The 144,179-nt window shown below is 46.5% G+C and overlaps 2 protein-coding genes and 1 non-coding gene across 7 annotated transcripts in view; 1 reads left to right on the top strand and 2 right to left on the bottom strand.

Annotated features, from left to right (window-relative positions):
* Window positions 1–14,318, top strand: part of abca3b (ATP-binding cassette, sub-family A (ABC1), member 3b) — a 113,823-nt gene extending 99,505 nt beyond the window's left edge. Inside the window, 2 exon segments of the mRNA XM_068056738.1 lie at window positions 615–688; window positions 11,004–14,318. Coding sequence (XP_067912839.1) covers window positions 615–688; window positions 11,004–11,135 — 206 coding nt within the window. The 3' untranslated portion in view covers window positions 11,136–14,318.
* Window positions 14,319–26,250: 11,932 nt separating this feature from the next.
* Window positions 26,251–26,385, bottom strand: LOC137383738 (U11 spliceosomal RNA). The gene has a single exon (XR_010977451.1). It is a non-coding gene; the product is annotated as a U11 spliceosomal RNA (small nuclear RNA).
* A 12,563-nt stretch (window positions 26,386–38,948) lies between these two features.
* Window positions 38,949–143,910, bottom strand: anks3 (ankyrin repeat and sterile alpha motif domain containing 3). Of its 5 annotated transcripts, none has more exons than XM_068056735.1 (18): window positions 143,826–143,910; window positions 141,403–141,530; window positions 141,099–141,282; window positions 132,941–133,139; window positions 132,207–132,328; window positions 128,151–128,232; window positions 125,967–126,102; window positions 125,099–125,269; window positions 119,809–119,934; window positions 119,162–119,280; window positions 113,405–113,572; window positions 52,833–52,957; window positions 52,481–52,622; window positions 51,889–52,061; window positions 47,788–47,882; window positions 40,638–40,724; window positions 40,012–40,108; window positions 38,949–39,710 (listed from the first exon to the last, which is right to left on the bottom strand). In XM_068056735.1, exons 3-17 carry the CDS (start codon window positions 141,266–141,268, stop codon window positions 40,017–40,019), a joined length of 2,007 nt encoding a protein of 668 aa, XP_067912836.1. In that variant the 5' UTR covers window positions 141,269–141,282; window positions 141,403–141,530; window positions 143,826–143,910; the 3' UTR covers window positions 38,949–39,710; window positions 40,012–40,016. The 5 variants fall into 5 exon arrangements, 4 of the variants coding, with proteins under 4 accessions (XP_067912836.1, XP_067912837.1, XP_067912834.1 ...); XM_068056736.1 differs by having other exon boundaries at window positions 141,403–141,527; window positions 143,826–143,909; XM_068056733.1 differs by having other exon boundaries at window positions 141,403–141,589; window positions 143,826–143,902.
* Window positions 143,911–144,179: the final 269 nt, after the last annotated feature.

The following is a 144,179-nucleotide window of genomic DNA, read 5'->3' as shown; positions in this document are numbered from 1 at the left end:
AGATCCTTAAGGACCTCTGCTCCTGCCAGTATTTCACTAATCTCTGTTGGGTATTGGATAATGGGACTTGGGCTTTGCCGGGATGTCTGCCACTGTCGGATAGCTCACCATCGTTTACTGTTCAAGACAGGAGGACATTGAGGTCGAGAGAAGGCACAGTTCAGTGAAAGGACGTTGTGTCACGAACCCGGTCTGTTCACTGATCTGATTTAGTGATATAACGGGCCCTGTCCTGTCTGTGTGTCTTTAGATTTGTTCTCAGGATCTCTCTAACACTGGCACATTGTGTAGAGTGGCTGGAGTGTCGGCCAGACCAGACAGGGACAACAGGCTGTCTTCTCTGAAAGACATTCGAGAATTGTTTGGGTTTTTACGACAATCTGACAGCCTCCTGAATGCAGTTTGCCAGTTTTCTGTGGTGAGGTTTGAACTCACTGCCTCTGGGAGCCATTCCAGCACCATGAAGTCACTGTACGTAGGGTATGTATACACCGTGTGTGCTTGGAATGGCCAAGGAACCCCTCTCAGTGCTTATTGTTTGACCTTTTAATATCAATTATGTTATTTCATTTTTGTATCTGTCTCTAACTTCCTTTTGTTTCATTGTGTGACAGGCAGTATTGTAAAAGATGAGCATAATGGAATGGTGCATTACCATTTAACAAGCCAACGCTTGACCTGGCCTCAGGTAGGTTTCTATGTTTGACTGGGATGATCATGGGAGGAACACATCACTGCAGCAGAAACTTCCAGTGGCCAAACACAGGCTGCAGGAAATGCAAACAAGGCCCCATATAGTAACAGGAGGAGGCCATTCAGCCCCTCGGAACAGGAGGAGGTCATTCAACCCTTTGAGTCTGTTACACAGGAACAGGAGGAGACCATACAGTCCCTCGAGCCTGTGACTCCAGTCAGTCAGTTGTTCCAGATTTCCACTACTCTTTGTGTGAAGAAGTGCTTCCTGATATCACCCCTGAATGGCCTGGCTCTAATTTTAAGTTTCTGCCCCCTTGTTCTGGATTACCCCACATAGAGGAAATCATTTCTCTCTATCCGATCAAATCCTTTAATCACTTTAAAGCTGTACAGAACCTTAGTTAGGCCACACTTAGAATATTGCGTGCAATTCTGGTCGCCACACTACCAGAAGGACGTGGAGGCTTTGGAGAGGGTACAGAAGAGGTTTACCAGGATGTTGCCTGGTCTGGAGGGCATTAGCTATGAGGAGAGGTTGGATAAACTCGGATTGTTTTCACTGGAACGACAGAGGTGGAGGGGCGACATGATAGAGGTTTACAAAGTTATAAGCGACATAGACAGAGTGGATAGTCAGAAGCTTTCTCCCAGGGTGGAAGAGTCAGTTACTAGGGGACATAGGTTTAAGGTGCGAGGGGCAAAGTTTAGAGGGGATGTGCGAGGCAAGTTCTTTACACAGAGGGTGGTGAGTGCCTGGAACTTGTTGCCGGGGGAGGTGGTGGAAGCAGGTACCAGAGAGACGTTTAAGAGGGATATGGGCCCCGGAAGTGCAGAAGGTTTTAGTTTAGGCAGGCATCAAGATCGGCGCAGGCTTGGAGGGCCGAATGGCCTGTTCCTGTGCTGTACTGTTCTTTGTTCTATGTTCTAAACATCTCAATCAAATCACCTCTTAATGTTTGATACTCGAGGGAATACTATTCTCTATAACCTGTCCTCAGAATTTAACACTTTTAGCCCAAGTATCAATCTGGTGAATCTGCTGCACCCCTTCCAAGGCTGATATACCTTCTTGAGGTGCGGGGCCCAGAACTGAACACAGTTACACCAGAGCGGGTCTGACCAAGGCTCTGTACAGCTGCAGTATCTCTCTCTCACTTCTCACCAACCCCCTTGAGATAAAAGGCCAATATTCCATCAGCCGCTTTGATTACTTTGTGTATCTTTGCATCAGGTTTTAGAAATGTGGATGTACGTATCTAAATCCCTTTTGCCCCTCCACAGGTTTAGTCTCTCACCATTAAGAAACACGCCTGTTTTTCACAGATTCTAAGTGGGTGAGCTCACACTTCCCACATTCAACTCCATCTGCCCTAGTTTTGGCCATGGACTTAAGGTGTTTATGTCCCCTGTAACTTCCTGTTCCCATCTACACAATTTCCTGTACCTCCTAGGGCAACATCTGAAGAGAGGAGCGAGGATCAGTGTATGGAGTGTAGACTTGGCGCTGATATTTATCAACAGGGAGGCTGTATTTGAACGTGGAAAGTGGCCATGCTGAGGATGTCAAGGGGCTGCTGAACTTGAATAAAATGCTGCAGCCTCCTGCCAAACGGCCAGCAGTTAGTAGGGGAGAGAGAGCTCAGAGTCATTATTGGAGCATGGGGAGGCAGGATCAAGGGAGGGCAAAGGCTTTCTTATCAGGCCCAGAAGAGAACCAATATTACGAACCCATCAATAATACTCGGTAGGCACTGCAATTACTAACTCATCAATAATACTGACAACGCACTGAAATTACTAACCCATCAATAATACTGACTACGCACTGTGTTTACTAACCCTTCAATATTACTCATTACGCGCTGCAATTACTAACCCATCAATAATACTACGCACTGCAATTACAAACCGATCAATAATACTCAGTACGCACTGCAATTACTAACCCATCAATAATACTCAGTACGCACTGCGATTACGAACCCTTCAACATTACTCATTACGCACTGCAATTGCTAACCCATTGATAAACTCACTACGCACTGCGATTACTAACCCATCAATAATACTCACTACACAATGCAATTACTAACCATCAATAATACAACGCACTGTAAATACTAACCCAGCAATAATACTCAGTACGCACTGCAATTACTAACCCATCGATAATACTCAATAGGCAGTGCAATGACCAACCCATCAATAATACTCAGTACGCACTGCAATTACTAACCCATCAATAATACTACACACTGCAATTACTAATCTATCAATAATGCTCTGCACACTGCAATTACTAACCCATCAATAATACTACACACTGCAATTACTAATCTATCAATAATGCTCTACACACTGCAATTACTAACCCATCAATAATACTCTCAATGCACTGCAATTGCTAACCCTTCGATAATACTTAGTACGCACTGTGACGACTAACCCATTAATAATACTCAGTACACACTGCAATTACAAACCCATCGATAATACTGTCTATGCACTGCAATTACGAACCCATTGATACTCACAACACACTGCAATTACTAGCCCATCGATAATACTACACACCGCAGTTGCTAATCCATAGATAAACCCCCTACGCACTGCGATTACTAACCCATCGATAATACCCAATAGGTACTCCGATGACCACCCCTTCAATAACACTCATTGTGCACTGCGATTCTAACCCATTGATATTACACTCTACGCACTGCAATTACTAACCCATCGATAATACTATGCACTGAAATTTCTAACTCATCAATAATACTCACTACACACTGCGATTACGAACCCATCAGTAATACTATGCACTGCAATTACTAACCCATCAATAATGCTTAGTACGCACCGCGGTTACCAACCCTTCAATAGTACTCGCTATGCACTGCGATTACTAACCCATAGTTAATACTACGCACTGCAATTACTAACCCTTCAATAATACTCACCACGCACTGCAATTACTAACCCTTCAATAATACTCACCACGCACTGCAATTACTAACCCTTCAATAATACTCACTACGTACTGCAATTACTAACCCATCAATAATACTCACCACGCACTGCAATTACTAACCCTTCAATAATGCTCACCACGCACTGCAATTACTAACCCTTCAATAATACTCACTACACACTACAATTACTAATCTATCAATAATCCTCTATGCACTGTAATTACTAGCACATCAGTAATACTCACTACGCACTGCAATTATTAACCCATCAATAATACTCACCACGCACTGCAATTACTAACCCATCAATAATACCCAGTATGCACTCCGATTACTATTCCTTCAATAACACTCATTATGCTCTGCGATTTTAACCCATCCACAATACTTACTATGTACTGCGATTCCTACCCCAGCCATAATACTCTGTACGCACTGCGATTGCTAACCCATCAATAATATTCACTACTCACTCTGATTACTAACCCATCAATAATACTCAGTACGCACTCCGATTACTATCCCAATAGTATTCACTATACACTGCGATTCTAACCTATCGACAATACTCACTCCACACTGTGATCACTAACCCTTCAATAATACTCAGTATGCACTGCGATTACTAACCCATCAATAATACTCTACGCACTGCAATTACTAACCCATCGATAATACTCACTACGCACTGCAATTACTAATCTAGCAATAATGCTCTATGCACTGCAATTACTAATAAATCAATCATACTATGTACTGCAATTACTAACCCATCGATAATACCACGCACTGCAATTACTAACCCATTAATAATACTCACCACACACTGATTACTAACCCATCAATAATACTACGCACTGCGATTACTAACCCTTCAATAATACTCACCACGCACTTCAGTTACTAACCCTTCTATAATACTCACCACGCACTGCAATTACTAACCCATCAATAATGCTACGCACTGTGATTACTAACCCTTCAATAATACTCACCACGCACTTCAGTTACTAACCCTTCTATAATACTCACCACGCACTGCAATTACTAACCCATCAATAATACTCAGTATGCACTGCGATTACAAACCCATCAATAATACACACTATGCACTATAATTGCTAACCCATCAATAATCATACTCTGTGCGCACTGATTACTAACCCATCGAGCATATTCACTCCGCACTGCGATTACTAACCCATTAGTAATATTTAGTACACGCTGCAATTACCAGCCCATCGATAATACACACTGCGCACTGCAATTACTAACCCTTCAATAATTCTCAGTACACACTGCAATTACTAACCCATCGATAATACTCACCACGCAGTGCATTTACTAACCCATTGATAATACTCTCTACGCACTGCGATTACTAACCCTTCAATAATACACTCTACGCACTGCGATTATTAATCCATCGATAATACTCACTACACACTACGATTACTAACCCATCAATAATACTACCCACTGCAACTACTAACCCATTAATAATACTCAGTACGCACTGCAGTTACTAACCCATCGATAATACTCACTGCACACTGCAATTACTAACCCATCGATAATACTACATACTGCAATTACCAACCCATCGATAATACTGCACACTGCAATTACTAACCCATCGATAATACTCACTGCACACTGCAATTACTGACCCATCAATAATACTACGTACCGCAAATACTAACCCGTCGATAATACTCACTACGCACTGCAATTACTAACCCATTGATAATACTCACGACACACTGCAATTACTAACCATTAATAATACTCACCACACACTTTGATTAGTAACCCATCAATAATACTATGCACTGTAAGTACTAACCTGTCGCTAATACTCAGCATGCACTGTGGTTACTAATCAATCGATAATACTCACGCATTGTGATTACTAGCCCATCAATAATATGCACTGCGATTACTAACCCTTCAATAATACTCTGTATACACTGTGATTACTAACCCATCGATAATATTCACTATTCACTCTGATTACTAACCCATCAATAATACTCAGTACGCACTCCGATTACTATCCTTTCAATAGTATTCACTATGCACTGCAATTCGAACCTATCAACAATACTCACTCTGCACTGTGATCATTAACCCTTCAATAATACTCAGTACGCACTGCAATTACTAATCTATCAATAATACTCTATGCACTGTGATTACTAACTCATCATACTCAGTATGCACTCTGATTACTAACCCTTCAATAATACATACTATGCACTACAATTGCTAACCCATCAATAATAATACTCTGTACGCACTGATTACTAACCCATCGATAATATTCACTCCGCACTGCGATTACTAACCTAATCCGTCAATAATACACACTACGCACTGCAATTACTAACCCTTCAATAATTCTCGGTACACACTGCAATTACTAACCCATCGATAATACGCCCAACGCACTGCAATTACTAACCCATTAATAATACTCACCACACACTTTGATTACTAACCCATCAATAATACTATGCACTGTAATTACTAACCTGTCGCTAATACTCAGCATGCACTGTGGTTACAAACCAATCAATAATACTATGCACGATGGTTACTAACCCATCGATAATACTCATGCATTGTGATTACTAGCCTATCAATAATACTCAGTACACACTGCGATTACCAACCCCTCAATAATACTACGCACTGCGATTGCTAACCCTTCAATAATACTCTGTATGCACTGTGATGACTAACCCATCGATAATATTCACTACGCACTGCGATTACTAACCCATTGATAATACTCACTACACACTGCAATTACTAACCCATTAATAATACTCACTACGCACTGCAATTACTAACCCATCAATAATACCCAGTATGCACTCCGATTACTATTCCTTCAATAATACTTACTATGCACTGCGATTCCTACCCCAGCCATAATACTCTGTACGCACTGCGATTACTAACCCATATCTGATATTTAGTACACTGCAATTACCAACCCATCGATAATATTCACTACTCACTCTGATTACTAACCCATCAATAATACTCAGTACGCACTCCGATTACTATCCCTTCAATAGTATTCACTATGCACTGCAATTCTAACCTATTAACAATACTCACTCCGCACTGTGATCACTAACCCTTCAATAATACTCAGTATGCACTGCAATTACTAACTCATCATAATACTCAGTACGCACTCTGATTACTAACCCTTCAATAATACACACTATGCACTACAATAACTAACCCATCAATAATAATACTCTGTACGCACTGATTACTAACCCATCAATAATATTCACTCCGCGCTGCAATTACTGACCCATTAGTAATATTTAGTACACATTGCAATTACCAGCCCATCAATAATACACACTACACACAGCAATTACTAACCCTTCAATAATACTCACCACGCACTGCAATTACTAACCCATTAATAATACTCACCACACACTTTGATGACTAACCCATCAATAATACTACACACTGTAATTACTAACCTGTCGCTAATACTCAGCATGCACTGTGGTTATTAACCAATCGATAATACTCACGCACTGCAATTACTAACCCATCAATAATACTCAGTACACAGTGCGATTACCAACCCCTCAATAATACTACGCACAGCGATTACTAACCCTTCAATAATACTCTGTATACACTGTGATTACTAACCCACCGATAATATTCACTACGAACTTCGATTACTAACCCACCAATAATACTCAGTAGGCACTGCAATTACTAGCCCATCAATAATACTCAGTATGCACTGTGATTACTAACCCTTCAATAATATGCACTGCAATTACTAACCCATCAACAATACTCAGTACACATTGCGATTACCAACCCCTCAATAATACTCCGCACTGCGATTGCTAACCCTTCAATAATACTCTGTATGCACTGTGATGACTAACCCATCGATTATATTCACTACACACTGCAATTACTAACCCATTGATAATACTCACTACACACTGCGATTACTAACCCATCGATAATACTCACTACACACTGCGATTACTAACCCATCAATAATACTCAGTACACATTGCGATTACCAACCCATCGATAATATTCACCACGCACTGCGATTACTAACCCATCGATAATATTCACCACGCACTGCAATTACTAACCCTTCGATAATATTCACCACGCACTGCAATTACTAACCCTTCGATAATATTCACCACGCACTGCAATTACTAACCCTTCGATAATATTCACCACGCACTGCAATTACTAACCCTTCGATAATATTCACCACGCACTGCAATTACTAACCCTTCGATAATATTCACCACGCACTGCAATTACTAACCCTTCGATAATATTCACCACGCACTGCAATTACTAACCCTTCGATAATATTCACCACGCACTGCAATTACTAACCCTTCGATAATATTCACCACGCACTGCAATTACTAACCCTTCGATAATATTCACCACGCACTGCAATTACTAACCCTTCGATAATATTCACCACGCACTGCAATTACTAACCCTTCGATAATATTCACCACGCACTGCAATTACTAACCCTTCGATAATATTCACCACGCACTGCAATTACTAACCTTTCGATAATATTCACCACGCACTGCAATTACTAACCCTTCGATAATATTCACCACGCACTGCAATTACTAACCCTTCGATAATATTCACCACGCACTGCAATTACTAACCCTTCGATAATATTCACCACGCACTGCAATTACTAACCCTTCGATAATATTCACCACGCACTGCAATTACTAACCCTTCGATAATATTCACCACGCACTGCAATTACTAACCCTTCGATAATATTCACCACGCACTGCAATTACTAACCCTTCGATAATATTCACCACGCACTGCAATTACTAACCCTTCGATAATATTCACCACGCACTGCAATTACTAACCCTTCGATAATATTCACCACGCACTGCAATTACTAACCCTTCGATAATATTCACCACGCACTGCAATTACTAACCCTTCGATAATATTCACCACGCACTGCAATTACTAACCCTTTAATAATACTCACTATGCACTGCGATTCTAACCTATCCATAATACTCACAACGCACTGCAATTACTAACCCATTGATCATACTCTCTACACACTGTAATTACTGACCCATTGATACTACGCACTGCGAGTACTAACCCAGCAATAGTACTCCGTACGCACTCCTATTACTAACCCTTCAGTAATAGTACGCACTGCGAATACTAACCCATCGATAATGCTCAGTACGCAGTGCGATTACTAACCCATCAATCATATTTAGCGTATACTGCAATTACTAACCCATCGATAATACTCACCACACACTGCAATTACTAACCCATCGAAAATACTCAGAGATTATTATCCCATCGATAGTATTTATTACACAATGAGATTACTAACTGGTATACTCACTACCCACAGATTACTATCCCGTCAATAGTATTCACTACTAGCTGCAACTACTAACCCATCGATAATACTCACTATTAACTGAGATTACCAACTGATCGGTAATATTCACTACTAATATTACTATTTGTTGTACTAACTATTTACTAAGATATAGCTAATACTACTAACACATTGCTATTACTCACTGAGATTACTGTCCCATCAATAGTAATCACTCTTGACTGAGATTACAGAATCGTTACAGTGCAGAAAGAGGCCATTCGGCTCATCTTGTCTGCACTCGCTCTCCGAATGACTAATTCACTCAGTCCCATTCCCCTGCCTTCTCCCTATAACCCTGCACATTCTTCCTTTTCCTATAACTGTCTAATTCCCTTTTGCATGCTTCAATTGAACCTGCCTCCACCATGTTCTCAGGCAGCGCATTCCAGACATTAACCACTCGCTGCATGAAAACTTTTTCCTCATGTCACTTTTTCTTCTCTTACTGAATACTTTAAATCTGTGCCCTCTCGTTCTCGATCCTTTCATGAGTGGGAACAGTTTCTCTCTATTTACTCTGTCCAGAACACTCATGATTTTGAATACCTCTATCACATCACCTTTCAGCCTTCTCTTCTCCAAGGAAAACAGTCCTAACTTCTCCAATCTATCTTCATAACTGAAATTCCTCATCCCTGGAACCATTCTCATGAATCTTTTCTGCACTCTCTCCAATGCCCTCACATCTTTCCTAAAGTGCGGCGCCCAGAACTGGACACAATACTCCAGCTGAGGCTGAACTAGTGTCTTATACAAGTTCAACATAACTTCCTTGCTCTTGTACTCTATGTCCCTATTAATAAAGCCCAGGACACTGTATGCTTTATTAACTGCTCTCGCAATCTGTCCTGCCATCTTCAATGACTTATACACATGTACACCCAGGTCTCTTTTTTTTTTTTTATTCATTCATGGGATGTGGGCGTCGCTGGCCAGGCCAGCATTTATTGCCCATCCCGAATTGCCCTTGAGAAGGTGGTGGCCTTCTTGAACCAGGACATACCCGAGGATGGTGATGGTAGTGTCTGGGACATTGTCTGTAAGGTATGATTCCGTGAGTATGACTGTGTCAGGCTGTTGCTTGACTAGTCTGTGGGACAGCTCTCCCAACTTTGGCACAAGCCCCCAGATGTTAGTAAGGAGGACTTTGCAGGGTCCACAGGGCTGGGTTTGCCGTAGTCGTTTCCGGTGCCTCGGTCGATGCCAGGTGGTCCGTCCGGTTTCATTCCTTTTTATTGACTTCGTAGCGGTTAGTTACAACTGAGTGGCTAGCTAGGCCATTTCAGAGAGCATGTAAGAGACATTGCTGTGGGTCTGGAGTCACATGTAGGCCAGACCAGGTAAGGACAGCAGATTTCCTTCCCTAAAGGACATTAGTGAACCAGATGGGTTTTTACAACAATCGACAATGGTTTCATGGCCATCATTAGCTTTTTTTAAATTCCAGATTTATTAATTAAATTCAAATTCCACCTTCTGCTGTGGTGGGATTCGAAACCATGTCCCCAGAGAGATACCCTGGGTCTCTGGGTTACTAGTCCAGTGATAATACCACTACGCCACCGCCTACCCCTCTGCTCCTGCACCCCCTTTAGAATTGTACCCTTTGTTATATTGTCTCTCCATTACTAACCTATTGGTAAATATTCACTACTAACTAATATTACTAACCCATTGATAGTATTTACTACTTGCTGAAATTACTAACTCATTGATGCTGCTTGCTGATGATATCCCATTGCTAACCACCAGCTGATATTACTAGTAGCTCAAGCTGTGCCCTGTAATTGTCATGCTTGCATGTAAGTAGAGAATCACTTCCATTTTCCTCCCCTTGTTTGCAGATTTTCGGCACACTTGAAAGGGCCAAGGAGAAGTACAATATCAAGGATTATTCAGTCAGCCAGATCTCCCTCGAGCAAGTGTTCCTCAGCTTCGCTCGATTCCAGCTCCAGACTGAGGAGCGATCAAAGTAGCACTGATTGGACTGAGCTCCTGTCCTATTCCCTGACCATAAATTTACAGGAGGCAGATACAGGTGCAGGAGCTACACACAGGAGCATTTCTATACTGACGGGGTGGGGAGGAGGGGTGGTGGGGCATGTGGTGGGAGTGGGGGTGGGGGGCACGGTGCATTAAGAATAAAAATCCAGAGTAAAGTTAACACTAAACACGAGAGGCCCAGAGTTTGCTGGAGTTGGGCCGATTCCGAGGGCGCTGGAGCTGGGCTGGAAATATGTGCTGCAATTGGATTGTGACTGGGCAGATCCGGGTAAGAAATGGCCACACTGGGCTGGAGATTGACCGGGCTGATGCACACGATCTTTGTTACATGTGAGTAAGATTATATCAAACGGGAAACAAACCCATTTGTCCAATCGGCTTGTTCCAAGATAAAACATTATAAAGTGACCAGAGCAGACATACCTTTATTGAATTGATCTATATGCAGCCTTGCCCTGTGTGTCACACAGTTGGATCCATCTGTTCCCTGATTCATCCCCTGCGGATCAAGGTGCAGTTGTACCTGTTGTAAAACTGGGATCCTCTACATTTAGACCTGAATTCTGCTTCTCCCCCAGCAACAACACAGAGGGCTTGCCTCATACCAGCTAATGATTTGTTACTAGTAATGATGCTGCTGAAGTTGTGGATCATTAGTAATAGTAGATGCACTAAAACAAAAGCAAATTACTGAAGATGCTGGAAATCTAAATAAAAACAGAAAATGCTGGAAATACTCAGCAGGTCAAGCAGCATCTATGGAGAGAGAAGCAGAGTTAACATTTCAGGTTGATGACATTTTGTCAGAACTGGAAAAAGTTAAGAGATGTAACAGGTTTTCAGTGAGTACAGAGGCGGGGTAGAACAAAAGGGAAGGTTTGTGATGGGGTGGAAGACAGGAGAGATTAAATGTCAAAAGAGATGATGGTGCAAGGCAATATGAGATGGTAATAGGACAGGTAAAAAATTGTGTCTAGAGGAGGTGTAAAAGGGAACAGCAATTAACCCATTTACTAATTGTGGTTTGTTACTAGTAATGGTTCTAGTGCTAGTGGTGATTTGTTATTAGAATGACCCTAGTGCTAGTTCTGGTTTGTTACTGGTAATACCAGCAGGTCACAGACACACTGCAGCTTCCCCCATGAATGAACTGAATAAACCAGGAGAAATCGATGAAAAACTACAGCTCCTTTCTCCTGCTGCTAAAAATGACACGTGGAAGTAACTGAGACTCTGACTCACTTTATCAACTTGTTATTGATAACTAAACTCAACCTGGCACTAACTAAACTCAACCTGGCACTAACTAAGTTCCTCGCTGGTATTGTTGTCCATTAAAACATCCAAACTTTCAAAGTGAGTAATCTAATCTTATATCTACAGAAATTCCTGTATTTTACAGGAAAGTAGTGTCAGTAAAGTAGGGAAGCTGACATTCTACAGGTAAGTGAGTTTTTATATATGAAAACCTCCTGCTTCCCAACCCAATTGTAGTTGGGTTCTTGAAACAAACAGGACCTGTCTACATTGTTAGTTGGAATGGAACTATGGACCAAAACAGCAACTTTCAATGCAAGGACCTCTTTCTGTGACTAATGAAATCTGCTGCTCTCAGGCTGTATATCACATTGTTTTGAGGGGGTTCCTCAGTGCGGTTTAAGATCAGTCTGTAAACTATATCTGATCTGGTCTGGGAGATACTTGAAAAGTTTTAAGTGCAATAGTAACTCGGTGAAGCCTGGATTATTCCAATACAGCAGACACATACCAGTTACCAGAAAACAAAGCACTGTCCCACTGACATTTACATTCAGTTTAACAACACTTTAAAAAAAAAATCTTGACCTCCACACTAACAAACCTGTGATCCTGATCTGTCAGTGCACTGTCCCACCGAGTCACAGTGTGAATGTATCTTAATACTTTTGTCTTTTTAATCGAAGCATTATCTTATGAATAGACATCAATTTGTACTGTATATGTTAACCAGAGCCAACGTATTTGAAGCCTGTCAGTGGGAATGATGGCTTGGACATTACTGAGACACACTTTATTGAGGCTGAGATCTGGTCCATCTGATAGTTAATGACCAATGCTGTTGCATCTCAAAGTTGCACTATTTATTGTGAAGAGATTATCATTGGTTACACAATAGATCAGGAATGAGCCAAGTAATAGACAGGATTATTTTATTCAACAATGATTAGACATTAGTGCCAACACTCTGAGCCCATTCTGGGTCAGTGTGGAGAAGCAGGACTGACGGCAAGAAAATATGCAATCTATTTTTCATTGTTTTGTTGTCCTTGCACAGTCTGGGTCACTGGGTCACACTCTCCTTTTTAAGCAATGGGATTGGCTCTGAATCGAGCCCAGATTGATGAAATAAAGTCTCCTCTGTCCACTGACTTGTGGGTTCCATGTGGAGTGTGTTTAGACAATCTTTACTGTTAGATGGTGTGAGCTGTGCAAAGGAGACCTACTCAGAATGGCTGGTACAGAGCTAGGGATGAGAGTCTGTTTGAGATTTCTACCTATATGGGTATGATTCCAACATATCTGCTTCTTAAACAATGGAGCCCGTCATCCGAGGTTCTGCTGCCACATGGCAGCCTCACTGAGCATATCAGAAATCCAAAAGTGATGGCAGCACACTCGCTATGTCCCAATACCACAGTTTATTCCCCCCGCACCCCCCACACACACACACTCCCCAGCAATGGATAATTAGCCCCATTGGTTCAGATCTGAGTCAGACAGAACTGAAACACTTTTTGGATTGCCCTACTTGGCTCAGAAACCCTAAAACACAGGCTCAAATACTGAGTGGCTCAAATACTGAATAAGCAAAGTGGAATCAGCCTAGAGTTCATTATAACCAATGCTGTGCAGTGGTGTTTTAATGAACCAGTCGCAATGCAATGATTTAATCAACACGGGTTTTAAGCTGTCACTGATGATGCTGAATGTTTACTTTTGACTTTCTGTGAGATACGGTGCCTAAGACTGTCACCTGTAGTTGCACTGACTTGGTTTCATCCAAACTGATCTATACCCAATGAATGTAAACAATTAATACAAGACTGTCACCTGCTGTTTACTTTGTATTCTCAAATGTGAAGTTGGAACTTTTTTTAAAATTAAAAACTGCACTTTTACCACTCTTAAATCCTTGTTTTTTTTAAATGTTTTTTGTGTTGTGGATCAGAATCTGAACAGTTCACTAGAAATATTATTAATCTTTAATTAGAATTACAATATTCAAAGATTTTCACACCCTGAACATCTCTAAGTGTCTAAGCTCCAGCCCCAAACTGGAAAACTTCTTCAACTTTGCTTCCAATTTCCACCCTTCTCTCACCTTTACACAGTCCATCTCCGACACTTCCCTTCCTCGACTTCTCTGTCTCCATCTCTGGAGATAGGCTGTCCACTAATATTCATTATTAGCCCACTGACTCCCACAGCTACCTCGACTACACTTCTTCACACCCTACCTCCTGTAAGGACTCCATTTCATTCTCTCAGTTTCTCCGTCTCCGACGCATCTGCTCTGAAGATGCAACATTCCACGACAGCGCTTCTGATGTGTCTTACTTTATCCTCAACCGAGGATTCCCCCCCCCCCGAGGTTGACGGGGCCCTCAACCGTGTCCAACCCATTTCCCGCACCTCGACCCTCACACCTTCCCTCCCAGAACCACGACAGGGTTCCCCTCGTCCTCGCTTTCCATCCCACCAGCCTCCACATCCAAAGGATCATCCTCTGCCATTTCCGCCACCTCCAGCGAGATGCCACTACCAAACGCATCTTCCCCGCCCCTCCCCTCCCTTGTCAGCATTCGAAAGGGAACGTTCCCTCCGTGATACCCAGGTCCACTCCTCCATTACATCTGACACTTCATCCCCTTCCCACGGCACCTTTCCATTACAATAATACCTGCCCTTTTACCTCCTCTCTCCTCACTATCCAAGGCCCCAAACGCTCTTTTCAGGTGAAGCAGCGATTTACTTGTACTTTTTTCAATTTAATATACTGTATTCGCTGTTCACAATGTGGTCTCCTCTACACTGGGGAGACCAAACACAGATTAGGTGACCACTTTGCAGAACACCTCCGCTCAGTCTGAAAACATGACCCCGAGCTTGCTGTCGCTTGCCATTTCAATACAGCCCACTGCTCTCATGCCCACATCACTGTCCTGGGATTGCTGTAGTGTTCCAGTGAACATCAATGCAAGCTCTTTTACCCAATCGACACATTACGTCCTGCCGGACTGAATATTGAGTTCAATAATTTCAGAGCATGACTGGCCCTTTTCTATTTTTATTTTAGTTTGTTTCATCATTCATCCCAATATTAACCGAGATAGTTTTAGTGTGAAAGGAATTGAAGAAGCAGAATTCTTGAGGTGCATTCAGGAGAACATTTTTGCCCAGTATGTAGCAAGTCCAAAAGTGAGGGCGCAGTTTTAGATTTAGTATTAGGAAATGAAGATGGGGAGATGGAAGGGGCGGCAGTGGGAGAGCATTTCATTGGTCGTGATCTTAATTCAGTCAGTTTTAACATAATTATGGAAAAGGGATAGAACAGGAGTTTAGTTCTCAATTGGGGCAAGGCCAATTTTATTAAACTGAGGAGTGATTTAGTGAAAGTGGACTGGAAACAGCTACTTGAAGGTAAATTATGTTAAAGCAGTGGGAGGCATTCAAAGGGGAGATTCAAGGGGTTCAGAGTAAACATGCTCCCACAAAGAAAAAGGATGAGGCAGCCAAATCTAGAGCCCCATGGATGTCAATGAACCTACAGGGTAAGATAAGGCAGAAAAAGGCGGCTTATGTCCGACACTGAGAACTCAATACTACAGAAAGCCCAGCGGAGTATAGAAAGTGGAGGGGTGAAATCAAAAAGGAAATTATGAAAGCAAAGAGAGGGCATGAAAGAATATTGGTAAGCAAAATCAAGACGAATCCTAAGATGTTTTGTTAATACATTGAGTAAGAGGATAACTAAGGCAAGAGTAGGGCCCATAAAAGACCAAAAAGGTAACCTATGTGTAGGGGTGGAAGATGTTGGTATGGTTCTCAACAAATACTTTGCATCTGTCGTCACAAATGATGCAGATATTGTATTTAAGGAGGAGGAGGAGTGTGAAGTATTTGGATGTGATAAACATAGGGAGAGAGGAAGTATTAATGGAATTAGCATCCTTTAAAGTTGATAAACCACAAGGGCCAGATAAAATGTACCCTAGGCTGTTAAAAGAAGCATGAGAGGAAATAGCAGAAGGTCTGACCATCATTTTCCAGTCCTCACTGGATACAGGTGTGGTGCCGGAGGATTGGAGAACTGCTAAAGTTGTACTTCTGTTCAAAAAGGGTGCAAAGGATAGACCAATTAATTACAGGCTGGTCAGTCTAACCTCAGTCATGGGCAAATTATTGGAATCTATTCTGAGAGACAGGATAAACTGTCACTTTGAAAGACACAGGTTAATCAAGGATAGTCAGCATGGATTTGTTAAGGGACGATCTTGTTTGACTAACTTGATTGAATTTTTTTGAAGAAGTAACAAGGAAGATAGATGAAGGTAGTGCAGTTGATGTGGTCTACATGGATTTTAGCAAGGCTTTTGACAAAGTCCCACATGACAGATGGGTTAAAAAAATAAAATCCCATGGGATCCAGGGAAATGCAGCAAGGTAGATACAAAATTTGCTCAGTGGCATGAAACAAAGGGGAATTGTTGACGGGTGATTTTAGCGACTGGAGGGCTGTTTCCAGTGGCGTTCCGCAGAGCTCAGTACTGAGTCCCCTGCTTTTTGTGGAATGCCTTAACAATTTGGATGTAAATGTAGGGGGCAGGATCAAGAAGTTTGCAGACGACACAAAGATTGGCCCTGTGGTAGATAGCGAGGAGGGTAGCTGTAGACTGCAGGAAGATATTGATGGTCTGGTCAGATGGGCAGAAAAGTGGCAAATGGAATTCAACTTGGAGAAGTGTGAGGTGATGCATTTGGGGAGGTCAAACAAGGCAAAGGAATACACGATAAATAGGAAAATAGTGAGAAGTGTAGAGGAAGTGAGGGACCTTGGAGTAAATGTCCACAGATCCCTGAAGGTAGCAGGACAAGTCTATAAGGTGGTTAAGAAGGCATATGGAATCCTTTCCTTTATAAGCCGAAGTATAGAATATATGAGCAGGGAGGTTATGCTGGAACAGTATAAATCATTGATTAGATTAGATTAAAGATACAGCACTGAAACAAGCCCTTCGGCCCACCGAGTCAGTGCCGACCATCAACCACCCATTTATACTAATCCTACACTAATCCCATATTCCTACCAAACATCCCCACCTGTCCCTATATTTCCCTACCACCTACCTATACTAGTGACAATTTATAATGGCCAATTTACCGACCAACCTGCAAGTCTTTTGGCTTGTGGGAGGAAACCGGAGCACCCGGAGAAAACCCACGCAGACACAGGGAGAACTTGCAAACTCCACACAGGCAGTACTCAGAATCGAACCCAGGTCCCTGGAGCTGTGAGGCTGCAGTGCTAACCACTGTGCCACTGTGCCGCCCATTGGTTTGGCCAAAACTTGAGTACTGTGTGCAGTTCTGGTCACCTCAACAGAAAGGATGTAATTGCACTATCTCTGTCCTTTTACATAATTATGTTAAAACTGAATGAATTATGATCACTACCACCAAAATGCTCTCCCTATGCCACTCCTTCCACCTGCCCATCTTCATTTCCTAAAACCAAGTCGAAAACTGTGCCCTCTCTTGTTGGACTTGCTACATACTGGGCAAAAATGTTCTCCTGAATGCACTTCAAGAATTCTGCTCCCTCAATTCCTTTCACACTAAAACTATCCCAGTTAATATTGGGGTAATTAAAATCCGCTACTATTACTGTCCTATTGTTCTTGCACTTCTCAGAGATTGTCTACATATCTGCTCTTCTATCTCCCTCTGACTGTTTGGGGGTCTATAGTACACTCCCAGCAGTGTGATTGCCTTATTTACTATGTCCCCCTCATTTATTTCACTAGCTGTCCTACTGCTCTGGTTCTCACCCCCCTGCCACACTAGTTTAAACCCTCCCGAGTGACGCTAGCAAACCTTGCAGCCAGGATATTAGTGCCCCTCCAGTTTAGATGCAACCGGTCCTTCTTGTACAGGTCCCATCTGTCCCTGAAGAACGCCCAATGGTCCAGATATCTGAAACCCTCCCTTCTACACCAGCTGCTCATTCGTGACTCCTCAGATACTGAAGCAGTCCGTGTCGAAATGTAGCAAGACCTGGACAATATCCAGGCTTGGGCTGATAAGTGGCAAGTAACATTCGTGCCACACAAGTGCCAGGCAATGACCATCTCCAACAAGAGAGAATCTAACCATCTCCCCTTGACATTCAACAGCATTACCATTGCTGAATCCCCCACTATCAGCATCCTAGGGGTTACCATTGACCAGAAACTGAACTGGAGTACCCATATAAATACCGTGGCTACAAGAGCAGGTCAGAGGCTAGGAATCCTGAGGCGAGTAGCTCACCTGACTCCCCAAAGCCTGTCCACCATCTACAAGGCACAAGTCAGGAGTGTGATGGAATACTCTCTACTTGCCTGGATGGGTGAAGCTCCAACAACACTCAAGAAGCTCGACACCATCCAGGACAAAGCAGCCCGCTTGATTGGCACCCCATCAACAAACATTCACTCCCTCCACCACCGACGCACAGTAGCAGCAGTGTGTACCTTCTACAAGATGCACTGCAGCAATGCACCAAGGCTCCTTAGACAGCACCTTCCAAACCCGCGACCCCTACCAACTAGAAGGACAAGGGCAGCAAATACATGGGAACATCATCACCTGCAAGTTCCCCTCCAAGTCACACACCATCCTGACTTGGAACTATATCGCCGTTCCTGCACTGTCGCTGGGTCAAAATCCTGGAACTCCCTTCCTAACAGCACTGTGGGTGTACCTACCTCACATAGACTGCAGCGGTTCAAGAAGGCAGCTCACCACCACCTTCTCAAGGGCAATTAGGGATGGGCAATAAATGGCCAGTGACGCCCACATCCCATGAATGAATTTTTTAAAAAATTATTTGCTATACTTGCATTGAAATAGATACCCTTGAGCACTGCCAAACTCTTTTATTTTCTAACCCTCGTTTCCTCTGTCTTCCAGACTCATCCATTAATTTTCTGCCTTCCATTTTAATTTCTGATTTTGTCCCAGCTGAGTCTACCCTCAGGTCCCCATCTCCCTGCTAAACTAGTTTAAACCCTCCCCAGCAGCACTAGCAAAACGTCCCACAAGGAACTCAGTCCCAGCTCTGTTCAGGTGCAACCCGTCCGGCCTGTACAGGTCCCATCTCCCCCAGAGCTGGTCCCAATGTCCCAGGAATATGAAGCCCTCCCTCCTGCACCATCTTTCCGGCCACGCATTCATCTGTCTTATCCTTCTATTTCTATACTCACTTGCGTGTGGCACTGGGAGTAATCTGGAGATTACTACTTTTGAGATCCTGCTTGATAATTTCTTACCTAACTCCCTAAATTCTGACTGCAAGACCACATCCCTCTTTCTACCTATGTTGTTGGTTCTGATGTGGACCACGACTGCTGGCTGTTCACCCTCCCCCTTCAGGATGCTCTGCAGCCACTCAGTCATATCCTTGACTCTGGCACCAGGGAGGCAACACACCATCCTGGATTCACATCTGCAGCCACAGAAACGCCTGTCTGTCCCCCTGACTATTGAATCACCTCTCACTATGGCTCTTCCAGTCTTCCCTGTACCCCCCTGTGCAGCTGAGCCTCCCGTGGTACCATGGACTTGACTCTGGCTGCACTCCCCAGGTGAAGCATCACTTTCCTCAGTATTCAGAACTGAATACCTGTTGGAGAGTGAGATGCACTCAGGGGTCTCCTGCACCTGATTCTTTTTGACTATTTTGTGATCACCCATTCCCTCTCTTCATGCAAACTCTTAAGCTGTGGGGTGACCACATCTATAAACAAGCTATCCACGTAGCTCTCATCCTCATGAATGCACCGCAGTGTCGCCAGCTGCCGCTCAAGTTCCAAAACCCGGAGCTCAAGCTGCTTCAATTGATGACACTTTCTGTACAAATGGTACTCCAGGATACGGGAAGCATCCTGGAACTCCCATATAGCACAAGAGGTGCAGTCTCGAGGTTGAAGCAACCTTGCCATTCCTTTATCTATTAGTTGACCCTTTGCTACTGCTAAAAAAAAACTTACCAATACTACAACAGCTTAGAATTATTAATAAAACCTTACTAGTACTGATAAATCCTACTAAAAATCAATACAGTTCACTCATTAAAATAAACCTTACCCAAAAAAAGCTACTCACTTGTTCCTTGATATTAATCTATTTACACACGCACCCTAACACTGAGAGACATGTTCCTGTGAAAATGAGGGATAGAAATGGCAAGATTAGGGAACCATGGATGACAGGTGAAATTGTCAGACTAGCTAAGAGGAAAAAGGAAGCATACATAAGGTCTAGGCGGCTGAAGAAAGACGAAGCTTTGGAAGAATATCGGGAATGTAGGACCAATCTGAAACGAGGAATTAAGAGGGCTAAAAGGGGTCATGAAATATCTTTAGCAAACAGGGTTAAGGAAAATCCCAAAGCCTTTTATTCATATATAAGGAGCAAGAGGGTAACTAGAGAAAGGATTGGCCCACTCAAGGACAAAGGAGGAAAGTTATGCGTGGAGTCAGAGAAAATGGATGAGATTCTAAACGAGTACTTTGCATCGGTATTCACCGAGGAGAGGGACATGACGGATGTTGAGGTTAGGGACAGATGTTTGATTACTCTAGGTCAAGTCGGCATAAGGAGGGAGGAAGTGTTGGGTATTCTAAAAGGCATTAAGGTGGACAAGTCCCCAGGTCCGGATGGGATCTGTCCCAGGTTACTGAGGGAAGCGAGAGAGGAAATAGCTGGGCCTTAGATATCTTTGCAGCATCCTTAAACGTGGGTGAGGTCCCGGAGGACTGGAGAATTGCTAATGTTGTCCCCTTGTTTAAGAAGGGTAGCAGGGATAATCCATGTAATTATCGACCGGTGAGCCTGACGTCAGTGGTAGGGAAGCTGCTGGAGAAGATACTGAGGGATAGGATCTATTCCCATTTGGAAGAAAATGGGCTTATCAGTGATAGGCAACATGGTTTTGTGCAGGGAAGGTCATGTCTTACCAACTTAATAGAATTCTTTGAGGAAGTGACAAAGTTGATTGATGAGGGAAGGGCTGTAGATGTCATGGACTTCAGTAAGGCGTTTGATAACGTTCCCCATGGTAGGCTGATGGAGAAAGTGAAGTCGCATGGGACCCAGGCTGTACTAGCTAGATGGATAAAGAAATGGCTGGGCAACAGGAGACAGAGAGTAGCAGTGGAAGGGAGTTTCTCAAAATGGAGACGTGTGACCAGTGGTGTTCCACAGGGATCCGTGCTGGGACCACTGTTGTTTGTGATATACATAAATGATTTGGAGGAAAGTATAGGTGGTCTGATTAGCAAGTTTGCAGACGACACTAAGATTGGTGGAGTAGCAGATAGTGAAGGGGACTGTCAGAGAATACAGCAGAATATAGATAGATTGGAGAGTTGGGCAGAGAAATGGCAGATGGAGTTCAATCAGGGTAAATGCGAGGTGATGCATTTTGGAAGATCCAATTCAAGAGTGAACTATACAGTAAATGGAAAAGTCCTGGGGAAAATTGATGTACAGAGAGATTTGGGTGTTCAGGTCAGCCACATTTGGAATACTGCGTGCAGTTCTGGTCGTCACATTACCAAAAGGATGTGGATGCTTTGGAGAGGGTGCAGAGGAGGTTCACCAGGATGTTGCCTGGTATGGAGGGCGCTAGCTATGAAGAGAGGTTGAGTAGATTAGGATTATTTTCATTAGAAAGGCGGAGGTTGAGGGGGGACCTGATTGAGGTGTACAAAATCATGAGAGGTATAGACAGGGTGGATAGCGAGAAGCTTTTTCCCAGCGTGGGGGATTCAAATACCAGGGGCCACGAGTTCAAAGTGAGAGGGGAAAAGTTTAGGGGGGATATGCGTGGAAAGTTCTTTACGCAGAGGGTGGTGGGTGCCTGGAACGCGTTGCCAGCGGAGGTGATAGACGCGGGCACGATAGCGTCTTTTAAGATGTATCTAGACAGATACATGGATGGGCAGGAAGTAAAGAGATACAGACCCTTAGAAAATAGGCGACATGTTTAGATAGAGGATCTGGATCGGCGCAGGCTTGGAGGGCCGAAGGGCCTGTTCCTGTGCTGTAATTTTCTTTGTTCTTTGTTCTATGTCCTAACCCAGCTATTTAGAGTTATTCCCTAACAGTCGTTACTCACCAACCAGTCACCTTGCAGCTTTCCTGTGACGCCACTGTTCACTTTGTTTTCAAACTCCAGCGCACCTGGACTCCTCTCCGCTGCTTTCCAGTCCTGATGTTGCCAGGACTGGAAAAATGCAGCTGTGAGGAAAGATCCAAGAAGAGAGGGTTCAGATTTAGACTTATTTTTAAGAAATGAAGATGGCCAGTGGAAGGGGTGGCAGTGGGAGAGCATTTTGGTGATAGTGATCATAATTCAGTCAGTTTTAATATAATTATGGAAAGGGACAAGGATAGAACAGCAGTTAGTGTTCTCAATTGAAGCCAGGCCAATTTTACGAAATTGAGGAGTGATTTAGCGAAAGTGGACTGGAAACAGCTACTTGAAGGTAAATCAGTGTCAGGGCAGTGGGAGGCATTCAAAGGGGAGATTCAAGGAATTCAGAGTAAACATGTTCCCACAAAGAAAAAGGGTTGCGACAGCCAAATCTACAGCCCCATGGATATGGGATGGCAGGACTGACGTATGAAGAGAGGTTGGGTTGATTAGGCTTGTATTCACTAGAGTTTAGAAGAATGAGAGGGGATCTCATAGAAACCTACAAAATTCTAACTGGACTGGACAGACGAGATGCAGGAAGGATGTTCCCGATGTTGGGGGAGTCCAGGACCAGGGGTCACAGTCTAAGGATAAGGGGTAAGCTATTTAGGACTGAGATGAGGAGGGATTTCTTCACCCAAAGAGTGGTAAACCTGTAGAATTCTCTACCACGGAAAGCGGTTGAGGCCAAATCATTAAATATATTCAAGAAAGAGTTAGATAAAGTTCTTAGGGCTAAAGGGATAAAGGGATAAGGCGGAAAAAGGGTACTGAGTTTGGATGATCAGCCATGATCGTTTTGAATAATGGTGCAGACTCGAAGGGCTGAATGGCCTACTCCTGCTCCTATTTTTCTATGTAAAGATTGGACAGGCTGGGGTTGTTTTCCTGGGAACAGATAAGGCTGAGGGGGAGCTCTGATTGAAATGTGGGACCTGGATAGAGTTGAGGTGAAGGGAGAGAGGTCAGTGATGAAGGGGCATAGATTTAGTGATTGGTAGAATAAGTAGAGAGGAGATGAGGAAAATGTTTTTCACCCAGAGGGTGGTGCGGGTCTGGAACTCACTGCCTGAAAGGATAGTTGAGGCAGATACCCTCAACTCATTTAACAGGAGTCTGGATATGCACCTCAAGTGCCATAATCTGCAGGTCTACAGACCAAATGCTAGATGGTGGGATTAGAACTGGTGGATCGTTTTTCAGCTGGCACAGGCACGATGGGCCAAGTGGCCTCTTTCTGTGCCTTAACCTTTCTATGATTTTTTTTAACCATGTGCCTGCCCACTTTTTTTTTCAGGTTTGTGCTTTTGGCTAAGGCTGTTCATTATTCTGTCATTAACACTCTGCACTAATGCTTTGTCTTTCACCACACCACCAGCACACTCTTTGCCTTTGCCCCTTGACCTCCTTGTCAGTTAATCTCTCTGATCCTCTGTTCTATCAACACTTCTTTTGTTTTTTTCCACACTCTCCTTTATTTGCTTAACACCTATGATGTTGCTAATGTTTACCAATTCTGATGAACGGTCACTGACCTCAAACATTAACATTGCTTCTCTCTCCTAAGATGCTGCAAGACACAAGCCCAACAGAACCACATCTGACCTGAGCCCAACTTGACCCGAGTCCTTCCATTTTTTCCCCCCACACCCGACCTGACCTTCAGATAACCTACCTTTCACTTTCTCATTGATTTGTACAAGCTTAAAAATAACTGTAACGAAACCACCTTTCTAGTCCAAAAATTAAAGTAACTAGAACTACTTACCTGTGATACAGTGTGTCCGACCCGGCCCGAATGCCGGACCTGGAAGTGCACCCAAACCATGTCATCAGGTCCCATCGGGTTCAGGTCACGTAGTAGGCCTTTAATTCATGTCCCACACCAAAGAACATAGAACAAAGAACAGTACAACACAGGAACAGGCCATTCGGCCCTCCAAGCCTGCGCCGATCTTGATGCTTGCCTAAACTAAAACCTTCTTGTGAGAATAAGAAATACTGAAATGTTGTTTCTACAGCTTGTGGAAAATTACCGAGAAGTCATTTCTACACAACATAATGAAATCACTGAAAAGGAGAACTGATAAGGGTATGTAAGTAAAGACCTTGAGACAGTACAGCAGTTAAAAATTGTGCTTAGGCAGAGAAAAGAGAAACAGCAAGAGTTAGAACAAAGGATGTAGTGAATAAGAAACTGCCCCACTAAGATAAAGGCTGACAGCTGCAAGTTAAAACACACAATGGAGAGCGAAATAAGGTAAAACAAAAACAAGAGTTAGGGGCTAGAAAGTTAGAGTAGGGGGAGAAGTAAACAGAGGAGACTGTAGCAACTATAGGATAGGTTAGTGTCATAATATGTTATAACCAATAATGTAAACTAAAGGCGTGGACAAATGGATTTGTATTGCATAAACATGAACTGAATATGTTGATCGGTGTGCCTGCTTGTAGGACACCCGATCTTGCAAGAACGTTAAATAAACTTACTTCTTCAGAGTTTGACTTGGTGTAAATTATTATTAAGTGGGCTACGTTTCTCACATTCTGCACTTCAGGGGCCCATATCCCTCTATTCCCATCCTATTCATGCATTTGTCAAGATGCCTCTTAAACGTCTCTATGGTACCTGCTTCCACCACCTCCCCCGGCAACAAGTTCCAGGCACTCACCACCCTCTGTGTAAAGAACTTGCCTCGCACATCCCCTCTAAACTTTGCCCCTCTCACCTTAAACCTACGTCCCCTAGTAACTGACTCTTCCACCCTGGGAAAAAGCTTCTGACTATCCACTCGGTCCATGCCGCTTATAACTTTGTAAACCTCTATCATGTCGCCCCTCCACCTCCGTCGTTCCAGTGAAAACAATCCGAGTTTATCCAACCTCTCCTCATAGCTAATGCCCTCCAGACCAGGCAACATCCTGGTAAACCTCTTCTGTACCCTTTCCAAAGCCTCCACATCCTTCTGGTAAAAAAAGACTTGAACACAAAAATCTCAGCTGACATTTCAGTGCAGTACTGAGAGTGCTGCAGTGTTAGAGGTGCTGTCTTTCAGATGAGATGTGAAATTGAGGTCTTGTCGGCACTGGCAGGTGGACGTAAAAGTTGCATTATATCAAAGAAGAGCACAGGAGTTCTGGCTAATAATCTATCCCTCAGCCAACATAATTAAAACACACTATCTGGTCATTTGTATTGTTGCTTTCTTTGGAGCTTGGTGCACACAAATCTGTTTGCCTTTCCAACATTGCAACAGTGACTCCGCTTCAAAAGTACTTCATTGGCTGGAAAGCGCTTTGGGACGTCCCAACAACACGAAAGGTGCAAAATCAATGCAAGTTCTTTCTTGCTGCGATGTTTTAACTTTTAGCACTTTCCTGTTGGATGTTAAATCCCTAGTGTTAATTAAGGGTGTCGTGGTGATCACATTGCATTTATTAACAGTGTTGACTGCTGCTCAGCACCTGCCCAACAACCATCAGCCGATAGGAGGCAGTGCAGCACAACAACCAAACTCGCGGCCTAACCGTATCCACCGCCAGAACGCACCGATCTTTCTTTCTGCTTTTAACCGAAAACAGAGCGGAGCGCCGGGGCGAACAACCACCAGCAGCTCCAAACAACAAAAATTGTGCTCCCGAAATCTCTTGATATCGATTCCGCACGGATAAAGCGCAAGCGCCTCTTCCATGTGCCATTCACAGCAGAAACCCTTTTACTGAAAACGCGGCGGAGTCCGGACCTGACCAACGGCTGCATGCCGTAAAGTGAGCGTGACCAAATCTTATAAAGTTATCCATTCAGAGTGACAACCGGACAGGGAAATATTCCCGGGAAATATTCCCGGTAAACCCCCGGGTCTTTACCGGAGTCACACATTCTGCAGTTACCGAAAGTAAATAATTTATGCAAACCTCGCAAAGCATTTCGGGAGACATCCTAAAATAAATCAAGAAATGCTGGAAATACTCAGCAAGTCTGGAAGCATCTGTGGAGAGAGAAGCTGAGTTAACAGTTAACAGAGTTAACGTTTCAGCTCAGAAACACTTCATCAGACCATTATATTATAATAATATAAGAAGAATATTTTGGGAGACAGCCTGTCCGCAGCAGGACACTGACTTCACTCTGTCGGAGGGGGCGCCCTGGAGCAACACTGGAGGCCATGTTCTTTGGGAACTGGGCTGACCGATCCTTTGTCCCCTTCACCGTCAGGTCAGATTACCTGAAGGTGCTGGGGATATGGTTCGGAAGTGCCGGGGCGTGCACCAAAACATGGGAGGAGCGAGTAGCCAAGGTACGACAAAAGTTGGGCATGTGGGGGCAGCGATCTCTCTCCATTGTGGGTAAGAACCTGGTCATCAGGTGCGAGGCGCTCACGTTGTTGCTCTACGTGGCGCAGGTCTGGCCCATACCCCACTCCTGCGCCGTGGCAGTCACCCGAGCCATTTTCCGCTTCGTCTGGGGATCTAAAATGGATTGGGTCCGGAGGGACACGATGTTCAAATCTCTGGACATGGGCGGGAAAAATGTACCCAACGTGGCCCTCATCCTGATGACCACCTTCGTGTGCGGCTGCATCAAGCTATGTGTAGATCCCCAGTACGCAAACTCCAAGTGTCACTACGTGCTGAGGTTCTATCTGTCCCCGGTGTTGCGAAGGATGGGCCTGGTCACATTGCCGCGGAACGCTCCGTGCAGTTGGGCGGCGCCGTACCACCTATCCTTCGTGGAGCAGTTTCTGCGGAAAAACACCTTTGACCACCGGTCCATCAGGCAGTGGTCTGCACGGAATGTCCTCAAGGCCCTACGGGAAAAGGAAACGGTGGATCCTGTCGGATGGTTCCCCGAGCAGACCGTCAAAGTCATTTGGCGGAATGCCTCATCACCAGAACTTTCAAACAAGCACCAAGACGTAGCTTGGCTGGTGGTGAGAAGGGCCCTCCCCGTCAGATCCTTCATGCACACCCGAAGTCTCGCCCCCTCCGCACAGTGCCCCCGCGTTGGCTGTGGTGGGGAAGAGACGGTCGCCCACCTCCTCCTGGAATGTGCCTTTGCAAAGCAGGTGTGGAAAGAGATGCAGTGGTTTTTGTCAAGGTTCATCCCAAGCAGCTCTGTAACACAGGAGTCTGTGCTCTACGGGCTGTTCCCAGGGACGCACACCGAGACAAACATCAACTGCTGCTGGAGGACTTTCAATTCGGTGAAAGACGCCCTTTGGTCTGCCCGAAACTTGCTGGTCTTCCAGCGCAAAGAGTTGTCCACCACCGAATGTTGCAGACTGGCACATTCCAAGGTCCAGGACTACGTGCTAAGGGACGCACTAAAGCTTGGGGCAGCCGCAGCAAAGGCTCAATGGGGAAAGACCACAGTGTAAGGTTCCCCCACCAAGCTGGACTGAGGGGCTGGATCCATGGGAAACCCCTCGAACTGTATCGTTAATATTCTCAATTGCTGTAAATGTAAAACTGTAATTGACATGACAATTGTGAAACGGAAGGGTTGGGAAGAAACTCATGACAGTATTGAAGGAAACTGATCTCCCTTGCAATGTTTGTATTTTTTGGTGCTGTTTGGAAACTGTCTGGCAATGTAATTTTTACAGATGTTTATGAATAAAGTATATTTTGGAAATAAAAAAAAACACTGGCCAATGAATTGCAACCTTCCCTCCAACTGCAACAAAGTGTAACAACAAATGGCAACACAGCAATGTGGATCTGAGAGGGAGAGACATGTGGATCTGAGAGAGAGAGCAATGTGGATCTGAGGGACAGCAATGTGGAACTGAGAGGGAGAGCAATGTGGAACTGAGAGGGAGAGCAATGTGGATCTGAGAGAGAGAGCAATGTGGATCTGAGAGGGAGAGCAATGTGGAACTGAGAGGGAGAGCAATGTGGAACTGAGGGAGAGCAATGTGGAACTGAGAGGGAGAGCGATGTTGAACAGAGGGAGTGCAATGTGGATCTGAGAGGGACAGCAATGTGGAACTGAGGGAGAGCAATGTGGAACTGAGAGGGAGAGCGATGTGGAACTGAGAGGGAGAGCAATGTGGATCTGAGAGGGACAGCAATGTGGAACTGAGAGGGACAGCAATGTGGAACTGAGAGGGACAGCAATGTGGAACTGAGAGGGAGAGCGATGTGGAACTGAGAGGGACAGCAATGTGGAACTGAGAGGGAGAGCGATGTGGAACTGAGAGGGAGAGCGATGTGGAACTGAGAGGGACAGCAATGTGGAACTGAGAGGGACAGCAATCTGATTCTGAGAGAGAGAGCAATGTAGATCTGAGAGGGAGAGCAATGTGGATCTGAGAGGGACAGCAATGTGGAACTGAGAGGGACAGCAATGTGGAACTGAGAGGGAGAGCGATGTGGAACTGAGAGGGACAGCAATGTGGAACTGAGAGGGACAGCAATGTGGAACAGAGGGAGAGCAATGAGGATTGTTTTTTGGCTGGCACAAATACGATGGGCCAAGTGGCCTCTTCCTGTGCCTTAAACTTTCATTATTCTGTGATTCTATGATTATAAAACCAAATATGGCACTGAGCCACATCAGGAGATATTAGGGCAGATGACCAAAAGCTTGGTTAAAGAGATAGGTTTTAAGGAGTGTCTTAAAGGAGGAAAGCAAGGTAGAGAGGCAGAGAGGTGCAGGGAACGTATTCCAGAGCTTGGGGCCTAGGTAACTGAAGGCGCATCCACCAATGATACGATTAAAATTGGGGATCACGAGACCAGAATTAGAGTAGAGCAACTATCTCGGAGGGTTGTGGGGCTGGAGGAGATTACAGAGATCGGGAGGGATTTGAAAACAAAGATAAATTTAAAATCAAGACGTTGCTTGACATGGAGCCAGTGTAGTCAATGAGCACAGGCGTGATAGGGGAACAGGACTTGGTGCGGGTTAAGACACGGCAGCAGAGGTTTGGATGGCCTCAAGTTTACAGAGAGTAGAATGTGGGAGACCAGCCAGGAGTGCATTGGAATAGTCAAGTCTAGAGGTAACGAAGGCATGACTGAGGGATTCAGCAGCAGATGAGCTGAGACAGGGAGAAGTCAGGCAATGTTACAGAAGTGGAAATAGGCTGTCTTAGTGATGGCACAAATATGAGGTCAGAAGCTCATCTCGGAGTAAAATATGACGCCAAGGTTGCAAACAGACAGGTTTAATCTCAGACTGTTGCCGGGGAGAGGGATGGAGGTGGTAGCAATGGAATGGAGTTTAGGATGAGGACCAAAAACAATGGCTTTAGTCTTCCCAATATATTTAATTGGAGGAACTTTCTGCTCATCCAGTACTGGATGTCAGACAGGCAGTCAAATAATTTAGAAACTGTGGTGAGGTACAGCTGGACGTTGTCAGTGTACATGTGCAAACTAATCCTGTGTTTTCAGATGAGGGGCAGCACGTAGATGAGAAATAGGAGGAGGCCAAGGATAGATCCTAGGGGGACACCAAAGGGTGCGGGAGCAGTAAAAGAAACTACTGCAAGTGATACTCTGGCTATGATCAGATAGATAAGAATGGAACCAGGTGAGAGCAGTCCCACCCAGCTGGATGACAGTGGAGAGATGTTGGAGGAAGATGTTTGATCAACTGTTTTAAAGGTTGCAGACAGATCGAAATACATGAGGAGGACCAGTCTTTGAAGAAAGGCTTTAAAAAATCAGGATGCAGGCTTCCGGATGTAATCATGCTGCAAGGAAAAGCAGAAGCCCATTCAGGGAAACTTTGTTTGGAGTGAAGGCGGAGCGGAAGTCATGGCCTATACAGTAGTAGAAATGTCACAGAATGTGGTAGTTCGTGTGGCTAACTTGCCGCTTCTAAGTACTGCCTATGATATGATGACATCTGTGTACAGCAGCACAAAGGAAAGGTCATATGTTATATTGAGTAGATGGTCCACCATGTCCACGTTTTCTTGTTTATTTTCTGTAATTATACACAAGAGCATGGCTCTGAGCTCCCCGCATATGGTAAGTAACTGAGGACATCTTTCTGTACATCATGTTGAACACTATTCCAGTCCTCCTCAGGACCTCTGACTCTCTCTCCATTCCATTGATGATTATCTGTGTCAAATCCTGCTCTTGTCCTCATCTAGAGAATCTTCAAATTCCAACCCATCTTGTACCATCACCTGGTCTGTCTCTGGTGCTCGTTCCCTTCCTGAAATTCTCTATCTCAGGGCTCAGCTTTCCACCAATTCCCACACTGCCCAGATTACACTTATTCCCACCCACTTTCCTGTAAGAACGCCATTCCCTTCTTCCAGTTTCTCCAACTCATCTGGTCCAACAATCCCATCTTGCACATCTGGGCTGTAGGAGACATGACCCTTGACCAAGTCCATCCCATTGCCTGAGCTTCTACCCTCCCTGCAACAAAATTGTGACCTGGGTCCCCTTGCTCTCAACTTCCACCCTCCGCAGCCTCCATCGTCAGCAGATCATCCTCTGCCAGCCTACTGGGCCACTGCTTTGACCATTTTCATGCTTCCATCGGCTCCTGCTTATCTCCCACCCCATCAGTTATTTGGACACGTTCTGTGACTCGGATAAATCACTTATTTCTTTGATTTCTTTCATCGAACCTCCTATTATCACATATGTTGTTTAACCATTTCCTCTTCTCCACTCAAGGACATTACTGTGTGCGCATGCATGTATGTGCATGCATGCATCTGTGCATGTATAAATGCATGCCTGTGTGTGTGTGTCTCATTGCCCCATCTCCTTCTTCCGTTCCTTTTTGAATGCTGTCCATCTGTAATTGCTTTGCTTTCTGCTGAGGGGTCCACCCCAGAACACTAACTCCACAGCCCTGTCCCTTCTGAGTCTTCCCAGCATTTCCTGTTCTTGTTCCAGATCGGCAGTATTTTTTTTTTGTCCACAGCAGTTAGAGACTTGTCCTTTGTGCAGACGTCTGCCTTACATTCTGCCAGGGGTCATGCAGGAACCGTACATTGATGTTGGTGTCAGACCTGAGTGCACATCACAGTCACTCCCCCTTTTACTCCTGTACAACTTACAACACTCAGAACTGCAGATTTATTGACAGATTTGGACTCAAGTAGATTTAACCCATGTGAAACTCCTGATTGGTTAAGGATCATCTCCAGTGGAACGCCAAGCTGAGACTCGCTCCTCCTAAAGGCTGTGACTGCTGGGGCTCAGCTGAAACTTTCAAGGCTGAGGTAAGATTTTTGTCGGATAAGGACATCAAGGAACATGGAGAACAGGTGAGAAAATAGTGCTTAGATACAGATCAGCCATGATCGAATTAAATAGCCTCCTGCTTCTATGTTCCATCCTGTATGTGACTGAATCTCGACATTCCAATCTCCAGGAAAACCAGCTGTCCAAATCTGGCAGGGTGGAGATGTTTTCTACGGCACCTTTCTCTTCTTCTTTGGGCTCCTTGTCTCGAGAGACAATGGGTAAGCGCCTGGAGGTGGTCAGTGGTTTGTGAAGCAGCGCCTGGAGTGGCTATAAAGGCCAATTCTAGAGTGACAGACTCTTCCACAGGTGCTGCAGATAAAATTGGTTGTCGGGGCTGTTACACAGTTGACTCTCTCCTTGCGCTTCTGTCTTTTTTCCTGCCAACTGCGAAGTCTCTTCAACTCGCCACACTTTAGCCCCGCCTTTATGGCTGCCCACCAGCTCTGGCGATCACTGGCAACTGACTCCCACGACTTGTGGTCAATGCCACAGGACTTCATGTCGCGTTTGCAGACGTCTTTAAAGCGGAGACATGGATGGCCGGTGGGTCTGATACCAGTGATGAACTCACTGTACAATGTGTCCTTGGGAATCCTGCCATCTTTCATGTGGCTCACATGGCCAAGCCATCTCAAGCGCCGCTGGCTCAGTAGGGTGTATATGCTGGGGATGTTGGCCGCCTCGAGGACTTCTGCGTTGGAGATACGGTCCTGCCACCTGATGCCAAGGATTCCCCTGAGGCAGCGAAGATGGAATGAATTGAGACGTCGCTCTTGACTGACATACGTTGTCCAGGCCTCACTGCCGTAGAGCAAGGTACTGAGGACACAGGCTTGATACACTCAGACTTTTGTGTTCCGTGTCAGCACGCCATTTTCCCGCACTCTCATGGCCAGTCTGGACATAACAGCGGACGTCTTTCCCATGCGTTTGTTGATTTCCGCATCGAGAGACAGGTTACTGGTGCTAGTTGAGCCCAGGTCAGGGGACTCTTGAACCACTTCCAGAGAGTGGTCGCCGATATTGATGGATGGAGCATTTTTGATGTCCTGTCCCATGATGTTCATTTTCTTGAGGCTGAAGGTTAGGCCAAATTTGTTGCAGGCAGCCGCAATCCTGTCAATGAGTCTCTGCAGACACTCCTCTGTGTCAGAAGTTAATGCAGCATCATCAGCAAAGAGGAGTTCCCTGATGAGGACCTTCCGTACTTTGGTCTTCGCTCTTAGATGGGAAAGGTTGAACAACCTGCCTTTTTTTAAAAAATCATTCATGGGATGTGGGCGTCATTGGCTATGCCAGCATTTATTGCCCATCCCTAATTGCCCTTGAGAAGGTGGTGGTGAGCTGCCTTCTTGAACCGCTGCAGTCCATGTGATGTAGGTACACCCACAGTGCTGTTAGGAAGGGAGTTCCAGGATTTTGACCCAGCAACAGTGAAGGAACGGTGATATAGTTCCAAGTCAGGATAGTGTGTGACTTGGACGGGAACTTGCAGGTGGTGATGTTGCCATGCATTTGCTGCTTTTGTCCTTCGAGGTGGTAGAGGTCGCGGGTTTGGAAGGTGCTGTCTAAGGAGCCTTGGTGCATTGCTGCAGTGCATCTTGTAGATGGTACACACTGCTGCCACTGTGCGTCAGTGGTGGAGGGAGTGAATGTTTGTAGATGGGGTGCCAATCAAGCGGGCTGCTTTGTTCTGGATGGTGTCGAGCTTCTTGAGTGTTGTTGGAGCTGCACCCATCCAGACAAGTGGAGAGTATTCCATCACACTCCTGACTTGTGCCTTGTAGATGGTGGACAGGCTTTGGGGAGTCAGGAGGTGAGTTACTCACCACAGGATTCCTAGCCTCTGACCTGCTCTTGTAGCCACAGTATTTATATGGTTACTCCAGTTCGGTTTCTGGTCAATGGTAGCCCCTAGGATGTTGATAGTGGGGGATTCAGCGATGGTAATGCCATTGAATGTCAAGGGGAGATAAGTAGATTCTCTCTTGTTGGAGATGGTCATTGGCTGACACCTGTGTGGCGCAAATGTGACTTGCCACTTATCAGCCCAAGCCTGGATATTTCCAGGTCTTGCTGCATTTCTACACGGACTGCTTCAATATTTGAGGAGTCGCGAATGGTGCTGAAGATTGTGCAATCATCAGCAAACATCCCCACTTCTGACCTTATGATGGAAGGAATGTCATTGATGAAGCAGCTAAAGATGGTTGGGCCTAGGACACTACCCTGAGGAACTCCTGCAGTGATGTCCTGGAGCTCAGATGTTCAACCTCCAACAACCACAGCCATCTTCCTTTGCGCTTGGTATGACTCCAATCAGCAGATAGTTTTCCCCCTCATTCCCATTGACCCGAGTTTTGCTTGGGCTCCTTGATGCCATACTCGGTCAAATGCTGCCTTGATGTCAAGGGCAGTCACTCTCACCTCACCTCTTGAGTTCAGCTCTTTTGTCCATGTTTGAACCAAGGCTGTAATGAAGTCAGGAGCTGAGTGGCCCTGGCAGAACCCGAACTGAGCATTACTGAGCAGGTTATTGCTAAGCAAGTGCTGCTTGATGGCACTGTTGATGACACCTTCCAACACTTTACTGATGATTGAGAGTAGACTGATGGGGCGGTAATTGGCCGGGTTAGACTTGTCCCGCTTTTTGTGTACAGGACATACCTGGGCAATTTTCCACATTGCTGGGTAGATGCCAGTGTTGTTGCTAAACTGGAACAGCTTGGCTAGGGGTGAGGCAAGTTCTGGAGCACAGGTCTTCAGTACTATTGCCCGAATATTGTCAGGACCCATAGCCTTTGCAGTATCCAATGCCTTCAGTCGTTTCTTGATATCGCGCGGAGTGAATCGAATTGGCTGAAGTCTGGCATCTGTAATGCTGGGGACTTCAGGAGGAGGCCGAGATGGATCATCAACTCGGCACTTCTGGCTGAAGATTGTTGCAAATGCTTCAGCCTTATCTTTCGCACTGATGCGCTGGGCTCCCCCATCATTGAAGATGGGGATATTTGTGGAGCCACCTCCTCCAGTTAGTTGTTTAATTGCCCACCACCATTCACGACTGGATGTGGCAGGATTGCAGAGCTTAGATCTGATCCGTTGGTTATGGGATCACTTAGCTCTGTTATGCTTATGCAGTTTGGCATGCAAGTAGTCCTGGGTTGAGGTATGCCTGGTGCTGCTCCTGGCATGCCCTCCTGCATTCTTCATTGAACCAGGGTTGGTCTCCCGGCTTGATGGTAATGGTAAAGTGGGGGAGATGCCGAGCTATGAGGTTACAGATTGTGGTTGAGTACAATTCTGCTGCTGCTGATGGCCCACAGCACCTCATGGATGCCCAGTTTTGCATTGCTAGATCTGTTCAAAATCTATCCCATTTAGCAAGGTGATAGTGCCACACAACACGATGGACGGTATCCTCAATGTGAAGGTGGGACTTCATCTCCACAAGGACTGTGCGGTGGTCACTCCTACCAATACAGTCATGGACAGAAGCATCTGCGGCAGGCAGATTGGTGAGGACAAGGTCAAGTCTGTTTTTCCCTCGTGTTGGTTCCCCCACCACCTGCCGCAGATCCAGTCTAGCAGCTATGTCCTTTAGGAGTCGGCCAGCTCGGTCAGTAGTGGTGCTACCGAGCCACTCTTGGTGATGGACATTGAAGTCCCCCACGCAGAGTACATTTTGTGTCCTTGCCACCCTCCGTGCTTCCTCCAAGTGCTGTTCACCATGGCGGAGTACTGAGTCATCAGCTGAGGGAGGGCGGTCGGTGGTAATCAGTAGGTTACCTTGCCCATGTTTGACCTGATGCCATGATACTTCATGGGGTCCGGAGTCGATGTTGAGGACTCCCAAGGCAACTCCCTCCCTACTGTAGACCACTGTCCCGCCACCTCTGCTGGGTCTGTCCTGCCGGTGGGACAGGACATACCCAGGGATAGTGATTGCAGTGTCTGGGACATTGTCATTAAGGTATGATTCCGTGAGTATGACTATGTCAGGCTGTTGCTTGATTAGTCTGTGGGACAGCTCTCCCAACTTTGGCACAAGCCCCCAGATGTTATTAAGGAGGACTTTGCAGGGTTGACAGGGCTGGGTTTGCCGTTGTCGTTTCCGGTGCCTAGGTCGTGACCGGGTTGTTCTTCCAGTTTCATTACCTTTTATTGACTTCGTAGCGGTTAGTTACAACTGAGTTGCTTGCTAGGCCATTTCAGAGGGCATGTAAGAGTTAACCACATTGCTGTGGGTCTGGAGTCACATGTAGGCCAGACCAGGTAAGGACAGCAGATTTCCTTCCCTAAAGGACATTAACAAACATCTGATCTTGTGTGGAGGAAAATTCCTTCTTCTGAAGACTTGAACGCATGTGAGAGCAGCAGGGAGAAGAAGATCCCAAACAGTGGAGGTGTAAGAACACAGCCCTGTTTCACGCCACTCAGGATAGGAAAGGGGTTTGATGAGGCACCGCTATGCTGAATTGTGCCTTTCATACTGTCATGGAATGAGGTGATGATACTTAGTAGCTTTGGTGGACATCCGATCTTTGCTAGTAGTCTGAAGAGACCACGTCTGCTGACAAGGTCAAAGGCTTTGGTGAGATCTATGAAAGCAACGTAGAGGGGCCTCTGTTGTTCGTGGCATTTCTCCTGTAGCTGGCGAAGGGAGAACAGCATGTCAATGGTGGATCTCTGCTCGAAAGCCACACTGTGCCTCAGGGTAGACATGCTCAACCAGCTTCTGGAGCCTGTTTAAAACGACTCAAGCCAAGACTTTCCCCACTATGCTGAGCAGGGAGATTCCACAGTAGTTGTTGCAGTCACCGCGGTCACCCTTGCTCTTATAGAGGGTGATGATATTGGCATCGCGCATGTCCTGTAGTACTGCTTCCTCGTCCCAGCACAGACAAAGCAGTTCATGGAGTGCTGAAAGTATAGCAGGCTTGGCACTCTTGATTATTTCAGGGGTAATGCCGTCCTTCCCAGGGGCTTTTCCACTGGCTCGAGAATCAATGGCTTCACTGAGTTCTGATTTTGTTGGCTGTTCATCCAGCTCATCCATGACTAGCAGAGATTGGGCTGCATTGAGGGCAGTATCAGTGACATTTTCCCTGGCGTGCGGTTCTAGGTAGTGTTCCACCCAGCGGTCCATTTGCTTGTGTTGGTCAGTGATTGTGTCCCTTGATTTAGATTTGAGGGGGGCGATCTTCTTGATGGTTGGCCCAAAAGTTCTCTTAATGCCATCATACATTCCTCTGATGTTTCCGGTGTCAGAGGCCAGCTGAATACGACTGCATAGGTGTTGCCAGTAGTCATTTGCACAGTGTCTGGCTGTTCTTTGTGCAGCGCTTCCGGCTACTTTAAGTGCTACGGATGTTAACTCGCTGGGCCAACTGATAATTGTCATTGCAGAGTGACTGAGGGAATGATTGATCTAGAAAGTTTAACAGCAACATGAAAATACAGCAGCTCTGTTCTGTTAATGTTCTGACTGGGGTAATGTTTCCCAATTGATCCCACGACTTTTACAGGGGGAGACTGGGACCACTGAGGCTGCTGGAGATGTTTCCAGTCATTTATCCTTACAGACAACATGAAGCCCAGAATTCCAGCCTCTCATTTTTTTCCATCTGTTTAAGACCATCACAGAAGCAGTTGAGAAATCACAGCTAGTAAATCACAGCTAGTAAAGCCACTGAATGCAGCCTGCACCCTGGATCTTAAACCCCACACACACAGTCTCCCACACACAGGGAGTAAACCCCACACACTCAGTCTCCCACACACAGGGAGTAAACCCCACACACTCAGTCTCCCACACACATGGTATCAACCCCATACACTCAGTCTCTCTCACACAGGGTATAAACCCCACACACTCAGTCTCCCACACACAGGGTATAAACCCTAAACACTCTGTCTCCCACATATAGTATAAACCTCATACACTCAGTCTCTCTCACACAGGGTATAAACCCCACACACTCAGTCTCCCACACACAGGATATAAACCCCACTCAGTCTCCCACACACAGGGAGTAAACCCACACACAGTCTCCCACACACAGGGTATAAACCCCATACACTCAGTCTCTCTCACACAGGGTATAAACCCCACACACTCAGTCTCCCACACACAGGGTATAAACCCCACACACTCAGTCTCTCCCACACACAGGGTATAAACCCCACACACTCAGTCTCTCCCACACAGTATAATCCCCACACACTCAGTCGTTCACACACAGGGTATAAACCCCATACACTCAGTCTCTCCCACACAGGGTATAAACCCCACACACAGTCTCCCACACACAGTATAATCCCCACACACTCAGTCGCTCACACACAGGGTATAAACCCCATACACTCAGTCTCCCACACACAGGGTATAAACCCCACACACTCAGTCTCCCACACATAGTATAATCCCCACACACTCAGTCGCTCACACACAGGGTATAAACCCCACACACTCAGTCTCCCACACACAGGATATAAACCCCACACACTCTGTCTCCCACATACAGGATAAACCCCACACACTCAGTCGCTCCCACACAGGGTATAAACCCCACACATTCAGTCTCCCACACACAGGGAGTAAACCCCACACACTCAGTCTCCCACACACAGGGTATAAAACCTCACAGTCTCCCACACACTGGGTATATACCCCACACACTCAGTCTCCCACATACAGTATAAACCCCACACACTCAGTCTCCCACACACAGGGTATAAACCCCAAACACTTAAGTCTCTCACACACAGGAAACTTCAAATGAACGCAAGGAACAAGCAGTTGGTGTGAGTCTGTTGGAGTCAGTGTGAGTGTATTGGAGCTGGTGTGATCTGTTGGAACTGGTGCGATCCTGTTGGAGTTGCTGCTAGTCTGTTGGAGTTGTTGTGATCTGTTGGTGTTGGTTTGAGTCTGTTGAAGTTGGTGTGATCTGTTGGAACTAGTGTGATCTGTTGGGAGTTGTGTATGTTGTAGTTAATGCAGTGAGTGGAAGCACACCAACATTCTGTGATTATTTCCTCATCCCATCTCAGGTGTCACACAGAACCTCCGGTTTATTCAATGTTCTCTGCATAATACAGGTCCTGCTCGCTATAAGGTCACAGTTCACATTCAGGCATTGGTCTCTGTAGAGTGTTAAATTATAGCTTCCCAGTTCTGCTGCAGACCAGTGAACAAGGGTTTCACATTGATGATCTCTGTTGGCTGGATGGTTTGAGTTTCCAGCATATATCCCCTCACATACGCTCCCACATCACCACTCCAGCTTCTGACTAAAATACTCCTTGTCACAGTTAAAACCTTTCTGGGGCTGTGGGGAAAGGACATGCGTCTGTACTGACTGCCCTAGAGCTGGGCGAATCAGTTTTTAGAGGATCAGAATCCACTTGTTCAGCTGGATAGATGTTGAAGGGAGTTACTGGTGAAATGAGCCACTGCCAGAGTAACAAAATGGCCAAACATGCATCGACCCCAGGGGCCCATCAACCAGAGAGGCACATAACATCACGAAGGCAATGGCCTGCCTGTTGGTGCTGAGCCCAAATATCTCCCCATCTCATCGCTGCATCACAGGAGCTGCTTCGAGTCCTGCACGTCCCCAGGGCCTGGCCAGGGCTGAGCTGTTTGTCTTTCCTACTCTTCATCCCTGAGCTCGGCCTGGGTCTTGCAGAGGCCTACGGCTTAGAAACTAGCGAGAAAGGCTGCTTTTTTCAGGGTGGCACTTTCACCCTCCGTCCAGTCCAGTCAGCTAATACTGGATTCCATGAATCCCTCAGACCTCTGACAGTGTCGGACCTGAGGAGGGAAGAAAGACGGAAAAGGATAAGCAACAAAAACCAGCAAAACACATTAAAGAAGGACAGGGTGCAGCCTGAACATTGGAATTTATCCCCAGACAGGACAGGTTCATGTGTTATTGACCTCACCTCACTCAGCACATCCCAGCAACGCCAGTGGAGCCTGAGAGAGGGGAGGGCCTGAACAGCACAGACAGAGCACAGCCTGAGAGAGGGGAGGGTCACATACTGGAACAGCTGCTGTACAGCGAGGGCAATGCCAGTGCTGCGATAGGTACTTCAGTGCGAGTTTCACCTACCAGTGTCAGATGTCAGTATTCTGTCCCCACTCCGGCCTACATTTGTCTGAATTCAGCAAGTTTTCCAGATTCTGTTCAACTGTTCGTACAATTGTCCCTAGAAACAGAAACTCACAGTAAGTACAGCATCAGCCGAAACCCAGTCAGGGCGGGGGTGGGTTGAGGTCACTGCCAGTCAAGGGTGGGGGGTCAATCCCGGTCGGTGGGAGGGGAATACTCCCAGTCAGGGTAACTCCTAGTTGGGGGCCAGCCCACACGACGGGGTCAAGTCACTGAGTGACTACATGCCTTTTGGATGTTTGACATATTTTACACCTGGCCTGCAGCCATTCCTGCTACATATATGAGAAGCACCTGAGCCATTGGCTCAGTTGCTTTGACCACACAGCTGAGGAGGTAGATAGATAGGTAACTCCAATACCCAGCAAAGGGTGGAGTGGCTGGTAATGTAGGAACTCAGTGTTTGCTGCACATCTGTTTGAAGAGTGAGGCAGTTTCTATCAATGGGCAATTACTTGTTTTCCGACAGCGAAGGTGACTCAATGCTCTGCCACATACTGCCATACAGTTTGTATGAAGCAAGCTACAATATACACAGCTGCAGATTACCCCATCAATTCGCTCACCCATTTCTCCTGTACATTCTTTAAGAGTTGCGCTCAGTTCGGATATGCTCAGGGATCCGAGAACAGATTTCCAGTTAGCAAGGACTTCTGGAAAGAAAGAAAAGAACCAAGCTCAGCAAATTCAACAGCCTGATCACAGGTCATCGAATACATCAATAACCAACTGTGTAACCTGGGATCTTCAACATCAGCACCTGAACACCGATCAGGCAACTAATATCTTGAGCACTCAGTACTGACCTCCGTCAGTGCAGCGCTCCCTCAATACTGACCCTCTGACAGTACAGCACTCCCTCAGTACTGACCCTCCGTCAGTGCGGCGCTCCCTCAGTACTGACAATCTGTCAGTGCGGCGCTCCCACAGTACTGACCCTCCGACAGTGCGGCGCTCCCTCAGTACTGACCCTCCGACAGTGCAGCACTCCCTCAGTACTGACCCTCCAACAGTGCAGCACTCCCTCGGTACTGACCCTCCGACAGTGCAGCACTCCCTCAGTACTGACCCTCCCACAGTGCAGCACTCCCTCAGTACTGACCCTCCAACAGTGCAGCACTCCCTCAGTACTGACCCTCCGACGGAGCGGCGCTCCCTATGTACTGACCCTCCGTCAGTGCGGCGCTCCTCAGTACTGACCCTCCGTCAGTGCAGCACGCCCTCAGTACTGACCCTCCGTCAGTGCGGCACTCCCTCAGTACTGACCCTCTGACAGTGCAGCGCTCCCTCAGTATTGACCCTCCAACAGTGCAGCACTCACTCAGTACTGACCCTCCGACACTGCAGTGCTCCCTCAGTACTGACCCTCCGACAGTGCAGCACTCCCTTAGTACTGACCCTCCAACAGTGCAGCACTCCCTCGGTACTGACCCTCCGACAGTGCAGCACTCCCTCAGTACTGACCCTCCAACAGTGCAGCACTGCCTCAGTACTGACCCTCCGTCAGTGCGGCGCTCCTCAGTACTGACCCTCTGTCAGTGCAGCACGCCCTCAGTACTGACCCTCCGTCAGTGCGGCACTCCCTCAGTACTGACCCTCAGACAGTGCGACACTCCCACAGTATTGACCCTCCAGCAGTGCGGCACTCCCTCAGTACTGACCCTCCGACACTGCAGTGCTCCCTCAGTACTGACCCTCCAACAGTGCAGCACTCCATCGGTACTGACCCTCCGACAGTGCAGCACTGCCTCAGTACTGACCCTCCGACAGTGCAGCACTCCCTCAGTACTGACCCTCCAACAGTGCAGCACTCCCTCGGTACTGACCCTCCGACAGTGCAGCACTCCCTCAGTACTGACCCTCCCACAGTGCAGCACTCCCTCAGTACTGACCCTCCAACAGTGCAGCACTCCCTCAGTACTGACCCTCCGTCAGTGCGGCGCTCCTCAGTACTGACCTTCCGTCAGTGCAGCACGCCCTCAGTACTGACCCTCCGTCAGTGCGGCACTCCCTCAGTACTGACCCTCCGACAGTGCGACACTCCCACAGTATTGACCCTCCAGCAGTGCGGCACTCCCTCAGTACTGACCCTCTGACAGTGCAGCGCTCCCTCAGTATTGACCCTCCAACAGTGCAGCACTCACTCAGTACTGACCCTCCGACACTGCAGTGCTCCCTCAGTACTGACCCTCCAACAGTGCAGCACTCCCTCAGTACTGACCCTCCAACAGTGCAGCACTCCCTCGGTACTGACCCTCCGACAGTGCAGCACTCCCTCAGTACTGACCCTCCAACAGTGCAGCACTCCCTCAATACTGACCTTCCGGCATTGCGGCACGCCCTCAGTACTGACCCTCCGACAGTGCCGGGTCCCTCAGTACTTACGTTCCGACAGTGCAGCTCTCTCTCATTACTGATCTTCCAACATTGCAGCACTACCTCAGTACGGACCCTCTGACAGTGCAGCACTCCCTCAGTTCTGACCTTCCGACATTGCGGCACTCACTCAGTACTGACCCTCCGACAGCGCAGCACTCCCTCAGTACTGACCCTCCGACAGTGCAGCACTCCCTCAGTACTAACCTTCTAACAGGGCAGTGCTCCCTCAGTACTGACCCTCCGACAGTGCAGCACTCCCTCACTACTAACCCTCCGACAGTGCAGCACTCCCTCATTACTGACCCTCCGTCAGTGCGGTGCTCCCACAATAGTGACCATCCAACAATGCGGCACTCCCACAGTACTGACCCTCTGACAGTGCAGCGCCCCCTCAGTACTTACCCTCCGACAGTGCAGCACTCCCTCAGTACTGACCCTCCGACAGTGCAGCACTCCCTCAGTACTTACCCTCCGACAGTGCGGCGCTCCCTCAGTGCTACCCTCCGACAGTGCGGCGCTCCCACAATATTGACCCTCCAACAGTGCGGCACTCCCACAGTACTGACCCTCCGACAGTGCGGCGCTCCCTCAGTACTGACCCTCCGACAGTGCGGCGCTCCCACAGTATTGACCCTCCAGCAGTGCTGCGCTCCCTCAGTACTGACCCTCCGACAGTGCAGCGCTCCCTCAGTGCTGACCCTCCAAGAGTGCAGCAATCCGTCAGTACTTACACTCCGACAGTGCGACACTCCCACAGTATTGACCCTCCAGCAGTGCAGCACTCCCTCAGTACTGACCCTCTGACAGTGCAGCGTTCCCTCAGTATTGACCCTCCGACAGTGCAGCACTCACTCAGCACTGACCCTCCGACACTGCAGTGCTCCCTCAGTACTGACCCTCCAACAGTGCAGCACTCCCTCAGTACTGACACACCAACAGTGCAGCACTCCCTCAGTACTTACCCTCCGACAGTGCAGCACTCCCTCACTACTGACCCTCCGACAGTGCAGCACTCCCTCAGTACTGACCCTCCAACAGTGCAGCACTCCCTCGGTACTGACCCTCCGACAGTGCAGCACTCCCTCAGTACTGACCCTCCAACAGTGCAGCACTCCCTCAGTACTGACCCTCCGACTGAGCGGCGCTCCCTATGTACTGACCCTCCATCAGTGCGGCGCTCCTCAGTACTGACCCTCCGTCAGTGCAGCACGCCCTCAGTACTGACCCTCCGTCAGTGCGGCACTCCCTCAGTACTGACCCTCTGACAGAGCAGCGCTCCCTCAGTATTGACCCACCAACAGTGCAGCACTCACTCAGTACTGACCCTCCGACACTGCAGTGCTCCCTCAGTACTGACCCTCCGACAGTGCAGCACTCCCTTAGTACTGACCCTCCAACAGTGCAGCACTCCCTCGGTACTGACCCTCCGACAGTGCAGCACTCCCTCAGTACTGACCCTCCAACAGTGCAGCACTGCCTCAGTACTGACCCTCAGACAGTGCGACACTCCCACAGTATTGACCCTCCAGCAGTGCGGCACTCCCTCAGTACTGACCCTCCGACACTGCAGTGCTCCCTCAGTACTGACCCTCCAACAGTGCAGCACTCCCTCGGTACTGACCCTCCGACAGTGCAGCACTGCCTCAGTACTGACCCTCCGACAGTGCAGCACTCCCTCAGTACTGACCCTCCAACAGTGCAGCACTCCCTCGGTACTGACCCTCCGACAGTGCAGCACTCCCTCAGTACTGACCCTCCCACAGTGCAGCACTCCCTCAGTACTGACCCTCCAACAGTGCAGCACTCCCTCAGTACTGACCCTCCGTCAGTGCGGCGCTCCTCAGTACTGACCTTCCGTCAGTGCAGCACGCCCTCAGTACTGACCCTCCGTCAGTGCGGCACTCCCTCAGTACTGACCCTCCGACAGTGCGACACTCCCACAGTATTGACCCTCCAGCAGTGCGGCACTCACTCAGTACTGACCCTCCGACACTGCAGTGCTCCCTCAGTACTGACCCTCCAACAGTGCAGCACTCCCTCAGTACTGACCCTCCAACAGTGCAGCACTCCCTCGGTACTGACCCTCCGACAGTGCAGCACTCCCTCAGTACTGACCCTCCGACAGTGCAGCACTCCCTCAATACTGACCTTCCGGCATTGCGGCACGCCCTCAGTACTGACCCTCCGACAGTGCCGGGTCCCTCAGTACTTACGTTCCGACAGTGCAGCTCTCTCTCATTACTGATCTTCCAACATTGCAGCACTACCTCAGTACGGACCCTCCGACAGTGCAGCACTCCCTCAGTACTAACCTTCTAACAGGGCAGTGCTCCCTCAGTACTGACCCTCCGACAGTGCAGCACTCCCTCACTACTAACCCTCCGACAGTACAGCACTCCCTCAGTACTGACCCTCCGTCAGTGCGGCGCTCCCTCAGTACTGACAATCTGTCAGTGCGGCGCTCCCACAGTACTGACCCTCCGACAGTGCGGCGCTCCCTCAGTACTGACCCTCCAACAGTGCAGCACTCCCTCAGTACTTACCCTCCGTCAGTGCGGCGCTCCCACAGTATTGACCCTCCGTGAGTGCGGCGCTCCCACAGTATTGACCCTCCAACAGTGCAGCGCTCCCTCAGTACTGACCCTCCGACAGTGCGGCGCTCCCTCAGTACTGACCCTCCGACAGTGCGGCGCTCCCACAGTATTGACCCTCCAGCAGTGCGGCGCTCCCGCAGTACTGACCCTCCGACAGTGCAGCGCTCCCTCAGTGCTGACCCTCCAACAGTGCAGCAATCCGTCAGTACTTACCCTCCGACAGTGTGACACTCCCACAGTATTGACCCTCCAGCAGTGCGGCACTCCCTCAGTACTGACCCTCTGACAGTGCAGCGCTCCCTCAGTATTGACCCTCCAACAGTGCAGCACTCACTCAGTACTGACCCTCCGACACTGCTGTGCTCCCTCAGTACTGACCCTCCAACAGTGCAGCACTCCCTCGGTACTGACCCTCCGACAGTGCAGCACTCCCTCAGTACTGACCCTCCCACAGTGCAGCACTCCCTCAGTACTGACCCTCCAACAGTGCAGCACTCCCTCAGTACTGACCCTCCGACAGAGCGGCGCTCCCTATGTACTGACCCTCCGTCAGTGCGGCGCTCCTCAGTACTGACCCTCCGTCAGTGCAGCACGCCCTCAGTACTGACCCTCCGTCAGTGCGGCACTCCCTCAGTACTGACCCTCTGACAGTGCAGCGCTCCCTCAGTATTGACCCTCCAACAGTGCAGCACTCACTCAGTACTGACCCTCCGACACTGCAGTGCTCCCTCAGTACTGACCCTCCGACAGTGCAGCACTCCCTTAGTACTGACCCTCCAACAGTGCAGCACTCCCTCGGTACTGACCCTCCGACAGTGCAGCACTCCCTCAGTACTGACCCTCCAACAGTGCAGCACTGCCTCAGTACTGACCCTCCGTCAGTGCGGCGCTCCTCAGTACTGACCCTCCGTCAGTGCGGCACTCCCTCAGTACTGACCCTCAGACAGTGCAACACTCCCACAGTATTGACCCTCCAGCAGTGCGGCACTCCCTCAGTACTGACCCTCCGACACTGCAGTGCTCCCTCAGTACTGACCCTCCAACAGTGCAGCACTCCCTCGGTACTGACCCTCCGACAGTGCAGCACTGCCTCAGTACTGACCCTCCGACAGTGCAGCACTCCCTCAGTACAGACCCTCCAACAGTGCAGCACTCCCTCGGTACTGACCCTCCGACAGTGCAGCACTCCCTCGGTACTGACCCTCCGACAGTGCAGCACTCCCTCAGTACTGACCCTCCAACAGTGCAGCACTCACTCAGTGCTACCCTCCGACAGTGCGGCGCTCCCACAATATTGACCCTCCAACAGTGCGGCACTCCCACAGTACTGACCCTCTGACAGTGCAGCGCTCTCTCAGTACTAACCCCCCGACAGTGCAGCGCTCTCTCAGTACTGACCCCCCAACAGGGCGGCACTCCCTCACTACTGACCCTCCAACAGTGCAGCACTGCCTCCGTACTGACCCTCCGACAGTGCAGCACTCCCTCAGTACTGACCCTCCGACAGCGCAGCACTCCCTCTGTACTGACCTACCAACAGTGCTGCGCTCCCTCAGTACTGACCTTCCGACAGTGCAGCACGCCCTCACTACTGACCCTCCGACAGCGCAGCACTCCCTCTGTACTGACCTACCAACAGTGCTGCGTTCCCTCAGTACGGACCCTCTGACAGTGCAGCACTCCCTCAGTATGGATGCTCCGACAGTGCAGTGCTCCCTCAGTACGGACCCTCCGACAGTGCAGCACTCCCTCAGTACTGACCCTTCAACAGTGCAGCACTCCCTCAGTACAGACCCTCCGACAGTGCAGCACTCCCTCGGCACTAACCCTCCGACAGTGTGGCACTCCCTCAGTACGGACCCTCCGACAGTGCAGTGCTCCCTCAGTACGGACCCTCCGACAGTGCAGCACTCCCTCAGTACTGACCCTCCGACAGTGCAGTGCTCCCTCAGTACGGACCCTCCGACAGTGCAGCACTCCCTCGGCACTGACCCTCCGACAGTGCAGCACTCCCTCAGTACGGACCCTCCGACAGTGCAGCACTCCCTCAGTACTGACCCTCCGACAGTGCAGTGCTCCCTCAGTACGGACCCTCCGACAGTGCAGCGCTCTCTCTCAGTGCCTGGAGTGTCTGCCTGGATTTGCAGTTAATTTCAGAGTGGGGCTTGAAGCCACAACCTCTTGACTTGGTTTGGGCGGCGGGGGGGTAACTGCTATCAACAAGGTGATTATTTTGAGCCCCTTTTCTTCTGCCCCTCCAAACTGAGAAGCTGAATGATTGAAAGAGAAGACCAAGGGGGTATTCAGAATCTTTCAAAAACCACTGGTGACATCACTCATTCAGGGCTGCCCAGGCGTTGTGGGTGGAGGCAGTGTTGTTAAAATTGTCCTCAGTGTCCCTTGGGTTTTGTGTGGGCGGTAGGGAGTGTGGTGGGAGATATAACTAGCTCGGGTTCCTGATGCGAATGTGGTGGGAGATATAACCAGCTCCGGCTCAATGCTCTCGAGTGAGAAAATGGGATTGAGCTATAATGGCACCTTCTGGTGTCATTCAGTGTGTGTGTGTTTACACATGAATGTGACAGCGAATGTGACTCCCCAAGGAGTCAGCACCTGTTTGTCTGCTCCACTGGGACTGTAGAGTTAGTTGCTGTGATAGGGCAGGAAGTAAGCGGCACACATGGAGGCTGCTAATGTGATAACTGGGGTCACAAATGCAGACCCTGATGAAGACATCACTCACCTTCCTGTGTGTTTCGTAGCTGCTTCCTGACCTCTGCTTTCCTCCTCTGTCCATTGCCATCTTTGAATTGGGCTGATAGTTCAGACTGGCAAGCTCTGGCAAAGAGGTTAAAGTGTTGAGAAGCACTTTCCCCAGCTGGAAAGTCACGAGGACCTCAGCCCATATCACGTGACACCAAAACCAGCACACAGTCTCCATGCTGCCCCACACCACCCTGCTGCAGTCCAAGGATACTAAGGCTTAGCCTCTCCTGTCTGCACCCAGCAGGCCTGAGTAATAACCAGACTGTTACACACGCAGCCCGTCACAGTTACTCTGTTACACACGCAGTCCATTACGCAGTCACTCTGTTTCACGTGTAGTCTATTATGCAGTCACTCTGTTACACACACACAGCCCGTCACAGTCACTCTGTTACACACACACAACCCGTCACAGTTACTCTGTTACACACGCAGTCCATTACGCAGTCACTCTGTTTCACGTGTAGTCTATTATGCAGTCACTCTGTTACACACACACAGCCCGTCACAGTCACTCTGTTACACACACACAGCCCGTCACAGTTACTCTGTTACCTGCAGGTGGTGGTGTTCCCATGCATCTGCTGCCCTTGTCCTTCTAGGTGGTAGAGGTCATGGGTTTGGAAGGTGCTGTTAAAGGAGTCTTGGTGAGTTACTGCAGTGCATCTTGTAGATGATATACACTGCTACCACTGTGCGTTGGTGGCGGAGGGAGTGAATGTTTGTGGATGGGGTGCCAATCAAGCGGGCTGCTTTGTCCTGGATGGTGTCGAGCTTCTTGAGTGTTGTTGGAACTGCACCCATCCAGGCAAGTGCAGAGTATTCCATCACACTCCTGACTTGTGCCTCGTCGATGGTAGACAGGCTTTGGGGAGTCAGGAGGTGAGTTACTCGCCACAGAATTTCCAGCCTCTGACGTACAAGTGGGCCAAGGGGGTGGGTGGTGGTGGGGGGGTGCCGGCGGGCAAGTGGCGTTAAGGCCACAATCAGATCAGCCATGATCTTATTGAATGGCAGAGCAGGCTCGAACGGCCAAAAGGTCTACTCCTGCTCCTATTTGTTATGTTATGTTCAGAGAATCACTTGCAATATCTTCTCTTCCTGCTCCTGCACAGTTACCTCTGGTGTTCCCAAAGATCTATCCTTGGCGCCCTCCTATTTCTTATCTACATGCTGCCCCTCAGGGACATCATCTGAAAACACAGCATTAGTCTTCACATGTATGTTGACGATGCTCAGCTCTACCTCATCACCACTGCTCTCGACTCCTCCACTGTTGCAAAATTATCAGGCTGCTTATCCGACATCCAGTAATGGATGAGCAGAAATTTCCTCCAGTTAAATATCGGGAGACTGAAGCCATTGTTTTCCGTCCCCGCTCCAAATTCTGTTCCACAGCCACGGACTCCATCCCTCTCCCTGGTAACAGTCTGAGATTAAGCCAGTCTGTTCGCAACCTTGGTGTTACATTTGACCCCGAGATGAGCTTCCGATCTCATATTCGCACCTTCACTAAGACCACCTATTTCCACCTCTGTAACATCGCCTGACTCAGTTCATCTGCTGCTAAAACCCATATTCAGACCTTTGTTACCTCTAGATGACTATTCCAACACAGTTCTGGCTGGTCTCCTGTATTCTACCCTCCATCCAAAACTCGGTTGCCCGTGTCTTAATTCGCACCAAGTCCCGTTCACCCATCACGCCTGAGCTCGCATTGTCTCCTGGTCAAGCAATGCCTTGATTTTAAAATTCTCATTTTTGTTTTCAAATCCCTCCATGGCCTCGCCCCTCCCTATCTCTGTGATCTGCTCCAGCCTCTCATATCTCCACGATATCTGTGTTCCTCTAACTCTGACCTCTTGAGCAGCCCCAATTTTAATCGGCACAGTGGCGCAGTGGTTAGCACTGCAGCCTCACAGCTCCAGCGACCCGGGTTCAATTCTGGGTACTGCCTGTGTGGAGTTTGCAAGTTCTCCCTGTGTCTGCGTGGGTTTCCTCCGGGTGCTCCGGTTTCCTCCCACAAGCCAAAAGACTTGCAGGTTGGTAGGTAAATTGGCCATTATAAATTGCCCCTAGTATAGGTAGGTGGTAGGGAAATATAGGGACAGGTGGGGATGTGGTAGGAATATGGGATTAGTGTAGGATTAGTATAAATGGGTGGTTGATGGTGGGCCGAAGGGCCTGTTTCAGTGCTGTATCTCTAAACATAAACATCATTGGTGGCCGCGCCATCATTTGCCTAGGCCCCAAACTTTGAAATTCCCTCCCTGCAGCTCTCGTCTCTCCACCTCGTTTTCCTCCTTTAAGGCACTTCTTAAAGCCTATCTCTTTAGCCAACCTTTTGACCATCTGACCTAATAGCTCCTTATGTGGTTCGGCGTCATATTTTGTTTTATAACACTCCTGTGAAGCGCCTTTGGATGTTTTATCATGATAAAGGTGCTATATAAATACAAGTTGTTGTTGTTGTGAATACGGCCGATGGGATCCTGGGCTTTATGAATAGAGGCCTAGAATACAAAAGCAAGGAAGTTAATGGTGAATGTTTATAAAACACTGCTTTGGCCTCAACTGGACTATTGTGTCCATTTTTGGGCACCACAGTTTAGGCAGGATGTGAAGACTTTCGAGAGGAAGAGAAAAGATCTATGGGTACAGTTTCGGGGATGAGAGACTTCAGTTACGTGGACAGATTGGAGAAGCTGGGCTGTTTTCCCTCGAGAAGGTTACGAGGAGATTTGATAGAGGTGTTCAAAATCATGTGGAGTCTGGACAGAGTATGTAGAGAGAAAACTGTTCCCATTGGAGGAGGATCAAGAACCAGAGGACAGAGTTTTAATGTGATTGACAAAAGAATCAGAGGCAACATGAGGAAGAACTATTTTACACAGTGAGTGGTTAGGATTGGGAATGCACTGCCAGAGAGTGCGATGGAGGCAGATTCAATCATAGCTTTCAAAACAGAACTGGATAATTGTCTGAAGAAAAAACATTTGCAGGACTACGGAAATGTGGGATGAGATTATAGAGAGATACAGCACTGAAACAGGCCCTTCAGCCCACCAAGTCTGTGCCGACCAACAACCACCCATTTATACGAATCCTACATTAATCCCATATTCCCTACCACATCCCCACCTTCCCTCAATTCTCCGACCACCTACCTACACTACGGGCAATTTATAAAGGCCAATTTACCTATCAACCTGCAAGTCTTTGGCTGTGGGAGGAAACCGGAGCACCAGGAGGAAACCCACGCGGTCACAGGGAGAACTTGAAAACTCCGCACAGGCAGTACCCAGAATTGTATCCGGGTCGCTGGAGCTGGGAGGCTGCGGTGCTAACCACTGCGCCATTGTGCCGCCCTTGCAGAAAGCCAGCACAGGCACAACAGGCTGAATGGCCTCCTTCTGTGCTGTAACCATTCTATGATTCAATATTACACACACAGCCTGTTATACAGTCACTCTGTTACACACTCAACCCGTTAGTCACTGTTACACATGCAGACCGTTACACAGTCACTCTGTTACACATGCAGCCCATTACACAGTCACTCTGTTAAACACGCAGCCCATTACACAGTCACTCTGTTACACACAGAACCCATTACACAGTCACTCTATTACATACGCAACCCGTTACAGTCACTGTTACTCATTTGGACCATTACACAGTCATTCTGTTACACACGCAGCCCATTGTACAGTCACTGTTACACACGCAGCCTGTTACACAGTCACTCTGTTACACATGCAACCCGTTACACAATCACTCCGTTACACAAGCAGCCTGTTACACAGTCACTCTGTTACACACGCATCACGTTACACAGTCACTCTGTTACATGCGTAGCCCATTACACAGTCACTCTGTTACATATGCAGCCCGTTACAGTCATTTTGTTACATGTGCGGCCTGTTATACAGTCACTCTGTTACACGCGCTGCCTGTTACACAGTCACTCTTTTACATATGCAGACCATTACATAGTCACTCTGTTACACACGCAGTCTGTTACACAGTCACTCAGTTAGTAATTCTATATCCTTGGTGACTAATCGTACTGACTCACTTGATTTGCTCAAGGATGACCGTTGCCTCTCGACAGACCCTCTGTGTCTCTTCAATCTGTTTTTGTTGTTGGTTCCAGGCCAATTTATCCTCCATTAAAACACCTTCTACCACAGCCCGCAGCTCCTGCTCCTGCGACACTCGTCCCTTCAGTAACTCCACTTCCTCACACTTCTAACAAAAGAAGCACAAAGCTTTAATGAAATGATCCAAAAGCTGGAGTTAGAATACTTCAGGCTACCCAGTGCTGCAGCCTTCATATATTCAAAGAGATAGCGAAAGAGGCGAATAGAGTGAGGGTCTATCCCATACTTAACCCAGTCTAGCCCAGTGAACAATTGGGAAGAACTACCCAGTACAGCTGTACTCACAGTGCATACATGCCCTGGATACTGGGGCAGGGTATAGGGAGCTTTACTCTGTATCTATCCCATGCAGTATCTGCTCTGGGAGTGTTTGATGGGACAGTGTAGAGGGAGCTTTACTCTGTGTCTAACCCCGTGCTGTACCTGTCCTGGAAAATCAATACCTCAGTTAATGAATCTCTCACAGAGAGAATTTAGTTGTTTTCAGTCCAATTAAATAAACTGCACCTTATGAAGCTGAATGGCCATTTCCTGCATTTCTGTCTCCAGCCGGTCAGCGTAGACCTGCTCCAGGGTGTTATTGAGAGGCAGGGCGTTACTGTGCCAGCGGGCGATCGCAGCCGTCATCTTCCTTTTAGGTCCAAACAACCTGCAGAGACACCAGCAATAAACCACACTTCCCCTGGAGCTTCATCACTGACCTCACCCCACCCCTCCAATCCAGTGGCACCCCCCCACCAATCCCCCCAACTGCTACCCCGTCACTAGTCCCTCCCAGATCCCCTCTCCCAGTTATACCGCAGCAGTACCTTGTGTGCCCTACGCCTCGGCTCTGCCTGTTCATGTGGTGCCTACTCACGTAATGCCTACTTCTTTCAGATCAGTTTCTGTTAGAGTGAGGAATATCCGCAAATCCACGTCCTGCTCCTCGAGGATGTGGAGATACTTCAGGCAGCCGATCTGTTCCAGAAACTCCGGCAAATCCTGCAACCAGAGGTAACATTGACAAATCTCCAGAATACCACTGAGGAATTGGATATGATGCAAATGGAGAGAACAGAGGAACAGGAGCACGCCATCAAGCCTGTTCCACAGAGAGGGAATAGCTCAGGGTTCAGATCCTCACAAGTATGAGTGTGTGGATTGGTGCTTTAAATATCACTGCTGCCTGACACAGAACAATGGGTGCGTGTTAAGGTGCTGCACTCATGGCTGAGTGGCTAAACACACTGAGTGACGGTCTGCTGAGTGACACAGGCTGGCAAGATCCCAGCCTCCAATCTCAAACTGTTTGAAGATCACCGTTGGTACAAGCAACTCAAAGAGTATCCCAGCATCTGAGAGAGAGTAACAGTACCCCAGTGTCCGAGAGAGTAACAGTATCCCTGTATTTGAATCCCAGTGTCTGTGAGACAGTAACAGTATCCCAGTGTCTGTGAGAGAGCAACAGTGTCCCAGTGTGTGAGAGAGTAACAGTATCCCAGTGTCTGTGAGAGAGCAACAGTGTCCCAGTGTGTGAGACAGTAACAGTATCCCAGTGTCTGTGAGAGAGTAACAGTATCCCAGTGTCTGTGAGAGAGCAACAGTGTCCCAGTGTGTGAGACAGTAACAGTATCCCAGTGTCTGTGAGAGAGTAACAGTATGCCAGTGTCTGTGTGCGAGTATCAGTATCCCAGTGTCTGAGAGTGCAACAGTGTCCCAGTGTGTGAGAGATAACAGTATCCCAGTGTCTGTGTGCGAGTATCAGTATCCCAGTGTCTGTGAAAGAGCAACAGTGTCCCAGTGTGTGAGAGATAACAGTATCCCAGTGTCTGTGTGCGAGTATCAGTATCCCAGTGTCTGTGAAAGAGCAACAGTGTCCCAGTGTGTGAGAGATAACAGTATCCCAGTGTCTGTGTGCGAGTATCAGTATCCCAGTGTCTGAGAGTGCAACAGTGTCCCAATGTGTGAGAGAGTAACAGTATCCCAGTGTCTGTGTGCGAGTATCAGTATCCCAGTGTCTGTGAAAGAGCAACAGTGTCCCAGTGTGTGAGAGATAACAGTATCCCAGTGTCTGTGTGCGAGTATCAGTATCCCAGTGTCTGTGAAAGAGCAACAGTGTCCCAGTGTGTGAGAGATAACAGTATCCCAGTGTCTGAGAGAGTAACAGTATCCCGGTGAGTGAGAGAGACTAACAGTATCCCAGTATCTGGAGAGAGTGACAGTCTCCCAGTGTCAGAGAAAGTAACAGTATCCCAGTGTCTGTGAGAGTAACAGTATCCCAGTATTTGTGTGTGTGTAACAGTATCCCAGTGTGTGTGAGAGAGTAACAATATCTCAGTGTCTGTGGGACAGTATCAGTATCCTAGTATTTTTGTGAGTGTAACGGTATCCCAGTGTGTCTGTGAGAGAGTAATAGTATCCCAGTGTCCAAGAGAGTAAAGGTACCCCCAGTGTCTGTGACAGAATAAGAGTATCCCAGTATTTGTGTGAGAGTAATAGTATCCCAGTAAATGTGTGTATGTGTGTCTGTGTGAGAGTGTAACACTGTCCCAGCTTCTGTGAGAGAACAACAGTATCCCAGTATTTGTGTGAGAGAAACAGTATCCCAGTGTCTGTGAGAGAGTATTAGTATCCCAGTAAATGTGTGTATGTGTGTGTGTGTGTGAGCGCGTGTAACACTGTCCCAGCTTCTGTGAGAGTAACAGTATCCCAGTGTGTGTGTGAGAATAGCAGTATCCCAGTCTCTGAGAGAGTAACAGTATCCCGTGACTGTGAGAGAGTAACAGTATCCTAGTGTGTGCGTGTGAGAGTAACAGTATCCCATTGTTTGTGAAAGTACCCCAGTGTATGTGTGAGAGTAACAGTATCCCAGTGTCTGTGAGAGTAACAGTATCCCAGTGACTGTGAGAGTGACAGTATCCCAGTGTCTGTGAGAGTAACAGTATCCCAGTGTCTGTGAGAGTAACAGTATCCCAGTGTCTGTGAGAGTAACAGTATCCCAGTGTCTGTGAGAGTGACAGTATCCCAGTGTGTGTCTGAGAGTAACAGTATCCAAATGTGTGTCTGTGAGAGTAACAGTATCCCAGTGTCTGTGAGAGTAACAGTATCCCAGTGTCTGTGAGAGTAACCGTATCCCAGTGTCTGTGAGATTAACAGTATCCCAGTGTCTGTGAGAGTAACACTATCCCAGTGTCTGAGAGGAACAGTATCCCAGTGTCTGTGAGAGTAACAGCATCCCAGTGTCTGTGAGATTAACAGTATCCCAGTATGTGTGAGAATAACAGTATTCCAGTGTGTGTGTGTGAGAGTAACAGTATCCCAGTGTCTGAGAGTAACACTATCCCAGTGTCTGTGAGAGTAACAGTATCCCAGTGTCTGTGAGATTAACAGTATCCCAGTGTGTGTGTGTGTGTGTGAGAGTAACAGTATCCCAGTGTCTGTGAGATTAACAGTATCCCAGTGTCTGTGAGAGTAACAGTATCCCAGTGTCTGTGAGATTAACAGTATCCCAGTGTCTGTGAGATTAACAGTATCCCAGTGTCTGTGAGATTAACAGTTTACCAGTGAGTATGTGTGAGAGTAACAGTATGCCAGCGTGTGTGTGTGAGAGTAACAGTATCCCAGTGTCTGAGAGAGTAACAGTATCCCAGTGTCTGTGAGATTAACAGTATTTCAGTGAGTATGTGTGAGAGTAACAGTATCCCAGTGTGTGTGTGTGAGAGTAACACTATCCCAGTGAATGTGAGAGTAACACTATCCCAGTTTCTGTGAGAGTAACAGTATCCCAGTGTCTGTGAGATTAACAGTATCCCAGTGTCTGTGAGATTAACAGTTTCCCAGTGAGTATGTGAGAGAGTAACAGTATCCCAGTGTCTGAGAGAGTAACAGTCTCCCAGTGTGTGTGTGTGAGAGTAACAGTATCCCACTGTGAGAGTAACAGTATCCCAGTGTCTGTGAGATTAACAGTATTTCAGTGAGTATGTGTGAGAGTAACAGTATCCCAGTGTGTGTGTGTGTGAGAGTAACACTATCCCAGTGTCTGTGCGAGTAACAGTATCCCAGTGTCTGTGAGATTAACAGTTTCCCAGTATGTGTGAGAGTAACAGTATCCCAGTGTGTGTGAGAGTAAGTTTCCCAGTGTCTAAGAGAGTAACAGTATCCCAGTGTGTGTGTGTGTGAGATTAAGAGTATCCCAGTGTCTGTGAGATTAACAGTATCCCAGTGTGTGTGTGAGAGTAATAGTATCCCAGTGTCTGTGAGAGTAACAGTATCCCAGTGTCTGAGAGAGTAACAGTATCCCAGTGTCTGTGAGATTAACAGTATCCCAGTGTGTGTGTGTGAGAGTAACAGTATCCCAGTGTCTGTGAGAGTAAGACTGTCCCAGTGTCTGTGAGAGTAACAGTATCCCAGTGTTTGTGAAAGTACCCCAGTGTATGTGAGAGTAACAGTATCCCAGTGTCTGTGAGAGTAACAGTATCCCAGTGTCTGTGAGAGTAACTGTATCCCAGTGAGTATGTGTGAGAGTAACAGTATCCCAGTGTGTGTGTGTGAGAGTAACACTATCCCAGTGGATGTGTGAGAGTAACAGTATCCCAGTGTCTGTGAGAGTAACAGTATCCCAGTGTCTGTGAGATTAACAGTTTCCCAGTATGTGTGAGAGTAACAGTATCCCAGTGTCTGTGAGAGTAACAGTATTCCAGCGTCTGAGAGTAACACTATCCCAGTGTCTGTGAGAGTAACAGTCTCCCAGTGTCTGTGAGAGTAACAGTATCCAAGTGTCTGTGAGAGTAACACTATCCCAGTGTCTGTGAGAGTAACAGCATCCCAGTGTGTGTGTGAGAATAACAGTATCCCAGTTTCTGAGAGAGTAACAGTATCCCGTGACTGTGTGAGAGACTAACAGTATCCTCGTGTGTGCGTGTGAGAGTAACAGTATGCCATTGTTTGTGAAAATACCCCAGTGTATGTGTGAGAGTAACAGTATCCCAGTGTCTGTGAGAGTAACAGTATCCCAGTGACTGTGAGTGACAGTATCCCAGTGTGTGTGTGTGTAAGAGTAACAGTATCCCAGTGTGTGTGTATGAGAGTAACAGTATCCCAGTGTCTGAGAGAGTAACAGTATCCCAGTGTCTGTGAGATTACCAGTATCCCAGTGTGTGTGTGTGAGAGTAACAGTATCCCACTGTGAGAATAACAGTATCCCAGTGTCTGTGAGATTAACAGTATTTCAGTGAGTATGTGTGAGAGTAACAGTATCCCAGTGTGTGTGTGTGAGAGTAACACTATCCCAGTGTCTGTGCGAGTCACAGTATCCCAGTGTCTGTGAGATTAACAGTTTCCCAGTATGTGTGAGAGTAACAATATCCCAGTGTCTGTGAGAGTAACAGTTTCCCAGTGTCTAAGAGAGTAACAGTTTCCCAGTGTGTGTGTGTGAGAGTAACAGTATCCCACTGTCTGTGAGATTAACAGTATCCCAGTGTGTGTGTGTGAGAGTAACACTATCCCAGTGTCTGTGAGAGTAACAGTATCCCAGTGACTGTGAGAGTGACAGTATCCCAGTGTGTGTGTGTGTAAGAGTAACAGTATCCCAGTGTCTGAGAGAGTAACAGTATCCCAGTGTCTGTGAGATTACCAGTATCCCAGTGTGTGTGTGTGTGAGAGTAACAGTATCCCACTGTGAGAGTAACAGTATCCCAGTGTCTGTGAGATTAACAGTATTTCAGTGAGTATGTGTGAGAGTAACAGTATCCCAGTGTGTGTGTGTGAGAGTAACACTATCCCAGTGTCTGTGCGAGTCACAGTATCCCAGTGTCTGTGAGATTAACAGTTTCCCAGTATGTGTGAGAGTAACAATATCCCAGTGTCTGTGAGAGTAACAGTTTCCCAGTGTCTAAGAGAGTAACAGTTTCCCAGTGTGTGTGTGTGAGAGTAACAGTATCCCACTGTCTGTGAGATTAACAGTATCCCAGTGTGTGTGTGTGAGAGTAACAGTATCCCACTGTCTGTGAGATTAACAGTATCCCAGTGTGTGTGTGTGAGAGTAACACTATCCCAGTGTCTGTGAGAGTAACAGTATCCCAGTGTCTGTGCGAGTAACAGTATCCCAGTGTCTGTGAGATTAACAGTTTCCCAGTATGTGTGAGAATAACAGTATCCCAGTGTCTGTGAGAGTAACAGTTTCCCAGTGTCTAAGAGAGTAACAGTATCCCAGTGTGTGTGTGTGAGAGTAACAGTATCCCACTGAGAGTAACAGTATCCCAGTGTGTGTGTGTGAGAGTAACACTATCCCAGTGTCTGTGAGAGTAACAGTATCCCAGTGTTTGTGAAAGTACCCCAGTGTATGTGAGAGTAACAGTATCCCAGTGTCTGTGAGAGTAACAGTATCCCAGTGGCTGTGAGAGTAACTGTATCCCAGTGAGTATGTGTGAGAGTAACAGTATCCCAGTGTGTGTGTGTGAGAGTAACACTATCCCAGTGTATGTGTGAGAGAGTAACAGTATCCCAGTGTCTGTGAGAAGAACAGTTTCCCAGTATGTGTGAGAGTAACAGTTTCCCAGTGTCTAAGAGAGTAACAGTATCCCAGTGTGTGTGTGTGAGAGTAACAGTATCCCACTGAGAGTAACAGTATCCCAGTGTGTGTGTGTGAGAGTAACACTATCCCAGTGTATGTGTGAGAGAGTAACAGTATCCCAGTGTCTGTGAGAAGAACAGTTTCCCAGTATGTGTGAGAGTAACAGTATCCCAGTGTCTGTGAGAGTAACAGTATTCCAGTGTCTGAGAGTAACACTATCCCAGTGTCTGTGAGAGTAACAGTATCCCAGTGTCTGTGAGAGTAACAGTATCCAAGTGTCTGTGAGAGTAACACTATCCCAGTGTCTGTGAGAGTAACAGCATCCCAGTGTGTGTGTGAGAATAACAGTATCCCAGTTTCTGAGAGGGTAACAGTATCCCGTGTCTGTGTGAGAGACTAACAGTATCCGAGTGTGTGCGTGTGAGAGTAACAGTATCCCATTGTTTGTGAAAGTACCCCAGTGTATGTGTGAGAGTAACAGTATCCCAGTGTCTGTGAGAGTAACAGTATCCCAGTAACTGTGAGAGTGACAGTATCCCAGTGTGTGTGTGTAAGAGTAACAGGATCCCAGTGTGTATGTGTGTGAGTAACAGTGTACCAGTGTCTGAGAGTAACAGTATCCTAGTGTCTGTGAGAGTAACAGTATCCCAGTGTCTGTGAGAGTAACTGTATCCCAGTATGCGTGAGAGTAACTGTATCCCAGTGTGTGTGTGTGTGAGAGTAACACTATCCCAGTGTCTGTGAGAGTAACAGTATCCCAGTGTCAGTGAGAGTAACAGTAGCCCAGTGTGTGTGTGTGTGAGTAACACCATCCCAGTGTCTGTGAGAGAAACAGAATCCCAGTGTGTGTGTGTGAGTAACACTATCCCAGGATCTGTGAGAGTAACAGTATCCCACTGTCTGTGAGATTAACAGTATCCCAGTGAGTATGTGTGAGAGTAACAGTATCCCAGTGTGTGTGTGTGAGAGTAACAGTATCCCAGTGTCTGTGAGATTAACAGTATCCCAGTGTCTGTGATAGTAACAGTATCCCAGTGTCTGTGAGATTAACAGTATCCCAGTGAGTATGTGTGAGAGTAACAGTATCCCAGTGTGTGTGTGTGAGAGTAACAGTATCCCAGTGTCTGTGAGAGAAACAGTATCCCAGTGTGTGTGTGTGAGTAACACTATCCCAGGGTCTGTGAGAGGAACAGTATCCCAGTGTCTGTGAGATTAACAGTATTCTAGTGTCTGTGAGAGTAACAGTATCCAAGTGTCTGTGAGATTAACAGTATCCCAGTGTGCGTGCGAGACAGTAACACTATCCCAGTGTCTGTGAGATTAACAGTATCCCAGTGTGTGTGTGTGAGAGTAACAGTATCCCAGTGTCTGTGAGAGTAACAGTATCCCAGTGTCTGTGATAGTAACAGTATCCCAGTGTCTGTGAGATTAACAGTTTCCCAGTGAGTATGTGTGAGAGTAACAGTATGCCAGCGTGTGTGTGTGAGAGTAACAGTATCCCAGTGTCTGAGAGAGTAACAGTATCCCAGTGTCTGTGAGATTAACAGTATTTCAGTGAGTATGTGTGAGAGTAACAGTATCCCAGTGTGTGTGTGTGAGAGTAACACTATCCCAGTGAATGTGAGAGTAACACTATCCCAGTTTCTGTGAGAGTAACAGTATCCCAGTGTCTGTGAGATTAACAGTATCCCAGTGTCTGTGAGATTAACAGTTTCCCAGTGAGTATGTGAGAGAGTAACAGTATCCCAGTGTCTGAGAGAGTAACAGTCTCCCAGTGTGTGTGTGTGAGAGTAACAGTATCCCACTGTGAGAGTAACAGTATCCCAGTGTCTGTGAGATTAACAGTATTTCAGTGAGTATGTGTGAGAGTAACAGTATCCCAGTGTGTGTGTGTGTGAGAGTAACACTATCCCAGTGTCTGTGCGAGTAACAGTATCCCAGTGTCTGTGAGATTAACAGTTTCCCAGTATGTGTGAGAGTAACAGTATCCCAGTGTGTGTGAGAGTAAGTTTCCCAGTGTCTAAGAGAGTAACAGTATCCCAGTGTGTGTGTGTGTGAGATTAAGAGTATCCCAGTGTCTGTGAGATTAACAGTATCCCAGTGTGTGTGTGAGAGTAATAGTATCCCAGTGTCTGTGAGAGTAACAGTATCCCAGTGTCTGAGAGAGTAACAGTATCCCAGTGTCTGTGAGATTAACAGTATCCCAGTGTGTGTGTGTGAGAGTAACAGTATCCCAGTGTCTGTGAGAGTAAGACTGTCCCAGTGTCTGTGAGAGTAACAGTATCCCAGTGTTTGTGAAAGTACCCCAGTGTATGTGAGAGTAACAGTATCCCAGTGTCTGTGAGAGTAACAGTATCCCAGTGTCTGTGAGAGTAACTGTATCCCAGTGAGTATGTGTGAGAGTAACAGTATCCCAGTGTGTGTGTGTGAGAGTAACACTATCCCAGTGGATGTGTGAGAGTAACAGTATCCCAGTGTCTGTGAGAGTAACAGTATCCCAGTGTCTGTGAGATTAACAGTTTCCCAGTATGTGTGAGAGTAACAGTATCCCAGTGTCTGTGAGAGTAACAGTATTCCAGCGTCTGAGAGTAACACTATCCCAGTGTCTGTGAGAGTAACAGTCTCCCAGTGTCTGTGAGAGTAACAGTATCCAAGTGTCTGTGAGAGTAACACTATCCCAGTGTCTGTGAGAGTAACAGCATCCCAGTGTGTGTGTGAGAATAACAGTATCCCAGTTTCTGAGAGAGTAACAGTATCCCGTGACTGTGTGAGAGACTAACAGTATCCTCGTGTGTGCGTGTGAGAGTAACAGTATGCCATTGTTTGTGAAAGTACCCCAGTGTATGTGTGAGAGTAACAGTATCCCAGTGTCTGTGAGAGTAACAGTATCCCAGTGACTGTGATAGTGACAGTATCCCAGTGTGTGTGTGTGTAAGAGTAACAGTATCCCAGTGTGTGTGTATGAGAGTAACAGTATCCCAGTGTCTGAGAGAGTAACAGTATCCCAGTGTCTGTGAGATTACCAGTATCCCAGTGTGTGTGTGTGAGAGTAACAGTATCCCAGTGTCTGTGAGATTAACAGTATTTCAGTGAGTATGTGTGAGAGTAACAGTATCCCAGTGTGTGTGTGTGAGAGTAACACTATCCCAGTGTCTGTGCGAGTCACAGTATCCCAGTGTCTGTGAGATTAACAGTTTCCCAGTATGTGTGAGAGTAACAATATCCCAGTGTCTGTGAGAGTAACAGTTTCCCAGTGTCTAAGAGAGTAACAGTTTCCCAGTGTGTGTGTGTGAGAGTAACAGTATCCCACTGTCTGTGAGATTAACAGTATCCCAGTGTGTGTGTGTGAGAGTAACACTATCCCAGTGTCTGTGAGAGTAACAGTATCCCAGTGTCTGTGAGATTAACAGTATTTCAGTGAGTATGTGTGAGAGTAACAGTATCCCAGTGTGTGTGTGTGAGAGTAACACTATCCCAGTGTCTGTGCGAGTAACAGTATCCCAGTGTCTGTGAGATTAACAGTTTCCCAGTATGTGTGAGAATAACAGTATCCCAGTGTCTGTGAGAGTAACAGTTTCCCAGTGTCTAAGAGAGTAACAGTATCCCAGTGTGTGTGTGTGAGAGTAACAGTATCCCACTGAGAGTAACAGTATCCCAGTGTGTGTGTGTGTGAGTAACACTATCCCAGTGTCTGTGAGAGTAACAGTATCCCAGTGTGTGTGTGTGAGAGTAACACTATCCCAGTGTCTGTGAGAGTAACAGTATCCCAGTGTTTGTGAAAGTACCCCAGTGTATGTGAGAGTAACAGTATCCCAGTGTCTGTGAGAGTAACAGTATCCCAGTGGCTGTGAGAGTAACTGTATCCCAGTGAGTATGTGTGAGAGTAACAGTATCCCAGTGTGTGTGTGTGAGAGTAACACTATCCCAGTGTATGTGTGAGAGAGTAACAGTATCCCAGTGTCTGTGAGAAGAACAGTTTCCCAGTATGTGTGAGAGTAACAGTATCCCAGTGTCTGTGAGAGTAACAGTATTCCAGTGTCTGAGAGTAACACTATCCCAGTGTCTGTGAGAGTAACAGTATCCCAGTGTCTGTGAGAGTAACAGTATCCAAGTGTCTGTGAGAGTAACACTATCCCAGTGTCTGTGAGAGTAACAGCATCCCAGTGTGTGTGTGAGAATAACAGTATCCCAGTTTCTGAGAGGGTAACAGTATCCCGTGTCTGTGTGAGAGACTAACAGTATCCGAGTGTGTGCGTGTGAGAGTAACAGTATCCCATTGTTTGTGAAAGTACCCCAGTGTATGTGTGAGAGTAACAGTATCCCAGTGTCTGTGAGAGTAACAGTATCCCAGTAACTGTGAGAGTGACAGTATCCCAGTGTGTGTGTGTAAGAGTAACAGGATCCCAGTGTGTAGGTGTGTGAGTAACAGTGTACCAGTGTCTGAGAGTAACAGTATCCTAGTGTCTGTGAGAGTAACAGTATCCCAGTGTCTGTGAGAGTAACTGTATCCCAGTATGCGTGAGAGTAACTGTATCCCAGTGTGTGTGTGTGTGAGAGTAACACTATCCCAGTGTCTGTGAGAGTAACAGTATCCCAGTGTCAGTGAGAGTAACAGTAGCCCAGTGTGTGTGTGTGTGAGTAACACTATCCCAGTGTCTGTGAGAGAAACAGAATCCCAGTGTGTGTGTGTGAGTAACACTATCCCAGGATCTGTGAGAGTAACAGTATCCCACTGTCTGTGAGATTAACAGTATCCCAGTGAGTATGTGTGAGAGTAACAGTATCCCAGTGTGTGTGTGTGAGAGTAACAGTATCCCAGTGTCTGTGAGATTAACAGTATCCCAGTGTCTGTGATAGTAACAGTATCCCAGTGTCTGTGAGATTAACAGTATCCCAGTGAGTATGTGTGAGAGTAACAGTATCCCAGTGTGTGTGTGTGAGAGTAACAGTATCCCAGTGTCTGTGAGAGAAACAGTATCCCAGTGTGTGTGTGTGAGTAACACTATCCCAGGGTCTGTGAGAGGAACAGTATCCCAGTGTCTGTGAGATTAACAGTATTCTAGTGTCTGTGAGAGTAACAGTATCCAAGTGTCTGTGAGATTAACAGTATCCCAGTGTGCGTGTGAGAGAGTAACACTATCCCAGTGTCTGTGAGATTAACAGTATCCCAGTGTGTGTGTGTGAGAGTAACAGTATCCCAGTGTCTGTGAGAGTAACAGTATCCCAGTGTCTGTGATAGTAACAGTATCCCAGTGTCTGTGAGATTAACAGTATCCCAGTGAGTATGTGTGAGAGTAACAGTATCCCAGTGTGTGTGTGTGAGAGTAACAGTATCCCAGTGTCTGTGAGATTAACAGTATCCCAGTGTGTGTCTGTGAGAGTAACACTATCCCAATGTCTCTGAGAGTAACAGTATCCCAGTGTCTGTGAGATTAACAGTATCCCAGTGTGTGTGTGTGAGAGGAACACTATTCCAGTGTCTGTGAGCGTAACAGTATCCCAGTGAATGTGAGAGTAACACTATCCCAGTGTCTGTGAGAGTAACAGTATCCCAGTGTCTGTGAGATTAACAGTATCCCAGTGTCTGTGAGATTAACAGTTTCCCAGTGAGTATGTGTGAGAGTAACACTATCCCAGTGTGTGTGTGTGAGAGTAACTGTATCCCAGTGTCTGAGAGAGTAACAGTATCCCAGTGTCTGTAAGATTGCCAGTATACCACTGTGTGTGTGTGAGAGAGTAATAGTATCCCACTGTCTGTGAGAGTAACAGTATCCCAGTGTCTGTGAGATTAACAGTATCTAAGTGAGCATGTGTGAGAGAAACAGTATCCCAGTGTGTGTGTGTGAGAGTAACACTATCCCAGTGTCTGTGAGAGTAACAGTTTCCCAGTGTCTAAGAGAGTAATAGTTTCCCAGTGTGTGTGTGTGAGAGTAACAGTATCCCACTGTCTGTGAGATTAACAGTATCCCAGTGTGTGTGTGTGAGAGTAACACTATCCCAGTGTCTGTGAGAGTAACAGTATCCCAGTGTCTGTGAGATTAACAGTATTTCAGTGAGTATGTGTGAGAGTAACAGTATCCCAGTGTGTGTGTGTGAGAGTAACACTATCCCAGTGTCTGTGCGAGTAACAGTATCCCAGTGTCTGTGAGATTAACAGTTTCCCAGTATGTGTGAGAATAACAGTATCCCAGTGTCTGTGAGAGTAACAGTTTCCCAGTGTCTAAGAGAGTAACAGTATCCCAGTGTGTGTGTGTGAGAGTAACAGTATCCCACTGTGAGAGTAACAGTATCCCAGTGTGTGTGTGTGAGAGTAACACTATCCCAGTGTCTGTGAGAGTAACAGTATCCCAGTGTGTGTGTGTGAGAGTAACACTATCCCAGTGTCTGTGAGAGTAACAGTATCCCAGTGTTTGTGAAAGTACCCCAGTGTATGTGAGAGTAACAGTATCCCAGTGTCTGTGAGAGTAACTGTATCCCAGTGAGTATGTGTGAGAGTAACAGTATCCCAGTGTGTGTGTGTGAGAGTAACACTATCCCAGTGTATGTGTGAGAGAGTAACAGTATCCCAGTGTCTGTGAGAAGAACAGTTTCCCAGTATGTGTGAGAGTAACAGTATCCCAGTGTCTGTGAGAGTAACAGTATTCCAGTGTCTGAGAGTAACACTATCCCAGTGTCTGTGAGAGTAACAGTATCCCAGTGTCTGTGAGAGTAACAGTATCCAAGTGTCTGTGACAGTAACACTATCCCAGTATCTGTGAGAGTAACAGCATCCCAGTGTGTGTGTGAGAATAACAGTATCCCAGTTTCTGAGAGGGTAACAGTATCCCGTGTCTGTGTGAGAGACTAACAGTATCCGAGTGTGTGCGTGTGAGAGTAACAGTATCCCATTGTTTGTGAAAGTACCCCAGTGTATGTGTGAGAGTAACAGTATCCCAGTGTCTGTGAGAGTAACAGTATCCCAGTAACTGTGAGAGTGACAGTATCCCAGTGTGTGTGTGTAAGAGTAACAGGATCCCAGTGTGTATGTGTGTGAGTAACAGTGTACCAGTGTCTGAGAGTAACAGTATCCTAGTGTCTGTGAGAGTAACAGTATCCCAGTGTCTGTGAGAGTAACTGTATCCCAGTATGCGTGAGAGTAACTGTATCCCAGTGTGTGTGTGTGTGAGAGTAACACTATCCCAGTGTCTGTGAGAGTAACAGTATCCCAGTGTCAGTGAGAGTAACAGTAGCCCAGTGTGTGTGTGTGTGAGTAACACTATCCCAGTGTCTGTGAGAGAAACAGAATCCCAGTGTGTGTGTGTGAGTAACACTATCCCAGGATCTGTGAGAGTAACAGTATCCCACTGTCTGTGAGATTAACAGTATCCCAGTGAGTATGTGTGAGAGTAACAGTATCCCAGTGTGTGTGTGTGAGAGTAACAGTATCCCACTGAGAGTAACAGTATCCCAGTGTGTGTGTGTGAGAGTAACACTATCCCAGTGTCTGTGAGAGTAACAGTATCCCAGTGTGTGTGTGTGAGAGTAACACTATCCCAGTGTCTGTGAGAGTAACAGTATCCCAGTGTTTGTGAAAGTACCCCAGTGTATGTGAGAGTAACAGTATCCCAGTGTCTGTGAGAGTAACAGTATCCCAGTGGCTGTGAGAGTAACTGTATCCCAGTGAGTATGTGTGAGAGTAACAGTATCCCAGTGTGTGTGTGTGAGAGTAACACTATCCCAGTGTATGTGTGAGAGAGTAACAGTATCCCAGTGTCTGTGAGAAGAACAGTTTCCCAGTATGTGTGAGAGTAACAGTATCCCAGTGTCTGTGAGAGTAACAGTATTCCAGTGTCTGAGAGTAACACTATCCCAGTGTCTGTGAGAGTAACAGTATCCCAGTGTCTGTGAGAGTAACAGTATCCAAGTGTCTGTGAGAGTAACACTATCCCAGTGTCTGTGAGAGTAACAGCATCCCAGTGTGTGTGTGAGAATAACAGTATCCCAGTTTCTGAGAGGGTAACAGTATCCCGTGTCTGTGTGAGAGACTAACAGTATCCGAGTGTGTGCGTGTGAGAGTAACAGTATCCCATTGTTTGTGAAAGTACCCCAGTGTATGTGTGAGAGTAACAGTATCCCAGTGTCTGTGAGAGTAACAGTATCCCAGTAACTGTGAGAGTGACAGTATCCCAGTGTGTGTGTGTAAGAGTAACAGGATCCCAGTGTGTATGTGTGTGAGTAACAGTGTACCAGTGTCTGAGAGTAACAGTATCCTAGTGTCTGTGAGAGTAACAGTATCCCAGTGTCTGTGAGAGTAACTGTATCCCAGTATGCGTGAGAGTAACTGTATCCCAGTGTGTGTGTGTGAGAGTAACACTATCCCAGTGTCTGTGAGAGTAACAGTATCCCAGTGTCAGTGAGAGTAACAGTAGCCCAGTGTGTGTGTGTGTGAGTAACACTATCCCAGTGTCTGTGAGAGAAACAGAATCCCAGTGTGTGTGTGTGAGTAACACTATCCCAGGATCTGTGAGAGTAACAGTATCCCACTGTCTGTGAGATTAACAGTATCCCAGTGAGTATGTGTGAGAGTAACAGTATCCCAGTGTGTGTGTGTGAGAGTAACAGTATCCCAGTGTCTGTGAGATTAACAGTATCCCAGTGTCTGTGATAGTAACAGTATCCCAGTGTCTGTGAGATTAACAGTATCCCAGTGAGTATGTGTGAGAGTAACAGTATCCCAGTGTGTGTGTGTGAGAGTAACAGTATCCCAGTGTCTGTGAGAGAAACAGTATCCCAGTGTGTGTGTGTGAGTAACACTATCCCAGGGTCTGTGAGAGGAACAGTATCCCAGTGTCTGTGAGATTAACAGTATTCTAGTGTCTGTGAGAGTAACAGTATCCAAGTGTCTGTGAGATTAACAGTATCCCAGTGTGCGTGTGAGAGAGTAACACTATCCCAGTGTCTGTGAGATTAACAGTATCCCAGTGTGTGTGTGTGAGAGTAACAGTATCCCAGTGTCTGTGAGAGTAACAGTATCCCAGTGTCTGTGATAGTAACAGTATCCCAGTGTCTGTGAGATTAACAGTATCCCAGTGAGTATGTGTGAGAGTAACAGTATCCCAGTGTGTGTGTGTGAGAGTAACAGTATCCCAGTGTCTGTGAGATTAACAGTATCCCAGTGTGTGTCTGTGAGAGTAATACTATCCCAATGTCTCTGAGAGTAACAGTATCCCAGTGTCTGTGAGATTAACAGTATCCCAGTGTGTGTGTGTGAGAGGAACACTATTCCAGTGTCTGTGAGAGTAACAGTATCCCAGTGAATGTGAGAGTAACACTATCCCAGTGTCTGTGAGAGTAACAGTATCCCAGTGTCTGTGAGATTAACAGTATCCCAGTGTCTGTGAGATTAACAGTTTCCCAGTGAGTATGTGTGAGAGTAACACTATCCCAGTGTGTGTGTGTGAGAGTAACTGTATCCCAGTGTCTGAGAGAGTAACAGTATCCCAGTGTCTGTAAGATTGCCAGTATACCACTGTGTGTGTGTGAGAGAGTAATAGTATCCCACTGTCTGTGAGAGTAACAGTATCCCAGTGTCTGTGAGATTAACAGTATCTAAGTGAGCATGTGTGAGAGAAACAGTATCCCAGTGTGTGTGTGTGAGAGTAACACTATCCCAGTGTCTGTGAGAGTAACAGTTTCCCAGTGTCTAAGAGAGTAACAGTTTCCCAGTGTGTGTGTGTGAGAGTAACAGTATCCCACTGTCTGTGAGATTAACAGTATCCCAGTGTGTGTGTGTGAGAGTAACACTATCCCAGTGTCTGTGAGAGTAACAGTATCCCAGTGTCTGTGAGATTAACAGTATTTCAGTGAGTATGTGTGAGAGTAACAGTATCCCAGTGTGTGTGTGTGTGAGAGTAACACTATCCCAGTGTCTGTGCGAGTAACAGTATCCCAGTGTCTGTGAGATTAACAGTTTCCCAGTATGTGTGAGAATAACAGTATCCCAGTGTCTGTGAGAGTAACAGTTTCCCAGTGTCTAAGAGAGTAACAGTATCCCAGTGTGTGTGTGTGAGAGTAACAGTATCCCACTGTGAGAGTAACAGTATCCCAGTGTGTGTGTGTGAGAGTAACACTATCCCAGTGTCTGTGAGAGTAACAGTATCCCAGTGTGTGTGTGTGTGAGTAACACTATCCCAGTGTCTGTGAGAGTAACAGTATCCCAGTGTTTGTGAAAGTACCCCAGTGTATGTGAGAGTAACAGTATCCCAGTGTCTGTGAGAGTAACAGTATCCCAGTGGCTGTGAGAGTAACTGTATCCCAGTGAGTATGTGTGAGAGTAACAGTATCCCAGTGTGTGTGTGTGAGAGTAACACTATCCCAGTGTATGTGTGAGAGAGTAACAGTATCCCAGTGTCTGTGAGAAGAACAGTTTCCCAGTTTCTGAGAGGGTAACAGTATCCCGTGTCTGTGTGAGAGACTAACAGTATCCGAGTGTGTGCGTGTGAGAGTAACAGTATCCCATTGTTTGTGAAAGTACCCCAGTGTATGTGTGAGAGTAACAGTATCCCAGTGTCTGTGAGAGTAACAGTATCCCAGTAACTGTGAGAGTGACAGTATCCCAGTGTGTGTGTGTAAGAGTAACAGGATCCCAGTGTGTATGTGTGTGAGTAACAGTGTACCAGTGTCTGAGAGTAACAGTATCCTAGTGTCTGTGAGAGTAACAGTATCCCAGTGTCTGTGAGAGTAACTGTATCCCAGTATGCGTGAGAGTAACTGTATCCCAGTGTGTGTGTGTGTGAGAGTAACACTATCCCAGTGTCTGTGAGAGTAACAGTATCCCAGTGTCAGTGAGAGTAACAGTAGCCCAGTGTGTGTGTGTGTGAGTAACACTATCCCAGTGTCTGTGAGAGAAACAGAATCCCAGTGTGTGTGTGTGAGTAACACTATCCCAGGATCTGTGAGAGTAACAGTATCCCACTGTCTGTGAGATTAACAGTATCCCAGTGAGTATGTGTGAGAGTAACAGTATCCCAGTGTGTGTGTGTGAGAGTAACAGTATCCCAGTGTCTGTGAGATTAACAGTATCCCAGTGTCTGTGATAGTAACAGTATCCCAGTGTCTGTGAGATTAACAGTATCCCAGTGAGTATGTGTGAGAGTAACAGTATCCCAGTGTGTGTGTGTGAGAGTAACAGTATCCCAGTGTCTGTGAGAGAAACAGTATCCCAGTGTGTGTGTGTGAGTAACACTATCCCAGGGTCTGTGAGAGGAACAGTATCCCAGTGTCTGTGAGATTAACAGTATTCTAGTGTCTGTGAGAGTAACAGTATCCAAGTGTCTGTGAGATTAACAGTATCCCAGTGTGCGTGTGAGAGAGTAACACTATCCCAGTGTCTGTGAGATTAACAGTATCCCAGTGTGTGTGTGTGAGAGTAACAGTATCCCAGTGTCTGTGAGAGTAACAGTATCCCAGTGTCTGTGATAGTAACAGTATCCCAGTGTCTGTGAGATTAACAGTATCCCAGTGAGTATGTGTGAGAGTAACAGTATCCCAGTGTGTGTGTGAGAGTAACAGTATCCCAGTGTCTGTGAGATTAACAGTATCCCAGTGTGTGTCTGTGAGAGTAACACTATCCCAATGTCTCTGAGAGTAACAGTATCCCAGTGTCTGTGAGATTAACAGTATCCCAGTGTGTGTGTGTGAGAGGAACACTATTCCAGTGTCTGTGAGAGTAACAGTATCCCAGTGAATGTGAGAGTAACACTATCCCAGTGTCTGTGAGAGTAACAGTATCCCAGTGTCTGTGAGATTAACAGTATCCCAGTGTCTGTGAGATTAACAGTTTCCCAGTGAGTATGTGTGAGAGTAACACTATCCCAGTGTGTGTGTGTGAGAGTAACTGTATCCCAGTGTCTGAGAGAGTAACAGTATCCCAGTGTCTGTAAGATTGCCAGTATACCACTGTGTGTGTGTGAGAGAGTAATAGTATCCCACTGTCTGTGAGAGTAACAGTATCCCAGTGTCTGTGAGATTAACAGTATCTAAGTGAGCATGTGTGAGAGAAACAGTATCCCAGTGTGTGTGTGTGAGAGTAACACTATCCCAGTGTCTGTGAGATTAACAGTTTCCCAGTATGTGTGAGAGTAACAATATCCCAGTGTCTGTGAGAGTAACAGTTTCCCAGTGTCTAAGAGAGTAACAGTTTCCCAGTGTGTGTGTGTGAGAGTAACAGTATCCCACTGTCTGTGAGATTAACAGTATCCCAGTGTGTGTGTGTGAGAGTAACACTATCCCAGTGTCTGTGAGAGTAACAGTATCCCAGTGTCTGTGAGATTAACAGTATTTCAGTGAGTATGTGTGAGAGTAACAGTATCCCAGTGTGTGTGTGTGAGAGTAACACTATCCCAGTGTCTGTGCGAGTAACAGTATCCCAGTGTCTGTGAGATTAACAGTTTCCCAGTATGTGTGAGAATAACAGTATCCCAGTGTCTGTGAGAGTAACAGTTTCCCAGTGTCTAAGAGAGTAACAGTATCCCAGTGTGTGTGTGTGAGAGTAACAGTATCCCACTGAGAGTAACAGTATCCCAGTGTGTGTGTGTGAGAGTAACACTATCCCAGTGTCTGTGAGAGTAACAGTATCCCGGTGTGTGTGTGTGAGAGTAACACTATCCCAGTGTCTGTGAGAGTAACAGTATCCCAGTGTTTGTGAAAGTACCCCAGTGTATGTGAGAGTAACACTATCCCAGTGTCTGTGAGAGTAACAGTATCCCAGTGGCTGTGAGAGTAACTGTATCCCAGTGAGTATGTGTGAGAGTAACAGTATCCCAGTGTGTGTGTGTGAGAGTAACACTATCCCAGTGTATGTGTGAGAGAGTAACAGTATCCCAGTGTCTGTGAGAAGAACAGTTTCCCAGTATGTGTGAGAGTAACAGTATCCCAGTGTCTGTGAGAGTAACAGTATTCCAGTGTCTGAGAGTAACACTATCCCAGTGTCTGTGAGAGTAACAGTATCCCAGTGTCTGTGAGAGTAACAGTATCCAAGTGTCTGTGAGAGTAACACTATCCCAGTGTCTGTGAGAGTAACAGCATCCCAGTGTGTGTGTGAGAATAACAGTATCCCAGTTTCTGAGAGGGTAACAGTATCCCGTGTCTGTGTGAGAGACTAACAGTATCCGAGTGTGTGCGTGTGAGAGTAACAGTATCCCATTGTTTGTGAAAGTACCCCAGTGTATGTGTGAGAGTAACAGTATCCCAGTGTGTGTGTGTAAGAGTAACAGGATCCCAGTGTGTATGTGTGTGAGTAACAGTGTACCAGTGTCTGAGAGTAACAGTATCCTAGTGTCTGTGAGAGTAACAGTATCCCAGTGTCTGTGAGAGTAACTGTATCCCAGTATGCGTGAGAGTAACTGTATCCCAGTGTGTGTGTGTGAGAGTAACACTATCCCAGTGTCTGTGAGAGTAACAGTATCCCAGTGTCAGTGAGAGTAACAGTAGCCCAGTGTGTGTGTGTGTGAGTAACACTATCCCAGTGTCTGTGAGAGAAACAGAATCCCAGTGTGTGTGTGTGAGTAACACTATCCCAGGATCTGTGAGAGTAACAGTATCCCACTGTCTGTGAGATTAACAGTATCCCAGTGAGTATGTGTGAGAGTAACAGTATCCCAGTGTGTGTGTGTGAGAGTAACAGTATCCCAGTGTCTGTGAGATTAACAGTATCCCAGTGTCTGTGATAGTAACAGTATCCCAGTGTCTGTGAGATTAACAGTATCCCAGTGAGTATGTGTGAGAGTAACAGTATCCCAGTGTGTGTGTGTGAGAGTAACAGTATCCCAGTGTCTGTGAGAGAAACAGTATCCCAGTGTGTGTGTGTGAGTAACACTATCCCAGGGTCTGTGAGAGGAACAGTATCCCAGTGTCTGTGAGATTAACAGTATTCTAGTGTCTGTGAGAGTAACAGTATCCAAGTGTCTGTGAGATTAACAGTATCCCAGTGTGCGTGTGAGAGAGTAACACTATCCCAGTGTCTGTGAGATTAACAGTATCCCAGTGTGTGTGTGTGAGAGTAACAGTATCCCAGTGTCTGTGAGAGTAACAGTATCCCAGTGTCTGTGATAGTAACAGTATCCCAGTGTCTGTGAGATTAACAGTATCCCAGTGAGTATGTGTGAGAGTAACAGTATCCCAGTGTGTGTGTGTGAGAGTAACAGTATCCCAGTGTCTGTGAGATTAACAGTATCCCAGTGTGTGTCTGTGAGAGTAACACTATCCCAATGTCTCTGAGAGTAACAGCATCCCAGTGTGTGTGTGAGAATAACAGTATCCCAGTTTCTGAGAGGGTAACAGTATCCCGTGTCTGTGTGAGAGACTAACAGTATCCGAGTGTGTGCGTGTGAGAGTAACAGTATCCCATTGTTTGTGAAAGTACCCCAGTGTATGTGTGAGAGTAACAGTATCCCAGTGTGTGTGTGTAAGAGTAACAGGATCCCAGTGTGTATGTGTGTGAGTAACAGTGTACCAGTGTCTGAGAGTAACAGTATCCTAGTGTCTGTGAGAGTAACAGTATCCCAGTGTCTGTGAGAGTAACTGTATCCCAGTATGCGTGAGAGTAACTGTATCCCAGTGTGTGTGTGTGAGAGTAACACTATCCCAGTGTCTGTGAGAGTAACAGTATCCCAGTGTCAGTGAGAGTAACAGTAGCCCAGTGTGTGTGTGTGTGAGTAACACTATCCCAGTGTCTGTGAGAGAAACAGAATCCCAGTGTGTGTGTGTGAGTAACACTATCCCAGGATCTGTGAGAGTAACAGTATCCCACTGTCTGTGAGATTAACAGTATCCCAGTGAGTATGTGTGAGAGTAACAGTATCCCAGTGTGTGTGTGTGAGAGTAACAGTATCCCAGTGTCTGTGAGATTAACAGTATCCCAGTGTCTGTGATAGTAACAGTATCCCAGTGTCTGTGAGATTAACAGTATCCCAGTGAGTATGTGTGAGAGTAACAGTATCCCAGTGTGTGTGTGTGAGAGTAACAGTATCCCAGTGTCTGTGAGAGAAACAGTATCCCAGTGTGTGTGTGTGAGTAACACTATCCCAGGGTCTGTGAGAGGAACAGTATCCCAGTGTCTGTGAGATTAACAGTATTCTAGTGTCTGTGAGAGTAACAGTATCCAAGTGTCTGTGAGATTAACAGTATCCCAGTGTGCGTGTGAGAGAGTAACACTATCCCAGTGTCTGTGAGATTAACAGTATCCCAGTGTGTGTGTGTGAGAGTAACAGTATCCCAGTGTCTGTGAGAGTAACAGTATCCCAGTGTCTGTGATAGTAACAGTATCCCAGTGTCTGTGAGATTAACAGTATCCCAGTGAGTATGTGTGAGAGTAACAGTATCCCAGTGTGTGTGTGTGAGAGTAACAGTATCCCAGTGTCTGTGAGATTAACAGTATCCCAGTGTGTGTCTGTGAGAGTAACACTATCCCAATGTCTCTGAGAGTAACAGTATCCCAGTGTCTGTGAGATTAACAGTATCCCAGTGTGTGTGTGTGAGAGGAACACTATTCCAGTGTCTGTGAGAGTAACAGTATCCCAGTGAATGTGAGAGTAACACTATCCCAGTGTCTGTGAGAGTAACAGTATCCCAGTGTCTGTGAGATTAACAGTATCCCAGTGTCTGTGAGATTAACAGTTTCCCAGTGAGTATGTGTGAGAGTAACACTATCCCAGTGTGTGTGTGTGAGAGTAACTGTATCCCAGTGTCTGAGAGAGTAACAGTATCCCAGTGTCTGTAAGATTGCCAGTATACCACTGTGTGTGTGTGAGAGAGTAATAGTATCCCACTGTCTGTGAGAGTAACAGTATCCCAGTGTCTGTGAGATTAACAGTATCTAAGTGAGCATGTGTGAGAGAAACAGTATCCCAGTGTGTGTGTGTGAGAGTAACAGTATCCCAGTGTCTGTGAGAGTAACAGTATTCCAGTGTCTGAGAGTAACACTATCCCAGTGTCTGTGAGAGTAACAGTATCCCAGTGTCTGTGAGAGTAACAGTATCCAAGTGTCTGTGAGAGTAACACTATCCCAGTGTCTGTGAGAGTAACAGCATCCCAGTGTGTGTGTGAGAATAACAGTATCCCAGTTTCTGAGAGGGTAACAGTATCCCGTGTCTGTGTGAGAGACTAACAGTATCCGAGTGTGTGCGTGTGAGAGTAACAGTATCCCATTGTTTGTGAAAGTACCCCAGTGTATGTGTGAGAGTAACAGTATCCCAGTGTGTGTGTGTAAGAGTAACAGGATCCCAGTGTGTATGTGTGTGAGTAACAGTGTACCAGTGTCTGAGAGTAACAGTATCCTAGTGTCTGTGAGAGTAACAGTATCCCAGTGTCTGTGAGAGTAACTGTATCCCAGTATGCGTGAGAGTAACTGTATCCCAGTGTGTGTGTGTGAGAGTAACACTATCCCAGTGTCTGTGAGAGTAACAGTATCCCAGTGTCAGTGAGAGTAACAGTAGCCCAGTGTGTGTGTGTGTGAGTAACACTATCCCAGTGTCTGTGAGAGAAACAGAATCCCAGTGTGTGTGTGTGAGTAACACTATCCCAGGATCTGTGAGAGTAACAGTATCCCACTGTCTGTGAGATTAACAGTATCCCAGTGAGTATGTGTGAGAGTAACAGTATCCCAGTGTGTGTGTGTGAGAGTAACAGTATCCCAGTGTCTGTGAGATTAACAGTATCCCAGTGTCTGTGATAGTAACAGTATCCCAGTGTCTGTGAGATTAACAGTATCCCAGTGAGTATGTGTGAGAGTAACAGTATCCCAGTGTGTGTGTGTGAGAGTAACAGTATCCCAGTGTCTGTGAGAGAAACAGTATCCCAGTGTGTGTGTGTGAGTAACACTATCCCAGGGTCTGTGAGAGGAACAGTATCCCAGTGTCTGTGAGATTAACAGTATTCTAGTGTCTGTGAGAGTAACAGTATCCAAGTGTCTGTGAGATTAACAGTATCCCAGTGTGCGTGTGAGAGAGTAACACTATCCCAGTGTCTGTGAGATTAACAGTATCCCAGTGTGTGTGTGTGAGAGTAACAGTATCCCAGTGTCTGTGAGAGTAACAGTATCCCAGTGTCTGTGATAGTAACAGTATCCCAGTGTCTGTGAGATTAACAGTATCCCAGTGAGTATGTGTGAGAGTAACAGTATCCCAGTGTGTGTGTGTGAGAGTAACAGTATCCCAGTGTCTGTGAGATTAACAGTATCCCAGTGTGTGTCTGTGAGAGTAACACTATCCCAATGTCTCTGAGAGTAACAGTATCCCAGTGTCTGTGAGATTAACAGTATCCCAGTGTGTGTGTGTGAGAGGAACACTATTCCAGTGTCTGTGAGAGTAACAGTATCCCAGTGAATGTGAGAGTAACACTATCCCAGTGTCTGTGAGAGTAACAGTATCCCAGTGTCTGTGAGATTAACAGTATCCCAGTGTCTGTGAGATTAACAGTTTCCCAGTGAGTATGTGTGAGAGTAACACTATCCCAGTGTGTGTGTGTGAGAGTAACTGTATCCCAGTGTCTGAGAGAGTAACAGTATCCCAGTGTCTGTAAGATTGCCAGTATACCACTGTGTGTGTGTGAGAGAGTAATAGTATCCCACTGTCTGTGAGAGTAACAGTATCCCAGTGTCTGTGAGAGTAACAGTATTCCAGTGTCTGAGAGTAACACTATCCCAGTGTCTGTGAGAGTAACAGTATCCCAGTGTCTGTGAGAGTAACAGTATCCAAGTGTCTGTGAGAGTAACACTATCCCAGTGTCTGTGAGAGTAACAGCATCCCAGTGTGTGTGTGAGAATAACAGTATCCCAGTTTCTGAGAGGGTAACAGTATCCCGTGTCTGTGTGAGAGACTAACAGTATCCGAGTGTGTGCGTGTGAGAGTAACAGTATCCCATTGTTTGTGAAAGTACCCCAGTGTATGTGTGAGAGTAACAGTATCCCAGTGTGTGTGTGTAAGAGTAACAGGATCCCAGTGTGTATGTGTGTGAGTAACAGTGTACCAGTGTCTGAGAGTAACAGTATCCTAGTGTCTGTGAGAGTAACAGTATCCCAGTGTCTGTGAGAGTAACTGTATCCCAGTATGCGTGAGAGTAACTGTATCCCAGTGTGTGTGTGTGAGAGTAACACTATCCCAGTGTCTGTGAGAGTAACAGTATCCCAGTGTCAGTGAGAGTAACAGTAGCCCAGTGTGTGTGTGTGTGAGTAACACTATCCCAGTGTCTGTGAGAGAAACAGAATCCCAGTGTGTGTGTGTGAGTAACACTATCCCAGGATCTGTGAGAGTAACAGTATCCCACTGTCTGTGAGATTAACAGTATCCCAGTGAGTATGTGTGAGAGTAACAGTATCCCAGTGTGTGTGTGTGAGAGTAACAGTATCCCAGTGTCTGTGAGATTAACAGTATCCCAGTGTCTGTGATAGTAACAGTATCCCAGTGTCTGTGAGATTAACAGTATCCCAGTGAGTATGTGTGAGAGTAACAGTATCCCAGTGTGTGTGTGTGAGAGTAACAGTATCCCAGTGTCTGTGAGAGAAACAGTATCCCAGTGTGTGTGTGTGAGTAACACTATCCCAGGGTCTGTGAGAGGAACAGTATCCCAGTGTCTGTGAGATTAACAGTATCCCAGTGTGCGTGTGAGAGAGTAACACTATCCCAGTGTCTGTGAGATTAACAGTATCCCAGTGTGTGTGTGTGAGAGTAACAGTATCCCAGTGTCTGTGAGAGTAACAGTATCCCAGTGTCTGTGATAGTAACAGTATCCCAGTGTCTGTGAGATTAACAGTATCCCAGTGAGTATGTGTGAGAGTAACAGTATCCCAGTGTGTGTGTGTGAGAGTAACAGTATCCCAGTGTCTGTGAGATTAACAGTATCCCAGTGTGTGTCTGTGAGAGTAACACTATCCCAATGTCTCTGAGAGTAACAGTATCCCAGTGTCTGTGAGATTAACAGTATCCCAGTGTGTGTGTGTGAGAGGAACACTATTCCAGTGTCTGTGAGAGTAACAGTATCCCAGTGAATGTGAGAGTAACACTATCCCAGTGTCTGTGAGAGTAACAGTATCCCAGTGTCTGTGAGATTAACAGTATCCCAGTGTCTGTGAGATTAACAGTTTCCCAGTGAGTATGTGTGAGAGTAACACTATCCCAGTGTGTGTGTGTGAGAGTAACTGTATCCCAGTGTCTGAGAGAGTAACAGTATCCCAGTGTCTGTAAGATTGCCAGTATACCACTGTGTGTGTGTGAGAGAGTAATAGTATCCCACTGTCTGTGAGAGTAACAGTATCCCAGTGTCTGTGAGATTAACAGTATCTAAGTGAGCATGTGTGAGAGAAACAGTATCCCAGTGTGTGTGTGTGAGAGTAACAGTATCCCAGTGTCTGTGAGAGTAACAGTATTCCAGTGTCTGAGAGTAACACTATCCCAGTGTCTGTGAGAGTAACAGTATCCCAGTGTCTGTGAGAGTAACAGTATCCAAGTGTCTGTGAGAGTAACACTATCCCAGTGTCTGTGAGAGTAACAGCATCCCAGTGTGTGTGTGAGAATAACAGTATCCCAGTTTCTGAGAGGGTAACAGTATCCCGTGTCTGTGTGAGAGACTAACAGTATCCGAGTGTGTGCGTGTGAGAGTAACAGTATCCCATTGTTTGTGAAAGTACCCCAGTGTATGTGTGAGAGTAACAGTATCCCAGTGTGTGTGTGTAAGAGTAACAGGATCCCAGTGTGTATGTGTGTGAGTAACAGTGTACCAGTGTCTGAGAGTAACAGTATCCTAGTGTCTGTGAGAGTAACAGTATCCCAGTGTCTGTGAGAGTAACTGTATCCCAGTATGCGTGAGAGTAACTGTATCCCAGTGTGTGTGTGTGAGAGTAACACTATCCCAGTGTCTGTGAGAGTAACAGTATCCCAGTGTCAGTGAGAGTAACAGTAGCCCAGTGTGTGTGTGTGTGAGTAACACTATCCCAGTGTCTGTGAGAGAAACAGAATCCCAGTGTGTGTGTGTGAGTAACACTATCCCAGGATCTGTGAGAGTAACAGTATCCCACTGTCTGTGAGATTAACAGTATCCCAGTGAGTATGTGTGAGAGTAACAGTATCCCAGTGTGTGTGTGTGAGAGTAACAGTATCCCAGTGTCTGTGAGATTAACAGTATCCCAGTGTCTGTGATAGTAACAGTATCCCAGTGTCTGTGAGATTAACAGTATCCCAGTGAGTATGTGTGAGAGTAACAGTATCCCAGTGTGTGTGTGTGAGAGTAACAGTATCCCAGTGTCTGTGAGAGAAACAGTATCCCAGTGTGTGTGTGTGAGTAACACTATCCCAGGGTCTGTGAGAGGAACAGTATCCCAGTGTCTGTGAGATTAACAGTATTCTAGTGTCTGTGAGAGTAACAGTATCCAAGTGTCTGTGAGATTAACAGTATCCCAGTGTGCGTGTGAGAGAGTAACACTATCCCAGTGTCTGTGAGATTAACAGTATCCCAGTGTGTGTGTGTGAGAGTAACAGTATCCCAGTGTCTGTGAGAGTAACAGTATCCCAGTGTCTGTGATAGTAACAGTATCCCAGTGTCTGTGAGATTAACAGTATCCCAGTGAGTATGTGTGAGAGTAACAGTATCCCAGTGTGTGTGTGTGAGAGTAACAGTATCCCAGTGTCTGTGAGATTAACAGTATCCCAGTGTGTGTCTGTGAGAGTAACACTATCCCAATGTCTCTGAGAGTAACAGTATCCCAGTGTCTGTGAGATTAACAGTATCCCAGTGTGTGTGTGTGAGAGGAACACTATTCCAGTGTCTGTGAGAGTAACAGTATCCCAGTGAATGTGAGAGTAACACTATCCCAGTGTCTGTGAGAGTAACAGTATCCCAGTGTCTGTGAGATTAACAGTATCCCAGTGTCTGTGAGATTAACAGTTTCCCAGTGAGTATGTGTGAGAGTAACACTATCCCAGTGTGTGTGTGTGAGAGTAACTGTATCCCAGTGTCTGAGAGAGTAACAGTATCCCAGTGTCTGTAAGATTGCCAGTATACCACTGTGTGTGTGTGAGAGAGTAATAGTATCCCACTGTCTGTGAGAGTAACAGTATCCCAGTGTCTGTGAGAGTAACAGTATTCCAGTGTCTGAGAGTAACACTATCCCAGTGTCTGTGAGAGTAACAGTATCCCAGTGTCTGTGAGAGTAACAGTATCCAAGTGTCTGTGAGAGTAACACTATCCCAGTGTCTGTGAGAGTAACAGCATCCCAGTGTGTGTGTGAGAATAACAGTATCCCAGTTTCTGAGAGGGTAACAGTATCCCGTGTCTGTGTGAGAGACTAACAGTATCCGAGTGTGTGCGTGTGAGAGTAACAGTATCCCATTGTTTGTGAAAGTACCCCAGTGTATGTGTGAGAGTAACAGTATCCCAGTGTGTGTGTGTAAGAGTAACAGGATCCCAGTGTGTATGTGTGTGAGTAACAGTGTACCAGTGTCTGAGAGTAACAGTATCCTAGTGTCTGTGAGAGTAACAGTATCCCAGTGTCTGTGAGAGTAACTGTATCCCAGTATGCGTGAGAGTAACTGTATCCCAGTGTGTGTGTGTGAGAGTAACACTATCCCAGTGTCTGTGAGAGTAACAGTATCCCAGTGTCAGTGAGAGTAACAGTAGCCCAGTGTGTGTGTGTGTGAGTAACACTATCCCAGTGTCTGTGAGAGAAACAGAATCCCAGTGTGTGTGTGTGAGTAACACTATCCCAGGATCTGTGAGAGTAACAGTATCCCACTGTCTGTGAGATTAACAGTATCCCAGTGAGTATGTGTGAGAGTAACAGTATCCCAGTGTGTGTGTGTGAGAGTAACAGTATCCCAGTGTCTGTGAGATTAACAGTATCCCAGTGTCTGTGATAGTAACAGTATCCCAGTGTCTGTGAGATTAACAGTATCCCAGTGAGTATGTGTGAGAGTAACAGTATCCCAGTGTGTGTGTGTGAGAGTAACAGTATCCCAGTGTCTGTGAGAGAAACAGTATCCCAGTGTGTGTGTGTGAGTAACACTATCCCAGGGTCTGTGAGAGGAACAGTATCCCAGTGTCTGTGAGATTAACAGTATTCTAGTGTCTGTGAGAGTAACAGTATCCAAGTGTCTGTGAGATTAACAGTATCCCAGTGTGCGTGTGAGAGAGTAACACTATCCCAGTGTCTGTGAGATTAACAGTATCCCAGTGTGTGTGTGTGAGAGTAACAGTATCCCAGTGTCTGTGAGAGTAACAGTATCCCAGTGTCTGTGATAGTAACAGTATCCCAGTGTCTGTGAGATTAACAGTATCCCAGTGAGTATGTGTGAGAGTAACAGTATCCCAGTGTGTGTGTGTGAGAGTAACAGTATCCCAGTGTCTGTGAGATTAACAGTATCCCAGTGTGTGTCTGTGAGAGTAACACTATCCCAATGTCTCTGAGAGTAACAGTATCCCAGTGTCTGTGAGATTAACAGTATCCCAGTGTGTGTGTGTGAGAGGAACACTATTCCAGTGTCTGTGAGAGTAACAGTATCCCAGTGAATGTGAGAGTAACACTATCCCAGTGTCTGTGAGAGTAACAGTATCCCAGTGTCTGTGAGATTAACAGTATCCCAGTGTCTGTGAGATTAACAGTTTCCCAGTGAGTATGTGTGAGAGTAACACTATCCCAGTGTGTGTGTGTGAGAGTAACTGTATCCCAGTGTCTGAGAGAGTAACAGTATCCCAGTGTCTGTAAGATTGCCAGTATACCACTGTGTGTGTGTGAGAGAGTAATAGTATCCCACTGTCTGTGAGAGTAACAGTATCCCAGTGTCTGTGAGATTAACAGTATCTAAGTGAGCATGTGTGAGAGAAACAGTATCCCAGTGTGTGTGTGTGAGAGTAACACTATCCCAGTGTCTGTGAGAGTAACAGTTTCCCAGTGTCTAAGAGAGTAACAGTTTCCCAGTGTGTGTGTGTGAGAGTAACACTATCCCAGTGTCTGTGAGAGTAACAGTATCCCAGTGTCTGTGAGATTAACAGTATTTCAGTGAGTATGTGTGAGAGTAACAGTATCCCAGTGTGTGTGTGTGTGAGAGTAACACTATCCCAGTGTCTGTGCGAGTAACAGTATCCCAGTGTCTGTGAGATTAACAGTTTCCCAGTATGTGTGAGAATAACAGTATCCCAGTGTCTGTGAGAGTAACAGTTTCCCAGTGTCTAAGAGAGTAACAGTATCCCAGTGTGTGTGTGTGAGAGTAACAGTATCCCACTGTGAGAGTAACAGTATCCCAGTGTGTGTGTGTGAGAGTAACACTATCCCAGTGTCTGTGAGAGTAACAGTATCCCAGTGTGTGTGTGTGTGAGTAACACTATCCCAGTGTCTGTGAGAGTAACAGTATCCCAGTGTTTGTGAAAGTACCCCAGTGCATGTGAGAGTAACAGTATCCCAGTGTCTGTGAGAAGAACAGTTTCCCAGTTTCTGAGAGGGTAACAGTATCCCGTGTCTGTGTGAGAGACTAACAGTATCCGAGTGTGTGCGTGTGAGAGTAACAGTATCCCATTGTTTGTGAAAGTACCCCAGTGTATGTGTGAGAGTAACAGTATCCCAGTGTCTGTGAGAGTAACAGTATCCCAGTAACTGTGAGAGTGACAGTATCCCAGTGTGTGTGTGTAAGAGTAACAGGATCCCAGTGTGTATGTGTGTGAGTAACAGTGTACCAGTGTCTGAGAGTAACAGTATCCTAGTGTCTGTGAGAGTAACAGTATCCCAGTGTCTGTGAGAGTAACTGTATCCCAGTATGCGTGAGAGTAACTGTATCCCAGTGTGTGTGTGTGTGAGAGTAACACTATCCCAGTGTCTGTGAGAGTAACAGTATCCCAGTGTGTGTGTGTGTGAGTAACACTATCCCAGTGTCTGTGAGAGTAACAGTATCCCAGTGTTTGTGAAAGTACCCCAGTGCATGTGAGAGTAACAGTATCCCAGTGTCTGTGAGAAGAACAGTTTCCCAGTTTCTGAGAGGGTAACAGTATCCCGTGTCTGTGTGAGAGACTAACAGTATCCGAGTGTGTGCGTGTGAGAGTAACAGTATCCCATTGTTTGTGAAAGTACCCCAGTGTATGTGTGAGAGTAACAGTATCCCAGTGTCTGTGAGAGTAACAGTATCCCAGTAACTGTGAGAGTGACAGTATCCCAGTGTGTGTGTGTAAGAGTAACAGGATCCCAGTGTGTATGTGTGTGAGTAACAGTGTACCAGTGTCTGAGAGTAACAGTATCCTAGTGTCTGTGAGAGTAACAGTATCCCAGTGTCTGTGAGAGTAACTGTATCCCAGTATGCGTGAGAGTAACTGTATCCCAGTGTGTGTGTGTGTGAGAGTAACACTATCCCAGTGTCTGTGAGAGTAACAGTATCCCAGTGTCAGTGAGAGTAACAGTAGCCCAGTGTGTGTGTGTGTGAGTAACACTATCCCAGTGTCTGTGAGAGAAACAGAATCCCAGTGTGTGTGTGTGAGTAACACTATCCCAGGATCTGTGAGAGTAACAGTATCCCACTGTCTGTGAGATTAACAGTATCCCAGTGAGTATGTGTGAGAGTAACAGTATCCCAGTGTGTGTGTGTGAGAGTAACAGTATCCCAGTGTCTGTGAGATTAACAGTATCCCAGTGTCTGTGATAGTAACAGTATCCCAGTGTCTGTGAGATTAACAGTATCCCAGTGAGTATGTGTGAGAGTAACAGTATCCCAGTGTGTGTGTGTGAGAGTAACAGTATCCCAGTGTCTGTGAGAGAAACAGTATCCCAGTGTGTGTGTGTGAGTAACACTATCCCAGGGTCTGTGAGAGGAACAGTATCCCAGTGTCTGTGAGATTAACAGTATTCTAGTGTCTGTGAGAGTAACAGTATCCAAGTGTCTGTGAGATTAACAGTATCCCAGTGTGCGTGTGAGAGAGTAACACTATCCCAGTGTCTGTGAGATTAACAGTATCCCAGTGTGTGTGTGTGAGAGTAACAGTATCCCAGTGTCTGTGAGAGTAACAGTATCCCAGTGTCTGTGATAGTAACAGTATCCCAGTGTCTGTGAGATTAACAGTATCCCAGTGAGTATGTGTGAGAGTAACAGTATCCCAGTGTGTGTGTGTGAGAGTAACAGTATCCCAGTGTCTGTGAGATTAACAGTATCCCAGTGTGTGTCTGTGAGAGTAACACTATCCCAATGTCTCTGAGAGTAACAGTATCCCAGTGTCTGTGAGATTAACAGTATCCCAGTGTGTGTGTGTGAGAGGAACACTATTCCAGTGTCTGTGAGAGTAACAGTATCCCAGTGAATGTGAGAGTAACACTATCCCAGTGTCTGTGAGAGTAACAGTATCCCAGTGTCTGTGAGATTAACAGTATCCCAGTGTCTGTGAGATTAACAGTTTCCCAGTGAGTATGTGTGAGAGTAACACTATCCCAGTGTGTGTGTGTGAGAGTAACTGTATCCCAGTGTCTGAGAGAGTAACAGTATCCCAGTGTCTGTAAGATTGCCAGTATACCACTGTGTGTGTGTGAGAGAGTAATAGTATCCCACTGTCTGTGAGAGTAACAGTATCCCAGTGTCTGTGAGATTAACAGTATCTAAGTGAGCATGTGTGAGAGAAACAGTATCCCAGTGTGTGTGTGTGAGAGTAACACTATCCCAGTGTCTGTGAGAGTAACAGTTTCCCAGTGTCTAAGAGAGTAACAGTTTCCCAGTGTGTGTGTGTGAGAGTAACAGTATCCCACTGTCTGTGAGATTAACAGTATCCCAGTGTGTGTGTGTGAGAGTAACACTATCCCAGTGTCTGTGAGAGTAACAGTATCCCAGTGTCTGTGAGATTAACAGTATTTCAGTGAGTATGTGTGAGAGTAACAGTATCCCAGTGTGTGTGTGTGTGAGAGTAACACTATCCCAGTGTCTGTGCGAGTAACAGTATCCCAGTGTCTGTGAGATTAACAGTTTCCCAGTATGTGTGAGAATAACAGTATCCCAGTGTCTGTGAGAGTAACAGTTTCCCAGTGTCTAAGAGAGTAACAGTATCCCAGTGTGTGTGTGTGAGAGTAACAGTATCCCACTGTGAGAGTAACAGTATCCCAGTGTGTGTGTGTGAGAGTAACACTATCCAAGTGTCTGTGAGAGTAACAGTATCCCAGTGTGTGTGTGTGTGAGTAACACTATCCCAGTGTCTGTGAGAGTAACAGTATCCCAGTGTTTGTGAAAGTACCCCAGTGTATGTGAGAGTAACAGTATCCCAGTGTCTGTGAGAGTAACAGTATCCCAGTGGCTGTGAGAGTAACTGTATCCCAGTGAGTATGTGTGAGAGTAACAGTATCCCAGTGTGTGTGTGTGAGAGTAACACTATCCCAGTGTATGTGTGAGAGAGTAACAGTATCCCAGTGTCTGTGAGAAGAACAGTTTTCCAGTATGTGTGAGAGTAACAGTATCCCAGTGTCTGTGAGAGTAACAGTATTCCAGTGTCTGAGAGTAACACTATCCCAGTGTCTGTGAGAGTAACAGTATCCCAGTGTCTGTGAGAGTAACAGTATCCAAGTGTCTGTGAGAGTAACACTATCCCAGTGTCTGTGAGAGTAACAGCATCCCAGTGTGTGTGTGAGAATAACAGTATCCCAGTTTCTGACAGGGTAACAGTATCCCGTGTCTGTGTGAGAGACTAACAGTATCCGAGTGTGTGCGTGTGAGAGTAACAGTATCCCATTGTTTGTGAAAGTACCCCAGTGTATGTGTGAGAGTAACAGTATCCCAGTGTCTGTGAGAGTAACAGTATCCCAGTAACTGTGAGAGTGACAGTATCCCAGTGTGTGTGTGTAAGAGTAACAGGATCCCAGTGTGTATGTGTGTGAGTAACAGTGTACCAGTGTCTGAGAGTAACAGTATCCTAGTGTCTGTGAGAGTAACAGTATCCCAGTGTCTGTGAGAGTAACTGTATCCCAGTATGCGTGAGAGTAACTGTATCCCAGTGTGTGTGTGTGTGAGAGTAACACTATCCCAGTGTCTGTGAGAGTAACAGTATCCCAGTGTCAGTGAGAGTAACAGTAGCCCAGTGTGTGTGTGTGTGAGTAACACTATCCCAGTGTCTGTGAGAGAAACAGAATCCCAGTGTGTGTGTGTGAGTAACACTATCCCAGGATCTGTGAGAGTAACAGTATCCCACTGTCTGTGAGATTAACAGTATCCCAGTGAGTATGTGTGAGAGTAACAGTATCCCAGTGTGTGTGTGTGAGAGTAACAGTATCCCAGTGTCTGTGAGATTAACAGTATCCCAGTGTCTGTGATAGTAACAGTATCCCAGTGTCTGTGAGATTAACAGTATCCCAGTGAGTATGTGTGAGAGTAACAGTATCCCAGTGTGTGTGTGTGAGAGTAACAGTATCCCAGTGTCTGTGAGAGAAACAGTATCCCAGTGTGTGTGTGTGAGTAACACTATCCCAGGGTCTGTGAGAGGAACAGTATCCCAGTGTCTGTGAGATTAACAGTATTCTAGTGTCTGTGAGAGTAACAGTATCCAAGTGTCTGTGAGATTAACAGTATCCCAGTGTGCGTGTGAGAGAGTAACACTATCCCAGTGTCTGTGAGATTAACAGTATCCCAGTGTGTGTGTGTGAGAGTAACAGTATCCCAGTGTCTGTGAGAGTAACAGTATCCCAGTGTCTGTGATAGTAACAGTATCCCAGTGTCTGTGAGATTAACAGTATCCCAGTGAGTATGTGTGAGAGTAACAGTATCCCAGTGTGTGTGTGTGAGAGTAACAGTATCCCAGTGTCTGTGAGATTAACAGTATCCCAGTGTGTGTCTGTGAGAGTAACACTATCCCAATGTCTCTGAGAGTAACAGTATCCCAGTGTCTGTGAGATTAACAGTATCCCAGTGTGTGTGTGTGAGAGGAACACTATTCCAGTGTCTGTGAGAGTAACAGTATCGCAGTGAATGTGAGAGTAACACTATCCCAGTGTCTGTGAGAGTAACAGTATCCCAGTGTCTGTGAGATTAACAGTATCCCAGTGTCTGTGAGATTAACAGTTTCCCAGTGAGTATGTGTGAGAGTAACACGATCCCAGTGTGTGTGTGTGAGAGTAACTGTATCCCAGTGTCTGAGAGAGTAACAGTATCCCAGTGTCTGTAAGATTGCCAGTATACCACTGTGTGTGTGTGAGAGAGTAATAGTATCCCACTGTCTGTGAGTGTAACAGTATCCCAGTGTCTGTGAGATTAACAGTATCTAAGTGAGCATGTGTGAGAGAAACAGTATCCCAGTGTGTGTGTGTGAGAGTAACACTATCCCAGTGTCTGTGAGAGTAACAGTATCCCAGTGTCTGTGCGATTAACAGTTTCCCAGCATGTGTGAGAGTAACACTATCCCAGTGTCTGTGAGAGTAACAGTATCCCAGTGTCTGTGAGAGTAACAGTATCCCAGTGTCTGTGAGAGTAACCGTATCCCAGTGTCTGTGAGATTAACAGTATCCCAGTGTCTGTGAGAGTAACACTATCCCAGTGTCTGAGAGGAACAGTATCCCAGTGTCTGTGAGATTAACAGTATCCCAGTGAGTGTGTGTAAGAGTAACAGGATCCCAGTGTCTGTGAGAGTAACAGTATCCCAGTGTCTGTGAGATTAACAGTATCCCAGTATGTGTGAGAATAACAGTATTCCAGTGTGTGTGTGTGAGAGTAACAGTATCCCAGTGTCTGAGAGTAACACTATCCCAGTGTCTGTGAGAGTAACAGTATCCCAGTGTCTGTGAGATTAACAGTATCCCAGTGTGTGTGTGTGTGTGAGAGTAACAGTATCCCAGTGTCTGTGAGATTAACAGTATCCCAGTGTCTGTGAGAGTAACAGTATCCCAGTGTCTGTGAGATTAACAGTATCCCAGTGTCTGTGAGATTAACAGTATCCCAGTGTCTGTGAGAGTAACAGTATCCCAGTGTCTGTGAGATTAACAGTATCCCAGTGTCTGTGAGATTAACAGTATCCCAGTGTCTGTGAGATTAACAGTTTCCCAGTGAGTATGTGTGAGAGTAACAGTATGCCAGCGTGTGTGTGTGAGAGTAACAGTATCCCAGTGTCTGAGAGAGTAACAGTATCCCAGTGTCTGTGAGATTAACAGTATTTCAGTGAGTATGTGTGAGAGTAACAGTATCCCAGTGTGTGTGTGTGAGAGTAACACTATCCCACTGAATGTGAGAGTAACACTATCCCAGTTTCTGTGAGAGTAACAGTATCCCAGTGTCTGTGAGATTAACAGTATCCCAGTGTCTGTGAGATTAACAGTTTCCCAGTGAGTATGTGAGAGAGTAACAGTATCCCAGTGTCTGAGAGAGTAATAGTATCCCAGTGTCTGTGAGATTACCAGTCTCCCAGTGTGTGTGTGTGAGAGTAACAGTATCCCACTGTGAGAGTAACAGTATCCCAGTGTCTGTGAGATTAACAGTATTTCAGTGAGTATGTGTGAGAGTAACAGTATCCCAGTGTGTGTGTGTGTGTGTGAGAGTAACACTATCCCAGTGTCTGTGCGAGTAACAGTATCCCAGTGTCTGTGAGATTAACAGTTTCCCAGTATGTGTGAGAGTAACAGTATCCCAGTGTCTGTGAGAGTAAGTTTCCCAGTGTCTAAGAGAGTAACAGTATCCCAGTGTGTGTGTGTAAGAGTAACAGTATCCCAGTGTCTGTGAGATTAACAGTATCCCAGTGTGTGTGTGAGAGTAATAGTATCCCAGTGTCTGTGAGAGTAACAGTATCCCAGTGTCTGTGAGATTAACAGTTTCCCAGTATGTGTGAGAGTAACAGTATCCCAGTGTCTGTGAGAGTAAGTTTCCCAGTGTCCAAGAGAGTAACAGTATCCCAGTGTGTGTGTGTGAGAGTAACAGTATCCCAGTGTCTGTGAGATTAACAGTATCCCAGTGTGTGTGTGAGAGTAATAGTATCCCAGTGTCTGTGAGAGTAACAGTATCCCAGTGTCTGAGAGAGTAACAGTATCCCAGTGTCTGTGAGATTAACAGTATCCCAGTGTGTGTGTGTGAGAGTAACAGTATCCCAGTGTCTGTGAGAGTAACACTGTCCCAGTGTCTGTGAGAGTAACAGTATCCCAGTGTTTGTGAAAGTACCCCAGTGTATGTGAGAGTAACAGTATCCCAGTGTCTGTGAGAGTAACAGTATCCCAGTGTCTGTGAGAGTAACTGTATCCCAGTGAGTATGTGTGAGAGTAACAGTATCCCAGTGTGTGTGTGTGAGAGTAACACTATCCCAGTGGATGTGTGAGAGTAACAGTATCCCAGTGTCTGTGAGAGTAACAGTATCCCAGTGTCTGAGAGAGTAACAGTATCCCAGTGTCTGTGAGATTAACAGTTTCCCAGTATGTGTGAGAGTAACAGTATCCCAGTGTCTGTGAGAGTAACAGTATTCCAGCGTCTGAGAGTAACACTATCCCAGTGTCTGTGAGAGTAACAGTCTCCCAGTGTCTGTGAGAGTAACAGTATCCAAGTGTCTGTGAGAGTAACACTATCCCAGTGTCTGTGAGAGTAACAGCATCCCAGTGTCTGTGAGAGTAACAGTATCCCAGTGTCTGTGAGATTAACAGTATCCCAGTATGTGTGAAAATAACAGTATTCCAGTGTGTGTGTGTGAGAGTAACAGTATCCCAGTGTCTGAGAGTAACACTATCCCAGTGTCTGTGAAAGTAACAGTATCCCAGTGTCTGTGAGATTAACAGTATCCCAGTGTGTGTGTGTGTGTGAGAGTAACAGTATCCCAGTGTCTGTGAGATTAACAGTATCCCAGTGTCTGTGAGAGTAACAGTATCCCAGTGTCTGTGAGATTAACAGTATCCTAGTGTCTGTGAGATTAACAGTATCCCAGCGTCTGTGAGATTAACAGTTTCCCAGTGAGTATGTGTGAGAGTAACAGTATGCCAGCGTGTGTGTGTGAGAGTAACAGTATCCCAGTGTCTGAGAGAGTAACAGTATCCCAGTGTCTGTGAGATTAACAGTATTTCAGTGAGTATGTGTGAGAGTAACAGTATCCCAGTGTGTGTGTGTGTGTGTGAGAGTAACACTATCCCAGTGTCTGTGCGAGTAACAGTATCCCAGTGTCTGTGAGATTAACAGTTTCCCAGTATGTGTTAGAGTAACAGTATCCCAGTGTCTGTGAGAGTAAGTTTCCCAGTGTCTAAGAGAGTAACAGTATCCCAGTGTGTGTGTGTGAGAGTAACAGTATCCCAGTGTCTGTGAGATTAACAGTATCCCAGTGTGTGTGTGAGAGTAATAGTATCCCAGTGTCTGTGAGAGTAACAGTATCCCAGTGTCTGAGAGAGTAACAGTATCCCAGTGTCTGTGAGATTAACAGTATCCCAGTGTGTGTGTGTGAGAGTAACAGTATCCCAGTGTCTGTGAGAGTAACACTGTCCCAGTGTCTGTGAGAGTAACAGTATCCCAGTGTTTGTGAAAGTACCCCAGTGTATGTGAGAGTAACAGTATCCCAGTGTCTGTGAGAGTAACTGTATCCCAGTGAGTATGTGTGAGAGTAACAGTATCCCAGTGTGTGTGTGTGAGAGTAACACTATCCCAGTGGATGTGTGAGAGTAACAGTATCCCAGTGTCTGTGAGAGTAACAGTATCCCAGTGTCTGAGAGAGTAACAGTATCCCAGTGTCTGTGAGATTAACAGTTTCGCAGTATGTGTGAGAGTAACAGTATCCCAGTGTCTGTGAGAGTAACAGTATTCCAGCGTCTGAGAGTAACACTATCCCAGTGTCTGTGAGAGTAACAGTCTCCCAGTGTCTGTGAGAGTAACAGTATCCAAGTGTCTGTGAGAGTAACACTATCCCAGTGTCTGTGAGAGTAACAGCATCCCAGTGTGTGTGTGAGAATAACAGTATCCCAGTTTCTGAGAGAGTAACAGTATCCCGTGACTGTGTGAGAGACTAACAGTATCCTCGTGTGTGCGTGTGAGAGCAACAGTATGCCATTGTTTGTGAAAGTACCCCAGTGTATGTGTGAGAGTAACAGTATCCCAGTGTCTGTGAGAGTAACAGTATCCCAGTGACTGTGAGAGTGACAGTATCCCAGTGTGTGTGTGTGTAAGAGTAACAGTATCCCAGTGTGTGTGTATGAGAGTAATAGTATCCCACTGTCTGTGAGAGTAACAGTATCCCAGTGTCTGTGAGATTAACAGTATCTAAGTGAGCATGTGTGAGAGAAACAGTATCCCAGTGTGTGTGTGTGAGAGTAACACTATCCCAGTGTCTGTGTGAGTAACAGTTTCCCAGTGTCTAAGAGAGTAACAGTTTCCCAGTGTGTGTGTGTGAGAGTAACAGTATCCCACTGTCTGTGAGATTAACAGTATCCCAGTGTGTGTGAGAGTAACAGTATCCCAGTGAATGTGAGAGTAACACTATCCCAGTGTCTGTGAGAGTAACAGTATCCCAGTGTCTGTGAGATTAACAGTATTTCAGTGAGTATGTGTGAGAGTAACAGTATCCCAGTGTGTGTGTGTGAGAGTAACACTATCCCAGTGTCTGTGCGAGTAACAGTATCCCAGTGTCTGTGAGATTAACAGTTTCCCAGTATGTGTGAGAATAACAGTATCCCAGTGTCTGTGAGAGTAACAGTTTCCCAGTGTCTAAGAGAGTAACAGTATCCCAGTGTGTGTGTGTGAGAGTAACAGTATCCCACTGTGAGAGTAACAGTATCCCAGTGTGTGTGTGTGAGAGTAACACTATCCCAGTGTCTGTGAGAGTAACAGTATCCCAGTGTGTGTGTGTGAGAGTAACACTATCCCAGTGTCTGTGAGAGTAACAGTATCCCAGTGTTTGTGAAAGTACCCCAGTGTATGTGAGAGTAACAGTATCCCAGTGTCTGTGAGAGTAACAGTATCCCAGTGGCTGTGAGAGTAACTGTATCCCAGTGAGTATGTGTGAGAGTAACAGTATCCCAGTGTGTGTGTGTGAGAGTAACACTATCCCAGTGTATGTGTGAGAGAGTAACAGTATCCCAGTGTCTGTGAGAAGAACAGTTTCCCAGTATGTGTGAGAGTAACAGTATCCCAGTGTCTGTGAGAGTAACAGTATTCCAGTGTCTGAGAGTAACACTATCCCAGTGTCTGTGAGAGTAACAGTATCCCAGTGTCTGTGAGAGTAACAGTATCCAAGTGTCTGTGAGAGTAACACTATCCCAGTGTCTGTGAGAGTAACAGCATCCCAGTGTGTGTGTGAGAATAACAGTATCCCAGTTTCTGAGAGGGTAACAGTATCCCGTGTCTGTGTGAGAGACTAACAGTATCCGAGTGTGTGCGTGTGAGAGTAACAGTATCCCATTGTTTGTGAAAGTACCCCAGTGTATGTGTGAGAGTAACAGTATCCCAGTGTCTGTGAGAGTAACAGTATCCCAGTAACTGTGAGAGTGACAGTATCCCAGTGTGTGTGTGTAAGAGTAACAGGATCCCAGTGTGTATGTGTGTGAGTAACAGTGTACCAGTGTCTGAGAGTAACAGTATCCTAGTGTCTGTGAGAGTAACAGTATCCCAGTGTCTGTGAGAGTAACTGTATCCCAGTATGCGTGAGAGTAACTGTATCCCAGTGTGTGTGTGTGTGAGAGTAACACTATCCCAGTGTCTGTGAGAGTAACAGTATCCCAGTGTCAGTGAGAGTAACAGTAGCCCAGTGTGTGTGTGTGTGAGTAACACTATCCCAGTGTCTGTGAGAGAAACAGAATCCCAGTGTGTGTGTGTGAGTAACACTATCCCAGGATCTGTGAGAGTAACAGTATCCCACTGTCTGTGAGATTAACAGTATCCCAGTGAGTATGTGTGAGAGTAACAGTATCCCAGTGTGTGTGTGTGAGAGTAACAGTATCCCAGTGTCTGTGAGATTAACAGTATCCCAGTGTCTGTGATAGTAACAGTATCCCAGTGTCTGTGAGATTAACAGTATCCCAGTGAGTATGTGTGAGAGTAACAGTATCCCAGTGTGTGTGTGTGAGAGTAACAGTATCCCAGTGTCTGTGAGAGAAACAGTATCCCAGTGTGTGTGTGTGAGTAACACTATCCCAGGGTCTGTGAGAGGAACAGTATCCCAGTGCCTGTGAGATTAACAGTATTCTAGTGTCTGTGAGAGTAACAGTATCCAAGTGTCTGTGAGATTAACAGTATCCCAGTGTGCGTGTGAGAGAGTAACACTATCCCAGTGTCTGTGAGATTAACAGTATCCCAGTGTGTGTGTGTGAGAGTAACAGTATCCCAGTGTCTGTGAGAGTAACAGTATCCCAGTGTCTGTGATAGTAACAGTATCCCAGTGTCTGTGAGATTAACAGTATCCCAGTGTGTGTGTGTGAGAGGAACACTATTCCAGTGTCTGTGAGAATAACAGTATCCCAGTGAATGTGAGAGTAACACTATCCCAGTGTCTGTGAGAGTAACAGTATCCCAGTGTCTGTGAGATTAACAGTATCCCAGTGTCTGTGAGATTAACAGTTTCCCAGTGAGTATGTGTGAGAGTAACACTATCCCAGTGTGTGTGTGTGAGAGTAACTGTATCCCAGTGTCTGAGAGAGTAACAGTATCCCAGTGTCTGTAAGATTGCCAGTATACCACTGTGTGTGTGTGAGAGAGTAATAGTATCCCACTGTCTGTGAGAGTAACAGTATCCCAGTGTCTGTGAGATTAACAGTATCTAAGTGAGCATGTGTGAGAGAAACAGTATCCCAGTGTGTGTGTGTGAGAGTAACACTATCCCAGTGTCTGTGAGAGTAACAGTATCCCAGTGTCTGTGCGATTAACAGTTTCCCAGTATGTGTGAGAGTAACACTATCCCAGTGTCTGTGAGAGTAACAGTATCCCAGTGTCTGTGAGAGTAACAGTATCCCAGTGTCTGTGAGAGTAACCGTATCCCAGTGTCTGTGCGAGTAACAGTATCCCAGTGTCTGTGAGAGTAACACTATCCCAGTGTCTGAGAGGAACAGTATCCCAGTGTCTGTGAGATTAACAGTATCCCAGTGAATGTGTGTAAGAGTAACAGTATCCCAGTGTCTGTGAGAGTAACAGTATCCCAGTGTCTGTGAGATTAACAGTATCCCAGTATGTGTGAGAATAACAGTATTCCAGTGTGTGTGTGTGAGAGTAACAGTATCCCAGTGTCTGAGAGTAACACTATCCCAGTGTCTGTGAGAGTAACAGTATCCCAGTGTCTGTGAGATTAACAGTATCCCAGTGTGTGTGTGTGTGTGAGAGTAACAGTATCCCAGTGTCTGTGAGATTAACAGTATCCCAGTGTCTGTGAGAGTAACAGTATCCCAGTGTCTGTGAGATTAACAGTATCCCAGTGTCTGTGAGATTAACAGTATCCCAGTGTCTGTGAGATTAACAGTTTCCCAGTGAGTATGTGTGAGAGTAACAGTATGCCAGCGTGTGTGTGTGAGAGTAACAGTATCCCAGTGTCTGAGAGAGTAACAGTATCCCAGTGTCTGTGAGATTAACAGTATTTCAGTGAGTATGTGTGAGAGTAACAGTATCCCAGTGTGTGTGTGTGAGAGTAACACTATCCCAGTGAATGTGAGGGTAACACTATCCCAGTTTCTGTGAGAGTAACAGTATCCCAGTGTCTGTGAGATTAACAGTATCCCAGTGTCTGTGAGATTAACAGTTTCCCAGTGAGTATGTGAGAGAGTAACAGTATCCCAGTGTCTGAGAGAGTAATAGTATCCCAGTGTCTGTGAGATTACCAGTCTCCCAGTGTGTGTGTGTGAGAGTAACAGTATCCCACTGTGAGAGTAACAGTATCCCAGTGTCTGTGAGATTAACAGTATTTCAGTGAGTATGTGTGAGAGTAACAGTATCCCAGTGTGTGTGTGTGTGTGTGAGAGTAACACTATCCCAGTGTCTGTGCGAGTAACAGTATCCCAGTGTCTGTGAGATTAACAGTTTCCCAGTATGTGTGAGAGTAACAGTATCCCAGTGTCTGTGAGAGTAAGTTTCCCAGTGTCTAAGAGAGTAACAGTATCCCAGTGTGTGTGTGTGAGAGTAACAGTATCCCAGTGTCTGTGAGATTAACAGTATCCCAGTGTGTGTGTGAGAGTAACAGTATCCAAGTGTCTGTGAGATTAACAGTATCCCAGTGTGCGTGTGAGAGAGTAACACTATCCCAGTGTCTGTGAGATTAACAGTATCCCAGTGTGTGTGTGTGAGAGTAACAGTATCCCAGTGTCTGTGAGAGTAACAGTATCCCAGTGTCTGTGATAGTAACAGTATCCCAGTGTCTGTGAGATTAACAGTATCCCAGTGAGTATGTGTGAGAGTAACAGTATCCCAGTGTGTGTGTGTGAGAGTAACAGTATCCCAGTGTCTGTGAGATTAACAGTATCCCAGTGTGTGTGTGTGAGAGGAACACTATTCCAGTGTCTGTGAGAATAACAGTATCCCAGTGAATGTGAGAGTAACACTATCCCAGTGTCTGTGAGAGTAACAGTATCCCAGTGTCTGTGAGATTAACAGTATCCCAGTGTCTGTGAGATTAACAGTTTCCCAGTGAGTATGTGTGAGAGTAACACTATCTCAGTGTGTGTGTGTGAGAGTAACTGTATCCCAGTGTCTGAGAGAGTAACAGTATCCCAGTGTCTGTAAGATTGCCAGTATACCACTGTGTGTGTGTGAGAGAGTAATAGTATCCCACTGTCTGTGAGAGTAACAGTATCCCAGTGTCTGTGAGATTAATAGTATCTAAGTGAGCATGTGTGAGAGAAACAGTATCCCAGTGTGTGTGTGTGAGAGTAACACTATCCCAGTGTCTGTGAGAGTAACAGTATCCCAGTGTCTGTGCGATTAACAGTTTCCCAGTATGTGTGAGAGTAACACTATCCCAGTGTCTGTGAGAGTAACAGTATCCCAGTGTCTGTGAGAGTAACAGTATCCCAGTGTCTGTGAGAGTAACCGTATCCCAGTGTCTGTGCGAGTAACAGTATCCCAGTGTCTGTGAGAGTAACACTATCCCAGTGTCTGAGAGGAACAGTATCCCAGTGTCTGTGAGATTAACAGTATCCCAGTGAGTGTGTGTAAGAGTAACAGTATCCCAGTGTCTGTGAGAGTAACAGTATCCCAGTGTCTGTGAGATTAACAGTATCCCAGTATGTGTGAGAATAACAGTATTCCAGTGTGTGTGTGTGAGAGTAACAGTATCCCAGTGTCTGAGAGTAACACTATCCCAGTGTCTGTGAGAGTAACAGTATCCCAGTGTCTGTGAGATTAACAGTATCCCAGTGTGTGTGTGTGTGTGAGAGTAACAGTATCCCAGTGTCTGTGAGATTAACAGTATCCCAGTGTCTGTGAGAGTAACAGTATCCCAGTGTCTGTGAGATTAACAGTATCCCAGTGTCTGTGAGATTAACAGTATCCCAGTGTCTGTGAGATTAACAGTTTCCCAGTGAGTATGTGTGAGAGTAACAGTATGCCAGCGTGTGTGTGTGAGAGTAACAGTATCCCAGTGTCTGAGAGAGTAACAGTATCCCAGTGTCTGTGAGATTAACAGTATTTCAGTGAGTATGTGTGAGAGTAACAGTATCCCAGTGTGTGTGTGTGAGAGTAACACTATCCCAGTGAATGTGAGAGTAACACTATCCCAGTTTCTGTGAGAGTAACAGTATCCCAGTGTCTGTGAGATTAACAGTATCCCAGTGTCTGTGAGATTAACAGTTTCCCAGTGAGTATGTGAGAGAGTAACAGTATCCCAGTGTCTGAGAGAGTAATAGTATCCCAGTGTCTGTGAGATTACCAGTCTCCCAGTGTGTGTGTGAGAGTAACAGTATCCCACTGTGAGAGTAACAGTATCCCAGTGTCTGTGAGATTAACAGTATTTCAGTGAGTATGTGTGAGAGTAACAGTATCCCAGTGTGTGTGTGTGTGTGTGAGAGTAACACTATCCCAGTGTCTGTGCGAGTAACAGTATCCCAGTGTCTGTGAGATTAACAGTTTCCCAGTATGTGTGAGAGTAACAGTATCCCAGTGTCTGTGAGAGTAAGTTTCCCAGTGTCTAAGAGAGTAACAGTATCCCAGTGTGTGTGTGTGAGAGTAACAGTATCCCAGTGTCTGTGAGATTAACAGTATCCCAGTGTGTGTGTGAGAGTAATAGTATCCCAGTGTCTGTGAGAGTAACAGTATCCCAGTGTCTGTGAGATTAACAGTTTCCCAGTATGTGTGAGAGTAACAGTATCCCAGTGTCTGTGAGAGTAAGTTTCCCAGTGTCTAAGAGAGTAACAGTATCCCAGTGTGTGTGTGTGAGAGTAACAGTATCCCAGTGTCTGTGAGATTAACAGTATCCCAGTGTGTGTGTGAGAGTAATAGTATCCCAGTGTCTGTGAGAGTAACAGTATCCCAGTGTCTGAGAGAGTAACAGTATCCCAGTGTCTGTGAGATTAACAGTATCCCAGTGTGTGTGTGTGAGAGTAACAGTATCCCAGTGTCTGTGAGAGTAACACTGTCCCAGTGTCTGTGAGAGTAACAGTATCCCAGTGTTTGTGAAAGTACCCCAGTGTATGTGAGAGTAACAGTATCCCAGTGTCTGTGAGAGTAACAGTATCCCAGTGTCTGTGAGAGTAACTGTATCCCAGTGAGTATGTGTGAGAGTAACAGTATCCCAGTGTGTGTGTGTGAGAGTAACACTATCCCAGTGGATGTGTGAGAGTAACAGTATCCCAGTGTCTGTGAGAGTAACAGTATCCCAGTGTCTGAGAGAGTAACAGTATCCCAGTGTCTGTGAGATTAACAGTTTCCCAGTATGTGTGAGAGTAACAGTATCCCAGTGTCTGTGAGAGTAACAGTATTCCAGCGTCTGAGAGTAACACTATCCCAGTGTCTGTGAGAGTAACAGTCTCCCAGTGTCTGTGAGAGTAACAGTATCCAAGTGTCTGTGAGAGTAACACTATCCCAGTGTCTGTGAGAGTAACAGCATCCCAGTGTCTGTGAGAGTAACAGTATCCCAGTGTCTGTGAGATTAACAGTATCCCAGTATGTGTGAGAATAACAGTATTCCAGTGTGTGTGTGTGAGAGTAACAGTATCCCAGTGTCTGAGAGTAACACTATCCCAGTGTCTGTGAAAGTAACAGTATCCCAGTGTCTGTGAGATTAACAGTATCCCAGTGTGTGTGTGTGTGAGAGTAACAGTATCCCAGTGTCTGTGAGATTAACAGTATCCCAGTGTCTGTGAGAGTAACAGTATCCCAGTGTCTGTGAGATTAACAGTATCCTAGTGTCTGTGAGATTAACAGTATCCCAGTGTCTGTGAGATTAACAGTTTCCCAGTGAGTATGTGTGAGAGTAACAGTATGCCAGCGTGTGTGTGTGAGAGTAACAGTATCCCAGTGTCTGAGAGAGTAACAGTATCCCAGTGTCTGTGAGATTAACAGTATTTCAGTGAGTATGTGTGAGAGTAACAGTATCCCAGTGTGTGTGTGTGTGTGAGAGTAACACTATCCCAGTGTCTGTGCGAGTAACAGTATCCCAGTGTCTGTGAGATTAACAGTTTCCCAGTATGTGTGAGAGTAACAGTATCCCAGTGTCTGTGAGAGTAAGTTTCCCAGTGTCTAAGAGAGTAACAGTATCCCAGTGTGTGTGTGTGAGAGTAACAGTATCCCAGTGTCTGTGAGATTAACAGTATCCCAGTGTGTGTGTGAGAGTAATAGTATCCCAGTGTCTGTGAGAGTAACAGTATCCCAGTGTCTGAGAGAGTAACAGTATCCCAGTGTCTGTGAGATTAACAGTATCCCAGTGTGTGTGTGTGAGAGTAACAGTATCCCAGTGTCTGTGAGAGTAACACTGTCCCAGTGTCTGTGAGAGTAACAGTATCCCAGTGTTTGTGAAAGTACCCCAGTGTATGTGAGAGTAACAGTATCCCAGTGTCTGTGAGAGTAACAGTATCCCAGTGTCTGTGAGAGTAACTGTATCCCAGTGAGTATGTGTGAGAGTAACAGTATCCCAGTGTGTGTGTGTGAGAGTAACACTATCCCAGTGGATGTGTGAGAGTAACAGTATCCCAGTGTCTGTGAGAGTAACAGTATCCCAGTGTCTGAGAGAGTAACAGTATCCCAGTGTCTGTGAGATTAACAGTTTCGCAGTATGTGTGAGAGTAACAGTATCCCAGTGTCTGTGAGAGTAACAGTATTCCAGCGTCTGAGAGTAACACTATCCCAGTGTCTGTGAGAGTAACAGTCTCCCAGTGTCTGTGAGAGTAACAGTATCCAAGTGTCTGTGAGAGTAACACTATCCCAGTGTCTGTGAGAGTAACAGCATCCCAGTGTGTGTGTGAGAATAACAGTATCCCAGTTTCTGAGAGAGTAACAGTATCCCGTGACTGTGTGAGAGACTAACAGTATCCTCGTGTGTGCGTGTGAGAGCAACAGTATGCCATTGTTTGTGAAAGTACCCCAGTGTATGTGTGAGAGTAACAGTATCCCAGTGTCTGTGAGAGTAACAGTATCCCAGTGACTGTGAGAGTGACAGTATCCCAGTGTGTGTGTGTGTAAGAGTAACAGTATCCCAGTGTGTGTGTATGAGAGTAACAGTATCCCAGTGTCTGAGAGAGTAACAGTATCCCAGTGTCTGTGAGATTACCAGTATCCCAGTGTGTGTGTGTGAGAGTAACAGTATCCCACTGTGAGAGTAACAGTATCCCAGTGTCTGTGAGATTAACAGTATTTCAGTGAGTATGTGTGAGAGTAACAGTATCCCAGTGTGTGTGTGTGAGAGTAACACTATCCCAGTGTCTGTGCGAGTCACAGTATCCCAGTGTCTGTGAGATTAACAGTTTCCCAGTATGTGTGAGAGTAACAATATCCCAGTGTCTGTGAGAGTAACAGTTTCCCAGTGTCTAAGAGAGTAACAGTTTCCCAGTGTGTGTGTGTGAGAGTAACAGTATCCCACTGTCTGTGAGATTAACAGTATCCCAGTGTGTGTGTGTGAGAGTAACACTATCCCAGTGTCTGTGAGAGTAACAGTATCCCAGTGTCTGTGAGATTAACAGTATTTCAGTGAGTATGTGTGAGAGTAACAGTATCCCAGTGTGTGTGTGTGAGAGTAACACTATCCCAGTGTCTGTGCGAGTAACAGTATCCCAGTGTCTGTGAGATTAACAGTTTCCCAGTATGTGTGAGAATAACAGTATCCCAGTGTCTGTGAGAGTAACAGTTTCCCAGTGTCTAAGAGAGTAACAGTATCCCAGTGTGTGTGTGTGAGAGTAACAGTATCCCACTGTGAGAGTAACAGTATCCCAGTGTGTGTGTGTGAGAGTAACACTATCCCAGTGTCTGTGAGAGTAACAGTATCCCAGTGTGTGTGTGTGTGAGAGTAACACTATCCCAGTGTCTGTGAGAGTAACAGTATCCCAGTGTTTGTGAAAGTACCCCAGTGTATGTGAGAGTAACAGTATCCCAGTGTCTGTGAGAGTAACAGTATCCCAGTGGCTGTGAGAGTAACTGTATCCCAGTGAGTATGTGTGAGAGTAACAATATCCCAGTGTGTGTGTGTGAGAGTAACACGATCCCAGTGTATGTGTGAGAGAGTAACAATATCCCAGTGTCTGTGAGAGTAACAGTTTCCCAGTGTCTAAGAGAGTAACAGTTTCCCAGTGTGTGTCTGAGAGAGTAACAGTATCCCAGTGTCTGTGAGATTACCAGTATCCCAGTGTGTGTGTGTGAGAGTAACAGTATCCCACTGTGAGAGTAACAGTATCCCAGTGTCTGTGAGATTAACAGTATTTCAGTGAGTATGTGTGAGAGTAACAGTATCCCAGTGTGTGTGTGTGAGAGTAACACTATCCCAGTGTCTGTGCGAGTCACAGTATCCCAGTGTCTGTGAGATTAACAGTTTCCCAGTATGTGTGAGAGTAACAATATCCCAGTGTCTGTGAGAGTAACAGTTTCCCAGTGTCTAAGAGAGTAACAGTTTCCCAGTGTGTGTGTGTGAGAGTAACAGTATCCCACTGTCTGTGAGATTAACAGTATCCCAGTGTGTGTGTGTGAGAGTAACACTATCCCAGTGTCTGTGAGAGTAACAGTATCCCAGTGTCTGTGAGATTAACAGTATTTCAGTGAGTATGTGTGAGAGTAACAGTATCCCAGTGTGTGTGTGTGAGAGTAACACTATCCCAGTGTCTGTGCGAGTAACAGTATCCCAGTGTCTGTGAGATTAACAGTTTCCCAGTATGTGTGAGAATAACAGTATCCCAGTGTCTGTGAGAGTAACAGTTTCCCAGTGTCTAAGAGAGTAACAGTATCCCAGTGTGTGTGTGTGAGAGTAACAGTATCCCACTGTGAGAGTAACAGTATCCCAGTGTGTGTGTGTGAGAGTAACACTATCCCAGTGTCTGTGAGAGTAACAGTATCCCAGTGTGTGTGTGTGTGAGAGTAACACTATCCCAGTGTCTGTGAGAGTAACAGTATCCCAGTGTTTGTGAAAGTACCCCAGTGTATGTGAGAGTAACAGTATCCCAGTGTCTGTGAGAGTAACAGTATCCCAGTGGCTGTGAGAGTAACTGTATCCCAGTGAGTATGTGTGAGAGTAACAGTATCCCAGTGTGTGTGTGTGAGAGTAACACGATCCCAGTGTATGTGTGAGAGAGTAACAGTATCCCAGTGTCTGTGAGAAGAACAGTTTCCCAGTATGTGTGAGAGTAACAGTATCCCAGTGTCTGTGAGAGTAACAGTATTCCAGTGTCTGAGAGTAACACTATCCCAGTGTCTGTGAGAGTAACAGTATCCCAGTGTCTGTGAGAGTAACAGTATCCAAGTGTCTGTGAGAGTAACACTATCCCAGTGTCTGTGAGAGTAACAGCATCCCAGTGTGTGTGTGAGAATAACAGTATCCCAGTTTCTGACAGGGTAACAGTATCCCGTGTCTGTGTGAGAGACTAACAGTATCCGAGTGTGTGCGTGTGAGAGTAACACTATCCCAGTGTCTGTGCAAGTCACAGTATCCCAGTGTATGTGTGAGAGTAACAGTATCCCAGTGTCTGTGAGAGTAACAGTATCCCAGTAACTGTGAGAGTGACAGTATCCCAGTGTGTGTGTGTAAGAGTAACAGGATCCCAGTGTGTATGTGTGTGAGTAACAGTGTACCAGTGTCTGAGAGTAACAGTATCCTAGTGTCTGTGAGAGTAACAGTATCCCAGTGTCTGTGAGAGTAACTGTATCCCAGTATGCGTGAGAGTAACTGTATCCCAGTGTGTGTGTGTGTGTGAGAGTAACACTATCCCAGTGTCTGTGAGAGTAACAGTATCCCAGTGTCAGTGAGAGTAACAGTAGCCCAGTGTGTGTGTGTGTGAGTAACACTATCCCAGTGTCTGTGAGAGAAACAGAATCCCAGTGTGTGTGTGTGAGTAACACTATCCCAGGATCTGTGAGAGTAACAGTATCCCACTGTCTGTGAGATTAACAGTATCCCAGTGAGTATGTGTGAGAGTAACAGTATCCCAGTGTGTGTGTGTGAGAGTAACAGTATCCCAGTGTCTGTGAGATTAACAGTATCCCAGTGTCTGTGATAGTAACAGTTTCCCAGTGTCTGTGAGATTAACAGTATCCCAGTGAGTATGTGTGAGAGTAACAGTATCCCAGTGTGTGTGTGTGAGAGTAACAGTATCCCAGTGTCTGTGAGAGAAACAGTATCCCGGTGTGTGTGTGTGAGTAACACTATCCCAGGGTCTGTGAGAGGAACAGTATCCCAGTGTCTGTGAGATTAACAGTATTCTAGTGTCTGTGAGAGTAACAGTATCCCAGTGTCTGTGAGATTAACAGTATCCCAGTGTGCGTGTGAGAGAGTAACACTATCCCAGTGTCTGTGAGATTAACAGTATCCCACTGTGTGTGTGTGAGAGTAACAGTATCCCAGTGTCTGTGAGAGTAACAGTATCCCAGTGTCTGTGATAGTAACAGTATCCCAGTGTCTGTGAGATTAACAGTATCCCAGTGAGTATGTGTGAGAGTAACAGTATCCCAGTGTGTGTGTGTGTGAGAGTAACAGTATCCCAGTGTCTGTGAGATTAACAGTATCCCAGTGTGTGTCTGAGAGTAACACTATCCCAATGTCTCTGAGAGTAACAGTATCCCAGTGTCTGTGAAATTAACAGTATCCCAGTGTGTGTGTGTGAGAGTAACACTATTCCAGTGTCTGTGAGAGTAACAGTATCCCAGTGAATGTGAGAGTAACACTATCCCAGTGTCTGTGAGAGTAACAGTATCCCAGTGTCTGTGAGATTAACAGTATCCCAGTGTCTGTGAGATTAACAGTTTCCCAGTGAGTATGTGTGAGAGTAACACTATCCCAGTGTGTGTGTGTGAGAGTAACAGTATCCCAGTGTCTGAGAGAGTAACAGTATCCCAGTGTCTGTAAGATTGCCAGTATACCACTGTGTGTGTGTGAGAGAGTAATAGTATCCCACTGTCTGTGAGAGTAACAGTATCCCAGTGTCTGTGAGATTAACAGTATCTAAGTGAGCATGTGTGAGAGTAACAGTATCCCAGTGTGTGTGTGTGAGAGTAACACTATCCCAGTGTCTGTGAGAGTAACAGTATCCCAGTGTCTGTGCGATTAACAGTTTCCCAGTATGTGTGAGAGTAACACTATCCCAGTGTCTGTGAGAGTAACAGTATCCCAGTGTCTAAGAGAGTAACAGTATCCCAGTGTGTGTGTGAGAGAGTAACAGTATCCCAGTGTCTGTGAGATTAACAGTATCCCAGTGTGTGTGTGAGAGTAACAGTATCCCAGTGACTGAGAGAGTAACAGTATCCCAGTGTCTGTGAGATTAACAGTTTCCCAATGAGTATGTGTGAGAGTAACAGTATCCCAGTGTGTGTGAGATTAACAGTATCCCAGTGTGTGAATGTGAGAGTAACACTATCCCAGTGTCTGTGAGAGTAACAGTATCCCAGTGTCTGTGAGATTAACAGTATCCCAGTGTCTGTGAGATTAACAGTTTCCCAGTGAGTATGTGTGAGAGTAACAGTATCCCAGTGTGTGTGTGTGAGAGTAACAGGATCCCAGTGTCTGAGAGAGTAATAGTATCCCAGTGTCTATGAGATTAACAGTATTTCAGCGAGTATGTGAGAGTAACAGTATCCCAGTGTGTGTGTGTGAGAGTAACACTATCCCAGTGTCTGTGCGAGTAACAGTATCCCAGTGTCTGTGAGATTAACAGTTTCCCAGTATGTGTGAGAGTAACAGTATCCCAGTGTCTGTGTGATTAACAGTATCCCAGTGTGTGTGTGTGTGAGAGTAACAGTATCCCAGTGTCTGTGAGAGAAACAGTATCCCAGTGTGTGTGTGTGAGTAACACTATCCCAGGGTCTGTGAGAGTAACAGTATCCCAGTGTCTGTGAGATTAACAGTATTCTAGTGTCTGTGAGAGTAACAGTATCCCAGTGTCTGTGAGATTAACAGTATCCCAGTGTGTGTGTGAGAGAGTAACACTATCCCAGTGTCTGTGAGAGTAACAGTATCCCAGTGTCTGTGAGATTAACAGTATCCCAGTGTGTGTGTGTGTGAGAGTAACAGTATCCCAGTGTCTGTGAGATTAACAGTATCCCAGTGTCTGTGATAGCAACAGTATCCCAGTGTCTGTGAGATTAACAGTATCCCAGTGAGTATGTGTGAGAGTAACAGTATCCCAGTGTGTGTCTGTGAGAGTAACACTATCCCAATGTCTGTGAGAGTAACAGTATCCCAGTGAATGTGAGAGTAACACTATCCCAGTGTCTGTGAGAGTAACAGTATCCCAGTGTCTGTGAGATTAACAGTATCCCAGTGTCTGTGAGATTAACAGTTTCCCAGTGAGTATGTGTGAGAGTAACAGTATCCCAGTGTGTGTGTGTGAGAGTAACAGTATCCCAGTGTCTGAGAGAGTAACAGTATCCCAGTGTCTGTAAGATTACCAGTATCCCACTGTGTGTGTGTGAGAGAGTAATAGTATTCCACTGTCAGTGAGAGTAACAGTATCCCAGTGTCTGTGAGATTAACAGTATCTAAGTGAGCATGTGTGAGTAACAGTATCCCAGTGTGTGTGTGAGAGTAACACTATCCCAGTGTCTGTGAGAGTAACAGTATCCCAGTGTCTGTGAGATTAACAGTTTCCCAGTATGTGTGAGAGTAACACTATCCCAGTGTCTGTGAGAGTAACAGTATCCCAGTGTCTAAGAGAGTAACAGTATCCCAGTGTGTGTGTGAGAGAGTAACAGTATCCCAGTGTCTAAGAGAGTAACAGTATCCCAGTGTGTGTGTGAGAGAGTAACAGTATCCCAGTGTCTGTGAGATTAACAGTATCCCAGTGTGTGTGTGAGAGTAACAGTATCCCAGTGACTGAGAGAGTAACAGTATCCCAGTGTCTGTGAGATTAACAGTTTCCCAATGAGTATGTGTGAGAGTAACAGTATCCCAGTGTGTGTGAGATTAACAGTATCCCAGTGTGTGTGTGTGAGAGAAACAGTATCCCAGTGTCTGTGAGATTAACAGTATCCCAGTGTCTGTGATAGTAACAGTATCCCAGTGTCTGTGATAGTAACAGTATCCCAGTGTCTGTGAGATTAACAGTATCCCAGTGAGTATGTGTGAGAGTAACAGTATCCCAGTGTGTGTGTGTGAGAGTAACAGTATCCCAGTGTCTGTGAGATTAACAGTATCCCAGTGTGTGTCTGTGAGAGTAACACTATCCCAATGTCTGTGAGAGTAACAGTATCCCAGTGTCTGTGAGATTAACAGTATCCCAGTATCTGTGAGATTAACAGTATCCCAGTGTGTGTGTGTGAGAGTAACACTATTCCAGTGTCTGTGAGAGTAACAGTATCCCAGTGAATGTGAGAGTAACACTATCCCAGTGTCTGTGAGAGTAACAGTATCCCAGTGTCTGTGAGATTAACAGTATCCCAGTGTCTGTGAGATTAACAGTTTACTAGTGAGTATGTGTGAGAGTAACAGTATCCCAGTGTGTGTGTGTGAGAGTAACAGTATCCCAGTGTCTGAGAGAGTAACAGTATCCCAGTGTCTGTAAGATTACCAGTATCCCACTGTGTGTGTGTGTGAGAGAGTAATAGTATCCCACTGTCTGTGAGAGTAACAGTATCCCAGTGTCTGTGAGATTAACAGTTTCCCAGTATGTGTGAGAGTAACACTATCCCAGTGTCTGTGAGAGTAACAGTATCCCAGTGTCTAAGAGAGTAACAGTATCCCAGTGTGTGTGTGAGAGAGTAACAGTATCCCAGTGTCTGTGAGATTAACAGTATCCCAGTGTGTGTGTGAGAGTAACAGTATCCCAGTGTCTGTGAGATAAACAGTTTCCCAATGAGTATGTGTGAGAGTAACAGTATCCCAGTGTGTGTGAGATTAACAGTATCCCAGTGTGTGAGTGTGAGAGTAACAGTATCCCAGTGTCTGAGAGAGTAACAGTATCCCAGTGTCTGTGAGATTAACAGTTTCCCAGTGTCTGTGAGATTAACAGAATCCCAGTGTGTGTGTGAGAGTAACAGTATCCCAGTGACTGAGAGAGTAACAGTATCCCAGTGTCTGTGAGATTAACAGTTTCCCAATGAGTATGTGTGAGAGTAACAGTATCCCAGTGTGTGTGAGATTAACAGTATCCCAGTGTGTGAATGTGAGAGTAACACTATCCCAGTGTCTGTGAGAGTAACAGTATCCCAGTGTCTGTGAGATTAACAGTATCCCAGTGTCTGTGAGATTAACAGTTTCCCAGTGAGTATGTGTGAGAGTAACAGTATCCCAGTGTGTGTGTGTGAGAGTAACAGTATCCCAGTGTCTGAGAGAGTAACAGTATCCCAGTGTCTGTGAGATTACCAGGATCCCAGTGTGTGTGTGTGAGAGTAACAGTATCCCACTGTGAGAGTAACAGTATCCCAGTGTCTGTGAGATTAACAGTATTTCAGTGAGTATGTGAGAGTAACAGTATCCCAGTGTGTGTGTGAGAGAGTAACACTATCCCAGTGTCTGTGCGAGTAACAGTATCCCAGTGTCTGTGAGGTTAACAGTTTCCCAGTATGTGTGAGAGTAACAGTATCCCAGTGTCTGTGAGAGTAACAGTTTCCCAGTGTCTAAGAGAGTAACAGTATCCCAGTGTGTGTGTGTGAGAGTAACAGTATCCCAGTGTCTGTGAGATTAACAGAATCCCAGTGTGTGTGTGAGAGTAACAGTATCCCAGTGAATGTGAGAGTAACACTATCCCAGTGTCTGTGAAAGTAACTGTATCGCAGTGTCTGTGAGAGTAACAGTTTCCCAGTGTCTAAGAGAGTAACAGTTTCCCAGTGTGTGTGTGTGAGAGTAACAGTATCCTACTGTCTGTGAGAGTAACAGTATCCCAGTGTCTGTGAGATTAACAGTATCTCAGTGAGCATGTGTGAGAGTAACAGTATCCCAGTGTGTGTGTGTGAGAGTAACAGCATCCCTGTGTCTGTGAGAGTAACAGTATCCCAGTGTCTGTGATAGTAACAGTATCCCAGTGTCTGTTGGATTAACAGTATCCCAGTGAGTATGTGTGAGAGTAACAGTATCCCAGTGTGTGTGTGTGAGAGTAACAGTATCCCAGTGTCTGTGAGATTAACAGTATCCCAGTGTGTGTCTGTGAGAGTAACACTATCCCAATGTCTGTGAGAGTAACAGTATCCCAGTGTCTGTGAGATTAACAGTATCCCAGTGTGTGTGTGTGAGAGTAACACTATTCCAGTGTCTGTGAGAGTAACAGTATCCCAGTGAATGTGAGAGTAACACTATCCCAGTGTCTGTGAGATTAACAGTATCCCAGTGAGTATGTGTGAGAGTAACAGTATCCCAGTGTCTGTGAGATTAACAGTATCCCAGTGTGTCTGTGAGAGTAACACTATCCCAATGTCTGTGAGAGTAACAGTATCCCAGTGTCTGTGAGATTACCAGGATCCCAGTGTGTGTGTGTGAGAGTAACAGTATCCCACTGTGAGAGTAACAGTATCCCAGTGTCTGTGAGATTAACAGTATTTCAGTGAGTATGTGAGAGTAACAGTATCCCAGTGTGTGTGTGAGAGAGTAACACTATCCCAGTGTCTGTGCGAGTAACAGTATCCCAGTGTCTGTGAGGTTAACAGTTTCCCAGTATGTGTGAGAGTAACAGTATCCCAGTGTCTGTGAGAGTAACAGTTTCCCAGTGTCTAAGAGAGTAACAGTATCCCAGTGTGTGTGTGTGAGAGTAACAGTATCCCAGTGTCTGTGAGATTAACAGAATCCCAGTGTGTGTGTGAGAGTAACAGTATCCCAGTGAATGTGAGAGTAACACTATCCCAGTGTCTGTGAAAGTAACTGTATCGCAGTGTCTGTGAGAGTAACAGTTTCCCAGTGTCTAAGAGAGTAACAGTTTCCCAGTGTGTGTGTGAGAGAGTAACAGTATCCTACTGTCTGTGAGAGTAACAGTATCCCAGTGTCTGTGAGATTAACAGTATCTCAGTGAGCATGTGTGAGAGTAACAGTATCCCAGTGTGTGTGTGTGAGAGTAACAGTATCCCAGTGTCTGTGAGAGTAACAGTATCCCAGTGTCTGTGATAGTAACAGTATCCCAGTGTCTGTGAGATTAACAGTATCCCAGTGAGTATGTGTGAGAGTAACAGTATCCCAGTGTGTGTGTGTGAGAGTAACAGTATCCCAGTGTCTGTGAGAGTAACAGTATCCCAGTGTGTGTGTGTGAGAGTAACAGTATCCCAATGTCTGTGAGAGTAACAGTATCCCAGTGTCTGTGAGATTAACAGTATCCCAGTGTGTGTGTGCGAGAGTAACACTATTCCAGTGTCTGTGAGAGTAACAGTATCCCAGTGAATGTGAGAGTAACACTATCCCAGTGTCTGTGAGAGTAACAGTATCCCAGTGTCTGTGAGATTAACAGTATCCCAGTGTCTGTGAGATTAACAGTTTACTAGTATGTGTGAGAGTAACAGTATCCCAGTGTGTGTGTGCGAGAGTAACAGTATCCCAGTGTCTGAGAGAGTAACAGTATCCCAGTGTCTGTAAGATTACCAGTATCCCACTGTGTGTGTGTGAGAGAGTAATAGTATCCCACTGTCTGTGAGAGTAACAGTATCCCAGTGTGTGAGATTAACAGTATCTAAGTGAGCATGTGTGAGTAACAGTATCCCAGTGTCTGTGAGATTAACAGTATCCCAGTGTGTGTGTGAGAGTAACAGTATCCCAGTGACTGAGAGAGTAACAGTATCCCAGTGTCTGTGAGATTAACAGTTTCCCAATGAGTATGTGTGAGAGTAACAGTATCCCAGTGTGTGTGAGATTAACAGTATCCCAGTGTGTGAGTGTGAGAGTAACAGTATCCCAGTGTCTGAGAGAGTAACAGTATCCCAGTGTCTGTGAGAGTAACAGTATCCCAGTGTCTGTGAGATTAACAGTATCCCAGTGTGTGTGTGAGAGTAACAGTATCCCAGTGACTGAGAGAGTAACAGTATCCCAGTGTCTGTGAGATTAACAGTTTCCCAATGAGTATGTGTGAGAGTAACAGTATCCCAGTGTGTGTGAGATTAACAGTATCCCAGTGTGTGAATGTGAGAGTAACACTATCCCAGTGTCTGTGAGAGTAACAGTATCCCAGTGTCTGTGAGATTAACAGTATCCCAGTGTCTGTGAGATTAACAGTTTCCCAGTGAGTATGTGGGCGAGTAACAGTATCCCAGTGTGTGTGTGTGAGAGTAACAGTATCCCAGTGTCTGAGAGTAACAGTATCCCAGTGTCTGTGAGATTACCAGTATCCCAGTGTGTGTGTGTGAGAGTAACAGTATCCCACTGTGAGAGTAACAGTATCCCAGTGTCTGTGAGATTAACAGTATTTCAGTGAGTATGTGTGAGAGTAACAGTATCCCAGTGTGTGTGTGTGAGAGTAACACTATCCCAGTGTCTGTGCGACTAACAGTATCCCAGTGTCTGTGAGATTAACAGTTTCCCAGTGTCTGTGAGATTAACAGTTTCCCAGTGAGTATGTGTGAGAGTAACAGTATCCCAGTGTGTGTGTGTGAGAGTAACACTATCCCAGTGTCTGTGCGACTAACAGTATCCCAGTGTCTGTGAGATTAACAGTTTCCCAGTATTTGTGAGAGTAACAGTATCCCAGTGTCTGTGAGAGTAACAGTTTCCCAGTGTCTAAGAGAGTAACAGTCTCCCAGTGTGTGTGTGTGAGAGTAACAGTATCCCAGTGTCTGTGAGAGTAACAGTATCCCAGTGAATGTGAGAGTAACACTATCCCAGTGTCTGTGAGATTAACAGTATCCCAGTGTCTGTGAGATTAACTGTTTCCCAGTGAGTATGTGTGAGAGTAACAGTATCCCAGTGTGTGTGTGTGAGAGTAACAGTATCCCAGTGTGTGAGAGAGTAACAGTATCCCAGTGTCTGTGAGATTACCAGGATCCCAGTGTGTGTGTGTGAGAGTAACAGTATCCCACTGTGAGAGTAACAGTATCCCAGTGTCTGTGAGATTAACAGTATTTCAGTGAGTATGTGTGAGAGTAACAGTATCCCAGTGTGTGTGTGAGACAGTAACACAATCCCAGTGTCTGTGAGAGTAACAGTATCCCAGTGTCTGTGAGATTAACAGTTTCCCAGTATGTGTGAGAGTAACAGTTTCCCAGTGTCTAAGAGAGTAACAGTTTCCCAGTGTGTGTGTGTGAGTAACAGTATCCCAGTGTCTGTGAGATTAACAGTATCCCAGTGTGTGTGTGAGAGTAACAGTATCCCAGTGTCTGAGAGAGTAACAGTATCCCAGTGTCTGTGAGATTAACAGTTTTCCAATGAGTATGTGTGAGAGTAACAGTATCCCAGTATATGTGAGATTAACAGTATCCCAGTGTGTGAGTGTGAGAGTAACAGTATCCCAATGTCTGAGAGAGTAACAGTATCCCAGTGTCTGTGAGATTAACAGTATCCCAGTGTGTGTGTGTGAGAGTAACAGTATCCCAGTGTCTGTGAGAGTAACACTATCCCAGTGTCTGTGAGAGTAACAGTATCCCAGTGTTTGTGAAAGTACCCCAGTGTATGTGAGAGTACCAGTGTCCCAGTGTGTGTGAGAGTAACTGTATCCCAGTGAGTATGTGTGAGAGTAACAGTATCCCAGTGTCTGAGAGAGTAACAGTATCCCAGTGTCTGTGAGATTAACAGTTTCCCAGTATGTGTGAGAGTAACAGTATCCCAGTATCTGTGAGAGTAACAGTATCCCAGTGTTTGTGAAAGTACCCCAGTGTATGTGAGAGTAACAGTATTCCAGTGTCTGTGAGAGTAACAGATACCAGTGTCTGAGAGAGTAACAGTATCCCAGTGTCTGTGAGATTAACAGTTTCCCAGTATGTGTGAGAGTAACAGTATCCCAGTGTCTGTGAGAGTAACAGTATCCCAGTGTTTGTGAAAGTACCCCAGTGTCTGTGAGAGTAACAGTATCCCAGTGTCTGTGAGAGTAACAGTATCCCAGTGTCTGAGAGAGTAACAGTATCCCAGTGTCTGTGAGATTAACAGTTTCCCAGTATGTGTGAGAGTAACAGTATCCCAGTGTGTCTGTGAGAGTAACAGTATCCCAGTGTCTGTGAGAGTAACAGTATCCCAGTGTCTGAGAGAGTAACAGTATCCAAGTGTCTGTGAGAGTAACACTATCCCAGTGTCTGTGAGAGTAACAGCATCCCAGTGTCTGTGAGAGTAACAGCATCCCAGTGTGTGTGTGAGAATAACAGTATCCCAGTTTCTGAGAGAGTAACAGTATCCCAGTGACTGTGAGAGTGACAGTATCCCAGTGTGTGCGTGTGAGAGTAACAGTATCCCATTGTTTGTGAAAGTACCCCAGTGTATGTGTGAGAGTAACAGTATCCCAGTGTCTGTGAGAGTAACAGTATCCCAGTGACTGTGAGAGTGACAGTATCCGTGTGTGTGTGTAAGAGTAACAGTATCCCAGTGTGTGTGTGTGAGAGTAACACTATCCCAGTGTTTGTGAAAGTACCCCAGTGTATGTGTGAGAGTAACAGTGTACCAGTGTCTGAGAGTAACAGTATCCTAGTGTCTGTGAGAGTAACAGTATCCCAGTGTCTGTGAGAGTAACTGTATCCCAGTGTCTGTGAGAGTAACTGTATCCCAGTGTGTGTGTGTGTGAGAGTAACACTATCCCAGTGTCTGTGAGAGTAACAGTATCCCAGTGTCTGTGAGAGTAACAGTAGCCCAGTGTGTGTGTGTGAGAGTAACACTTTCCCAGTGTCTGTGAGAGAAACAGAATCCCAGTGTGTGTGTGTGAGTAACACTATCCCAGGGTCTGTGAGAAGTAACAGTATCCCAGTGTCTGTGAGATTAACAGTATTCTAGTGTCTGAGAGTAACAGTATCCCAGTGTCTGTGAGGGTAACAGTATCCCAGTGTCTGTGAGATTAACAGTATCCCAGTGTGTGTGTGAGACAGTAACACAATCCCAGTGTCTGTGAGAGTAACAGTATCCCAGTGTCTGTGAGATTAACAGTATCCCAGTGTGTGTGTGTGAGAGTAACAGTATCCCAGTGTCTGTGAGAGTAACAGTATCCCAGTGTGTGTGTGTGAGAGTAACAGTATCCCAGTGTCTGTGAGAGAAACAGTATCCCAGTGTCTGTGAGAGTAATAGTATCCCAGTGTCTGTGAGATTAACAGTATCCCAGTGAGTATGTGTGAGAGTAACAGTATCCCAGTGTGTGTGTGTGAAAGTAACAGTATCCCAGTGTCTGTGAGATTACCAGTATCCCAGTGTGTGTGTGTGTGTGAGAGTAACAGTATCCCACTGTCGGTGAGAGTAACAATATCCCAGTGTCTGTGAGGTTAACAGTATCTCAGTAAGTATGTGTGAGAGTAACAGTATCCCAGTGTGTGTGTGTGAGAGTAACACTATCCCAGTGTCTGTGAGAGTAACAGTATCCCAGTGTCTGTGAGATTAACAGTTTCCCAGTCTGTGTGAGAGTAACACTATCCCAGTGTCTGTGAGATTAACAGTATCCCAGTGTGTGTGAGAGTAACAGTATCCCAGTGTCTGAGAGAGTAACAGTATCCCAGTGTCTGTGAGATTAACAGTTTCCCAATGAGTATGTGTGAGAGTAACAGTATCCCAATGTGTGTGAGATTAACAGTATCCCAGTGTGTGAGTGTGAGAGTAACAGTATCCGTGTCTGAGAGAGTAACAGTATCTCAGTGTCTGTGAGATTAACAGTATCCCAGTGTGTGTGTGAGTAACAGTATCCCAGTGTCTGTGAGAGTAACACTATCCCAGTGTCTGTGAGAGTAACAGTATCCCAGTGTCTGTTGGATTAACAGTTTCCCAGTATGTGTGAGAGTAACACTATCCCACTGATTATGTGTGTGAGTAACAGTATCCCAGTGTGCATATGAGAGTAACAGTATCCCATTGTGTATGTGAGTGAGTCACAGTATCCCAGTATTTGTGTGAGAGGAACAGTATCCCAGTGTCTGTGTGAGAGTAATAGTATCCCAGAATTTGTGTGATAGTAACAGTACCCCAGTGTCTGAGAGAGTAACTGTATCCGAGTGTGTGCGTGTGAGAGTAACAGTATCCCAGTGTGCGTGTGTGAGTAACAGTATCCTCATGTATGCATGTGAGAGTAACAGTACCCCAGTGTCTATGAGAGTAACAGTATCTCCGTGCCTAGGAATGTTGTGGCTTTGCTGTATTTCGTTCTTAACAATAAACCAGTTTGCAGTTGTTAAGTGGGTTGATGATGTATCTCACTCCGAGCATTATACATGTTCACGCAAAAGATAACTATTGAAGATGCAGAATATCATGATGTGACTGCAGGATGTTTCTGGCCTTAGAAATTGACCCAGGATGCCACCTACAAAGTCTGTTCACACTGCACTGGGACCCAAGTGTACCTTCGGTCCTTGATATTTCACCACGCTGTCATTCAGAATCAGTAGCTCCGGACTGGGAATTGTGGGAATGTCACTGTCTCCTGAAAGGGAGCTCTCAATGCTCCGCCCATGGCCTCTGCGAATCCTCAACTGCCTTCTGTTCCCGCATTTACTGGACTGATCCGAATCCTTCGAAAGACACAAGGGTTTGATTTTTTTTATAGAATATGGATACCGTTACCATTACTGCAGCATTAAGAAATCGCATCCCACTGCTCCTCACTGAAACCACAAGAAATAGATTAGATTAGATTAGAGATACAGCACTGAAACAGGCCCTTCGGCCCACCGATGCTGTGCCGAACATCAACCACCCATTTATACTAATCCTACACTAATCCCATATTCCTACCAAACATCCCCACCTGTCCCTATATTTCCCTACCCTTTACCTATACTAGTGACAATTTATAATGGCCAATTTACCTATCAACCTGCAAGTCTTTTGGCTGTGGGAGGAAACCGGAGCACCCGGAGAAAACCCACGCAGACACAGGGAGAACTTGCAAACTCCACACAGGCAGTACCCGGAATCGAACCCGGGTCCCTGGAGCTGTGAGGCTGCGGTGCTAACCACTGCGCCACTGTGCCGCCCTAAATAGGAGCAGGAGTAGATCATATGACCCGTCAAGCCTACTCCGCCATTCAATACGATCATGGCTGATCTTGGGCTTCAACTCCATTTTCCCACCCGCTCGCCATATCTCTTGATTCCCTGAACGACCAAAAATCTGTCTATCCCAGCCTTAAATATCATCCACAACCCTCTGGGGCAGGGAATTCCAAAGATTCACAACCTTTTGAGTGAAATAATTTCCTCCTCATCTCAGTCCTAAATGATCGACCCCTTATCCTGAGACTGTGCCCTTGTGTTTTAGATTCCCTGACCAGCGGAAATAATCTCTCAGTGTCTACCCTTTGCAGCTCCTTCAGAATCTTATATGGTTCAATGAGGTCACCTCTCATTCTTCTAAACTCCAGAGAATACAGGCCCTATTTACTCAGCCTCTCATCACAGGACAACCCCCTCATCCCAGGGACCAATTTAGTAAACCTTCGCTGTACTGCCTCCAACACAAGTATATCCTTTCTTCAATGTGGAGACCAAAACTGCACACAGTATTCCAGATGTGGTCTCACCAAAACTTGTACAATTGTAGCAAGACTTCTTTATTCCTGTACTTCAATCCCATTGCAATAAAGGTCAACATGCCATTTGCCTTCCTAATTGCTTGCTGGACCTCCATGCTAACTTTCTGTGTTCCTTGCACAAGCACACCCAAGTCTCTGAACATCGACACTTACAAGTTACACACCTTTTAAAAAATATTCTGCTTTTCGACTCTTATGACCAAAGTGAATAACTTCACATTTCCCCACATTATATTCCATCTGCCATCTTGTTGCCCACTCACTTAACTTGTATATATCTCTTTGCAGCCTCTCTGTGTCCTCCCTACAGCTCATCTTTCCACCTACCTTTGTATCATCAGCAAACTTAGATACATTACTCTCTGTCTCTTCATCTAAGTCATTGATATAGATTATAAATAGCTTGACTCTTGCTCTTGGCTGCACAGAACTGTGTCTATCCCCTTGACAATACTGTCCCCTAATACCACGACATTCCTATTTACTCCTCCCTCTTGAATTGCTGCCTGTCCCACAGTGCCATGGTCAGTTTGCTCATCCACCCTGCAGGCCTCGCTCTCATCCATCCAAGCTGAAAGAACCTCAAACCTGCTTGACAATTGCAAGAGCTGAGGCTCCTCCACTTCTACCTTCTTGATCCCCATACCTGCCTTACTCGCAGTCACACACTCCTGTTCCTGACCACTGACCAAATCAGATGACCCTAACCTAAGGGGTGTAACAGGTAAACAGTGTGGTAAAGAAGGCATATGGAACGCTTTCCTTTATTGGCCGAGGTATAGAATACAAAAGCAGGGATGTAATGCTGAAACTGTATAAAATGTTGGTTAGGCCACAGCTGGAGTATTGCGTACAGTTCTGGTCACCACATTACAGGAAGGACATAATTGCTCTGGAGAGAGAGAGTACAGAGGAGATTTACAAGAACGTTGCCAGGGTTTGAAAGTTGCAGCTATGAGGAAAGATTGGATCGACTAGGGTTGTTTTCCTTCGAGCAGAGGAGGCTGAGGGGTGACTTAATTGAGGGGTACAAAATTATGAGGGGCCTTCATAAGAGTAGACAGGAAGGACCTGTTTCCCCTAGCGGAGAGATCAATTACCGGGGGGACACAGATTCAAGGTGATTGGTAAAAGGATTAGAGGGGACATGAGGAAAAACGTTTTCACCCAGAGGGTGATGGGTGTCTGGAATTCACTGCCAGGAATGGTGGTGGAGGCAGAAACCCTCAATTCTTTTAAAGGGTACCTGGACATGCACCTGAAGTGCTGTAACCTGCAAGGCTATGAACCAGGTGCTGGAAGGTGGGATTAGATTGGGCGGCTAGTTTTTTCGGCCGACACAGAGACGATGGGCTGAATGGCCTCCTTCTGTGCCATAATTTTTCTATGGTTCTGAAACACCCCCTCCCTGATGCAGTGTCTGTTGCTCGGCCCCCAGCTCGACTCTGAGCCAAAGCTCCTCGAGTTGCAGAAACACTGCAGACTTGTTTGCTGTGGATCACACTGGCGTCCACCAGCTCCCACATACTGCAGCTGCTACACATCAACTGCCCGGCCATCATTATAATGTGTGAATTAATTTTGCTTAAATAATTTATAATTAATAAACCCCACTACTACTAAGCTTTACTACTGCTGATAAACCTTACTACAACTAATAAAACCTTACTAATAAATTACCTGAGTCTCAGACGATTCTTATTTTTATTATTTCAATTAATGTTACACTAACCCCAATTAAAATTCCTTCTTTAGATAACAAAAAAAGATGCTCACAAACTTATAGAAACATAGAAACTAGGAGCAGGAGTAGGCCATTCAGCCCTTCGAGCGTGCTCCACCATTCATTATGATCATGGCTGATCATCCAACTCAGTAGCCTGTTCCCGATTTCGCCCCATACCCTTTGATTCCTTTGGACCCAAGAGCTATATCTAACTCCTTCTTGAAAACATACAATGTTTTGGCCTCAACTGCTTTCTGTGGTAGCGAATTCCACGGGCTCATCACTCTCTGGGTGAAGAAATTTCTCCTCATCTCAGTCCTGAAAGGTTGACCCCGTATCCTTAGACTATGACCCCTGGTTCTGGACTCCCCCACCATCGGAAACATCCTTCCTACATCTACCCTGTCAAGTCCTGTTAGAATTTTATAGGTTTCTATGAGATCCCCCCTCACTCTTCTGAACTCCAGCGAATATAATCCTAACTGACTCAATCTCTCCACATACGTCAGTCCCGCCATCCCAGGAATCAGTCTGGTAAACCTTCGCTGCACTCCCTCTATAGCAAAAACATCCTTCCTCAGATAAGGAGACCAAAATTGCACACAATATTCCAGGTGTGGCCTCACCAAGGCCCTGTATAACTGCAGCAAGATATCCCTGCTCCTGTACTCGAATCTTCTCGCTATGAAGGCCAACATACCATTTGCCCTTTTTACCGCCTCTCGCACCTGCATGCTTACTTTCAGCAACTGCTGTGCGAGAACACCCAGGTCTCGCTGCATATTCCCCTCTCACAGTTTATAGCCGTTCAGATAATAACCTGCCTTCCTATTTTTGCTACCAAAGTGGATAACCTCACATTTACCCACATTATACTGCATCTGTCATCCATTAGCCCACTCACTCAACTTGTCCAAATTACCCTGAAGCCTCTCTGCATCCTCCTCACAACTCACCCTCCCACCCAGTTTTGTGTCATCTGCAAATTTGGAGATATTACATTTAGTTCCCTCATCTAAATCATTAATGTATATTGTGAATAGCTGGGGTCCTAGCACCGATCCCTGCAGTACCCCACTAGTCACTGCCTGCCATTCGGAAAAAGACCCATTTGTCCCCACTCTTTGTTTGCTGTCCGTCAACCAACTTTCTATCCATCGCAATACACTACCCCCAATCCCATGCGCTTTAATTTTACATGCTAATCTCTTATGTGGGACTTTGTCGAAAGCCTTCTGAAAGTCCAAATAAACCACATCCACTGGCTCCCCCTCATCAACTCTACTGGTTACATCCTCAAAGAATTCTAGTAGATTTGTCAAGCATGATTTCCCTTTCGTAAATCCACGCTGACTCTGTCCGATTCTACCACTGTTCTCTAAGTGCTCTGCTATAAAATCTTTGATAATGGACTCTAGAATTTTCCCCACTACCAACGTCAGGCTGACTGGTCTTTAATTCCCTGCTTTCTCTCTACCTCCCTTTTTAAATAGTGGGGTTACATTAGCTACCCTCCAATCTGTAGGAACTGTTCCAGAGTCTATAGAATCTTGGAAGATGACCACAAATACAGCCACTATTTCTCGGGCCACTTCCTTAAGTACCCTGGGTTATACACCATCAGGCCCTGGGGATTTATCGGCCTTCAATCCCATCAATTTCCCCAACATCATTTCTCTACTCATACTGATTTCCTTCAGTTCCTCTCTCTCACTAAGCCCTGTGTTCCCCAACATTTCTGGTATGGTATTTGCGTTCTCCTTTGTGAAGACAGAACCAAAGTATGCATTTAGTTGGTCAGCCATTTCTTTGTTCCCCATAATAAATTCCCCTGTTTCTGACTGTAAGGGACCTCCATTTGTCTTCACCAATCTTTTTCTCTTCACATACCTATAGAAACATTTACTGTCAGTTTTTATGTTCCCCGCAAGCTTGCTCTCGTGCTCTATTTTCCCCTTCTTAATCAATTCCTTGATCCTCCTTTGCTGAATTCTAAACTGCTCCCAATCCTCAGGTCTGTTGTTATTTCTGGCAAATTTATATGCCTCTACCTTGGATCTAATGCTATCTCTAATTTTCCTTGTAAGCCATGGTTTGGCTACCTTTCCCGTTTTACTTTTGCGCCAGACAGGAATAAACAATTGTTGCAGTTCATCCATGCGCTCTTTAAATGTTTGCCATTGCCTATCCGTCATCCCTTTAAGTAACGTTTCCCAATCCGTCATGACCAACTCGCGCCTCATACCTTCGTAGTTTCCTTTACTAAGATTCAGGACCCTAGTCTCAGAATCAACTACGTCACTCTCCATCTTGATGAAGAATTCTATAATATTATGGTCGCTCGTCTCCAAGTGGCCTCGCATGACTAGATTGTCACTTACCTTCTTTGCTGGAACCTCACACATCAATTCCCCTTTCCCCCTCTGCACCTATTTCCCACGTGAACCAAATACCCACCTTCACATTCTGACTATGTCTCACTCCAATGAAATCTCCACTCCGTACGCCCCTCACTCCTTACATCCCACTGCCCTTCACTGTGAAACCACATCCCTCGCGCTGCACGTCACCTACTCCATACCCTTTGTCTGTCCTGTGTGGCAGTGTCCACTGTTCCCCACCTGTAAATACTGTCTCTTCACCCTGAGAAAGCCTCTCACACGCTGGACAGGTGACAGAGCAGAACTCAGCACATCCACTTCAAGCACAGTGTGAGACCAGCTGAGAAAGGAATGGTGCTGAGGGCTGTCCAAGCGTAGGATTTAAGCAGGTTCACTTCCTTTTCGGAAACACCCTGAAATCTGTGTAAATGGGCAGTGCTCTCATGCACCCTTTCTCACCTCGTTACTCTCCATAGATCCCTCACGGCTAACACCCAGTGCCTTCGTCCGCCCCTCACTGCTGCTGCCACTGCTCCTGCGGGTCGTCACAGCATTGGTGATGCAGAATGGATTCTCCTCTACAGTGGAGGGAAACTGACAGTCATTGTTATGGACACTGTCATCAGCCTGGGACATCCAACATGCACAGCCCCACCACACAGTCACTTACCACGCAGACAGAGCAAGAAAAAAACACCGGAAATGCATCGGCAGGAGTGTGGACAAGAGAGAGAAGGAAAAATGATTAACGGTTCAAGTCAGGGTCCCAATCAAAGATTTATACCCAAGACAATAAGCTGCCTTTTAAGCTGCTGATAGTCCTGTTCTCTGGGGATCTTGCAGCTCTGCCTGCGGTGGAGCGGGTCACATAGCTCGCTATGGATGAAGTGCTGTCCCACACATACATATGTTCATTTGCACACATACGTGTGCATGCAACACATACACATTCATGCTCACACTTGTTCACATATGTACACGTTCACTCACTCACTCACTTAAACTTATGCTCATGCTCACACACATACACTCACAACAGCAGCTGCAACAAGCCAGGACAGTCCCCAGCTGCTGGTGAATGGTGAGACAGGAGCAGCTGCACCTACCCCTGCTGCTGTTGCTTTCTACATCGTGCTCATTAATCGGGGAGGTGACATCACGGTTCCGGATATCCTCTTCATCTTCCTCCTGGTTGTTTTTGAATGTGACATACCCTTGTGGTGGGAGAGACTCTGAAAAGACAGTGAATGTGAGAACACAGAGAGAAGGAATGGTAAGAGTTGCGGGGGGTTGGGGGGGGGCACGGGGGAGAGCTGAAAACCCACGCTGTGGGTTGATTAACACAGGACTCTCCTCTAAAACAGTGGATCTCAAACTTTTTTTGGTTGAAGGACCCCTTTACAAATGGATTCGTAATCCTGAACCCATCAACTAAATTACAATACTATATAATTCTTAGAATTTAAAAGTGCTGCATGTAAAGAGTGTTTTAATAATCCTTTTAGAAAATCAGGTATTTATTACTATCAGTGAGAGAGGTGTGCCTGCTTCTCACTGGACTCTGTCTATCCTTGGCAGGAGCCTGGAGAGGACAACAGCCTGCGGAGAACAGAGCACAGAGAAGGCACTAGGGGAGGAGGTGGAGAGTAACAGTAAGGAGAGGGCAGGGGCGCGGGGAGGCAGCAGGGGTAGGGAGCGGGGGCGCAGGCAGTGGTGTGGGCAGGGGGCGGGGTCGGGGACAGAGTGCAGGGGGAGCGGGCAGGGGGTGGGAGCGGGGGGGGGGGCGGGAGCGGGGCAGCAGGGGGCGTGGCAGTGCAGAGGGAGATGGCGGGGCAGAGGGAGAGGGCGGGGCACAGGGAGAGGGCGGGGGCACAGGGAGAGAGCAGGAACATGCCTCCGGCCACTGCTCATTTGCTTAAATTTGGCCGTAGTATTTTTACATTATTTCACCGACTCCCTGTAAAGTCTTTATGGGCCCCAGTTTGAGAATCACTGCTCTAAAATACAATCTATTCAGTCGTCCAACCCACCCAAACTTCACAGGAATCTCACCGTCTGCCTCAATGCCTCCCAGTCAAATTAGATCAGACATAGCTCAGTGGGTAACACACTCTCTCTCACCTCTGAGGCAGGAGGTTTTGAGTTCAAGTCACATTCCAGAGACGTCAGCACAAAATCTAGTGAACACTCCCAACACAACCATTCCTTGGTTGAGCCAACAATAACAACTTATATTTATATAGCACCTTTAACATAATAAGATGTCTCAAGGCGCTTCACAGAATTGTTATAAAACAAAATATGAGACTGAGCAACAGAAGGAAATATTAGGTCAGATGACCAAAAGTTTGGTCAAAGAGATCAAAGAATCTTAGAGGAAAGTGAGGCGAAGAGATGTAGGGAGGGCATTGGGACCTAGGCAACTGAAGGCACAGCCACCAATGGTGGAGCAATTAAAATCAGGAATGCACAAGAGGCCAGGATTAGAGGAGCACAGATATCCTGGAGGGTTGTGGGGCTGGTGGAAATTACAGAGATAGGGAGGGGTGAGACCATGGAGAGATTTGAAAATAAGGCTGAGAATTTTAAAATCAAGACGTTGCTTGAATGGGAGACAATGTAGGTCAACGGGAACAGGGCAGATAGAGGAATGGGACTTTTTTTTTATTCATTCATGGGATGTGGGCGTCGCTGGCTAGGCCAGCATTTATTGCCCATCCCTAATTGCCCTTGAGAAGGTGGCGGTGAGCTGCCTTCTTGAACCGCTGCAGTCCATGTGGGGTAGGTACACCCACAGTGCTGTTAGGGAGGGAGTTCCAGGATTTTGACCCAGCGACAGTGAAGAAACAGCAATATAGTTCCAAGTCAGGATGGTGTGTGACTTGGAGGGGAACTTGCAGGTGGTGGTGTTCCCATGCATTTGCTGCCATTGTCCTTCTAGTTGGCAGAGGTCGTGGGTTTGGACGGTGCTGTCTAAGGAGCATTGGTGCGTTGCTGCAGTGCATCTTGTAGATGGTACACACTGCTGTCACTGTGCGTCAGTGGTAGAGGGAGTGAATGTTTCTGGATGGGGTGCCAATCAAGCGGGCTGCTTGGTCCTGAATGGTGTCGAGCTTCTTGAGTGTTATTGGAGCTGCACCCATCCAGGCATGTGGAGAGTATTCCATCACACTCCTGACTTGTGCCTTGTAGATGGTGGGCAGGCTTTAGGGAGTCAGGAGGTGAGTTACTCGCCTCAAGATTCCTAGCCTCTGACCTGCTCTAGTAGCCACGGTATTTATATGGCTACTCCAGTTCAGCTTCTGGTCAATGGTAACCCCTAGGATGCTGATAGTGGGGGATTCAGCAATGGTAATGCCGTTGAATGTCAAGGGGAGATGGTTAGATTCTCTCTTGTTGGAGATGGTCATTGCCTGGCACTTGTGTGGTGCAAATGTTACTTGCCACTTATCAGCCCAAGCCTGGCTATTGTCCAAGTCTTGCTGCATTTCTACACGGACTGCTCCAGTATCTGAGGAGACACGAAAGGTGCTGAACATTGTGCAATCATCAGCAAACATCCCCACTTCTGACCTTATGATTGAAGGAAGGTCATTGATGAAGCAGCTGAAGATGGTTGGGCCTAGGACACTACCCTGAGGAACTCCTGCAGTTATGTCCTGGGGCTGAAATGATTGACCTCCAACAACCACAAGCATCTTCCTTTGCACTAGGTATGACTCCTGCCAGCAGAGGGTTTTCCCCCTAATTCTCATTGACTCCAGTTTTGCTCGGGCTCCTGGATGCCATACTCGGTCAAATGCTGCCTTGATGTCAAGGGCAGTCACTCTCACCTCACCTCTTGAGTTCAGCTCTTTTGTTCATGTTTGAACCAAGGCTGTAATGAGGTCAGGAGCTGGGTGGCCTGGCAGAACCCAAACTGAGCGTCAGTGAGCAGGTTATTGCTAAGCAAGTGCCGCTTGATGGCACTGTTGATGACACTTTCCATCACTTTACTGATGATTGAGAGTAGGCTGATGGGGCGGTAATTGGCCGGGTTGAACTTCTCCTGCTTTTTGTGTACAGGACATACCTGGGCAAATTTCCACATTGCAGGGTAGATGCTAGTGTTGTAGCTGTACTGGAACAGCTTGGCTAGGGGCGCGGCAAGTTCTGGAGCACAGGTCTTCAGTACTATTGCCGGAATATTGTCAGGGCCCATTGCTTTTGCTGTATCCAGTGCCTTCAGTCGTTTCTTGATATCACGCGGAGTGAATCGAATTGGCTGAAGTCTGGCATCTGTGATGCTGGGGACTTCAGGAGGAGGCCGAGATGGATCATCAACTCGGCACTTCTGGCTGAAGATTGTTGCAAATGCTTCAGCCTTATCTTTCGCACTGATGTGCTGCGGCCCCCACCATTGAGGATGGGGATATTTGTGGAGCCACCTCCTCCAGTTAGTTGTTTAATTGTCCACCACCATTCACGGCTGGATGTGGCAGGACTGCAGAGATTAGATCTGATCCGTTGGTTATGGGATTACTTAGCTGTCTATTGCATGCTGCTTACACAGTTTGGCACGCAGATAGTCCTGTGTTGTAGTTTCACCAGGTTGACACTTCATTTTGAGGTATGCCTGGTGCTGCTCCTGGCATGCCCTCCTGCACTCTTCATTGAACCAAGGTTGGTCTCCTGGCTGGATGGTAATGGCAGAGAGGGGGATATGCTGGGCCATGAGGTTACTGATTGTGGTTGAGTAGAATTCTGCTGCTGCTGATGGCCCACAGCGCCTCATGGATGCCCAGTTTTGCATTGCTAGATCTGTTCGAAATCTATCCCATTCAGCACGGTGATAGTGCCACACAACATGATGGACGGTATCCTCAATGTGAAGGCGGGACTTCGTCTCCACAACGACTGTGCGGTGGTCACTCCTACCAATACTGCCAGATGCGTCTGCGGCAGGCAGATTGGTGAGGACGAGGTCAAGTATTCTTTCCCCTCCTGTTGGTTCCCTCACCACCTGCCGCATACCCAGTCTAGCAGATATGTCCTTTAGGACTCAGCCAGCTCAGTCAGTAGTGGTGCGACAGAGCCGCTCTTGGTGATGGACATTGAAGTCCCCCACCCAGAGTACATTCTGTGCCCTTGCCACCCTCAGTGCTTCCTCCAAGTGCTGTTCAACATGGAGGAGTACTGACTCATCAGCTGAGGGAAGGCGGTAGGTGGTAATCAGCAGGAGGTTTCCTTGTCCATTTTTGACCTGATGCCATGAGACTTCATGGGGTCCAGAGTCGAGGACTCCCAGGGCAAGTCCCTCCCTACTGTATACCACCGTGCCGCCACCTCTGGGGATGGTGATTGCAGTGTCTGGGACATTGTCAGGTATGATTCCGTGAGTATGACTATGTCAGACTGTTGCTTGACTAGTCTGTGGGACAGCTCTCCCAACTTTGGCACAAGCCCCCAGATGTTAGTAAGGAGGACTTTGCAGGGTCAACAGGGCTGGGTTTACCGTTGTCGTTTCCACTGCCTAGGTCGATGCCAGGTGGTCCGTCCGGTTTCATTTCTTTTTATTGACTTCGTACAGTTCGATACAACTGAGTGGCTAGCTAGGCCATTTCAGAGAGCATGTAAGTGTTGACCACATGTAGGCCAGACCAGGTAAGGACAGCAGATTTCCTTCCCTAAAGGACATTAGTGAACCAGATGGGTTTTTACAACAATCGACAATGGTTTCATGGCCATCATTAGACTAGCTTTTTAATTCCAGATTTATTAATTGAATTCAAATTCCACCTTCTGCTGTGGTGGGATTTGAACCCATGTCCCCAGAGCAATACCCTGGGTCTCTGGGTTACTAGTCCAGTGACAATACGACTATGCCACCGCCTCCCCTTTGGTGCCAGTTAAGACACAGGCACCAGAGTTTTGGATGACCCCAAGTTTACGGAGAGTAAAATATGGGAGACCAGCCAGTGGTGCATTGGAATAGTCAAGTCTAGCAGTAATGAAGGCCTGAATGAGGGTTTCGGCAGATGAGCTGAGACAGGAGCGAAGTCGGGCAATGTTACAGAGGTGGAAATAGGTGGTCTTAGTGATGGCACAAATATGAGGTCGGAAGCTCATCACGGGGTTAAATGTCACACCAAGGTTGCAAATAGACTGGCTTAATCTCAGACTGTTACCAGGGAGAGGGATGGAGTCGGTAGCTCGGGAACGGAGTTTGGACCGGGGATTGAAAACAATGGTTTCAATACTTAATTGGAGAAAATTTCTGCTCGTTCAGTAGCGGATGTAGCATAAGCAGTCTGATAATTTAACAACAATGGAGGAATTGAGATGTTAGAGACCTCCACAACCCACCCACCCCACAATCCAATCTCTCTCCCTCTCAGACGATGAAACCAGTTGTACCGTAATCTTGTGGCCATCCCTTTGTTCCACGGCCTGTGATGTTGGCTAGTGCCTGTGGCCCATCGTGAATACTGGGGCCCTTGTTTCTCCGGGAATGTGGGTGGCGAGTGTATGGGTAGCGTGGTTGGAACGAGCAGGATTCATCGGAGGAGCTGAAGTCTTCATCCATTCCTGCAGGGAGATTAAGCAGCTTCACACCAGCTCTTTCACGCTCGCTCAACAACCTCGCTGGGAAACTGGCTGATAGAGGGCATGACTGGATTGCTGTCTGTCAGCCTGTACCCACTCCTCCCCAGTCTCCAAAAGTAAATAAAAGACCTACTTATTACTTGACTGACCCTGAGCCATGGTCGTACCAATTCTACTTACAGTTTGAGACTGGAAACCTCTAATTCAGCAACAACTCCCCAGTGTTGCAGCTTTCTCCCAATTCACCCCCCGCCCCAACCCCTGCCTCCAGTTTGGCTATGACTGCAAGATCTCCACCCTACAGTGTTCCTGCCCCCCAGTCACACATTGTGGGATTGCCTCTCTACGGCGTTCCTGCCACCCAGTCACACACTGTCGGATCTCCTCCCTACAGCGTTCCTGCCCTCAATCCCACACTGTCGGATCTCCTCCCTACAGTGTTCCTGTCCCCCCCAGTCACACACTGTCGGATCTCCTCCCGATAGCGTTCCTGCCCTCAATCCCACACTGTGGGATTTCTTGGCAAGTGTGAAACAGTCTGAGGCCGTGGCCTATCGCAGCCTATTCAGAACCTGACGCAGTCTTGCTGGTGATTACAGCCTGCTGGCTTTAATGTGTGGAAACAAACTAGACTTTATGTGAAGACAAAGCAGCCTCCTGCAGCAACACCGCAACCTACCTGCATCCCTACGGACTGACTTGGACACTGGGGCTGTGTGCAGGTCGATGAGACTGGCTATCTTCATGTACCCATGCATCAGTGCTAAGGAGCGAGCTGTGTCTCCAATGTTATCCTTCACATCAACCTGAACGTCCTGTGTTTGGAATGGGATTGGCATTAGACTCTGGGTACAAACGCACACACATACACCCCTCCCCACCCTTGACTGAGCTCACACCAGATCTTTTTTTTTATTCATTCATGGCGTGTGGGCGTCACTGGCTATGCCAGCATTTATTGCCCAATCCTAATTGCCCTTGAGAAGGTGGCGGTGAGCTGCCTTCTTGAACCGCTGCAGTCCATGTGGGGTAGGTACACCCACAGTGCTGTTCGGAAGGGAGTTCCAGGATTTTGACCCAGCGACAGTGAAGGAACGGTGATATAGTTCAAGTCAGGATGGTGTGTGACTTGGAGGGGAACTTGCAGGTGGTGGTGTTCCCATGCATTTGCTGCCCTTGTCCTTCTAGTTGGTAGAGGTCGCGGGTTTGGAAGGTGTTGTCTAAGGAGCCTTGGTGCATTGCTGCAGTGCATCTTGTAAATGGTACACACTGCTGCTACTGTGCATCGGTGGCGGAGGGAGTGAATGTTTCTGGATGGGGTGCCAATCAAGTGGGCTGCTTTGTCCTGGATGGTATCGAGCTTCTTGAGTGTTGCTAGAACTTCACCCAACCAGACAAGTGGAGAGTATTCCATCACACTCCTGACTTGTGCCTTGTAGATGATGGACAGGCTTTGGGGAGGCAGGAGGTGAGTTACTCGCCGCAGGATTCCTAGCCTCTGAACTGCTCTTGTAGCCGCGGTATTTATATGGCTACTCCAGTTTAGCTTCTGGTCAATGGTAACCCCTAGGATGTTGATAGTGGGGAATTCAGCGATGGTAATGCCATTAAATGTCAAGGGGTGATGGTTCGATTCTCTCTTGTTGGAGATAGTCATTGCCTGGCAGTTGTGTGGCGCGAATGTTACTTGCCACTTATCAGCCCAAGCCTGGATATTGCCCAAGTCTTGCTGCATTTCTACACGGACTGCTCCAGTATCTGAGGAGACACGAATGGTGCTGAACATTGTGCAATCATCAGCGAACATCCCCACTTCTGACCTTATGATTGAAGGAAGGTCATTGATGAAGCAGCTGAAGATGGTTGGGCCTAGGACACTACCCTGAGGAACTCCTGCAGTGATTTTTTTAGATTTAGATTTCGAGAACAGCATTGAAACAGGCCCTTCGGCCCACCAAGTCTGTGCCGACCATTAACCACCCATTTATACTAATCCTACACCAATCCCATATTCCTACCGCATCCTCACCTGTTCCTATACTCCCTTACCACCTACCTATACTAGGGGCAATTTATAATGGCCAATTTACCTACCAACCTGCAAGTCTTTTGGCTGTGGGAGGAAACCGGAGCACCCGGAGGAAACCCACGCAGACACAGGGAGAACTTGCAAACTCCACACAGGCAGTACCCAGAATTGAACCCGGGTCGCTGGAGCTGTGAGGCTGCGGTGCTAACCACTGCGCCACTGTTCCAGCTCAGGTCCAAACTGGGCTCACTAAATCCACAACCAGAACTTGAATATCTGGGGATGTTTGTTTCTACTGGGCCAGACATACAGTGCTCAAATCAGAACCAATAAACACAAACCCTCCGTCCCACAGTCCCTCCACCTGTCCAGCTCCCATCTAGTCACTCATTGGCACAGAAATGCTGGCTCTTTCCCCATTACTGAGTACCTCAGTGTTGACTAGTGCGGTGGGGCAGGCCCAGTCTCTAAACAGGCTGCGCACAGTCCAGCACTTCCACAGGTGCAACCATGCCCTGCTGTAAGAGTGCATCCTGTGTCTAATTATCCACAGCCTGATATCAGCTGACTCAGCACAGGCAGGGACTGACTGCTGACTCCCTGGTCTGTGGGGTTCAGCTGCTCACCACTAATGATGGGGCAGCCTGTCAGCCTGACCTAGATACAAGTCCTGTACGAGGTCAGGATCATAAACACACAAAGCAGAAGAACATCTACCATCAATAGACAGCTGAAAGGCTGTCACACTGAGCTGACACTTCACAGCTACTCATCTGCCTCAACCCAGAACTCTTAATGCAATACAGGATAAGATGGTAAGTGAGAGACACATACATGGTTCAGGAGGTATTGGACTATGATCTCATGCCCAGAGGCAGCAGCTTCCATCAGAGGCGTAAATCCATACACAGGCTCTCTAAAACAGAAGACGGCAGTGTTAACTCAATTACTGCAGAGATGGGTTCGAAATATTCGGGGCTATTGGTATTACATGGGGAGGAGTGGGGTGGAGGGAGATGGGTGTTGGGAGTAGGGTGGGGGAGCAAGGAACCGGAGACATATTGAAACAGTGCCTTGAGATACAGACCAATAGTAAAAGACTCTGCAGTAACTAGACAAAACCTCATATGCAAGGTTTACATTACAGACGTTCATTTGGTATTTTTGTACCAAGGAGATAAAAGTAATATTGTGGAGAGATTATTTATCTGTCTAAATGAACAGGTCAAGTGATGACTGATAGAGATCTTCAAGATCATAGAAGGGTTTAATAGAGTAGTGAGTGACAAAAGCACAAATTTAATATAATTTCAAAAAGAATTAAAGGGGGTAGAATGCAATAAGGTTTAGATTTACAGCATATGTATATGAACATACAGTGCGGTAAATATGATTGGTGAGCTGCAGGCACAGACGGCCACATGGAAATATGATGTTGTGTAATAACAGTGATAATGGAGACCTGCCTCAAATAAGGGCAGGACTGGGTACTATATATTCCTGGATACAAGGTGTTCAGGAAAGATAGGGAAGGAAAGAGAGGAGGAGGGATAGCAGTATTGATTAAGGAGAATATTACAGCACTGTAGAGAGAGGATGTCCCAGACGGGTCAAGGACAGAATCTAGTTAGTTAGAACTAAGAAAAAATAGAGGTACCATTACACTACTGGGTGTATTCTAAAGGCCACCAACTAATCAGAAAGATATAGAGGAACAAATTTGCAAGGAAATTACAGAGAGGTGCAAAAACTATAGAGTCGTTATAATGGGGGAATTTAATTATCCTAATATAATATTAACTGGGATAGTAATAGTGTAAAGGGCAGAGAGGGAGAAGAGTTTCTGAAGTGTGTTCAGGAGAATTTTCTAGATCAGTATCTTTCCAGTCCAACAAGGAGGAAGGCATTGCTGGATCTGGTTCTGGGAAATGAGGTAGGTCAAGTGGATCAAGTGTCAGTCGGGGAATATTTAGGGGCAGTGATCAGAGTAACATAAGTTTTAGACTATCTATCGAAAAAGACAAGGAGCAATCGAGAGTAAAAATAATTAATTGAGAGGAGGCTAACTTCAATTGGGTGAGAATGGATCTGGCCCAGGTAAACTGGAATCAAAGACTGGCAGGCAAAACTGTAATTGAGCAATAGGCTGTCTTTAAAGAGGAGATAGTTCAGCTACAGTCGAGGTACATTCCTACAAGGGGGAAAGGTAGGACAAACAAAGTCAGAGCCCCCTGGAAGACAAAAGAATTAGAGAGAGTAAGATAAGCCGAAAGAGAGTGCGTATGACAGATGTCAGGTTGATAATGCAAGTGAGAATCAGGCTGAATAAAAAAAATTCCAAGGGAAGTGAAAAAAGAAATAAGAGAAAGTATAAGGAGAGTGGCAGCTAACATAAAAGGGAATACAAAAGGTTTCCATAGGCATATAAATAGTAAACGGTTAGTAAAAGCAGGAGTGGGCCGATTAGGGACCACAAAGTAGATTTACACATGGAGACAGAGGGCATGGCTGAGGTACTAAATGAGTACTTTGCATCTGTCTTTACCAAGGAAGAAGATGCTGCCAAAGTCATAGTGAAAGAGAAGGTAGTTGAGACACTGAATGGGCTAAAAATTGATAAAGAGGAGGTATTAAGATAGGCTGGCTGAGCTTAAAGTTGATAAGTCACCAGGACTGGATCAGATGCATCCGAGGATACTGAGGACTCTAAGGGTAGAAATTGTGGAGGCACTGGCTATAATCTTCCAATTCTCTTTAGATATGGGGCGATGCCAGAGGACTGAGGAATTGCAAATGTTACATCCCTGTTCAAAAAAGGGTGTAAGGATAAGCCCAGCAACTATAGGCCAGTCAGTTTAACCTCGGTGGTGGGAAAGCTTTTAGAAACGATAATTTGGGACAAAATTAACGATCACTTGGACAAATGTGGATTAATTAAGGAAGGTTAGCATGGACTTGCTCAGGGAAAATTGTGCTTAACTAATTTGTTTGAGTTTTTTGATGAGGTAACAGAGAGGTTGATGCAGTTTATGTCGTGTGCATGGACTTCCAAAAGGTGTTCGATAAAAATGCCACATAATAGGCTTGTCAGCAAAATTGAAGCACATGGAAACAAAATCTGCTGAGTGACAGGAAACAGAAGTAGTGGTGAAGAGTTATTTTTCAGACTGCAGGAAGGTATATAGTGGGTTTCCCCAGGGGCCGGTATTAGGACCACTACTTTTCTTAATCTATGTCAATGATTTAATCTTGGGTATACAGGGCACAATTTCAAAATTTGCAGATGACACAAAACTTGGAAGTATTGTGAACTATGAGGAGGATAGAGATAAACTTCATACAGAGAAGTATAAAGTGATACATTTGGGGCGGCGCAGTGGTTAGCACCGCAGCCTCACAGCTCCAGAGACCCGGGTTCAATTCTGGGTACTGCCTGTGCGGAGTTTGCAAGTTCTCCCTGTGACCACATGGGTTTTCGCCGGGTGCTCCGGTTTCCTCCCACCGCCAAAGACTTGCAGGTGATAGGTAAATTGGCCATTGAAAATTGCCCCTAGTGTAGGTGGGTGGTAGGGAATATGGGATTACTGTAGGGTTAGTATAAATGGGTGGTTCTTGGTTGGCACAGACTCGGTGGGCCGAAGGGCCTGTTTCAGTGCTGTATCTCTAAATAAAAATAAATTAAATAGAACATAGACCGGCTGGTGGAATGGGCGGACACATGGCAGATGAAATTTCATACAGAGAAGTATAAAGTGATACATTTTGATAGGAAGAACAAGAAGAGGCAAGGATGCAATTCTAAAGGGGGTGCAGGAGCAGAGGGACCTGGGGGTATATGTGCACAAATCATTGAAGGTGGCAGGGCAGGTTGAGAAAGTGGTTAATACGGCATAGGGAATCCTGGGCATTATAAATTGAGGCAGAGGTTACAAAAGCAAGGAGATATGATAAACCTTTATAAAATACTGGTTCGGCCTCAACTGGAGCATTGTGTCCAATTCCGGGCAGTGCACTTCAGGAAGGAAGTGAAGGCATTGGAGAGGGTGCAGAAAAGATTCACAAGAATGGTACAGGGATGAGGGACTTCATTTATGTGGATGAATTGGAGAAGGCAGGGTAGTTTTCTTAGTTAAAATTGAGAAGAGACTTAATAGAGGTGTTGAAAATCATGAGGGGTCTAGACAGAGTAGGTAGAGAGAAACTGTTCCCATTGGCGGAGGATCGAGAACCAGAAGACAGAGATTTAAGGTGATTGGCAAAAGAACCAGAGGTGACATGAGGAAAAACTATTTTGCACAGCAAGAGGTTAGGATCTGGAATGCACTGCCTGAGAGTGTGGTGGAGGCAGATTCAACCGTGGCTTTCAAAAGGGAATTGGATAATTATCTGAAGAGAAAAGGATTTGCAGGGAAAAGGCGGGGGAGTGGGACCAGCTGAGTTGCTCTCACAGAGAGCCAGCAAGGGCACGATGGGCCGAATGGCCTCCTTCTGTGCTGTAACCATTCTATGATTCTATAAAAAATGTGTTTACCCAGAGAGTGGGTAGAACGTGGACTACACTGACACAAATTGTGTTGAAGCAGAGTCCAGAAATTCTTGTAAAAGCTGATTAAGATAAGTTGCTTCAGAGAAAGAATATTAAAGATTCTGGAAAGCCAGCAAGTGGGGGGAAAACGTTCTGTCATATTCTAAATTAATGTTTCCGGTGGAGATGAGATTCTCGGATAAGGTCAATAGTTTTGATCCAGCACATTATCAGCTATCTAGATGCTGATAGGTCTGCTGTGCATTTGCAAGTGTTTTTAATTTTTTTTGTGTGAGCAGTGAATGAAACACAGGACATGCTCTCAGAGTGAAGGACATGCAAGCTGTATCCGCTCTGTGTCTTACTTTAGGTTTGCATCGGCCCTGTTGTCCAGAAGGAACTTCACCATCTGCTGGTGCCCAGTGCTGGTGCAATGGAACAGTGCAGTCCAGCCTCTGTCATCCTTCAACTCCAGCTCAGCCCCTTGCTGCATGATTGTAAGAAAAGGCCATTCAGCCATCAAATCTGAGCATTCTAGCCCTCCCACTGAAGCCCTAATTTTCATTTCTGGTTCTACTTCTGTAGCTTAGCTTGCAGTAAGATTCTGCATTTATATGTTCTACTTTTCCCATTTAATATTTATATCCTTAATGATGTCCCATTAACCGCCTCCTCTTCTCACTGCAGATTTGAGTCTTCTCTAATCTTTCCTCATAGCTTCTTCCTTTACACTCGATCAGTCTGGGTGTCCTCTCCTGCTTCTCTCTAATATATCTTTGGCGTTGTGACGACCATTATGTCAAATGAGGACTGTCCAGTGCACTATACATCCCCAGCATAACCGCTGTGGAATCATATGTAACGGTTCTGGCTACGTATCCAAGTATTCCATTTCCACTGCCTGGACATTGAAAGTGACGGGTCTTTTAATCCCAGTTTCCTCTACGTCTGCACCACTTCAATCCCATTTATTGCATACTCAGGACATTCTGTTGCCTTGTGTGCACTGCATTATGTCCATCAGCCTCTATAATCCAACCTATATCTCTGACATGTCCCCAGCTACACAGCACAACCAGTGAGTCTGAATCAAACTGACCTGAAGCAGGAAATAGGCGATGCTCTCGTTGCCACAGCTCGCTGCCAGCATCAGCGCGCTCTGTCCTCTCCCAGTCGTCGTGTTGACATCCACACCCGTCTCCAGCAAGAGATGGACAATGGTATCATGGCCGATGTATGATGCATACATCAGAGGGGTCCAACCCCCCCGGTTCTTCTGATTTGGGTTCACCTTTCCTCTAAACATGGCACATTGTGAGTCATTCCCTGTGCCCAGCAGGTTCCCCCGCACATTGACCCAGCTTCTCACCGCCTCCCCAAACACTGACCCAGCTTCACACCGCCTCCCCAAACACTGACCCAGCCCTCACACTGTCCCAGCCCCTCACACTGACCTAGCCCCTCACACTGTCCCAGCCCCTCACACTGACCCAGCCCCTCACAACTCACCCCCCAACACTGACCCAGCCCCTCACACCTCCCCCAACACTGACCCAGCGCCTCACACCCCCCCCAACACTGACCCAGCCCCTCACACCACCCCCAACACTGACCCAGCCCCCCCAACACTGACCCAGCCCCTCACACCTCCCCCAACACTGACCCAGCCCCTCACACAGCCCCCAACACTGACCCAGCCCCTCACACCTTCCCCAACACTGACCCAGCCCCTCACACCTCCCCCAACACTGACCCAGCCCCTCACACCCCCCCCCAACACTGACCCAGCCCCTCACACCCCCCCAACACTGACCCAGCCCCTCACACACACCCCAACACTGACCCAGCCCCTCACACCTCCCCCAACACTGACCCAGCCCCTCACACCTTCCCCAACACTGACCCAGCCCCTCACACCTCCCCCAACACTGACCCAGCCCCTCACACCCCCCCCAACACTGACCCAGCCCCTCACACCCCCCCAACACTGACCCAGCCCCTCACACACACCCCAACACTGACCCAGCCCCTCACACCTCCCCCAACACTGACCCAGCCCCTCACACACACCCCAACACTGACCCAGCCCCTCACACTGACCCAGCCCCTCACACCCCCCCAACACTGACCCAGCCCCTCACACCTCCCCCAACACTGACCCAGCCCCTCACAACCCCCCCCAACACTGACCCAGCCCCTCACATCCCCAACAATGACCCAGCCCCTCACACTATCCCAGCCCCTCACACTGTCCCAGCCCCTCACACTGTCCCAGCCCCTCACATCCCCCCCAACACTGACCCAGCCCTCACACTGACCCAGCCCCTCACACTGACCTAGCCCCTCACACCCCCCAACACTGACCCAGCCCCTCACACTGACCCAGCCCCTCACATCCCCCCCAACACTGACCCAGCCCTCACACTGTCCCAGCCCCTCACACTGACCCAGCCCCTCACATCCCCCCCAACACTGACCCAGCCCTCACACTGTCCCAGCCCCTCACACTGTCCCAGCCCCTCACACTATCCCAGCCCCTCACACTGACCCAGCCCTCACCCTGTCCCAGCCCCTCACACTATCCCAGCCCCTCACACTGGCCCAGCCCCACACTGACCCAGCCCCTCACTTCCCCTCCAACACTGACCCAGCCCTCACACTGTCCCAGCCCCTCACACTATCCCAGCCCCCAACACTGACCCAGCCCCTCACATCCCCCCCAACACTGACCCAGCCCTCACACTGTCCCAGCCCCTCACACTATCCCAGCCCCTCTCACTGACCCAGCCCCTCACACCCCCCCAACACTGACCCAGCCCCTCACACCGCCCCCAACACTGACCCAGCCCCTCACAACCCCCCCGTCACGCTGACCCAGCCCCTCACACCCTAGGTGGCGGCGGTGTAGTGGTCTTGTCACGGGTCTAGTAATCTAGAGACCAGGCTAATGCTGTGGGGACATGGGTTTGAATCCCACCACGGCAGATGGTGAAATTTTAATTCAATTAATAAATCTAGAATTAAAATTAAAAACCTAGTCTAATGATGACCATGAATCCATTGTCGATTATTCTTAAAAACCCCATATGGTTCACTAATGTCCTTCAGGGAAGGAAAACTGCTGTCCTTACCTGATCTGGTCTATATGTGACTCCAGACCCACAGCAATGTGGTTGACTCTTAAAATGCTCTCTGAAATGGCTCAGCAAGCCACTCAGGTCTAGGGCAGTTAGGGATGAGCAATAAATGCTGGCCAAGCCAGCGACGCCCACATCCCATAAACAAAACAAAATGACCCAGCCTCACACTGCCTGGAATTATCGATGTGGGTGTTACTCTGGGAGTAGTGATGTGGGTGTTACTCTGGGATTATCGATGTGGGTGTTACTCTGGGACTAGTGATGTGGGTGTTACTCTGGGACTAGTGATGTGGGTGTTACTCTGGGATTATCGATGTGGGTGTTACTCTGGGACTAGTGATGTGGGTGTTACTCTGGGATTATCGATGTGGGTGTTACTCTGATGTGGGTGTTACTCTGGGATTATCAATGTGGGTGTTACTCTGGGACTAGTGATGTGGGTGTTACTCTGGGATTATCGATGTGGGTGTTACTCTGGGACTAGTGATGTGGGTGTTACTCTGGGATTATCGATGTGGGTGTTACTCTGGGACTAGTGATGTGGGTGTTACTCTGGGATTATCGATGTGGGTGTTACTCTGGGAGTAGTGATGTGGGTGTTACTCTGATGTGGGTGTTACTCTGGGATTATCAATGTGGGTGTTACTCTGGGACTAGTGATGTGGGTGCTACTCTGATGTGGGTGTTACTCTGGGATTATCAATGTGGGTGTTACTCTGGGACTAGTGATGTGGGTGTTACTCTGGGATTATCGATGTGGGTGTTACTCTGGGACTAGTGATGTGGGTGTTACTCTGATGTGGGTGTTACTCTGGGATTATCAATGTGGGTGTTACTCTGGGACTAGTGATGTGGGTGTTACTCTGGGACTAGTGATGTGGGTGTTACTCTGATGTGGGTGTTACTCTGGGATTATCAATGTGGGTGTTACTCTGGGACTAGTGATGTGGGTGTTACTCTGGGACTAGTGATGTGGGTGTTACTCTGATGTGGGTGTTACTCTGGGATTATCAATGTGGGTGTTACTCTGGGACTAGTGATGTGGGTGTTACTCTGGGATAATCAATGTGGGTGTTACTCTGGGACTAGTGATGTGGGTGTTACTCTGGGACTAGTGATGTGGGTGTTACTCTGATGTGGGTGTTACTCTGGGATTATCAATGTGGGTGTTACTCTGGGACTAGTGATGTGGGTGTTACTCTGATGTGGGTGTTATTCTGGGATTATCAATGTGGGTGTTACTCTGGGACTAGTGATGTGGGTGTTACTCTGGGATTATCCATTTGGGTGTTACTCTGGGATTATCGATGTGGGTGTTACTCTGGGACTAGTGATGTGGGTGTTACTCTGGGATTATCGATGTGGGTGTTACTCTGGGACTAGTGATGTGGGTGTTACTCTGGGATTATCGATGTGGGTGTTACTCTGGGATTATCGATGTGGGTGTTATTCTGGGATAAGTAATGTGGGTGTTACTCTGGGATTATCAATGTGGGTGTTACTCTGGGACTAGTGATGTGGGTGTTACTCTGGGATTATCGATGTGGGTGTTACTCTGGGACTAGTGATGTGGGTGTTACTCTGGGATTATCGATGTGGGTGTTACTCTGGGAGTAGTGATGTGGGTGTTACTCTGGGACTCGTGATGTGGGTGTTACTCTGGGATTATCGATGTGGGTGTTACTCTGGGACTAGTGATGTGTGTGTTACTCTGGGACTAGTGATGTGGGTGTTACTCTGGGATTATCGATGTGGGTGTTACTCTGGGACTAGTGATGTGGGTGTTACTCTGGGATTATCGATGTGGGTGCTATTCTGGGATAAGTAATGTGTGTGTTACTCTGGGATTATCGATGTGGGTGTTACTCTGGGACTAGTGATGTGGGTGTTACTCTGGGACTAGTGATGTGGGTGTTACTCTGGGATTATCAATGTGGGTGTTACTCTGGGACTAGTGATGTGGGTGTTACTCTGGGATTATCGATGTGGGTGTAACTCTGGGATTATCAATGTGGGTGTTACTCTGGGACTAGTGATGTGGGTGTTACTCTGGGACTAGTGATGTGGGTGTTACTCTGGGATTATCGATGTGGGTGTTACTCTGGGACTAGTGATGTGGGTGTTACTCTGGGACTAGTGATGTGGGTGTTACTCTGGGATTATCGATGTGGGTGTTACTCTGGGATTATCGATGTGGGTGTTACTCTGGGACTAGTGATGTGGGTGTTACTCTGGGATTATCGATGTGGGTGTTACTCTGGGACTAGTGATGTGGGTGTTACTCTGGGATTATCGATGTGGGTGTTACTCAGGACTAGTCATGTGGGTGTTACTCTGGGATTATCGATGTGGGTGTTACTCTGGGATTATCGATGTGGGTGTTATTCTGGGATAAGTAATGTGGGTGTTACTCTGGGATTATCGATGTGGGTGTTACTCTGGGACTAGTGATGTGGGTGTTACTCTGGGATTATCGATGTGGGTGTTACTCTGGGACTAGTGATGTGGGTGTTACTCTGGGATTATCGATGTGGGTGTTACTCTGGGAGTAGTGATGTGGGTGTTACTCTGGGACTCGTGATGTGGGTGTTACTCTGGGATTATCGATGTGGGTGTTACTCTGGGACTAGTGATGTGGGTGTTACTCTGGGACTAGTGATGTGGGTGTTACTCTGGGATTATCGATGTGGGTGTTACTCTGGGACTAGTGATGTGGGTGTTACTCTGGGATTATCGATGTGGGTGTTACTCTGGGATTATCGATGTGGGTGCTATTCTGGGATAAGTAATGTGTGTGTTACTCTGGGATTATCGATGTGGGTGTTACTCTGGGACTAGTGATGTGGGTGTTACTCTGGGACTAGTGATGTGGGTGTTACTCTGGGATTATCAATGTGGGTGTTACTCTGGGACTAGTGATGTGGGTGTTACTCTGGGATTATCGATGTGGGTGTAACTCTGGGATTATCAATGTGGGTGTTACTCTGGGACTAGTGATGTGGGTGTTACTCTGGGACTAGTGATGTGGGTGTTACTCTGGGATTATCGATGTGGGTGTTACTCTGGGACTAGTGATGTGGGTGTTACTATGGGATTAGTGATTTGGGTGTTACTCTGGGATTATCAATGTGGGTGTTACTCTGGGATTATCGATGTGGGTGTTACTCTGGGACTAGTGATGTGGGTGTTACTCTGGGACTAGTGATGTGGGTGTTACTCTGGGATTATCGATGTGGGTGTTACTCTGGGACTAGTGATGTGGGTGTTACTCTGGGATTATCGATGTGGGTGTTACTCTGGGAGTAGTGATGTGGGTGTTACTCTGGGACTCGTGATGTGGGTGTTACTCTGGGATTATCGATGTGGGTGTTACTCTGGGACTAGTGATGTGGGTGTTACTCTGGGACTAGTGATGTGGGTGTTACTCTGGGATTATCGATGTGGGTGTTACTCAGGACTAGTCATGTGGGTGTTACTCTGGGATTATCGATGTGGGTGTTACTCTGGGATTATCGATGTGGGTGTTACTCTGGGATAAGTAATGTGGGTGTTACTCTGGGATTATCGATGTGGGTGTTACTCTGGGACTAGTGATGTGGGTGTTACTCTGGGATTATCGATGTGGGTGTTACTCTGGGACTAGTGATGTGGGTGTTACTCTGGGATTATCGATGTGGGTGTTACTCTGGGAGTAGTGATGTGGGTGTTACTCTGGGACTCGTGATGTGGGTGTTACTCTGGGATTATCGATGTGGGTGTTACTCTGGGACTAGTGATGTGGGTGTTACTCTGGGACTAGTGATGTGGGTGTTACTCTGGGATTATTGATGTGGGTGTTACTCTGGGACTAGTGATGTGGGTGTTACTCTGGGATTATCGATGTGGGTGCTATTCTGGGATAAGTAATGTGTGTGTTACTCTGGGATTATCGATGTGGGTGTTACTCTGGGACTAGTGATGTGGGTGTTACTCTGGGATTATCGATGTGGGTGTTACTCTGGGACTAGTGATGTGGGTGTTACTCTGGGATTATCAATGTGGGTGTTACTCTGGGACTAATGATGTGGGTGTTACTCTGGGATTATCGATGTGGGTGTAACTCTGGGAATATCAATGTGGGTGTTACTCTGGGACTAGTGATGTGGGTGTTACTCTGGGACTAGTGATGTGGGTGTTACTCTGGGATTATCAATGTGGGTGTTACTCTGGGACTAGTGATGTGGGTGTTACTCTGGGATTATCGATGTGGGTGTAACTCTGGGATTATCAATGTGGGTGTTACTCTGGGACTAGTGATGTGGGTGTTACTCTGGGACTAGTGATGTGGGTGTTACTCTGGGATTATCGATGTGGGTGTTACTCTGGGACTAGTGATGTGGGTGTTACTCTGGGACTAGTGATGTGGGTGTTACTCTGGGATTATCGATGTGGGTGTTACTCTGGGATTATCGATGTGGGTGTTATTCTGGGATAAGTAATGTGGGTGTTACTCTGGGATTATCGATGTGGGTGTTACTCTGGGACTAGTGATGTGGGTGTTACTCTGGGATTATCGATGTGGGTGTTACTATGGGACTAGTGATGTGGGTGTTACTCTGGGATTATCGATGTGGGTGTTACTCTGGGATTATCGATGTGGGTGTTACTCTGGGACTAGTGATGTGGGTGTTACTCTGGGATTATCGATGTGGGTGTTACTCTGGGACTAGTGATGTGGGTGTTACTCTGGGATTATCAATGTGGGTGTTACTCTGGGACTAGTGATGTGGGTGTTACTCTGGGATTATCGATGTGGGTGTAACTCTGGGATTATCAATGTGGGTGTTACTCTGGGACTAGTGATGTGGGTGTTACTCTGGGACTAGTGATGTGGGTGTTACTCTGGGATTATCGATGTGGGTGTTACTCTGGGATTATCGATGTGGGTGTTATTCTGGGATAAGTAATGTGGGTGTTACTCTGGGATTATCGATGTGGGTGTTACTCTGGGACTAGTGATGTGGGTGTTATTCTGGGATTATCGATGTGGGTGTTACTATGGGACTAGTGATGTGGGTGTTACTCTGGGATTATCGATGTGGGTGTTACTCTGGGAGTAGTGATGTGGGTGTTACTCTGGGACTCGTGATGTGGGTGTTACTCTGGGATTATCGATGTGGGTGTTACTCTGGGACTAGTGATGTGGGTGTTACTCTGGGACTAGTGATGTGGGTGTTACTCTGGGATTATCGATGTGTGTGTTACTCTGGGACTAGTGATGTGGGTGTTACTCTGGGATTATCGATGTGGGTGTTACTCTGGGATTATCGATGTGGGTGTTACTCTGGGATTATCGATGTGGGTGTTATTCTGGGATAAGTAATGTGGGTGTTACTCTGGGATTATCGATGTGGGTGTTACTCTGGGAGTAGTGATGTGGGTGTTACTCTGGGACTCGTGATGTGGGTGTTACTCTGGGATTATCGATGTGGGTGTTACTCTGGGACTAGTGATGTGGGTGTTACTCTGGGACTAGTGATGTGGGTGTTACTCTGGGATTATCGATGTGTGTGTTACTCTGGGACTAGTGATGTGGGTGTTACTCTGGGATTATCGATGTGGGTGTTACTCTGGGATTATCGATGTGGGTGTTACTCTGGGATTATCGATGTGGGTGTTATTCTGGGATAAGTAATGTGGGTGTTACTCTGGGATTATCGATGTGGGTGTTACTCTGGGACTAGTGATGTGGGTGTTACTCTGGGATTATCGATGTGGGTGTTACTCTGGGACTAGTGATGTGGGTGTTACTCTGGGATTATTGATGTGAGTGTTACTCTGGGATTAGTGATGCAGAATCTCATACTGGGATTAATGTCAGACTGACAATACTAACAAGCTGACATGCACACAAGCACTATTGCAGTTTGGCAGGTCAAAAGACAACATTCAGGTACTGAAACACACAATCTAATGGTCCATTAATATTTATCAAGCAGATAGTTTAAAAATCTCTACAGGTAGATTTCAGGCCGATTTTGAAGAATTCACATCTTTAAATATAGGCATTTCCATATGCTGAAATGGTATCACTGCATGTTGGGACTCATTGGCAGTCAACAGTCCACCTGCTCTTACCTGTGGATGCACTCTTTCACTACATCATACTGCCCAATCGATGATGCCGTATGAAGGTCTAATGGAACGTCCAGGTCCTCACAGCCAATCAGCTGCTCAAAGCTGTGCCACATGGACAGGCTGCGATTCAGAAGCTCCGTCTCACTCGACTCATCACTCAGCTCAGACATGCTGCACTCAATTCCTGTACAGATAGATAAGTTCATCACACCAACTCCATTATGTCACATCAACACTGGAGTCAGAAATCAGAGACAGCCCAAGCCTGGGACATCTTACAGTTAGGTTAGGATGGTGCAAGTACCTTCAGTATCCTTGGGGTTGGTACTGCGCTCAGGCACTAGTCACATTGCTGTCTATATGCACTGACCATTCAGGACACAATCTCTGCTGATGTTTGGACCTCAGTGGCATCAAGTCATGTAGCATCTGCTGCGATGAGGATGCCAAAGAATGAAGTGAGATTTTCATAGGATGAGAATGTCACAGATCTGTGAATAAACACTAATTCACTGACGTTTTTTAAAAATTAAAAATGATTAAATCATTTCAGGAGTTGCAGAAATTTACAGTTGTCCCATCAGTGTGTCATTACCCTTGTTGTTATGGGTTACTGTGTCCCATCAGTGTGTCATGACCCTTGTTGCTATGGGTTACTGTGTCCCATCAGTGTGTCATGACCCTTGTTGCTATGGGTTACTGTGTCCCATCAGTGTGTCATGACCCTTGTTGCTATGGGTTACTGTGTCCCATCAGTGTGTCATTACCCTTGTTGCTTTGGGTTACTGTGTCCCATCAGTGTGTCATGACCCTTGTTGCTATGGGTTACTGTGTCCCATCAGTGTGTCATGACCCTTGTTGCTATGGGTTACTGTGTCCCATCAGTGTGTCATTACCCTTGTTGCTATGGGTTACTGTGCCCCATCAGTGTGTCATTACCCTTGTTGCTATAGGTTACTGTGCCCCATCAGTGTGTTATTACCCTTGTTGCTATGGGTTACTGTGTCCCATCAGTGTGTCATTACCCCTTGTTGCTATAGGTTACTGTGCCCCATCAGTGTGTCATAACCCTTGTTGCTCTGGGTTACTGTGCCCCATCAGTGTGTCATTACCCTTGTTGCTATGGGTTACTGTGTCCCATCAGTGTGTCATAACCCCTGTTGCTATGGGTTACTGTGCCCCATCAGTGTGTCATTACCCTTGTTGCTATGGGTTACTGTGTCCCATCAGTGTGTCATAACCCTTGTTGCTATGGGTTACTGTGCCCCATCAGTGTGTCATGACCCTTGTTGCTATGGGTTACTGTGTCCCATCAGTGTGTCATTACCCTTGTTTAGTTTAGTTTAGAGATACAGCACTGAAACAGGCCCTTCGGCCCACCGAGTCTGTGCCGACCATCAACCACCCACTTATACTAATCCTACACTAATCCCATATCCCTACCACATCCCCACCTGTCCCTATATTTTCCTACCACCTACCTATACTAGTGACAATTTATAATGGCCAATTTACCTACCAACCTGCAAGTCTTTTGGCTGTGGGAGGAAACCGGAGCACCCGGAGAAAACCCACGCGGACACAGGGAGAACTTGCAAACTCCACACAGGCAGTACCCAGAATTGAACCCGGGTCAGTGGAGCTGTGAGGCTGCGGTGCTAACCACTGCGCCGCCCATATTGCTATGGGTTACTGTGTCCCATCAGTGTGTCATTACCCTTGTTGCTCTGGGTTACTGTGTCCCATCAGTGTGTCATTACCCTTGTTGCTATGGGTTACTGTGTCCCATCAGTGTGTCATTACCCTTGTTGCTATGGGTTACTGTGTCCCATCAGTGTGTCATTACCCTTGTTGCTCTGGGTTACTGTGTCCCATCAGTGTGTCATGACCCCTGTTGCTATGGGTTACTGTGCCCCATCAGTGTGTCATAACCCCTGTTGCTCTGGGTTACTGTGTCCCATCAGTGTGTCATTACCCTTGTTGCTCTGGGTTACTGTGTCCCATCAGTGTGTCATTACCCTTGTTGCTCTGGGTTACTGTGTCCCATCAGTGTGTCATGACCCCTGTTGCTATGGGTTACTGTGTCCCATCAGTGTGTCATGACCCCTGTTGCTATGGGTTACTGTGTCCCATCAGTGTGTCATTACCCTTGTTGCTCTGGGTTACTGTGTCCCATCAGTGTGTCATTACCCTTGTTGCTATGGGTTACTGTGTCCCATCAGTGTGTCATTACCCTTGTTGCTATGGGTTACTGTGTCCCATCAGTGTGTCATTACCCTTGTTGCTCTGGGTTACTGTGTCCCATCAGTGTGTCATTACCCTTGTTGCTATGGGTTACTGTGTCCCATCAGTGTGTCATTACCCTTGTTGCTATGGGTTACTGTGTCCCATCAGTGTGTCATGACCCCTGTTGCTATGGGTTACTGTGTCCCATCAGTGTGTCATGACCCCTGTTGCTATGGGTTACTGTGCCCCATCAGTGTGTCATTACCCTTGTTGCTCTGGGTTACTGTGTCCCATCAGTGTGTCATGAACCCTGTTGCTATGGGTTACTGTGTCCCATCAGTGTGTCATTACCCTTGTTGCTATGGGTTACTGTGCCCTCTGACCCGAGGCCTGCTGCCTGCCACGCCAGATTATTTTTGTTCCAATCTTCCCCTACAACCGCGGGAAATGTCAGTCAATATTCCCTCCTCTCCTCCTCCCGGCCCCCGCAGTGCTCGGTACCTTTTTAAATACGGAATTGTCATTGGACAGAAAATGGCCACGGCGCTCCTCAGCACTGGTTCCCTTCCGGCTACATGGTCATGTGACTGGGACTAGCCAATCACACAGGCAGCATAAACAAGGAGAGGTTGGTGGCAGCAAGAAAGGGGTTTCGGCTTGAACAAAGAGCCCTGCTCCTCCCAGCATAGCGCCACTGCCTCGGAGGACTCAGTGCTGCTCTTCTTCATTCTGATCATTTTATCCTGACTTCGACAAGGAAACTTTGCTATTACTCCGGTTGTGTGTGACTTATTGCCTTGTTTTAAGAAAAAAGAATTCAAGAAGCTCTACAGCCAATGAAGCACTTGTGAAGTG

The sequence above is a fragment of the Heterodontus francisci genome, chromosome 24 (assembly GCF_036365525.1).
Source record: "Heterodontus francisci isolate sHetFra1 chromosome 24, sHetFra1.hap1, whole genome shotgun sequence".
NCBI lineage: Eukaryota > Metazoa > Chordata > Chondrichthyes > Heterodontiformes > Heterodontidae > Heterodontus > Heterodontus francisci.
This window is presented reverse-complemented; position numbering and strand designations above follow the sequence as displayed.

Excerpts from the sequence above, each read along its gene's own strand:
- anks3 (XM_068056735.1), bottom strand. The coding sequence starts at position 141,268 with ATGTCTGAGCTGAGTGATGAGTCGAGTGAGACGGAGCTTCTGAATCGC. Across the intron at positions 133,140-141,098 it reads GTGAAAGAGTGCATCCACAG|AGGAAAGGTGAACCCAAATC; the intron begins GTAAGAGCAGGT and ends TGCCATGTTTAG. Across the intron at positions 40,725-47,787 it reads GCTACGAAACACACAGGAAG|AAGTCCTTGCTAACTGGAAA; the intron begins GTGAGTGATGTC and ends CTTTCTTTCCAG.